General features: G+C 38.1%; 1 long non-coding RNA gene across 1 annotated transcript; it reads left to right on the plus strand.

Annotated features, from left to right (window-relative positions):
- The first annotated feature begins 40,963 nt into the window (after positions 1–40,963).
- LOC110209011 (uncharacterized) lies at positions 40,964–120,833 on the plus strand. The gene is made up of 4 exons (XR_002324710.2): positions 40,964–41,048; positions 117,909–118,010; positions 119,193–119,261; positions 120,616–120,833. It is a non-coding gene; the product is annotated as an uncharacterized LOC110209011 (long non-coding RNA).
- Positions 120,834–144,179: the final 23,346 nt, after the last annotated feature.

The raw sequence follows: 144,179 nt of genomic DNA on the forward strand, positions 1-144,179 counted from the left end.
AGAATTTTCTCAACTCTCCTTGAATATCATTTTAAAAAAATACTGTATTTGAATTTAACTTTTGCAACTCTAGTGTCTATTCTGAGAATTAGTTCCTCATTCAGGCCAAACCCCATCCCATGATGACCTTAGCTTTAAACTCCTAAGTGCTAGATGCCCAGAGCTTCTCTGAGGCTTAGACTCAGCCTTCCTAGAAAAGACTAGATCTCTGTCCCTTAGCTTTAATCCATGTTTTAAGTGACATAATGATGATAGCAGAGAAAGGCCTTTGTAATGATTTTTTTTTCTACTCTCAACTAGGGTCTGTAAACCAGGGGCAGGAAGGTGACCCAGTGAATAGAGTGTCAGGCTTAGAGTTAGGAAGCCTCCTTTGCTTGAGTTCAAATCTTGCTTTAGACACTTACTAGCTGTGTGACCCTGGGCAAGTCATTTAACCCTGTTGGCCTCAGTTTCTCATCTAAAATGAGCTGGAAAAGGAAGTGGAAAACCACTTCAGGATCTTGGCCAAGAAAACCCCAAATGGGGTCAAAAAGAGTTAGACATGATTGAAACGAATGAGCAACAAACCAGGGTTTGAGGAAACCAAACCATAAGTCTGCAGGAGGAATGGTTAGTACAGACAGCCCCCACTTTGCATAACAAGAAGACTGTGGCAATGCATAGGGGATAAAACATCTTGAAAAACAGATAATTCTCTCCCCCCCCCCATTTATTCATTTAATAGGGAAAGGAAAGGGGGAAAGGGACTAAGCATTAAGTGCCTACCCTATGTCAGGCTCTGTGCTAAGCACCTTTCACAAATTTTATCCCATCTCATCCTCACAACAGCCCTGTGAGATATGTGCTATTGTTACCTCCATTTTATGGGTGAAGAAAGTGAGGTAATGAAGGTTAAGTGACTTGCCCGGGTTATATAGCTAGTAACTTGAGTTATGTTTGGACTCGGGTCTTCCTGATTCTATGACCAGTGTACTCACTACAGAACCACCTACCACCTAGGTGCTTCTGTATGTAGAAAGTATATAGCACGCAGTAACGTGTTTCACTTTTTGATAGTGATCAAATCCAATCCAGTGAATGCTACTACGAGCAAGAAACTATACTATGTCATGGTGACGTAAAGACAAAATGAAAGACTATTCTCACTCTCAAGGAAGTTACATTCTACTGGAGGATACAAAATGTAAACTAATAAGTCTATACACAATCCTTTGTTTAGATAAAATTCTGAATGAATTGTGCAGACCATTGGAACCTGATGCATCAGCAGCAATAAACTGCTGTATATTGCGATATGATTGCAATATAAAACATTGGGATTTTAAAGACATTAACAAATTAGTATATAACCACCAGAGGCCACTTTTGGCTAGTTGCCTGATCCTGTTTAATAACAAGCCTAAGATCTCTATAGTTCTCAGAGGGCCACATCTCTATCTTCTGATATCACTTTTCTTTCAGGTGATAATATTAATCTTGTTAGTCTAGGGGTGTGGTTATGGTAGATTTATCTGATTAGACTCTCAGCTCAGTCCTCAACAACTGGAAAAACTGTATTCTCCCCTTGGTATGGTGTTACAATAGAGTTTAATTATGTGATTAAATACCTTAATAAAGGTGACTTAAGGACAGGCAGCTAGGTGATGCAGTGGATAGAGTGCCAGGCCTAAAGTCAGAAAGACTCATCTCCCTTTATTGAAAATAATTTTTATTGCATTATGATCTGAAAAGGATGCATTTAATATTTATGCTTTTCTGCATTTGGTTGTGAAGTTTTTATGTTCTAATACATGGCCAATTTTTGCCTAGGTGCCATGTACTGCTGAGAAAAAGGTATATTCCTTTCTATTCCCATTCAATTTTCTCCAGAGGGCTAGCACATCTGACTTTTCTAAAATTCTGTTCATCTTAACTTCTTTCTTTATCTTTTGGTTAGGTCTGAGAGGGGAAAGTTGAGGTCACCCACTAGTATAGTTTTACTATTTCCTTCTGGAATTCATTTAACTTTTTCTTTAAGAATTTGGATGCTATACCATTTGATGCATATATGTTTAGTATGATATTACCTTGTTGTCTATGGTATCTTTTAGCAATATGTGTTTTTCCTGCTTATTTCTTTTAATTAGATCTATTTTTGCTTTTGTTTTGTCTAATGTGATTGCTACCTCTGTTTTTTATTTTTGACTTCAGCTGAAGCATGATAGATTCTGCCTTTACTCTGTGTGTCTCTGCTTCTACTGTATTTCCTGTAAACAACATATTGTGGGATTTTGCTTTTTAATTCACTCTGCTATCTGCTTCCATTTTATGGGTGGGCTCATCCCATTCACATTCACAGTTATGATTACCTTGTATTTCCCTCCATCGTGCTTTTCCCCTCCTGATTATCCTTCTCTCTCTCTCCCCCTCCTTTCACCCTGTACCTCCTCAAAAGAGTTTTGCATCTGACCACTGCCTCCCCTAATCCATTCTCCCTTCTATCAGCCCCACCCCTTTTCTTATCCCTCTCTTTTCTTACATCAGCTTCATGAGTTCAAATCTGCCCTCAGACATATACTAGCTGTGTGACTCTGGCAAGTCATTAAACCCTGTTTACTTCCATTTCCTCTTCTATAAAAGTGCTGGAGAAGGAAATGGCAAACCAATCTAGTACCTTTGCCTAGAAAACCCCAAATGGGGTCTTGAAAATTTGGACATAACTGAACAATGACAACAATAAAGAACGGTTTAGTTATATTTGGTTCTTCCCTAATAATCACAGAAGCAAAAGTTTTAAAGCAGAATATAGTAAAATAAACACTATACTGGCTATGTACTCACAGCTCCTCTTAGACCCAGGTGGTCACAAACTTATCTATAGGAATACTGCAAATCCAGGAAATCCAGGAAAATGTTTTATGCTTATTTCAGACCTCTTCATCAGCCACAAAAGTACTAGGAAGTAACCTCCAAGCCTGGTTCACTCACAGCCTCCTTAGAGTGTCAATGTCTAGGCAACTGGGGAATCAACTAGACAATAGTAGTTTCCTGCTGCTTTTCTTCTTTCACCATTCTGTCTGTGGTGATACCACTGATCCTGCCTTTTAATTGCTTATTGGTTCAACTGTTCATCAAGTGGGCTGATTGGAACTCAATTACTCCTTGTGTTTTCTTCACCACAAAGGCAGTGATAATGTCATGATCACAGGCATACCCAGATACGGAGAGAGAACCCACCATTCCTTCATAGTATCCTTCATTCCTCATCAACCCATGTTAGTAGGGCAAACCAGCCCTCTAACGTATTTCTCTGATGTCTTATCTTTCCTCAACCCTCTTCTCTTTTTCTTTACGAGGTCTTGGTGATCTCATTCACTCTCACATCTTCCACTACTATGCTCACACAGGTACCTCCAGATGTCATTTTCTGCCTTGTCTTTTATGCCGTACTGTAGACCCACATTTCCAACTATGATAAGACATCTGTACTTGAGCACTCTACATTAAACTCAACATATCCAAAACTCAGCTTCTTATCCCTCTTCTATCCCCAATCTGATTGTACTTCTGACTTCAATTTTTCAATCTTTTGTGGCACTTAATCACTTGTGCTTGACACCTTGATATTACCCTCAATATTTCCCCTTCTCACTACTTACTGTCAATCGACTATCAAGCTTTCCAATGTCTGTTTCCTCAATCTTTCTTGTGTTTATATATTCTTCTTGAAATCTAGGACTACCATGCTAGTTTAGGGCTTTATTACTGCAGAAACCCATATACTGTTGAGGGTGATTGAGTTAGGAGAAGACTTGGTGAATCCATTTCTGATTATGTATAGAAAGTAATAAAAGTGGCATTAATTAAAAGAGTAAACAAAGCTTTGGGGTAAATTTCTTGGTATTCCCTGCATTTTGGTTCCAAATTAAGTAATGACTTCCTGGCCCTAATTTTTCATATCTAACAGTTGGTATAACCATCCATCTCAGTTTTGGGTGCTCTACAGACACCCTTGTACAGAATTATAGCATTTTATGGTTGGAAAGGACCTCAGAGGTTATCTAATTTAATGCATATCCCCCAAAGAATCATCTCTCCACATATATCAATATACATTTATCTGCATATCTACTAGATAAAATACACACATATATTTGTCAATATATTGAGGGCATTGAATTTAGTTATATGATCACCAGTTCAGAAAATATTAATAAGCTGTAAGGTGTCCAAAGGAAGACAACCAGAGGGGGTAAAGGGCCTTTAATTTTATGCCGTAAGATGCTGTGTTAAGAAACTGGGAATATTTGGCGTAAGAGAGGGAAGACTTAACCAAGAAGCAAGTATTTGAAAGCCTTTCATGTAGCAGATGGATTTGACTCGTTCTGTTTGGCCCCACAGTGCATAGCTAGGAGCAGTCACATAGTCAATAAACATATATCAAGTGCCTCCTACATGTAGGACATTGTGCTAAGTTCTGAAGATACAAAAAGGGCAAAAGATAGTCCCTGCCCTCAAGGAGCTTACATTCTAATAGGCAAAGAGAAGACACAAAATAAAGCTGAAAAGCAGGGTGTAGGGGGAAGGTCCTTGCCACAGGAGCATGAGGAAGAAGTCCAGAGGAATACATCTTCATGGGAAATGAAAAGATGCAATGGTTTGAAGTTTTAAGGAGGTAAATTTCAGTTTGATGTAAGTAACAATTTCTTTAAAATTAGGGCTATTTGAAAATGGAATGGGCTACCTCAGGAAATAGTGTTTTCTCTTGCATGAGATCGTATACAAACAAAAGATAGTACCTTTCCTGGCACCCCTTCCCCCCTCTGCCCCCTCAGATTTCTCCCCCAAAGCTTACTTTCCATCTATTTTATATGTATTTTTATTTATCTATATATGTAAATATGTGCATATCATCTTTTCCATAAGAATGTAAACTCCTTGAGAGCAAGGTCACTTGTCTTTTTCTGTTTTGTTTTGTTTGTATACTCTGTATCTTGCACAGCACAATGTTTGGCATATAGTATAAGCTTATTAAATGTTTGTTGACCAATAGAACTCAGGTCTTCTGGGAAAAGATGGCCAATCAAAGGCATTGGCAGAATTGTGAAAATCTGTTAATCAAGCAGAAGAAAGGTAATTACAGTCCCCCTCTCTTTCCACAATGTTACACTGTTATTGAATATAAATAAAAGCCTCTTTTTTTGGCCTCAACTATTCAGCAAAAATCAGTTGCTCTCATCTTCTGGAACTATTTCAATGTATTATTTTGCCAGTGAAAACCTGGCATCCAAGAGAATCTAGTTACAGCCAATAACTGGGATATCCTGAGACAAGCTGTGGACAGTTACTGACATCACTGTTTTTATTTTTTCAAATTGCTATGTTTTACTTAGCTTGCCCTGGACCCACCAGAGGTCTTTATGTAGAATTCCAGACAGTTTCTGTGTCAACTCCCCAGGTCCTGTTGATAGGGAATGATGAAGTGAGATTTGGTCTCCTTCATTTTCTGTAACTAGGTAGTTGCTTCTATGGGAGTAGGATCAGGGCAAAAGAAAAACAAAGTAAAATATTGATATTAAATTCCATTCCATTCTGTGCTTCTGGATCCCCAGGGTGAGAGTATCGCTTAGTCAGTTTTCACACCTTTCTTGTGAAAACAGAAAGAAATAACCAGTTTATGAAAGTAGATTGTTGCTTTCAAAAGCCAGACCCAAATATTTAAAGACAAAATTAGCTAGATTTAAGTGTATTTATAGGGGTAACTGGTATCTCTAACAGCAAAAAAATTACAGTGCTGAACCTGGGGGATGAATATTTTTGTAGCGTAGTATGCCTCTTTTCATAGTAGATAAATAGTTAAATAATTGTGCATTAGAAGCAGTGTGAAGGATATTATCAGGGAGGTGCAGGAGTCAGAAGGGAAGTTGCTTGGCCATGTGGTAAGATCAAGGGCTAACCAATAGATGATTCATATGTCCTATTGTTGTTATTCACAGGATATGAAAAGATTTAGGGAACAGCCCCCAGATTGTTGGGGAGACTCCCCTGTGAAGGCTTTAGGGGAGAAAATGGACAAGCTGGGAAAGAATGGATTTGTTACAAACTGCACAAATCTGTTTGCACAATGTACTCACATAGCTGAGAATTCAGATGCAATGGAGTATTGAGTCCTCAGTCCTTGTAAGTCTTCAATTAGAAGCTACTCAATGGGGATGTTGCAAAGGGAATTCTGGTTCAGGTACTATGTGAGATGAATTTTATAGCTTGGAAAGAGATTGTGGCGAGTGGGCTCCTTGTGGAGAGCAAAGCAAGAGGAAATACAGAAAGACCTTCCCCAATGGCTCAGGGAAGTGGGAGTATATATGCTTTTTCTTGATTTCACCAGTTTACACTCAGGAAGACCTGGATTCAAATTCTGCCTCAGGCACTTATTCGCTGTGTGATTCTGAGGACGTTTGACTTCTCTGTGCTTCAGTTTCTTAATTGAAATATGAGGAAATTGGATTTGATGGTTCAGCATTAAGCACAGGATCGCAGACTTAGAGCTAGAAGGAACCTTAGGGATTATTTTGTCCAATCCCACATTTTACAAATGAGGAAACAAGTCCCAGGGAGATTAAGTGATTTCCTCAAGGTCATCCTGATAATAACTAGCAGAAAGAAGATTTGAACTTGGGTCCTCTGCCTTCATATCCACTATCTTTACCACTGTAACATCCTACCTCTGCTCTGTGCATTGAAGACAAGGTAAATGGTATGCTATTAAATTCTATAATTTAATAAAAAGGTGAGAAGAAAGAAAAAATATGTTTACACTTTTAACCTATGGCACATTATACGTTACTAGGAAGTAATTGCCAATGGGTTCAGTAAGATTTTAGATAAAATGAAAAGAAGAAAAAACTTCTCTGCTTGCCTTTCTGAATTTTAATACTGGAATCCAGTGGCAGAAATCAGAGTCTCTGTAGGAGTCAGCCTAGATAACAAAGGGATACCTAATATGGGGAAGAAAGCAGAAGGCTTAGTTCAGCATGAGATAGGTGGGCTCCTTCTGATATTTCTGGTGCAGTATTCTTTGGCACACATACTCAGTTAGTGCTGATAGAGCCATCCCTCTGAGTCAGGCTCAATGCCCCCATCCCACTGTGAGAGATGATGGGAGGATTTACATGATTAGCTGACTAATTGGAAGCCTGTGGTCTACACACTGCACATCTCCATCGATCGGATTTGGCAGGGAGTCAGGGAGATACATTTGACAGATGGATGAAATACAAAGTCTCATAGCAAAATTCATCATCCCTTCCCCCCCTTCCCCTAACATTTACCTTGAGGAAGCTAAAACCAGAGGCAGGGAGAAAAAATTAAGGGGCTTTAAGGGCAGATTTTGAATGGGCTCTGGCTTCTTGTCATAATAATTGTTGTTGTTATTGAGTTATTTCAGTCATGTCTGACTCTTTGTGGCCCTCTTTAGGGTCATAATATAGAGATCATAGTTAAATGTGAAGTCTTTTGTTACTGAACGTGTTTGGGGATTTGTTCAATAGTAATTCCAGTACAGCTTTCTCTGTGTATAGCTATAACTTGGCAGAAGCTCTTTTGACTTAAATGCTTTTTACTGTTCATTAACCTTAAAGATGGAGTCATAGATGGCTCAGGTAGGTGGGATAAAGGTATAGGGGCAGTTACCTATGCTTGACTTTCACCAGGTGTGCTAGAGTTCTTTATGTCTTGGGGCATTAACCTGGGTTCTTGTTAAATATGCCTTTGTGGGCAGCTATAGAGCTGAAAGGTGAATAGCTTTGTACTCATTTATCACAAGTCCATGACCTTTTCCACTTCACCATGAGCATTTATTTGCAAGTCCCTGGACACTCATGTGTTTCACCATCATGGTTCTCTCTCTCTCAGTTTTACAAGGAAAGAATTGCTTATTCAGCCCCAGGGGCCTCTGGCTTTTTAATAGTAGTCCTTAGGACTTATGGATTAGCATTTGGATGAAGTTCAGTGTCAGTGACAGGAAAATATGTGGCTGAAACATCAATGGCAAAACTGCTGATGGTTCCAAATGTTTTGAAAGTCATTGCTGTGGGTGGCAGGACTTCTGCTTCTCTGATGTCTTCAGATATTTGACCTAAAGAAGGGGGAAACCTATGGCACTGTTCTGGAGAAGGGTTTTGGCAGTGCACATAATCATGTCCAATATGAATCCTCATGTGATTCAGACCCTGTCCCCTATTATATAGCTGACTGGATGATCATATAGATGTGATATTATGATTGAGGGTGAGATTAACGTTGGTGAGGTAGATTTATGTGACTAGTTTTAGAGCAAAATGATAAAATTTGAGTCTTCACCCTTTACACCTTCCCCTTACCATCTCTGATTTTTCACAATTATGCTGGTGAACTTCATCCACTTGGCTTTTCCTGTGTAGATAGTTATGCCTATCTCATCTGAGTGATTTTGAATTAAGTTCAACAGTTCATCAGGTGACCTTGACCTCCTTGTTTTTCCTCACACATGACATGTCTCATAACTCTGAATGTTTTCATGGGTTATCCTCTGTGCCTGGAATTTTCTTCCTTCTCGTACATGCTACCTAACTTCTCTGGCCTCCTTCAAGTCTAAGCTAAAGTCTGACCTGCGGCCAGAAGCCTTTTCTAGCCTTCCTTAGTCTGAGTGCCTTGCCTCTAGACCATTCCCAATTTATCCTGTGCCTGCACACAGTTGTTTACCTGTTTTCTTCCCTACTAGATTGACTAGGAACTTTTTTTTTTTGCCTTTTTGTTTTTTGCCTTTTTGTTTTTTGCCTATCTTTGTATCCCCAGTACTTAGACCAATGTCTGGCACATAGCAGGAACTTAATAAATGCTAGTTGATTGATTTACTCTCAGTGGCTCAGAAAACAACCTAAGACTACAAGGAATGAAGTAAGGAAACAAACATTTATTAAGCATCTACTATATACCGTTTATTAAGCATTTATTGTATACTACTATATACTACTATGCTAAATATTAGGGATACAAATACAAGCAAAAAGAAAGACAGTTTATACCTTCAAAGAGCTTATATCCTAATAGGGTAAGATAACACAGTAAAGGAGCTGAAGAATGATGTGGGGGTAAAGGATAGAGGTGCCAGCATGGTGACATAGTTTTGAAATCCAGGATCCAGAAAAGGGGAAATAACACCAGTTTGTGTCCTTCTACAAAATGGAGTCAAAGAAGAGCTTACCAATTGGATAAGTGGGCAGACCTTACAGAGGGTTGTTCCGTGTGGTGAAAGCTATAGAGGTGGTTGGATATTCCTGAGTGAGGAGACCTCAGGTGCTGAGGGAAGTTTCTGGGTTACATTTAGTATCTCTAGCAAGTTAGCACAGATCCTGGTAACTTACCATAAGAGGAACTGACGTGGTCAGGTAGCTAGAGCAAAGGATTACCCATGTACTCATTACTTTCTCTATTAGAATCCATGAAATAGCTGGAAATTTAAAAGGAGGACCCTGGCATGTTGGGTAGATCTCTGGGGTAGATTTACAGGAGTACATGGTCAAGAGTCATATAGCATAAAAAACCAAGGATGGGTTATTATCTATCCCACAAGAAAGAAAACCAATATTGACAAGATTGGAGACCCTGGAAGTACTAAAAAAAAAGTCAATAAATTGAGTCACTCACCCTTTCTCTCAACTCTGTAAAACATCTTTTCTTTTTTCCTTTGAGGACGTATTTGTCACATCACGCTTTGTAGGGCTTTTCTGATTGATCCATTCATTTGATAAATATTTTATTGAGTTCCTAGTATGTACAAGTTAATAGCCATGTTACTCTCATGTGCTCCTTAATAATAGGCAATATTCACTTTTTTTCTTTGTCATTTTGTTACCTAGACTCTCTGGGGCAAGAATGTAAGTTCCAAACTTCCATGCTTTGTACAGGGTTGTACAAACTTATGATGATGTATAAATAATAAAAAAAAATTACAGACATCTAATTAGAATAACAAATGATCAGTGCTTTTCAAGAGGAGCAGAAAGAAATGCTGGTGGCTTCTGGAGAGGCTCTGCAGGGAGCTCCCAAAGTCACTTAGTTTGCTGGTGAAGCCCAGGGAAGAACAAAGTGGAATTTTCCAGCTCAGTGGCCTTTCTGATTTTAAACATCAGAAAATGAAAGTAGAACTGAAGGATGTGCCTGGAAGACAGTAGCAGGGGAGCTATGGAAATCCCCAAAGTCATCATTCAACCTTTCTCTTCTTTTTAGTTTTTATCAAAGCATTAAGCAAATACAGACCTTTTTTTACTCTAAAAGGAAAGAAAGACAAAAATGCTTTTCAGTTCATCAGCTGGAGGTCAGAGGCTTTCTTCCTATAGATTAGAAATATTTGTTCTCTCTTAGAGCTCTTCCTGCTTTCTAAGTGCTTTAGACTGGTTACTTAATGCACCCATAACACTAAGAATTGGCTCTCATGCCCAGATTCAGTAAGAATTCTGAATGTTTCCTTAGTAGAGTGAGGATGGAAGAGTTTCCAAAGGTCCTCACCCAATTTTCATCTGCTGTCTTTTAGGGAGAGTATCTATTCTCTCAAAGAAACAAGGTAAAAAAGGTAAAGAAAAGAAGATTCAGGAGAAATCTGGAAACTGACAATGATAGAAATTGATAATGAGTGACATTGGATCAGTTTAACTTCTAAGACTAGGGCATCCCTGTTCAGAATCTACTCATGTTGCCCCTGGATATTAAGGCTGTAGGGGTGATTAATTGATAGGGTCCAGGGAAGTGACCTGCCTGACCATGCATATGGTAGTGATAGAACATGTTCCTTCATTTCATTCTCATTGCTGATCTGTGACTTCACTATTTCTAGGGTTCTGAGTGCAAATCTGAAACTGGTGGTAAAGCTGACCCTGGCTATCAGGTCTGCAGGGCTTCTATTTTTCCTGTTGTTCAATTGCTCACATCCTAGTGAGTGAAGGTCTTATTAGAGGAAAAATTAACACCCTCCCTCCCCCGAAGGCTGTCAGGGGACCAATTATGCCTTCTGTCTTTCCACTTGCTTTTTTAGTTGTATTGATATGGGTATCACTGAGTGATTACCTACTGATCCGAAGGAGTTAAGGAGCCTCATTATGTGCCTCCCTGACAAGTACTAGGGGGAAAGTTTTTAAGTCTGTCTTTCCAGGGAATTGTTGAGTAGAGACTGATCAATTTGATGAGTCCCCTAATCAATTGAATGATATTACTGAGCATGGACCTTTGTTAGAAGCCTTCAAAGGGCACTGGAGGGTAGGTGCTGTGGAGGTCCACTGGTGCCATGATTACAGGACAAAAAACATCTTGATTATGGGCTGATTGAGACTCAAGGGAAAAAAATTCTTATTGGATCAGTCATCCCTCTTTGTGATTTGCTATTGACAAGACAGAAGAGTATACAACAGAACAAACCTTCTTTCTTTAAGCTATTCTCTCTCCAGAGATATGGCAGAGAAATAAGGAAAAACCAAGTGCTAGGAGTTCTTAGGTAGAACTGGAAAAGCTACGAGTCTTCCCAATTTCCATTGGTCTTGAAAGAAACTTCAATGGAGAAGCCAGTGATTGTGTGGTCAGATAGAGCTGCTCAAGAGTCACATGTCAGCCCAAGTAGAGGAATGACTAGTGGCTATTTTTTTTTTTGCTTGATGGCTATGAGGTTATGGACAATATTTATGAACCTTAATTCTTGTGTCAAAGAGAAGGTATTTTGAATTTCCTAGATCGCATCATTTTGAAATCTAACCTTCTAGCCAGAGAAGGATAAATTCTTTGGCAGTGTCTCATAGGTAATCCCAGATTAAAAAAAAAAACAAATTAAAAAAAAGACTTAAGAACTTTTCTCTCTTCCATTCTCCATCATCTCTTCACTGCCTTTCATGTAGGTCTAGAGCACTGATCTCTACCAATGAGGAAAGAGTCTCATATCCATGTCTTTTGGGATTGGGGTTACATGAGAGTTTGGGAATCAGAACTCTTGAGAGAGAAGGGGATTATTTGATATACATTATCCATTGGTGATAAGTACAGATGAGGAGATTGAGGATGGATCCTAGGTCTAATCAGGCATTCCCTAGACACAGGTGTTTGGAAATTGACCAAGGGAGTTGATAACAGATTGGGTTGAAATAGCAAATGTATGATGCATATAGTAACAGGTGAGATGCTCAGATCTACTCTTCAGTCCTTTTTCTTCTCCCTCTTCATTCCCTAGAGTATTGCCTGGGGAAGCCAGTGGTACTGATCACATTTTTCCTATCAGTGATTTTGCTGAGCATAGGAGGGAAGAGGTGGTATAGACTTTTCATGATCCCATTCCTCATCTGTAAGATGAGCTGGAGGAGGAAATGGTGAAGCATACCAGCATCTTTGTCAAGAAAACCCCAAAATGGGGTCATGAAAAGTCTCGACAGGATTCAACAACAACAACAAACAACAACTTAGAGGATACCTGGCCTAACCTCCTTGTTTTACAGATAAGGACACTGAGGCCCAGGAAGGTGAAGTGACGGGTAGTAAGTAGCAGAACTAGAATATGGATCTTGATCCTCTAAATCCAAAGCAAGTCATCCTTTTACTGTACCATTTTGATTCCTTGAATTATTGTCTGCTCTCTCCCTGAATCTCTGAATTTTTTTCTAATCTCTCTCATCCTCGGTCAACTGTCACCTGAACTTGAAAGCACTGAAAAAAGAAATGGCATGCTGTCCAGCCTAAGACTTTTTGCTAGAGGAATCAGGTGGTCTCATCTTTAATTATTACCCCTCCTTCGCACCCCCCCCCCCATATTGAGCTTCACTACTGGTGAACTGTGAGAACAGTAAGCAAGTTTAAACAATTAATCTTAATCTTTTGAGGTCTTGGGAAAAACAAATGATGACATTTAAGCAAACAACATGACTAATAGGTGCACAGGTTTGAGGCTGACGAAAATTTAATTTAACAATAAATAAACAGGAATAAAAAATCAGAGTTATAGCAGGTATTCAGTGGAAATAAATTATTTCTTTTGCTCCCCAGTTTCACAAAAAAATCAATCTGTAATAATAGCTAGGGAAGAGTTGTGTGTAAATAATAAAGCCTTTTGGCTATGTAGCAGCTGGTTGGTTTTTTTGAATTGGGAATAGGGAAGCTGGCTATGTCTAGAGACAGTGGCTATAGTGTGCATCCTTCCAAAAAGAAATGTATGCATATATGTATGTGCATGTATATATACATATATTATATATATATATATATATATGTATATATGAATTGTGAATGAATTTAATACACTAAGGGCTTACATTATGCAAATAGTATATTATTATCACTGATTTTGCTAATCAATTCAAGCCCTTCCAGTTCAAAAAAAGGAGAAAAAAGAGCCTTTCTTGGGAAATGAAAAAGAACCAGTCTGAAAAAACAGGTGATTAAATTGTACAGCTGATAGAACTGCAGTCCTCCAGGGGGATAAAACAATATTATTGTTCTTTAATATGTGAACTTCTAGAGCTGCATTTGTCCAATTGTTTTCTGAGAGATTGAGTCTTTCACTTAAACCAGTTCCACTTAATGCAAAAGCAGAGCTTTGTGGCTTCTGCATGGCAGTCAAAAAACTCTTACAGTTTTAAGTTGCATCAAGAGAGACAGAGCTCTAAGAATAAGGAGGTGATAATTTACACCATCTTAATTTCTAAATCTATTCCTCTCCTCCCCTGTCCTTAGAATCATCTCTTATAGCAAAGAATTAAAAACAAGGAGGAAAAAAAAAGCAATTTAGTAAAACCATCTAATAGCCACTGGGCCTCTTACTATCAACAATATCCTGCACTCATCATATTCCATCTCTACAAAGAATGAAAAAAGGTTCATTTTTTTTCAATTATTCTCTAAGGCCAAGCTTAGTTATCATAATGATTATGTTGTTCCTATCTTTCTCAGTGCTTAGCTTACAATTATTATGTGCTTAATACTTGCTTATTTAGTGAATACCTTATTATATGCTTAATACCAGCTTATTTAATGAATCTTGGAAATATCATTTGAAGTCAGTTTTTAAATGGAAGAGTTTGAAAAAATGAGATTTGAGGACCTTAATGTAATTTGATTCATATACACACATTTAATATAATAAGATTCATATACACATTCCATTGGTAGACCACCAGTTTATTTACTAGTTACTGGTAAACATGAATGAAAGCCTCTCACTTTTGTTTTTTGGTTCCTATTTTATTACCTGTGGTCCCCCCAAGTTTTTCCATATAGTCTTTCTATATATCAACTCCTCATCAATAGGCATGTCAACTGGTTATAGTAAATATCTGAATCACCCTGTGTATTCTTTTCCCCATACATGTACCGAGAGGTCAGGGATTGTGTTTCTTATCTAATATCTTTCCATAGTTACAGATTAATCCTTAAGTCACTTAGTTCCTGTTCATTTAGATTCTCATTTGCCTCATCTATGAAGGTACCTGGCACCACTTAATATACTGTGTGTCTGAGTGGTATGATACAGTCCAGTCACTGGACTGAACACTCAGCTGTGTATTAGAGAAACTTGTTTCTGATCTCACCTGAGCATTTGGATTACTGAACACTCCTTTGCAGACACTCAAATTTGGTATTGTGTAGAACCGGGCAGCTTGGCTAGGATTGCCCTCTCTGATATATTGTTTTATGGCTGCTCTAACATGTTATTTTACTTAATAGTATTTATTTTTTCCAATTACATGTAAAGATAGTTTTCAACATTCACTTTTATAAGATTTTGAATTCAAAATTTTTTCTCCCTCCATTTCTTCCTCCCTCCCCAAGATGACAAGCAATCTGACGTGTTCAATCATTTTAAACGTATTTCCACATTAGCCATGTTGTGAAAGAAGAATCAGAACAAAAAGGGAAAAAAACATGAGAAAGAACAACAAAAAAAGTAAAAATAGTATACTTCGATTTGCATTCAGACTCCATTGTTCTTTCTCTGGAGGTAGATAGCATTTTCCATCATGAGCCTTTTGAAATTGCCTTAGATCGCTGTATGTTATTTTAGTTTTAGTTAGAAAGGGAATCATATAATCCTGTGCTCTATGCCTTCTGCATCTTCAGGCACATCTATCTCACACTTAACCTATCTCTCTTAACATACCCAATCTCTGCCTTTCTATGGACTCTTTCCTTTTTATTTCCAGGTCTCTCTTACCCTCAAAAAACAACAACAACAAAACCCAAACAACCAAAAATAGAAGAAATACCCAACACCTGCAAAAAACCCATCAACATCCCAAATTCTTTACTTGGCTCTGTTAACCAAAGCAACTATTATTTTCAGTGTTTCCACATTTCTAGAACCTATGGCCTAAAATAAATCTATTGTATCTGTTTTCTCTCTACCTCTTAACTAAAAAAAACAAAACAAAACAAACACCTTATAATCTGATTTCTTTTCTCATTATTTATATTGTTCTTTCACAAAGTACTGATGAACTCCTAGACTAGGGGTGGGGAACCAGGTTCCCCACCCCTGTCCTAGACAAATGTAGAGAGGTATTTATTATGGGTTAGGGAAAGGAGGGCCACACTTTGAGTCCAGTGACAGCTGAGCTCCATTTCTGATTGCATCACAAACAAGTGACCTGACCATGATGAACCTCAGTTCCTCATCTGTAAAATGGGACTAATACTCTCTGCACTGCTTGGTTGAAGAGGTTATTGTGAAACCTTGTAAAACCCTTTTCATAACTTAAAGTACAATGAAAGGGATAGGGATTGGACTTGGGATTTCATTGGCATGGGGAATTCTTCATGAGGAAACTGCCTGTAACAGTGCAGGTAGGCACAACCTCTGAAACATACAGTTGGCAGTTGCCTAGAGCAAAAGGAGATTAAGTGATTTGCCTGGTGTCAAACAGACCGTATGTTTCAGAAGTGGAACTTGAACACAGGTCTTCCTGTGGAAGAGGGATGGGTTTGGGGGAAAAGTTAATGAGTTCTCTTTTGAACATGTTTCTATTTGAGATTCTTACCGTTCCATTAGGGATGTCCAAAATGTAATTAGTAGCATAGGACTGGAGCTCAGAAGAGAGATTGGGGACGAATCTGGTATTGATCTGTTGTTCATCTGCAAAAGCTTGACAGTTAAACTCATGGTAGCTAATGAGATCACCCAGAGACACACACAGCAGGAGACAAGCTCTCAGAGTAGATGGATATCTCTACTGAAATTGCCTCCTAATTGGTATCTTGGCTTCAAGTCTCTCCGTTACCTAACAATCCTCCACATAGCTATCAAACTGATAGACTTAAGTCACATGTCTAAGCATCATCTCTCTTCTGCTCAAGAAACTTGAGTGCCCAGCTATTGCATTGCCTCTAGGATGAAACACAAACTCTTCTCTTTGGCATCGAAACTCTTTCAAAATCTGCCTTACAATTTGTCTTTATAGACTGATTTCATATTAGTACTTCTCAGATTGTTTCCTTCACATGACATCATTTCCACTTCCTCTTCCTTTGTGTAGTGTGTCATCAATGAGCTGAACTGTTCTCCTATGTTGTCCCTTAGAATTCCTAGCTCCTTTAAGCTTCAACTGAATTGCCACCTTGTACAAAAGGATTTTCTTGATTCTTTCAGCTGTTAATGCTTTCCTCCCCCCCATTTATCAACCAATCAACAATAATTTATTTAATACCTACTATATAGCAGGCACTGTGCTAGGTACTGAAGATAAAAGGGGAAAAAATGAAAATTTCTGCCCTCCAGAAACTCATAGTCTATTTGAAGAGATATCATATATATATGATACATGCAAAGCTTTATATTTATTTTGTATATACTCATTTGTATACATGCTGTAATCCCTTAGTAGATTATAAACTCTTTGTGAGAAGGTCCTAATTTATTTTTGTTTTTATATCCCTAGTACCCAGCATGGTGTCCTGCACATAGTAGGTACTTAATAAATGCTTGTTGAATTGGATTTAATTGACTTACCTTACAGGTAAATGTTTTGACCCATTCTGAATTCAAAGTCCTATAGCATTTGTGGCATTTAAAAAAGGTTTGAGAGACATAGTTTCTGGGTAATTTAATCATTTTATTAATAAGGCCAGCAGGTTATTAGAAAGGGATGGTCACTTGGTCATCTCTCTTAGACCAAAGACAATCATGGCAGCAGACTCACAGTTTATATACCCTTCAAAACAGTAAGTGGTCCATCAAAGAGCAATCAAATCTAATTGGTAAACGTGACTGGAGGCTGGCTATATTAAAATGAAGGGATGAATACCTCTTAAATAGGGAAAGTATCTCTATACAGACCAGCCAGACTTTAGACTATCAATTCAAAGAATCTATACCCCACCAAAGCATGAGCAGGACAGAGTAGCTTCCTCCAGGATGGGGTGTTGAACAAGAAAGTGAGTCCAATCCAATCATCAGCAATGTCCTTAAGAATTGAACTTAAAGTCAGGACTTTGTGAGAAGTGTGTGTGTGTGTGTGTGTGTGTGTGTGTGTGTGTGTGTGTGTGTGTGTGTGTGTGTAAGCTCTGAATCTCCCCAAGATATTGGTTATTAATAGTCATTTCTCTTGTTCCCCAATTTGATTCTATTGAGAGGCATGGCCTCCTCAGTGGGTCATTAGCTGACAACAAACACTCCATTAAGAGTTTCTAACTATGGGACTTATGAAGGGAAACAGTGTGAGGGGAACAGGGGAAAGATGGATGGCACTTTGACAAAATCAAAGGGGGTAATCCCCTTTGATAACATTTTGACAAACTCAGAGAGGTCAATCCCCTTTGATAAGTAGAACTTACAAATAAAAGGCACAAAGGAAAAAAATAAATAGCAAAATAAATTTCATAGATGTGTTTCCTTCTGTTCCTTTGGAAATATCTGATGTCGTCCTGTGATTCAGGTGTGGTCTGAGAGCAATTCTTCTCCAGCTCAGGTCACTTGTAGAAATTTTCTTCTCAGCTAAAAATTTCCTACAAAATCTTAACACAAATTTAAATTTACTTTGCCAACAACCAGGTCAGATAATGAAAGTTAGCTCAAACCTTGTATCTCTATTATTAGAAAATCAAATCTGGAATCTTTTAGACCAAGGAATTTACAATTTAGTTTGGCCAATTGTCATGTTGATATATATAGGAAACTCAGATACAAACAGAAAATTAGGACTCAATTTTTATACTTGGCATTATTTATTCCCCCATTAGGGGGATATGATTCTGCTAAGGAATTAATAACAGAATACTTTTTATAAGAAGATGGACTCTAATACAAAAATGAATTTATTTAAAAGTTGTCAAATTAACTTCAATTATAACAAAAAGTTCTGGGATGAAATATATAATAAATACATTGAGTGACTGATTTTAAAACAGGGCATATCAAGTAAGTTACTTATAATAAAAACATTTTCAACTTCTAGCCATGTTCAAATGAATAACCCCTAACAAAAGTGGATGTCTCTTTAAGGCATTTACAAGATAGACCACAAGCCATTTTTCTTCTAGGATAACTAATTGTACCATGGTAGGGGACTCACACTTTATATACCCTTCAAAACAGTAAGTGGTTCATCAAACAGCAACCAAATCTAATTGGTTAATGTGATTGGAGGTGGGCTATATTAAAATGAAAGGCTAAGTATCTCTTGGGTAGAGAAAGTATCTCTATACCAGACTACCCACAGCTTTAGGCTATCAATTCAAAGAATGTATACCCCAGGAAGGCTGAGTAGAACACAATAGTTTCCACGAGGATGGGGCCTTCAACTAGAGAGTGAGTCTGATTTTATCAGCAGTGTCCTTAAGAACTGAACTTAAGATCAGGACTTTTTAAGAAGTGTGGGGGGAAGCTCTGAATCTCCCCAAGATAATCGTTATTAATAATCATTTCTCTCACATTTTAGCTCTTAGTTTCTTGTATTCTCAAATCCACTGGTATCTTTTGAATGCTTCTACACATAGAGTCAACTCTTCTGTCTTTTACTTTCTTGTCATAGCTGAGATATGATAGTTTTATTCACTAAAGAAGTTTCTTTGATACTTTACTGGCCTGGAATTCCACCTACATAGCTGACTGTATAGGTTCTGGGAAGAGACAAATATATATCTACTTCTATGACCACAATTCCCATTTACATGGCACTTTAAGATTTATAAGTCTCTTTTCTCAGAACAATTCTATGTGGTAGATAGTAGGAATGTTAACTGTTCTGCCCAGAGTCAACCCTGTCAACACTCTTGCAACCCAGAAAAACATCTAGCATGGGTCTCCTGTCCTGATTGCTGCCCGCTACTCCTGAAAAACAGTTTAAGGAAAGCCCCAGCCACCATGTTTTAGTTCACTCCTTATTCTCCAGCCATCTCTTCCATAGCCTTGCCACCAAATATGTACCCTTTCCTGCCCATCCCATCCTCCTGCTCCAGATCTGGAAGAACCATGATCAAATCAACCTTGCCTTTTTTCTGGGATAGGATTATCAGTCTATCAATGTATGTCCCCTTTTGTCATCCCTGTAACTTTCTGAACTAAAGTGCCCCTCTCTGGCCACCAATCTCCTTTATGTGTTGTCTCTTTCTTTAAAGGTAAGTTTCTTGAGTGAGTGGATTGCCTTTATTTTTATATTTGTATCCATGGTGCTTAGCACAGTGCTTGGAATATGGAAATACTTAATAAGTAGTTCATTTATTTTATTCTTTATAGACACAGCAGATTTAGAGAGGTTAAATGACCTTCCTATGGTCACACAACTAGTTGCGTCAGAGCCGGGATTTGAACTCAGGTCTTCTGATTACAAGATCAACCTTTTTTATTATTTTTTTTTGCACAGTACTCTAGACCTGTGATTTTTTTTTTTATCAATCTAGGGAATGCCTAGTATAGAAAGCCTTTCCACTAATGAAGAGCACTAGCTCATTTGAAATTTATCTCAGCAAATTTCCTAGGACACTGATAGGTTAAGTGACTTGTCCATGATCACAAAGCAAGCATGTGTCAGAGATGGGACTTGAACCTATTCTTCCTGGTTACAAGATCAGCCTTCTATCTTTTGCATCATGCTAAGTCACTAGTTCTCTAATCCCACTCATCCTTCCATGAATGAAATCACCAGTTACACACCAAAGTTTTCAAAGTCCTCTATAAGCTAGCCTCCATGTTTTTTATCCATTATATCCTAATGTACACTAATCCCCCACCCTCCAACCCAGTAAGGTGTCTTCTTGCTGTTCCCCACACATGCTATGATTAATTCACCTCACTATTTTGACCTAAACCACTATAGAGGAATAAATGGTGAGGTGAACACTAGCTTCTTGTTACCAGGACAGATGACAAAACAATGGACAGTGTTTTGTTTTGTTTTTCTCGGGGAGGGAATCCTTGGAAAGTAAGCATTCTTTCCTGCTTAGACAGTAGCTCTTTCATTTATTATAGATATGAAGAAACCAGAGGCATTCTGGGAAGAAGAATTTAGAGGCAGAGAATTCTAAGCTCAGGAAACTTACGTATGCTCCCTCACATAGACATTGGGGCTCTGATGCCCTTCTACTCCTAAGAACTAACAAGCGCAAGTCTTAACAACAAGAATTAAGAGACTTTTTGGAATAATGAGGACAAGGATCGGAAATGAAAGACTACATCCATCATGAGGAAAGATTTCTAAGAGAGGGCTTCGGGTTACACTTACGAGCTCCCAACAGCCACTGGAGGGGAAAAGAAGAGACATTTTCCCACTAAATGTCTTTTCAGAATGTTAAGCTTCTTCAAGAAAGATGACAGATAATGATGTTACAAACAATCTCCCCTCCCTTATTTCTTTCCCAGATCCCCAAAGGAGAGATATCTAAGAGGTCCTCTCCCAAAGCCCCCAAATAAAAAAGATAATATACTCTGAAGGGTGACACATAGTCATTTTCTTCTTACCTTGGTGCTGCCCTCATTTAAAAACATGTCATCAGCCACAGGACAGGAAACCTATTTTATTCTCCTTTGAGCTTTTTCTTTTTTGGAAAGTGTGCAAAGGGGGAATAATTTTTCAGGAGACAAATTTCCTTGTAAGCCAAGGGTACTAGTGACTACACTGGCCCCCACTGCATAGGAGCCAGGAGTACCCTTAAGGGACATGGGGGGTGTCTAATCTCTGCTGTTGGCCCAAGCCCTTACTTAATATGTACTTTTAATTTTTAAGGGTTCAAGTGTCCCGGTTCATTTAATCACTTAATGATGAGATTAAAGGAATATTTACTTCAAAGGTATAGCAAGAAACATCAAAAGCTCCCTCCCCCCAAAAAACTGGGGGGTAACAGATTAGCTCAGTTCCTACATTCTTATATGGAGATTAGGCTCATGGTTTAGCTCAGTTCTTACATAGCATCAATCCCACCAAGTTCAAAGTCCAAAGCCCTCCCTCCCCACCCAGGCTTGTGTTCTAGCACTTTTGCCTTCTGAGGGCTTCCTTGCTGGGCTGGCTACAAAATGCAGCCTGACTCTTGTCTCCAAGGTCACCATGGTTCAGTCTTCAGGTCTAAGATTCCACTCCCTGTACCTAGAACTAGAAAAGACGAACAAAACAGATCCCAATCACCAAACCTATTTCTGGAGGGCAGAGACCTACAGGGAAGAAGAAGGTAGTTCTTCTCCACCCAGCCTCATGCATGGTGCTCCTGGAAACCACCAAAAAGAGCAAGTTATTCCAATCTGATAGGTTTAAAGATGCAGGCAGTTCCTTTGTGCAGCTAATGGAAAAAGGCTGCTCCTACCCACATGGATGGGGAACACAGATTGTCTTCTCTCAGGATTGTATCCCTGGCATCTCCCATATGGGTACCTTCTGTTTAGGTGATCTGGGTATTTTTCAAAGCCTAGTTATAGAAGAAGTTAAAAAATCTGTTATGTGAATGGATTAACTTTGTTAATAGGATAAAAGGGTCATCATTTTTATAGCTCAAACGACAAAAATTCAGCAATAAATATTTCATTCATCCATTTATGCATTCAACAAACTTTTATTAAACACATTGTGTGCTTCACATATGTAACTCACATATGTGAATTACGCATAGGTATTGGGGGGAAAGGAGTAGGATAGAAGAGCAAATAAGACCTGATTGCTACCCTGAGGGAACATGCAGAGGTATAGCACGGGAGTCAGGAGGCTCTGGGTTCAGATCCCAACTCTGATGCTTATTAGCTATGTGACTCTGAAAAAGTCAGCTAAACCTCTTCGAGTCTCAGTTTCCCTATCTGTAAAACAGATAATTATACCTGTCTATCTACTCCATGAGACTGTTGGAAGGCTCAGGTAACAAAATATCTATAAAGTGGTTTGCTAATATAAAGAATTATAGAAATGCTAGTTATTTTGAGGAATAAGACAGACACTCAGATAAATGTAATATACTATTTATTATGAGTGAATGAGGAGTCCTATGTATTCCTAAGAGGAATCCTATGAGATTAGATGATTAAAATGAAGGAACTAGTCTGAAAGAAATGGACTTATGCTAGTTTCCAGTTGGGAAATAAATGAGGCTTCAATTACAACATGAGGGACTTCAGTTAGATGTAAAGAAGTCTTGGTTGACATAGAAATCAGTTGTTGGGAAGGGATATAAGGATGTGGAATTGCTTCCTCTAGAACCCTTTAAAAACATGATTGCTTTCCAACAGTATGTAGTAGTACAAGAATAACCATTCCTGAAAGTCTCTTCCTTTAGGATGGACTTGATGATTTCTCAAGCTGCATTCCTGAACCCAGATTTTATCCTTGAGTAAACATGTTGAGTGTTTGCACTGATGGAATGAGTGACTTGGCCTATTAGGTCTGTGCTATCATGTATGAGATGATCAGGTCAGACATATTCATTTACAAAGCCCTTGGCCATATGGGTTCAACCAGACCAGAGCACTGTGATAAGGCCACAGATAAAACCAAATGTTAGTTAAAGGTTAATGTAATCATTTCCAATACTGAAAAATGATTCTAAGGATGGTCTTTTGTTCTTGTCTTGTGAAAAATGAGGACAGTTTAATTGGAGGAAGATAGAAAAGCAGAAGGCAACTGGAAACTTAATGGAGATTGCTGGAATATAAAGCTATGAGTCCAGGTGTCAGGTTTGGTTTGGAAGGAGCCAAAATCCATCAAGGAGAAACATGATGTGTCAAGGAAAATGATAAAGATGGAGGGAGTACTAGGGACGAGTGCCTCTCCTACTTTAGACTAGAGGTGATTGATAATGGCACATATATTTTAGCACCAGAGATGGAGGAAAAAGATTCAAGTAAGTTGGCATGACTGAGAAATATACAATAATTCATGTAATAGTGAGTTAAGGTTTGCCTAAAGCCATGTCCTCTCTGTCCTCATAATGCCCGTGAAAGTCGATTAAGTATTATTACTCTCATTTTACAGATGAGGAAACTGAGATTAAAGAATTGGTTCAAGGTTACAGAAAGGTGTCAGAGCTGTGATTTGAACCAAACCTCCTAACTACAAGTTTCTTTCTATGCTATGCCTACCTGCATCTCAACTTTAAGCACTCAGCTCTCTCTTCCTTCCCTCCCTTACTCTTCCCTCTCTTTTTCTTCCTTTCCTTTCTTCTTCCTTCCTTCCTTCCTTCCTTCCTTCCTTCCTTCCTTCCTTCCTTCCTTCCTTCCTTCCTTCCTTCCTTCCTTCCTTCCTTCCTTCCTCCTTCCTTCCTTCTTCTTCTTCCTTCTTCTTCTTTCTTTCTTTCTTTTCTTTCTTTTCTTTCTTTTCTTTCTCTTCCTTCCTTCCTCCTTCCTTCTTCCTTCCTTCCTTCCTTCCTTCCTTCCTTCCTTCCTTCCTTCCTTCCTTCCTTCCTTCCTTCCTTCCTTCCTTCCTTCCTTCCTTCCTTCCCTCCTTCCCTCCCTCCTTCCTTCCCTCCTTCCTTCCTTTCTTCCTTCTTTCCTGCCTCTCTCCCTCTCGCTCTCTTTCTCTCTCTTCCTCCCTCCCTTCCCCTCTCTCACATATGTGTTAAGTGACCTGCACAGAGTCACACAGCTAGTAAATGACTAAAGCAGGAAGATGCCTTCCACAAAGGAAAGTACACTGCATTTTTGTAATAGTGAGAAAATGAACCCTACCTTGTTGGATACATCCTCTTTAAGGTGGTTTTTACTTAGGTGTTTTGCTAGACTTGCCTTGTGGCTGATCTCTCAACCCTGACCTTCAGGAATAACTTTCCAGAAGGGACTTTTCTCTTCCTGGGTATCTGCTTTTTCTTCTGTCTGACCTTTCCCCAAGATCTAAATCTCACTCAGTCTTGCATTTCTAGAAACATTCTTTTCCTTTAGTCACATTTAATGGAATGCAGGAAGGAGAAAATAGATGTTCTCATGGCCTATGCTTAATGCTTGCAGTGCTGAAGGCATTACTTTGCAGACAGTGTAGATGAAGGGTTTGAATGATACTCCTTCCAGCTGAGGTCCCATCTAGCTCTGAGATACTCTGCTTCTGTGTGTTGTTCACTGTTCATTTGATCTTTGTACCCTCCTGAAACATTTGTTTCTCATGGCCATGCAGCCTCTTTAATGTTTGAATGGAAATAGGGCTATGAAGTCCAATAATTTCAGAGAAATGCTCAGGGTTCTAGTCATATTTCAGTGGGAAAATAAACTTACCAATATGTACCTTTTCCCCCTCTAGTTGAAAAATGAGTGTGACATCTACTGCTAAGAAAACTTCCCAGGGATACTTGAAGAACTTAGATACAATTCATTCATTCAAACAATTCATTAAATACCTATGGTATGCCAGGCACTGTCCTAGGCACTGGGAATACAAAACCAAAAAGAAATACTCCCACCTTAATGGAACTTACATTCTACTGGAGGAAACAACATGTACACAAGTAAAAGCAAAATAATTTTGGTGGGGAGTAGTCATAGATCTAATAGGAAGAATAGCTTATTGCCAATAGAATAGAGGTTCTAGAGGGCACATGAAAAGGTATTTAAAAGTGGGATGATGACATAGGAGGGATGGATGGGGCTGACATGGGTAGGTATGAGGCAACAAAGATTAGTTATTGATCAGGAAAGGGTGCTTCGTCCTAGCCAACCTATACCTCAGAAGCACAGGGATACTCAAAAGAACCACAGCCTCTGAGAATGATAAAGGGATGAATTTTAGGTGTATGTTTTGGAAATAGCTTATATCAAATGGATCCTTGAGCATGAAAAAGTCACCACCCTCTACACAGGACTGGCAATTTATCCCTCCAATTTTGTTGGTCCAGGGTAGCTTGTGGGAAAATAATTTGATCTTTTCCTAGAAAGGCACTCCAGAAAGCCTTACTATGGAACTTGTGTTAGGCCTTTCAGAGTGGAATAAATGGAAGTCCCAGATCTTGTCTGCAAAAATGGTATGTCAGGCACTAATCAAGGTCAGGATTAATCACAGTATGCCTGGGGCCATTTTCTCTAGCATTCACCCATTATAAATTTGAAGGTAAATTGTAATTTACATATTTTAAACATTCTGGCAGTTTATGTCATAATAGGTAATGTTACTTATGCACTTGAGGGTTATTAAGAATTTAGTCCCACAGGCTCCCCTTCCATACTAATAAGAATGAATCAGAAGACTAGGGCTTTGATCAAGTTAGCCTAACATCTCCTGTATCTCATTGCTACAGTTTGTGTACAGTCATGCATAGCTTAGCACAACTAATGAGGCCTCAGGAGTTTTAGCCATGCAAGATATTCTGCCTTAACCTGTTGTCTCTATTTCCAGGAGAGAGGGAAATATTTAGCCCCCTTAGTGGGAGCAGCAGGAGGAACACAAGGAGTCAGTGATCTATAGAGCTAACTTACCTTTTGTTTGCATGATGACTTAGATTTAGTGCTAGACTGACCTTTTAGGTTAAAGCTCATATTGTGTGAAATTGTATTTGTTAGTTAAAAGAAAAGGAAAACCTGAACCTGGGAACCTGAGCATCAACCTGGAGCATATGTATTGTTTGAGTTGGACTTACCAGGCAATTTGGTTTTGGTTCTCCAAAAAGTCATTGGATCACGGATTAGGAGGTGGAATGGTCCTGGAGTCCTAAAATCTCCATGTGTTCTTCCTTCTCTTACAGGTTCACAACGAATTAAGTTCTTTTGTTTCTTTTCAATCTTGGCCCTGTGTCCAAAGTTAGAAGATGTCTCAAGCTCCAGCTCTTATGTCTTGTAATGTTATAGTTAATGGCTGACACCTCCTTGATGTTTGAATAGGGATGGAGACATTAGAACTCATCTCCTCTTTCCCCTACTCTAGTATCTTGAACACAGCAATGTTCCCACAGGAATCACTGATTGAGAGAGTGACTTGTTATTTGAAGATATGGAACAGGACCCTCCTAATTCAATATTATATTCCTTGAGTAGGGAGATGGATCTCTGTTCATTTAATGGGAATTAGACTCCAGACTTCCAAGCTGACTTTTACCAGCAGGATTTCTGATGTGGATATACATTGGACTACATCTCAGGAGATGTTGCTAAGAGGGAATACATGACTGAGTATGTGACCTAGTTTGTTTCCCGCTTTATAGGAATAATTATATGTCTTCTCTATGTATAGGATTTTTGGGAAGGTTTGTATTTTTTATTATGTACTGTTCTCTACTGATAGATTTGTATGTTTTCAAATTAAGGATTTTCCTGATGGTACACAGACTATTTGCTTAGTTAGTAGAATTTCTACTAGATATTGGTGGAATAAATTAGGTACACAATACAACAGTAGTAAATGACCATATTAATCCAGTGTTTGGAAAACCCAAAGATCCAAGCATAATAATAACCTCCTAGGTGAGGAAACTCCCAGACTAGAGCACTGGGAGGATAAGTGACTTGCTCAGGTCACATAACCAGCATGTGTCATAGGTAGGACTTGAAGTCTGTCAGTCAGTCAGTCAGTCAAAAAACATTTATTATGTATCTACTATGTGTCAGGTACTGTGCTAAAGTCTGGACATACAAAAAGAGGCAAAAGACAATCTCTGTCCTCAAGCATCTCATGATCTAATGGGGGAGGCAATAAACAAACACATGTATACACAATCCATATACAGGATAAATAGGAAATAATTAAGAGAGTGAAGGCACTAGAACAGAGAGGGCTTGGGAAAGGCTTCCTGTAGAAGATGGAATTTTAGTTGGGATTTAAAGGAAGCTAGGGAAGCCAGTAGCTAGAAATGAGAAGGGAGATCATTTCTAGCATGGGGGACAGCCAGAGAAAATGCCCAGAAATGAGAGATGAAACATCTTGTTCATGGGACAGCAAGGGGATCAGTGTCACTACATTGAAGAGTAATGGTGGAGATTAAGTTATAAGAAGATTGGAAAGGAGGGAGAGAACTAGGTTATGAAGGGCTTTGAACACCAAATAGAGGATTACCTGGAGGCAATAGGGAGTCACTGGATTTTATTGAGTAGGGATATGACATGGTTTTTTTCCATCTGAAGACTGCTTACTGTGACTATTTTACATGAGCAAGGCACTGTGTGAGTGTGCTAGGAACTGGAGATAAAAATATGAAAATAAAAAAACCGTAAGGAGCTTGCATTCTACATGTACACAGATAAGTAAATCCAAAATATATACAGAAGATATACATAGTAATTTGGGTTGTAGTGAAGCATTGTCAACTAAGGAAATCAGAAAAGGCTTTTATAAAAGGAGATGGTGATTGAAATAATCTCTGAAGGGAGCTAGGGGTTCCATGAAGCTGAGATGAAGAGGTAAATATTTCAGGCATAGGGGATAGATAGTGCAAAGGTACAATGATGGGAGATAGGATATTATGTATGGGAAACACAGAAAATAGGCATGAAAAGGAGCAAATGGGGCAGTATACTCAATCTACTTACTGGTTCAGACTCAGTTCTAGATGATTCAGAATTTCCCAGAAATCTTTTTCCTTTAGTATTCATCCAGGAGCCAATTAGTAGTAGTTGTTTAAATTAAGACTCCAAATGTCTAGTGAAATGCCCTAGGGTCTAGGGGTATGTCCTTTCTTGTGCTATGTAACATGTTAACCATTATGATGTGGAACAGACATAAATTTGTTCTCCTTGACCCTAAAGGGCAGTACTAGGAATGATGGGTAACAAAGTGGAGTAATAGATTTTGGATTGATATAAAGAAATACTTTCTAACCATTAGAGCTGTAGGGCAGATTGTTCAGCAAGCAGTGGGTTCTCCTTCACTGGAGATCTTGAAGCAAAAGATGGTTGACTACCTTCTGGGATATCATAGAGAGGATTTTTTTTCAGTTATGTGTTGAACTAGATGGCACCCAAGGTCTTCTCAAACTCAGACATGCCATGATTCTTTGACCTAGTAATTATTTTCATAACTTATAGCTTCTTCATTTAGATTGGTAAGATTAGGATAGGTTGGGAGAAGGATAATAATGTAGAAATAAGATTAGGTACGAAGGTAGAAATGAGCGTGGCATATTCATAAGAGAGTGAGGAAACTTACTAAAGTAGAGTACAACACAGTGCAATACGGTGTGTATGTATGTCATAGCTACTCCAGAAATATATGTTGGATTGTATCGAGCTGAAATTACTTATTCTCTTTTCCTATTTGTAAAATGAAAGAACTATGTTAGGAATGGTAGGAACTATGACTGACTCACTTTTTTTTTTTTAAGGATGAAGATGGGGACAGAAGGGCTGTACTGAGAAAAAGATATTAAGTGGGGGAATAAAGTGACTTTCTTTTTTTGTGAGGCAACTGGGTTTAAGTGAGTTGCCCAGAGTCACACAGCTAGTAAGTGTGAAGTGTCTGAAGCTGGATTTGAACTTGGGTCCTCCTGACTCCAGGGCTGGTGTTCTATCCACAGTGCTACCTTGCTGCCAAAATGCCCTTTCTATATTAATTGCCATGTTAACAGATGGGAATCATGGCCTTCTGAATTTAGGAAGTATGTCTATAGATGGCCACTACATAAGGTGTAATGCTCAAACCATAGATCTCACAGAACATACTTGAATCAAACCTTCAGTTTGGTGTAAAGAAGTAGTTTCGTTGTGTGTGGCATTTTTATCAGTCTATCTCCATTAACAGTATTGAGACTCACTGACTTCCCATAATTGTTCTGGAGATGCTGTTTGGCAGATTCTCCTCAGGGTTATGAGGCTCCAAGATGCAGATACCATTAGGGGAAGAAGCAGGTCATGGAAGTTTATGGAAATATGGTAATAAGGCCATAAAAAGAATCTGATAAAGAATTGTATTTTGAGTTTATTTCTGGGTCATTGTTTTTTAGTTATCCCTAGGGACTGAGATGTAACAGAAGAAAGGCAGCTAGCTTGTGGGATATAAGGTCATTACAATATCTCTTAAATTCAGCTTTCAATTTGATCTCCAGGGCTCATAAGATGAAACTTGCAAGACTTAAACCCTTTACTGTAAACCTAATAGGAATTTGGTTCGCTTCATGAGTCAAGATAATTGTACTTTGAAAAATGTTTTCAAGATAACATTAATTCTGACCTTTATGTGAAGTGTGACATAAGTGTTTTTAAAATGGATATTCATGCATGACACAATTTCCATTATCATCTAATAAGATTTTTTGAGTAGGGTGCTGTGGTTGATGGTTGAGCTACTTAAAATAAACAATCTCTTATTTTTTATGGTCTTATAGAGATGCTTTATAGTGATTGAATTTTGTTTTTTTCTTCTCAAGAAAAGGTATGACTTTGTTCATAATTCTCCGGATCGTAGCCTGTAATATATGTCATTCACAGATATTCATTTCTCAGCATATTTACTTTGTCAATTGTAGTTGATGTTAATAAAAAAACAAAACAGTTCATCTCACATCAATGTCACCCTATTTCTATTTGATTTATTGATTGAATGTAATCATAGTCAAACTTAGACTTTTTCCAAACGATTCAATTCCATAAATATGCACTAAGTACTTACTACATGCAGGGCAATGTGCTAGGAATTGGGGATTGTTCTAGGTTCATGGGCAAATTCTGAGGGCTGGAGCGATAATATGGCCCTCCTTCCCATCTCTCAGCATTTAACAGTTAAGGCTATGTGAATGTGATAAACTTTGCCTGGGTGTGATGAAAAGGTGAAAGCAAATTTTACCACATGATTTATGTATGTCCCAATGAGATTTAATGAACAATATGAGTTATTGCAGAGGTGAATTCTAGCCAGCTGGTTGACATATGGATAGCCAGTACTTACAGTGTGAATGTTGATCTGGTCCCCTTGGGTAGTTTCTGATGAAGGACATAATAGTTTGGACCTTCCAAGTTTCAGCTGATTCCGTTCCAGTCTTCCCCGCTCTGATTCAAGTTCCTATATCTGTGTGAAGGACATAGGATATCTTTTACAACAATGTGATTTGAGGCTGGATTACTTGTGTTTTTATTTTTTTTACAGGTCCATTTCTGAGATCACTCCTTTTTAATGAGGCCAATAGATTTTCAAGTATTCTTGAAGATTTATGAGTTAATTGGCCAGGTGTCATGAACTGAACAATGAGGGAGAATACGTCCACCCCTCTTTTTACCTCCAGTTTTGAGAAATGAATCTGAGGTTTCTGTTCTGTTATATTTATCCTCACTTTCAAGTGCCAGTGGTGATCATTACTGGACCCAGGAGTTGAAACCATGGCAGTGTTGGAACTAGGATTCCAGGCAGGATGTTACAGCCAGACAGCCTGGCAAAGAAGGATTGATTGATTGATTGAAGCCCTGAGAAGCACGATACCTCCATATTAAGCAATCTGGATATGCACAGGACACAGAGTAAGCCCCTAACACCAAGAAGTACAGGTGAAGAGGGAGTGCATTCTAGACACTAAGTATAGACTTTACAACAGTGGAAATGAGGGATGAATTTTCATATGTGGGGAAGAACTAATAGGTCAGTTTGATTGGAAAAGAGAATGCATGGAAAAAGAGTAATTTTAAATAAGTCTGGAAAAGTAGATGAGAGACAGATTATGGGAGGCTTTAAATTCCAGGATGAGAATTTTGTGTTTTATCCTAGAGCAACAGGGAGCCATTGATAATTGTTGATTGGGGAATGATATGGTCATCATAAAAATATCAATTCGTTATCTATGTGGAGGATATATTGGAGAGGACAGGAGGCCTAAGACAAAGAGACAGATCATGAGGCTGTTGCAGTGGTGTAGATAAGAGGTATCAAACAAGCAGACCATGGCCTGTAATAGCCCTCAACATGTCTGAGTGCAGCCTGAGTCAGATTAAAATGCAATTGGGAAATATTTAACAAAATCAATGAAAATACAAGAAAACAGAAATAATGTGAATATATGGCTTTCTAAATCAATATGCTTATGTATGGTTTAGTGGCCCCTGTTTCTATGCAAATTTGATTCCAGATAGGTGATGAGGTCATCAGTCAGGGTGGTGGCCAAGGAAGTGGAGGAAAGAGGACAGATGGGAGAGAAGTTGTCAGGGTAGAGTTAATAAGACTTGGCAGCTGATTAGCTATGGAGATGGCTGAATGGACCAGCGAATAATGAAATAACCAAGAAATAATCCATGAGGAAGGAGAAGGAGGGAAATTATTTTATTGTGGAATTCAAGCAGAAGACTCTCAAATGTTATTTCAAAGTAAAAGGGTTTTTACGTGATGTGACAGGGAAAAAGCAAGAATGACACAGTGGAAAGAACACTAGATTTGGTCCCCAAAAATCTGTGAATCCTGGCTTTGTCATTTGTCATCAGAGATTCCCAATATGAATTTTCAATACTTTCTTGGATCCTTGGGGAAACCTCTTTTCTGTGTCTTTAAGAAAAAGTTAGGGATCACATGAAAACTGGAACAAAAAACTGAGCTCACAAGTATATAAATCATCACAAAGGAGCCTAAAAACAGAAGGAATAATGCATCAAATATCAAAAAGAAACCAAAACACTTCAACCAAATATTATGGGAAAAAATTAACCAGTGTTACCCAATGAAAAAGAGAATCCTGCATACTCCCTAGAGATCATGGGATAACAGTAAAGAATACCAAAATAGTTCAAAGGAGAAATAAAAAGCCATTGAAAGAGTGTGATGCAGCCAGGTTATACAGTGGTCAAATCACTGGACTTGTAGGCAGTAATTTCTTAGTTCTTTCTTTCTTTTTTTGTTTTATAGCTTTTATTTGATATGATTATTGCAGTTTCTGTCATAACCAGTTGAAATGATCAATACTTTGGAGTTTCTACTGATTTCAGTGCCATATATTGTATTGTATACTACAAGGTTTAATAATAACATATGGTCAGAATTTTCCTCAGAAGTAGCCTTCATATGAATTTTGTTTCAACAAATCTTACCTCCCTACCTATACCTTTTGCTTTAGAGCTGTACACTATAATAATGGATTCAGTTGTTTCATATAACGAAAGCTGATTAGTTCTTTTTTTGACATTTAATTTTTATTTTATTTTTTTCTTAATTGTATGTAAACAAAAAATTTTTAAACATCCATTTAAAAAATTTCAAGTTCCAAATTCTCTCTCTCCCTGCTTCCCCTTCCCCCTCCTTGAGAAGGCAAGCAATTTGATATAGGTTATACATGTGCAGTCATGCAAAAATCTACATATTAGTTATGTTGCAAAAGAAATACAGGCCAAAAAAATATAAAAAAGTATAAAAATGTATACTTCAATCTGTATTCAGATGCCACCAGTTCTTTCTCTGTAGGTGGGTAGGATTTTTCATCATAAGTCCTTTGGAATTGATTTGGATCCTTGTATTGATTAGAATAGCTAAGTCATTCATGGTTGGTCATCTTACAATGTTAATGTTCTTCTGGTTCTGCTCATTTCACTTTGTATCAGTTCATGTAAGTCTTCCCAGGTTTTTCTGACAGCATCATGCTCATCATTTCTTATAGTATAGTAGTATTCCATCACAATCATATGCCAAAACTTGTTCAGCCATTTCCCAGTTGATGGATATCACCTTGATTTCCAATTCTTTACCACCACAAAATGAGCTGCTATAAATATTTTGGTGCATATAGGTCATTTTATTTTTCCTTTGACCTCTTTGGGGGTACAGACCTAGTAGTAATATTGTTGTGTCAAAAGGTATGTATAATTTTATAGCCCTTTGGGAATAGTTCCAAATTACTCTCCAGAATGATTGGATCAGTTCACAACTCCACCAAAAATGCATTAATTCCTTAGTTCTACTCCCACCTCAGACACTTCCTCACTGAGTAACCCTGGGCAAGTCACTTAACCTCCATCTGCCTCAGTTTCCTCATCTGTAAAATGAGGATAGTACTACTTCCTAGGGTTGTTGTGTGGATCAAAATGAGATAACATATGGAAAGCACTTTGCAAATCTTAAAGCACTTTACAAATGTTAGCTATTCTTATTGTAAAGAAATTAGGAATGAATTTAGGTCTTAATTGGTATTCCTGACTCAAGTCTCTCTGATTTCTAATCAGTCTTCCACAGTTCCTAAAGTATGCCCATGTTATATACCCTCCTCAACTCCCTTCCCTGCTTAATAAACTCCAGTGGCTCCCAATTTCCTCTGGGATCAAATCCTAACTCCCTGTTTGTCACAACTAGGTTGCACATTACATATTACAGTCTTATTACATATTACTCAACTCTATTCACTTTATGGTTCAGCCAAACTGGTCTTCTTACTGTTCTTCACAGATGGCATTCTAGCTCCTTTTCCCCATGTCTTTGTAGAGACATTTCACCATATCTGAAATGTACTCCCTTCTCGACTCTGCCTGGTAGAATTCCTAGTTTGCCAGAAGTTACCTTGTTATGTACATACTTAACATGTATGTATATGATATCTTCCCCTCTTTTCCTCCCTGCCAGAATGTAAACTTCTTGAGGGCAGGGGCTGTTCCATTTTTGTCTTTGTATCCTCAGTGCCTAGCATCATGCCTATGACACAGTAGGTACTTAATACGTCCTTATTGGTAGACTGTAGTAAGAAAATATGGTCTTGAGGAAGTTTTCAAAGAAATAAATCAAGCTAACAGCAATGCATGAAAAAAATGTTCTAAACCATTAACTAGAGAAATTCAAATAAAGCAACTCTGAGGGGCAGCTAGGTGGCACAGTGGATAGAGTGCTGGGCCTGAGTCAGGAAGACTCATCTTCCTGAGTTCAAATCTGGCCTCAGACATTTCCTAGCTGTGTGACCCTGGGCAAGTTTCTTAACCTTGTTTGTCTCAGTTTCCTCATTTGTAAAATGAACTAGAAAAGGAAATGCAAACTACTCCAGTACCTTTGTCAAGAAAACTCCAAACAGGGTCGTTAAGAGTAGGACATGACTGAAAAATGACTGAACAACAATAAAATAAAGCAGATGTGACCCATTATACTGAAAAAGATGACAGAAGAAAATTAAAAATGTTGGAGGGCTGTGGAAAAATACATAGTAAAGCGCTGTGAGTGGAACTCTGAAATGGTCCAGAAAATGATCTAGAACTGTGCTCAAAAAGTTACAGAATTTCATACGCCCTTTGGCATAGCTATGCTACTATGTGAATATGCCATTATCTCTGAAAGAGATCAAAGAAGAAAAGGATGTAACATATAAAAAATTTTCACAGTACCTGTTTTTATAATAGCCAGAAATTAAAAATGAATAGGATATCTTCCTATTGGGGAAAGACTAAATAAATTATGATATATGACTACACTGGAATATTATAGTACCATAAGAAATGACAAAATGAACAGTTTTAGAGGAAGACTTCTATGAACTTATACAGAGCAAAGTGAGCAGAACTAGGAGAACAATTTATATGATGTCAACAATATAAAGACAAAAAGAATTTTCAAAGACTTTAGAACTCTGATAAATGCAATGATAAACCAAGAGTCCAGAAAGCTGAAAATGAAACATACCACTCATCTCATTCCAGAGAAATGATGAACTTAAAATGGAGAAAAAGAGAGAGAGAGAGAGAGAGAGAGAGAGAGAGAGAGAGAGAGAGAGAGAGAGAGAGAGAGAGAGAGAGAGAGAGAGAGAGAGAGAGAGGCAGACAGATTTTAGGGCATGGCCAATGGGGAGTTTGTTTTGTTAGACTGTGACTATTTATGATGAGAGTTAGAAGGTATTTAATAAATCTTTGTTGAAAAAATGAGTAAAAGCATGATACTTTCCAGTTTACACCCATTTACATCCATATGCAATATATATGCATATACATGTACAAATATATGTTTATATGTGTGTGCATGCACACACGTACGTGTGTATACATACATTTTATTTTCACAATATCCCTGTGAGATAAGTAAGGCAGGATCTATTAGCCCCATCATGCAAATGATGACATTAAAATGCAAAGAGGCTAGGTGACTTGCCCAAGGCCACACAATTAATAATGCATCTTTCATTTTACAACATGTGATTAAGGCTATAATTTATTTGATACCTATTCCTTGTTTAGGAATACAACTCTCAATTAAAAATTATTCCTGTGGGAAAGTATTATTTCATTTGTAATGATCTCAGCTTTAAGATATAATTTCTAGCATTTTGGAGAAAGTGGACCGGATTTCATTTTGGAAACGATGTAGTGGTTTTGTTTTTCTTTCTTTTCTTTTCTTCTTCTTCTTCTTCTTCTTCTTCTTTTTTTTTTTTTTAACAATTCCAAGTTGCTCCCTGGTACAAAGACCTGTCTTTTTTTTTTTTTGAACATGAGTATTTTCCTTGAATTGTTCTAGAGCTGTGAATTTTTGGTACATCACAATCCCAGAAATATTAAAGTTATGGATAACCCAAGGGGCAATGGAGAGATTCGTGGTTAGGTCAGGTAAACTGAAGCACATTGCTAATGGTTACCTATTCTTTAGAAGTGGTAGACAGAATACGTTGATAAACTGTGTGATTGGAAAGAGATGGTCAGGTCATATATATATTGACAGTGAGGGACCATCCAAGTGTTTCACTGGTATCCATCAGATGTAAAAGGATCCAGGGGAAGGCTTCTTGCCCAGCAGAACATAGACAAGAATTGTACTGGATGAGAGATGGCATCCTTGCACTGATTAAGGAATGACCCATATTAATGACTGCAGATTCATTGGAGCATGAGAACCTAGTTCTTTTCTGAAATTCATTAAGCTTTTCCACACTGCTAATTCTCAGTGCTATTTAAGAAATCTACTAACTGACTGGACTTTCTCTAATGATGAAATTAATTGGTTAATTAATTAATAACTGCCAACCAACTGCCACTAACAGGCACAAAATGAGTTTACATGAAGCAACAAGGCACTTTGAGGGAAAAAATAAAAGATAGCATGTTCCATGCGAGTCAAAACACAAATAGAGATAATCCAGTACCCTAACCCAAGAGCCACAAGAATAACAGTGTCACTGAGACCACCAATCCTGCTTCCAACCTTTCTCCTGTAGCCATTATCTATGGACTCAATCCAGGTAGAGCTGAGACATGGCATCTGCTCCTACAAGCACTACAGCCCCTGCTTCTATACCTATGGTCACAACTACTAAAGATCCATAAAAGTAGGTTCTCCCTATGAAAGTTTTTGGCACCATCAAATGGTTCCACATTAAAAAAGATGTATGTTTTGCTGCTACACCCTAAAGACCACAGGACCTTTTCAAATGACCTGAAACTAAAACTTGATCTATGGGCTGTGTCCCTGAGCAGAATCTGAACTCCTTGAGCAAGGAGTACACCTAGTACTTAGTACAGTTCTTTGCACATAATATATGCTTAAAATGCTTTTTTCATTCATTCATTCAAATGGTAACACAAAACCTAAATGACTATACTGTGGCTATTTTTAGCCTGTACAACTTCAGGAACAGAGCTTCCCTTTTGGACTTTATAGTCTACATGACTTTCTTTAAGTCGTGATCAGTGGGATGTAGGGTGGGAAGGGAAATGAGATTTTCTTATCCAGTGATTTATTTGATATGGTGATTGTTTTAAGAAGTAACAAGTCTCTAAGTATAATCATGGTTTTTTATTCCTCCTAATATACTATCCTCTTTTTAATGTTTGAAAAGTCTTCTTCTATCTGATTAATAGTTAGACCTGAATTCCAGTCTTGTTTTTTTTTCCCTTTATGGGTTTAGATAACTTGCCTCCTCTTTCTGGACCTTAGTTTCTTTTTCCGTAAGATAAGTGCATTGGACCCAGAGATTCTTTCAATGTCCCTTTTAATGCTAATATTCCATGTGTCTATTATGATTCTGCTGCCTAGAAGCTGTCTTGTCAATGGCCATAAATTGACCTACCTTACATAAATTAACAGTATGAAGATCCTGGATGCCAGGGGTTGAGGATAAGGTGCAGAAAAGGGATGGATGGAGGGGAAGCAAAGTAAAATACTATTTGACAGTTTTGCTAAGGGCTAGGGCTACTGATCAATTACCATTCAACATGAGATAGAAGAGGAAGTCTGGTCTACTCCTTATGGCAAATGAGTTAAGCATAAATAATTTTTGAAATCTAGGTACCTCTCTTTAGATTTCTGTTTGGTCACTGTCATCTAGGCACCTTAGGGCAAATGTTCTTGGAAGGCAGGCAAGAAGAATAGATGTTGGTGGTGAGGTTCTAACAAAGCTCATAAATGAATGAAAAAGCATATGTTGAGTACTTACTGTGAGCAAAGCACCATCCTAAGTGCATGCTGAGGGTACAGATAAAAAAAAAAAGGAAGATAATCCCTGCTTTCAAGGAGTTCACATTTTAATAGAGAGGGAACACACGTAGAAGATTTCAGCTGTAAGTCATATAGAAGAACCCTGTACAATGGCAAGGTAGATGGTGATACATCCTCTTTAAGGTTAGTTCCACTGGTAAAACCATATCTGCTTCTGATACTGAATGACTGACTATTCCAAGGCTTTGGGTGGTGAGAACTTTCTTTTCCGAGTGTTCAGCAGCCAAGGCTGCGGAGGAGACAGGGCTGCAGCACCTGCAGAAGTACTTGCCTGGTGACTTCTCTATCAACAAAGCCTGTCTCTGCAGACTCTAGAAAAACTCGTGAAAAGCAACCATTGTGAAAAGCGAGAGCAGTAATTTGCTCGTTTGTTTGTGAAATCTGCTTCCTGCCTACAAAAATCATCACCTGGGTCTCGTATGCATAAATGTTGTCTCAGACTTGGAAAAGACATAATACTTGTCTTCAAGTGTTCAAAGGCCTCTTGCAAGAAAGAGGGATTAGGGTCATTCTCTTAGCTCCAGAGAACAGAGGTAGGAACAGAGAGGAGATGTTGCTGAGATGCAGATTTGGGCTTGATATAAGGAGAGAAGGGCGGTGGTGGTGGTGGGGGGAAGAAAACAAAATCTTGCTTACTAATAATTTCCAAAATGAGAATGGGCTGCTTTAGGAGGCAGTGCATTCCCCTCACTGGAGGTCTTCAGGAAAATGCTGGATGGCCACTTATGGGTATATTGTAGAAGAGAATCTGATCCAGGCATGGCTTAGATGAGATGGTTTCTGAGGCCTCTTCTGCCTCTGCATTTCTGTTTTCCTGAGATACTGTGTTGACACAGACTCCAGTGGTAGAAATAACGCATGGATCAAGTAAGCTTTAGTCTCTTGTCATAAATTGTATAATGAAATTATTTTACATGACATGGAAAACTTTGTATTCCATTTAAAAACTTCCTTTTAATTTGACACACAGACCACACTCTTCCTTGAGCTGTAAGCAGTACTTTGTTTAACTGAGGTTGGAGAACAAATATTTCTGTGGAGGGGAAAAGAGTATTTGGATTTGCCTGGAGGATTTTTTTTTTGGATTAAGCAGCTGGCAACAGTACAGAGTGAAGCTAATGGCCCACGCTCTTCCCCAGTCATGTGGACAAAGTTACTGACCTGGCTTTGTTGGATTGATTTCTGCAATGCTTCATAGTTCACCTCACATGGTTTTCTTTGGTCCACTTGGTTCCACTTCAGTGTCCCTTCAGTATGTTCACACATGACAAGTCCAAAGAGGATTTCAAAAGGTTGCATGACAGATCGGCTGTCACTGCTTGTTTCAATGATTTCCTTTTCTTGAGTTGAATATAATTTTTATTTATTTTTATTCTCTGTATCTGGATAGGAAAATCAAGAACTGCAGGGAGGTTTGAGGCCATGAATAGATATATATATATACCCGAAAAAGAGGTACTCATTATAGGTTTAGCAGAATGCCTAAAGGGAAAGAGCCCTGGTCTAGCACTTGGGACATAGGCTCTGGTCCCTGCTCTGCTACTAAAAAGTTAGGTGACTTTGGGCAAACTATCCTGTCTGGGCCTCAGTTTCTTAATCTGTAAATATGAAGGGTGTGTGGAATTAGACTAGAATGTCTTTAAAGTCTCTTCCAGCTCTGACATTCTCAGATTCCAATTTTGGCCTTATGGATACATTTCATTATATCCTAATAGTGAGCCAGTGAATTCATTTGTTTTATTCAGAGCCCTAGCAAAACTCCATGTTAAACATAGGTTTTTAGGAGACCATGTCTATACCCCCTGGGGGCTTACATGATTAAGTAGTTAAAGCTATTTTAAACTAATCCATGCCCCACCTCACTCCTAGGGTCCGCTCTCTTCTGAACTTGTAGCGTGCAATAGTCATGTGAGCTCACACAGCTCACTCCATCTCACTGAGCTTCCCTTTTCTCATTTATATAATTAGAGGAATAAACAATATGATTTCTCAAAGTTCCATCTAGCTCTGAGATGCAATGAATCTTAGACACTTATTTGTCTACACCTCTCCTTTGTTAGTCATGGAGTACCAGGGGGGAATTTCTAATATTGTCTTCCTCTATTGTGACAACTTGACATATATTCATAATTCTTTGCTCACCTGGATTGCAACTTGTTTGAGGGCAGAAACCTTGTCTTCCAGTTATTTACTTCTCTCAAAAGTGCCTAACATAGCATTTGGTAGAAACTGAGTTTTGGAGCGCTGGTGGGATTTGTCCAAGGGGTTTCAGGACCTCTTTATATGTTATCTTCCCCAGTAGGATGTAAGCTTCTTGATGGGAGGAGCTTTCTTGCTTGCTTGTATTTATATCCTTATTATTTAGCACAGTACCTAACACACAGTGAGCTCTAAATAAGTGCTCTATAAACCATCAGTCCATCCTCTATCCATCCATCCATCTGTCCGTCCATCCATCCATCCATCCATCCATCCATCCATCCATCCATCCATCCATCCATTATCTATCTATTGGTCTGTCTAGTTAAGGCCACATAACATGCGAGTGACAGAGTTAGGATTCAAACTTGTGTCTCTTGACTCCAGGTCTAGTGGTCTTTCTACTGTACCATGTTGTCTTATCCACTGTCTGTAATCAATAAACATTTTCCACCTGATTTCATTGGATTTAAAATAAGAGTGTCACCTGAGTTCCAATTAACTGTATGAATACAAAACATTCCCTTCTTTTTGCTTTACCTTTAAACATTTGCTTGGTGAGGGGGACAGCAGCTTCAGGAGGGAGGGCACAATTATTATGTCAGCAGTGTGGATTGACAGGCTATAAAATCACAGTTTCAGAATCATTTTAAATTAGATGAAGGAAAAAATCCCTTTGGAAATGTAATTTCCTCCCCTTATTTATAATGCTGGTGATGGTACAATAAAAGAAAAGATGTTTTCTGATAAGGAGCTAATCTTAGGTCACAGACTCAGCCAGCTAACCCATGATCTGGAGACTTTGAGGGACTTATGGGCTAAAGAAATACTGATTGTCCTTGGAACTAGAAAGGTCCTCAATTAGTAGAAGTACCTCTTCAGGGAGTGTGATGAGATGAAATTGCTGGCTCAGCAACCAATTAGTCCAGAGAAAAGAAAGAAAGAAGCAAAGGGCTTTATGTCCTAGCTTAACCCCTAGCTCATAACCCAAGGTCACACAGCTTTGGATACAACTTTATCCCATGATGATGATGTTGATAATGATCCCTCCCATTTGATTCAACAGTCCTGTACAAGTGCATATTTCTAAAGGGCTCCAAGGTTTACAAAACATTTTCCCTGCAACAACCCTATAAGGTAAGGAGTGCAAATTTTATTATCATCTGCATTCATCATGTTGCATATTTGGGTTACATGATTGTCTACTGTTTGCTCATGTGCAGGAAAGGCTACTGAGTAGCTGAAGGTACTGGGGAAAAGATCTGCTAATGATGATGGTTTTCTTTTGTTCTCCCTCCCTCCTTTATACCACCCCCTTTGAAAATCTAGGGCTGAAGCCTTTAAGTGTCCTTGAATTTCCATTTTCTTTGGAAATAGTTGAGGTTTAATAGATTCTTGGCTTGTCCAGTCCTGAACCCCAAAGTAGGTAAATTGAAATGGTTATTGATTCTTTACCTCTCACTGAGAAAAGTGCCAGATGAGGTAGTGTTCTCATCAAAGCTTATGTCATGTGGGCATCACCAAGCCTTGTCCCTCTGTCTCTGCTCTAGCTGGGGAGTGTGGCCACATCCTTGCTATATCCTACAGATGAGGATACTAAGGGCTAGCTACTTGCCCAACATTGCACCATTTTGTAAGATGAGCTCGATAGGTATTGTTATCCCACTTTTCCAGATGAGACAGGTGAGGCTTAGTGAGGATAAATGACTTGTCTGTGGTCACATAGGCACAACTAGGTGGTATAGTGGATACAGTTCCAGGCCTGAAGTCAGGAAGAATCATCTTCCTGAGTTCAAATCTGGCCTCAGACACTTATTCGCTGTGTGACCCTGGATAAATCACTTAACACTGTTTGCCTCAGTTCCTCATCTGTAATATGAGCTGGAGATGGAAATGGCAAACCTCTCCTGCACTCTAATAAAGAAAACCCAAATGTAGTCACAAAGGGTTGGACGTGACTGAAATGATTGAAGAACAAGAAGATCTTCCACCTTTGCAAATGAAACTGAGGGAGGAGTCTTCTCATATTTATTCCTCTAGATCAAGCTTGATTATTATAATTCCAAAGCATTTGTTTGCCATCATCATGTTGGTGTTCTTCTTCATTGACATTGGTTTAGTATTTGTTTATATTGTTTTCCTGGTCCTGCTTACTTCAGTTGTCATCAGTTCATAAGACAATTACGTAATGGCTAATGTAACCAGGGATTCAAGCCTAGGAATTTGCATAAAGTTCTACTTTTTGGTAGTGTCTTCCTGCTACCATACTAGAGATTTGAGATAATTTGCCTTTGGTAGAGAGGAGGTCTCTGTCTTTTTTTTTTTTCTCTCTCTCTTTCTGTGTTTGTCTCTCTCCTCTCTCTCATTTGTAATAGGATATCTCACTCTCAGTGAGAGATGTAATTTGTTGTGGTTTCTGTTGGTTATCAGACTGGATAAATGCATTAATTCACTATTCAATATTGTGATCATCTTTGTATATCTAACATTTCATAGGAAGAGAATCAAATCTTCAGATATAGTTTGGAGTATTCTTTCCCCATTAAGAGACAGAGACTTGAAACCCAAAGTGACTTGAACCCAAAATGAACTTCCTCTAAATCAGAAGTATTTAGGGGGCATAGATAGATATAATTCTAGCCTTTTACTTCCTCTCTGAGATTGTTATTCATCTTTCATTTTTGAAGAGGACGAATGACATTATGGGTGATGTCTTGATTTGCATATGAATTGGATTTAAGTGAGGCAGAGCTATGCAAAGTCATTAGCCTCATGCTTTCATCCTGAGTCATTGAAGAGCAGTGGCAGGGGACAAAAGTCAAGATGACTGACTGGTGATGGCTTGGGAAACCTTGGCATCTCTGATGCCTGACCAAGCTCTAAGTGCTCCATGGCACCTGCTTCAGCCACCTTCATGGCTGTTGGAATAAACTGTTCTCATTCACCCATTCTGCAGGGGGAAGTCTTCATATGCTTGGGGTAGACATTCCTCTAACTCACCAACACATTTGAGGCCTGTCAAGTTACCCTCATCCTGGTTTAGCCCATCTGCTGGGATGGTTTTATAGGGCTGTGGCTGCTGCACATGCTTTAGCTTCTTGGAGCCACAGGTGAGAGTTGGGTGAAAGTGGAGACCAAAGGCGGATAAGCAGCCATGAAAAGAGCTTGGTAAGCCCTCACACTAAAGGTGCTAGTCTTCCTGAAAGCCAAAATAAAAGAAAAAACCTAGATATCATCTTTCAAGAAATTATCAAGGAAAACTCCCCTGATGTTCTAGAATAAGAGGGTAAAATAGAAATCAAATGAATCCACTGATCACCTCCTGAAAGCAGTCCTGAAATGAAAACTCCCAGGAATAGTATAGCCAAATTCTATAACTCCTAGGTCAAGGAGAAAATATTGCAAGCAGTCAGAAAGAAACATTTCAAATATCATGGAGCCACAGTCTGAATTACACAGGATTTAGAAGCTTCTACATTAAAGGATCTGAGAACTTGGAAATGATGTTTTGGAAAGAAAAGGAGCTAGGATTACAACCAAAAATTATCTACCCAGCAAAACAGTATAATCCTCCAGGGGAAAAACAGATATTCAATCAAAAGAGCATTCTTCATGAAAAAAACTTTAGCTGAATAGAAAATTTGACTTTCAAATATGAAACTCAAGTGCAAAAAGGTAAACAGGAAAAAGAAATCATAAAGGGTTCAATAAAGTTAAACTGTTTATATTCCTACGTGAGAAGATAATACTTGTAACGCCTAAGAACTTAATCATTATTATGGCAGTTAGGAGGAGTATACATAGACAGCGGGCACAGTATAAGTTGACTATGATGGGATAATATTTAAAGAAAATGTAAGGAGTGATGAAGAGGGATGACCATGATGGAAAAGTAAAATTAAGTGGTAAGAAGGAGGGATCCACTGAGAGAAGGGGAAGGGGAGAGGTAGAATGGGGTAAATTATCTCACATGGAAGGGTAGGGAGAACAGCAGACAATGCTTGAACATTACTGTCATTGGAATTGGCTGAAAGAGGGAATAACACACAAACTCAGTTGGGTATAGAAATCTATCTTACCCTACAGGGAAGTAGGAGGGGAAAGGGATAAGAGAAAGTGGGAGGAGGGATAGGGCTGATAGAAGGGAGAGTGGATTAGGGGAAGTAGTGGTCAAAAGCAAAACACTTTTGAGGAGGGACAGGGTGAAAGGGGAGAGAGAGAAGGATAAACAGGGGAAAAATAGAATGGAGGGAAATACACACCTCCTCTCTGAGTAGAGCAGAGTGGTTAGCCTTATGGCCCCAATATCCTGTTTCACTCAAAGAAGAAATAAAAGTCTCACTTCAAGAGGGGTGGGAAAGATTCCGTAGATATTTATTCACATCTTCCTTGAGGTGAATTTAGACAAACCCGTGTGGACATACTACATATAACTTACATGGGTAACACTCATAGAAACCTACATTAATATTTATTAAGTGCTTTAAGGCTTGTCAAGTGCTTTACATAGATATTATCTCATTTGATCCTTATAATAACCCTGTGAGGTAGGTCCTATTACTAGCCTCATTTTATAGATGAGTAAATTGAGGTTCAGAGGAGTTAAATGACTTTCCCAAGGTCATGGTTGTTCAGTCCCTGAGGAAGAATCTGATCTCAGGTCTTGTGAACTTTAAATCTAGTGATTTACCACTATGCCATCTAACTGCCATGCTTCTTCTCAGTATCCATTTTGCTCAGTTTTTCTTACAGTCTAGTAATATTGCATTACATTCATATACCATACCTTATTTAGCCTATCTCCAGGTGATGAATATCTACTTTATTTTCAGTTCTTTGCTACCACAAAAGAGATATTATAAATATTTTGATGTCTACATTGTCCTTTTTGTCATTAAACTCCTTGTGTACTGTTTATGTTTAGCAGGGGAAAGTCTGAATCAGAGGATATAGATATTTTAGTCTTTTCCTTGTTTAATTCCAAATTGCTTTCCAGAATGGTTCTATGGATTTGCAGCTCCACTAATGATTTTACTTAATGATTTAACATTGCTAGTAGAGCTATGAATTGATCTAACTGTTCTGAAAAAAAAATCTTGGAATTTTTATTTCTATTATTTTTTAATTTATTTCATTAAATATTTCTCAGTTACATGTATAATTGACATCAAATTGCTTCACTTCCCTAAGGAGAGGGGTCCAGTGAGAGGGAGCAAAAGAATTTGGAACTCAAAAAAAAAAATTTCTCATCACCACAAAAAGAACTGCTATAAATATTTTTGTATAAAAAGATCTATTTCCCTTTTAAAAAATTATTTGGAATACAGAACTAGTAGTGGTACTGCTAGATCAAAAGGTATGTTCAGTTTTATACCCCTGTGGGCAAAGGTTCAAATTGTTCTCCAGAATTGCTGGACTAGTTCACAACTCCACCAACAGTTCATTATTGTCCCATTTTTTCCATACCCCCTGCAGCATTTGTTATTTTTCTTTTCTGTCATGTTAGCCAATCTGATAGGTGTGAGGTGGTATTTCAGAGTTGTTTTTATTTTCATTTCTCTCATCTGTCATGATTTAGAGCATTTTTATGTGACTATAGATAGCTTAAATTCCTTTTCCTGAAAACCGTCTGTTCATATCATTTGATCATTTATCAATTGGGGAATGGATTTTTTAAAAATAATTTTGACTCAGTTTCTTATGTATTTGGGAAATGAGGCCTTTGTCAGACAAACTTGCTATAAATCTTCCCACCCCCCGTCCTGTTTCCTGTTTTCTTTCTAATTTTGGCTGTCTTAGTTTTGTTTGTGAAAAAACCTTTTAATTTCAGAGTTATCCATTTTAATTGTTGTGATCCTCTCCATCTCTTGTTGGGTCACAAGCTCTTCTGTTGCTCATAGATTTGACAGAAACATTTTCTATGTTCCCCACATTTACTTATGATATCATCCATTATGTTTAAATTATTTTTAAATTTTGACCTTATCTTGCTATAGAGTGTGAGATGTTGGTTTATGCCTAGTCTCTTCCAATCTGCTTTCCAGTTTTTCAAGAAATTTTTGTCAAATAGTGAGTTCTTATCACAAAAGCTTGTATTTTTGGCTTAATCGAACATTAGATTAGTTTGGTCATTTACTACTGTGTATTATGTACCTAATCTATTCCACTGATCCACCACTCTTTTTCTTAGCCAGTACTAGAATGTTGTGATGATAACTGCTTTGTAATATAGTTTGAAATCTGGAACTGCTCTGTACCCTTCCTTCATATTTTTTTTTATTGATTCCCTTGAGATTCTTGACCTTTCGTCCTTCCAGATGAATTTTATTATTTTTTCTATTCTGTAAAGTAATTCTTTGACATTTTTATTGGTATGGCACTGAATAGGTAAATGTCACTTTTATCATGTTGACTCTGCCTACCCATGAGCAATTAATACATCTCTCGTTATTTAGAACTATCTTTATTTATTTGTATGAAGTGTTCTGTAATTGTGTTCATATAATTTATCTGTATATCTTGGCAGGTAGACTCCCAAATATTTTATACTGTCTGCAGTTATCTAAATGAGATTTCTCTTTCTGTCTCTTCCTGGTGGGTTTTGTTGTTCATATATAGAAATGCTGATTATTTGTGTGGCATTATTTTATATCCTGCAAGTTTCCTAAAGTTGTTAATTGTTTTTACTAGGCTTTTGGTTGATTTTCTTGGTTACTCTAAGTATGTCATCTCATCATTTGCAAAAAATGATAGTTTTGTTTCCCCATTGCCTATTTTATGCCTTCAATTTTTCTTATATTATTGCTATAACTAGCATTTCTAGTACAATATTGAATAATAGTTGTGATAATGGAATCTTTGCTTCATCTCTGATCTTATTGGGAAGGCTTCAATCTATCCCTTTATAGATAATGTTCACTTTTCCTTTTAGATAAATACTACTTACCTTTTTCAGAAAGGCTCCATTGATTCCAATGCTTTCTAGTGTTGGTAATAGGAAAGGTCTATCACAGCAAACTTCTAAGATTTTTTTCATCTCTTAACTTCTTTCTTATTTATTTTATGGTTAGATTTATCTAACTCCGTGAGGGGAAAGTTGAAGTCCCCCACTACTATAGTTTCATTGTCGATTTCCTTCTGTAATTTCATTTAACTTTTCCTTTAAGAATTTGGATATTATGTCATTTGCTGCATATGTTTAATATTGATATTACTTCATTGTCTTTGGTTCCTTTCAGCAAGATGATTTTCCTTTGTTTGAGATCATGATTGTTACCCCTGCCTTTTTTATATCAACTGAAACATACTAGATTCTATTCCAGCACCTTATTTTAACCCTGTATATGTCCCTCTGTTTCAAGTGTTTGTGCTTCTCTTGAGTGTTGCATTTAAAAGTCGAATTTTCTATTCAGCTCTGGTCTTTTCACCAGGAATGCTTGTAAAGTTCTCTCTTTCATAAATGCCAATTTATTCCCTTGAAAAATTGTTTATTAATTTTACTAGGTAAGTTATTCTTGGTTTTAGTTCCAGCTCTTTTGCCTCCTGAAATATCATATTCCAAACCCTCTGCCCCTTTTACATGGTAGTTGCTAAATCTTGTGTGATCCTGACTCTGGCTCCATGGCATTTGAATGGTTTCCTTCTGTCTGCTTGAAGTATTTTCTTTTTGACTTGAGAGCTCTGGAATTTTTCTATAATGTTCCTGGGAGTTTTACTTAGGGATCTCTTTTGGGTGATGCAGTCAATTCTTTTAATTTTTGTTTTACTCTCTTGTTATAGAATATCAGGGAAGTTTTCCTTTATAATTTCTAGAAATATGATACATAGGCTTTTTTTTTTTTGATAATGGTAAAAGAGAGGGGGACAGAAAGGTTTTTCCCTCTCCCAGTTTAGTTCATGGTACTCATGTTGTGGATTAATTGTGATCTTCATCTTCTGGAAGCAGTAGAAAAGAGCTCATAGGAAAGAGAGACTATTTTAATCTGATTAGTTTTAAAAACACTGCCTGTTCTGGCTAAGCAGTCAACCAAAGAAAGCTATCCTCACCCATCCTATGGGAAAACATAGGATGCAGAGTACCTCTATGTTATGTGATCTAGGTATGCCCAGGTCAAGCCTGGGAATAGGCATGATGGGTTCAGTGAAGGGCACGTGGGGAAATGAGTGATAAAACACAAAGAAAAACTAAAGGACAGGAATTAAAAAGAAAAAAAAATCCCAGTGAAAAGCACTGTGCAAATGCAACATATCATTATTGCGGTGGAAAGAACACTGGATTTGGAATTAAGAGAGACCTGGATTCAAATCTTGTATCTGAAACTGACTTATGGTATTATTGTGGACAACTTACTTAGCTTTTCTAAGCTAGAGCCAACTCTCTAAGTCAACAAATTATGGGTGAGTTGTGTTGGTAGAAGAGAAAAGCATTGTGGTACTTTGGATAGAAAGCCTTGAATCCAAAGTTCTACCTCTGACATATACTGGGTCTGTGACTCTGGAAAAGGTCTGAGTTATAGTGCAGGCACTGATCTGCATTGGTAGAAGGAATTTCCTTGTGAAGAATAATCTACACCAATAAAATCACAGAGCTGGGTTCAAAAAATCAACAACATAGAAACTTCCCATTTTGTGCTTGGGCTAATTCTGCAATGCTCAGTCTTGGCATACTGCAGTGGTTTTTCTATCCAAATGTGAATTCCTGCATCTATACTTGATCACCAAGGAAGTAAAATATGGGAGCAGAAATGATTTAAAAATTCCAAAAAAATTCTAATTTTTGTGATTTGTCGGGACTGTTTACAATAAGAAGCATTTGAAAACAGTTGTAATGCCAAGCAGAATGATGGATTCAGAGAATTTTCCTTCGTTTGCTTTTATTTTAAAAGATAAAACTTCTACAGCATTATTAAAGAAAGTGAATGGTGGAGAAAGGATGTTATTAATTAACAGCCTGTCACATTGAACTACAAGCATCTTGCTACTGCAGGATGACGTAATCTATGTCATCTATAATCTTTGTTATATCTTTTAGTATGAAGTATAAGGCATAATGTATAAAATCATATTTTTTTACATATTTCTTGAAATGTAATTTGTGAGTCCGCTTTAGGGGATTCTAGCAGAATGGGATGTTGTCAACCTCTGAGCAGCCAGTATCCTGCCTGCTTATGTCTATGGGGTTCCTCTGTCAAGAGAAGAGAGAAAAAAATCACTTTGGTTTGATTTTATTAGAAATAGAGGAAGTGGTTTATCATCTTAGCATAGAGATTCAATCTAATAAAAAAATGAAGTCCAGAAAGCGGATTCCAGAAATTGTTGTATTTCTAGCCTCATTACTATCAATCCTTCAAGAAATCCTGTACCTCTCTACTCCCTAGCAAATAGAATCAAATCATCTTCCAGGTTTTCCACTGGGGGACTGAATTTCTCATCCTGTTGTTCAATCGTTTTTCAGTCATGTCCGTTTTTTCATGACTCCATCTGGGGTTTTCTTGGCAAAGATACTGGAGCAGTTTGTCATCCTTCTCCAGCTCATTTTACAGATGAGGAAACTGAGGCAAACAGGGTTAAGTGAGTTGCCTAGGGTCACACAGCTAGTAAGTGTCTGAGGTTGGATTTGAACAAAGGTCTTCCTGACTCCAGGCCTGGCACTCTACCTACTGTGCCACGTTAGATCAAAGTGTTCTGATGGATTTTTGGTGAGCTAGCTGCTGTGAGCTTCTGTGCCCATTGTGATGTGTACTGGGATGTTGATTCAGGAGTTAGGGGTGTCTGGATCTCTGGAAGAGGTGTATATTCTTTTAGGAAAACTTCAAAATTTAGTCTTTATCACTACATATCTGTGAAGGAATGTATAAGGCAGAGCCTCTCATCCTGTAATTCAAGAATGCCTATTTTTGAGAAAAATCACTGTGGAAAAACAAATATACCAACGAAGGATTAAAGTTGAGGGGTTGTTTAATAATCATCCCAGTTTGCATGAGCCTGTACATCTATATAGTGCTTTTATATACATTAATTCATTTGATCACCACAACCACCTTGTGGGTCGGGTCATATTGATATCTTCCCCACTTTGTAGAAGAGGAAATTGAAGATAAAAGACCCTAAATGTTCTTTTCAAGGTCACACAGCAAGAAACTGTCAGAGTCAGAACTTGAACCCAGGTCTTTTGACTCTAAATATAAGGGAAATAATTTTGGTATGGTGTATGTGTATGTGTGTGAGGGTGGGGCAGTGGAGGCATGGGGAAGGTGTCAGGTGTAGCTGTTTTACCTGTAATGGAATTGGCATTTCCAACTTTTGGAAGTGTGGATAAAGAACTAGCTGTAGAGTCAGGAGGACTTGGGTTCAAGTCCTGCTTCCAAGGTGTATTGGTTATACCACTCTGGGAAAGGGATTTAACCACTCAGTGACCTAGGTAGAGCATTGACAATCTGCATTGGTAGTGGGATTTCCTGACATTAATGGGATCATAGGTTTAGACCCTCCTCCAAAAAATTAAGGAGAAGGAATGGCAGCTGCTATCAGAGACAGACATGAATAAGACTACTGGGGAAGCCTATGCAACCCTTCTTAGTAGAATGCTTTTCATTTCCAAAATACAGTATGTAGGGTTACAAAAGAAAGCAATTATACTGAAATACAATTATGTGTTTTTTTTTAAGCTAGGAAATGAGGTTAAGTAACTTGCTCAGAGTCACACAGTTAGTGTTATGTGTCTGAGGTTGGATTTGAACTCAGGTCCTCCTGAATCCAGGGCTAGTGCTGTATCCACTGTGCCACCTAGCTGCTACTTGAAATACAATTACGAAAAGACATAGAACTGCATGGACCAGGTTAAGATATTTATTTATTAAGGGTCATGTTGAGGATTCTCTAGGTTTTATAGTTCCCCCAGCATTATAGAAACTGTTCTTTTCCATTTCTTGTTGTTCTGGAGGGACAAATTGTTTCCAGAAATTGTTTCACAATGTTTGGTGGCTTGACTGGCAAGATGTAACAGCTGGGGTGATTTAGAGGCCTGTTCATGTTACAGGGACCTCATCTCAGTGCTGTAGGGTTCAGAAACCTTCCCCCACTTGAGCCAGTTTGAAACTTCCCATTCACCTTTAAAGGGCAGCAGAGGCAAATGGTTATCTCCCTTTGTTAATATGAAATAACATTTAAAAGTTAGCATAATGTTTTTGATAGATCAGTGTGGGCAGCTTGAGGGATTTCACTGTGTTAGGAGAATATAAATGTTTTAACTGTATAATCCGCATCAGAAAGACAACGTAGCATCTTTTAGGGTTAGGGCTCCAGTGAGAGACGACTGCTCACGTTCACGCATCTTGGCAGTTATGAGCTGTTTGTGTCTGAGAGGAGGCACTGTTGAGCTATTTAGGAAGAGTTTAAATGGGAATTAAAGGATCAGTTATCTGGGCATTTTATTCTAAAGAATCAGAAATCATTTTGATAGAAAGAGGAGGCCCAATCCATTGCACAGAACTCCAGGCTTTGTGTTTAAATGGACTAGGTTCAATCTCAGGGGGAGGGATTTTCATAAAACTCTTTCTCTGGCTTTTGAAACCCCAACCTTGCTAAACTTAACATATGGTTTGTGTCTAGATCTACAGCATTGTAGGTAAAAGAGTCCTGATTTATCTCTCCTGAAAGTGTTCAAGATAACTGCACTTGTGTCCAGTTCTGTCTAGATCTCTCTCCCACTAAACTCCAGTAAATCTACCTGGTCTCTTTTATAGGCCCAGTACATTGGTGTGACTCAAATTTATAATAACTTGATCCAATTAAATTATCCCCCATACTGACAGTTAATTATTCACCATCAATAAAGTGTGAATGGGCTGACCAGAATTCTTGTACTACCCAGATCCCATCAAGATGAGTGTGTCTATACCTTACTTTGCAGATATAATCATTCCCAAAACAAAGGCCTCATCTTTTAGGTTTATCAGGTTACCTAGGTTAACTTCTGGTCTATTCCACATGATCAAAGATTTAGTGTTGGAAGGGCCTTTAGAGCTCCCCCCTCCTTTTCCTTTAGAGGCCATCTAGTCCACCCATTTTACAAATAAGGAAACTGAGGCACAAAGAGGCTGAATGACTTTCTCAGGGTCATAGAGTTCACTCGAGGTGGGATTTGAACCCAGGTTTTCTTGACTATAGGTCTGGTGTTTTCTCCACTATACCTGAAGTCTCTTCATGAACATAGAGAATTGGTTGGGAAGCAAGATAGCCCTTGAATTTATGTAGTCATAAATGAACAGAAGACAATAGTCCCTAAAGCTATGGAAGTATTGGTATCTCTTTCACTGTGATGCCACAGACCCTTGGGGTTAGTTGCAGAGACAATAATCCCTTAGTTGGGGATTTTCTTCTGAGAGCTCAGGAAACAAAGCCACCTGGGAATAAGGTAGGGAATTCTAAGCCAAGGAAGTAAGAGTCAATGAGAATTTAGACTTGTGCAGAGTAGGCAGGGACAAATCACCTGCAACATTCAGTCTTTGGGTTGGGTTGGCTGGGAACCCCAACCTAGGGCAAAAGAAGAACATCCAAGTATTGATTGATTTGGGAGTTCAGGGAAATTATATTTCCAGGAACTAGCTGAGGTGATTCAGACTGACTTTCAAAAAGAACCCCAAAAGTTATTAATTGTTGTCATATGAAACAGTTCCTCTCACATGGGGGCAAATCACAAGTGTGGTGTTTTTCATGGCTTTAAGTGTGGTGATATTTGGTTTCCCATTCCTGAAATAGTGCCTACAACCCAACATCGAATAGAGCTCAGGGTATTGAAGTTTTCTAGAGGTAGACCCTCTATTGATGACCAGGAGGTGTCTGAAGCTGCTATTAGAGCTATCATTGTTTTTCTCAGAGGGAATTCTGCTGGTTACTGAGACTTTTAGGGAATATTTAGCATGAAAAAGGCAGAGTATTTACCTCTTGACCATAATCATGATTGCGCAAAATGTCTGTTACCTGGTCAGTGACTGTCCCTCCTTCCCGCTCCCCCCCCCCAAAATTTCTATGTTTAATGAATAGGAGAGTCAAATGTATATTTGAGGGAATATAAGTACATATTTTAGAGAATATAAAGTAGGGTTTCATTAAGCCTTCCAACTTACCATCTGGCATGTCTATCTTTCTTTTCTTCTAAAAACAAAAGCTCAAGAAATCAAGATGAACCTTTGCATTGATTACTGAGGTCTAAAAGAAATAGCTTTTTCAACTGTTCACTGCTCTTGCTGATTTCAGATATTTTGAGTAGAGTATAGGGAAAGAGGATCTAAATCAAAGTAGATTTAAGAGGGAGCATTTAACTTTCTTAAAATCAAGACTGGGACAGTGGAAAACAGACTTCTCCTAAATACAGTGGATGCCTGGTTTAGTCAGTGCTCTCACAACCTTTAAAAACTTGATCAATGAAGTTATGGCTCAAATTCTTGATCAATTCATTGCAGTTCATCTAGATGACATCCTAACATGGAAGCATGTTGTACAAGAAATAGAGACAGTGTGTAGTAGTGGATAGAGCACTAAAGTAAGACTCAGGAAGCTCTGGGTTCAAATTTCACCTCGGACAGTTGTCAGCTCTGTGACATTGGACAAGTCACTCAACCATTCTGTGCTCCAGAATGAGAGGGTTGGACTCAGTGGCATCCTTTGCAGTTCTAAATACTTGATTCTATGAAGAATTCACTTGATTCCTTTACCATGGCTAATGTTTCAAATCTGAGAAATGCTTTTCCCCCCATGACTAAATTACTTTTTGAAGTTATGCACTTAAGCTAGATGGGTTGCAGATAGAGCTAGAATACGTGCAGGTCCACTTCAGGATTAGTGCCAAAGGGTCAATGCAAGAGACTCCTCTTAAGCCAGTGGTACATGGTAGCAGTTGCCCCAACAGCTTCCCTAGAGCTTCTGCCTACTTTTGCAATTTCACAAAAGGCTCTGTGAAGGCATGGGGGTCATATCTTATTTGGGCTTTGTATCTCCTTCATGTTATAGAGTGCTCTGCACTCATTAGGCACTAATAAATGTTCATTGAATAGAATTAAGTAGTATTTCAATCTAGAGCAACTCAAGATTGCTTGACCAGTATCATTTGATTGACAAGGTCCTTGCTGCTCTTTAACCAAGGACTCTCTTTGTCAGTATTTCCTGGGAAGAACACATTTTTTAGAAGGATAAGGAAATCCAGAGAGGTCTGAATAATCCTAGGATATCCTCCCTTTTCTTTGTCATTGTCATTGTTCTTTAAGATTTGAACAGAGATCCTGGAGAGAAAACTTGCCACAGTCAAGTATAAAAATAAGAGGCATTGCTACCAGAAAGATTGGTTATAGAACAAACTATGTTCAGGGTCCTTGACTTTATTTGACTTAAGTCTTTGAATAATATATAAGCAGAGAAATAAATATAAAGCAAATAAAACTTTTTTGGGGGGATAATTAATAATTGGGGAGATTAGGAAATGCCTCTAGAAGGAGGTGGTACTTGAACTAAGCCTTGAAGGGAACTAAAGATTTCCAGAAGTAAGAAGGTATGGACACAGGAGATGGAGTGTTATATATGGGAAATAATTTGATATGATATGATAATTTGAAATGATCTGGAAAGATAAGTTGTAGCCAAGTTGCACAGTTTTCAAATTCAAACAAAGGAGTTTATATTTTATCCTAGGCCAGAGAAAGTCACTGGACCTTCTTGAGTAAGGGAATGACAAGGTCAGACTGACCTGTATACTAGGACGATCAATTTGGTATTGTGTGGAGGTTGCACTAGAGAGGGGAGAGAGACAGGATTCAATGACAACAGCTAGCAGGCAATTGCAACAGTTTTAGTGGGAGAAGATGAGATCCTCTATCAGAGCATAGGTCATATGAATGGAGAAAGGAGAAACATGGGTGAGAGAGAAACAATAACACTTGGTGGTTGATTGGGAGAGGAAAGAACCATGGATGTTGCTGTGGGGGTTGTTCAAGATACTTAATAAATAAATAACTCGTCTATTAATTTTTTATTCATGGGCAATGCTTACCAAAAATTCATCCTCACAGAGTTTTAAGAATAGTAGAGACACTTATTTGTACAGGATAACTAAATTAGAGTCTTGCTAAAGGGAAGAAAGTAAACAACCTAAGTGAGCTGAAGGGCTCTTTGCACCTAATTTGTTCTTGAATATTCGGTTAGTATTATTTAAAGAATATTGTTTACTCGATTCCCTTTGTTTCTGTATAATATACTCCCTGTGAGACTTTTTTCTAACCATCCATGCTATATTTATAATTTAGAGGATTATTTTTACATGGATCTATTTGTTAACAGCTGGATATGGTCTCATACTTTTTCTGATTCTTTCAAATTTTTACTAATACCAGATAACTTCAGAGTGCAAAGACTCATGAATCCTTTGTCAAACCTTACACTTTACTGTGTTCACACTAAACTCCAAGATGCGTCAGTCGAATTGCTTACAGATGGTGTACTAATGAGCAGTCTGTAGCAACATCCTTCTCCATTCAGCACACCCTAATTATATCACAATATTGCCCCAAATGTGCATTATTTTCATTTCCTTCTGCAGAGACCCAACATACAATGTACAGGCAGGAGGACACTTAAGCAAAAATGGTAATTTGGGGGGAAGATGGAGCACGTGCATTTGAATTCCTTTCATAAAGACCTAGGTGCCTTGCTAAAGGCACAGAAAATAACTTAAAATTTTAAAAAGCTGTTTGTGTAAATAGTACCATCTGGTGGACTCAAGATAAGGAGATTTAAACAAAATTTCAGTCCCATTTACCTTTTAAAAAATTAAAATATTAGTGAGAGTGGTATGGTTCTCTTTAGTTAAATTCAACAATCATTTTCGGATTATTTTCCACAAAATAAATGGTCGGCTCAGTCAAATAACTTTTGACTGTTTTTTTCCTCTCTTTCACCTAATTTTAATTAACCCATCATTTTTATAATGATGACTATTCTTTTGAAGTTTCTCTGATGGTTGGGAAGTAACATTGAAAAAATGATGGTACTACTTTGATTCGAAATGCTTTGTTTACTATTCCCAGTGCTAGCACAGTGCCTGACACAGAAAGGTGCTTGATGATGCTCATTGATTTGACTTGTTGACTTCTGCATAATTTGGGGTATTCTGTGCTGATTCCTGCTATGCCTACTTAGCTCTCTCCATTTGAGTTTATCAGGTTGGGGGAGAGTCACTTGAAATCTTCCTGCCTTATCACTCTGGCAAATGGTTTATGCATTGTACCCAATAAGGAAAAAATTAAAAAGTTAACAAGGAAAGGTTGCATTTATGCTTCATCAACTTTCCTAAAACTGGGACCAAATCTTTATCTTCCCCATGTTGGAATTTTAGAGGCCACCAATCTTATTTTATAGTTATTTGATATAGTATGATTAGAGGGGCATAGGAAAGACACATTTATCTTATGTTATATTCCTAATATTCTACAGTGGGGATATATTCCACTGGGTTAAAAAGCTTTCTTTTAAAAGTAAATATTAACGTTAAAAGTTAAGACAGCTTGCCGATTTTCTGCCGTTTGTTCTTTTGTATAACTTAATTTAATCTGGTGGATTAGTTTTGATATGTAGTATGAGAGATTGGGAGTTTTAATAGGGGGAGAGAGAAAGGAGGGGGTAATTTAGGTTCAAGAGGCATAATACAAGTAGAAACTTGAATCAACTTCTAAAGTAGAGGAGTCTGGGCAGTTAGAGGCAGCTCAAGGGCATAGCAGATCAAAGGAAGGGACTGCCAGGAGGTTGGAGGGGGCATAGGACAAGGAGATTGGAGCTCATAGAAGATACATTTCATTGATGTATCAGAGGTGATCAGGAGCTCTTTGCTGGAACGGCATGGGGAATGATTGACTGGGCCCTCAGTGAATTCCTGAGTCAAGTGTCTGGCCCCAGCTGCCAAGCAAGAGACTCCCTTAGTAGCATAATTCTCAGTAAAAAAATGGACCACATATAGGAAGATGATATTGTAACTGAAACACTGGTTTAGGAAAAGGTCTGGATCTTGCCAACACTCCATGATAATTGCTGTGAGTTGCTCTGACAGTGCGGGTCAAAAGTGAATGCGAATTATGTCAGCACTCACTTTTCAGGGGGGAACAAAATGGGTTATTTAAATGTTGGGGGGAGTTTGTATTTTTTTAGTTTGCCTTTGAATCCTTTCTGGCTCATACCTTTTCTGTGGAGCTAAATAAGGGCTGTTCCATAAATGACAGGAAACCCTGTTACGTGAGGAGACACTAAATGTGAGTTGTATTTAAAATTTCTTGGAGGAATCCAGGTAGGGGCTGAATTAGATAAAGAACTGGACTTTTCAGTGGGGTTATGACCCCCAAACCTAGACCTAGGTCAATGTATGCTCAATCCACTTTGGTATCCTCTTGGGCCATGATGTTGTATTTACCATTTTGTTGACAGGAATTCCTGTTTAGCATAAGCATTTTTCTCATGTATACCTCTAAATGTTCACTTCACCATCTTGTACCAGAAACAAAATTGGGGTTGCAAAAATAGCCACATAAGATACCAAAGATTCCCTTAATTATGGTGCCACTCTCCACTTCCAACTTTATCTCATGTGAATTACTACCATATACTTTGTGCTTTGATCAAATTGGTATGCTTTTTTTTGTCCTCATGCTTTGAATGCTCCCTTGTCCCATCTTTCCTGGTTGAATCCTGTTAAATTTAAGCCATCCTGTTAAATTTTATTCAAGTATCATTAGCTCTAGGGATTTCTCCCTGATTTTTTCTATTAGTAATAATATTCTCTCTGATATCACATAACACTTTGTTCTGTACTCTTCTAATGTATCTGTTATGTAATATTGCATATCACAACTATTTCTTTGTCCAATCCTTCAAGTATACTGTAGGTTCTGTCAGGACAAGGTCAAAGTCTCATCTAGACTTTCTCTCCTCCAGGACCATGCAATCCTCTGCATACAATAGGAGATAAAGGAATGAATGAAATGAATAAATGAATTCTCTGGATGCCATAGCTTATTGGACCTGTTGGGAACATTGAGTTTAGTTTGTTTTTCCATAGTCAATATCTCATCTTATGTTATTCTTCATCATTTTCTACAGGGAGAAAACAGAGTTCTGTTGTGTGATGTATTGGCTGAGAAACTTTATAAGTAGAGAGTAGCATGAGGTCTGCTGGTGGGTAATCCTCCTCTTGCTAATACTTTCCTTGAAGCTTAAAGGCTAATCTTTCACTTTTGGTCTTGAGGAAAGCATAACTCCTTTAGAATCTGTAATAAGTCCAGGGCTCAGGAAGGCTGCTTTCCCTTCTGTGCAGCTCAATTTGTGAAATGCTGGACTAGACCAATCTTTAAATTAATTTTAAGTAAGAAACTGCTTGAGCTTGTGGATGGGGAAATCCAGAGATCAGATGTTTAGAAGTAAAAAGTGAAATGATGAAGCTTTGCTGTCTGCTATGTTTCCAAGTGCATTTGTGTGTGGGATAGGGTGGGGTAGGTGTACCTTTCCCCCTATATATCTGAAACCCTTACATTTACTTTTAAAGTCAACACATTAACAACCATTTGCAAAGTGCTAACTATATGCTAGTCACTGTGTGTGCTAAGCATTTTGCAAATATTATCTCATTTGATCCTCACAAAAACCCCTCTTATTATCTTCATTTTACAGTTGAGGAAACTGAGACAAAGAGAGGATAAGTGACTTGCCTAGGGTCACATATCTAGTAAGAGTCTGAGGCAAGATTTGAACTCAAGCCTTCCTAATTCTAGACCCAGAGATCTTTCCATCCCCTACCTTAGCCACCCCGAACTTGGAGATACAAGTAGAAACGGGTGTGCGCATGAGAGAGAGAGAGAGAGAGAGAGAGAGAGAGAGAGAGAGAGAGAGAGAGAGAGAGAGAGAGAGAGAAGGCATTACCTGTCCTCCAGGAGAATATAAGTTCATAACACATAAAATACATAAAAGGAAGTTTGAAAATGAGAAGTGGGGACAGTTCTGGTACAGAGCCAAGATGGCAGAGTAAAAGCAGTGACTTGCTTGAGCTCTCTCCCAAACCCCTCCAAATACCTATAAAAATGGCTCTAGACAAATTCTAGAGCAGCAGAATCCACAAAAAGACAGAGTGAAGGAAATTTACAGCCTAAGACAACCTGGATGGTTGATTGAAAGGTCTATTGCACCGGGCTGGTAGAGGAATACATTTCAGGGTGGGTGCGCAGGCAAAGACCAGGCCTCGGCAAACTTGGAGCAGGCCTCAGAGCACTGAATCATGGGCAGCTGTGGTGGTTTCCAGACTTCTCAACCCACAAATGCCAAAGACAGCTTAAAAGGTCAGTAGGAAAAATCTATGACTGTGGTGAGAGAGAAGCTTGGTCCCAGCCTCAGTCCCAGTGCAGCGTCAGGTCTGTGGCTGCTTCTGGAGCTCTTGGCCCACAGACTGAGGAGGAATCGAGTGGCTGATCAGAGGCAGGTTGCAGGGATCACTTTGCTGGTTCTGAGGCAGGATTATCTTGCTTTACCCTTGCTTGGATCTGGGTCACAGTTCTGGGTGGCGGTCCTGGAACAAGGAGGAGCACTGGTGTGGTGGAGCTTGTGGTAGCAGTGATGGGAAAATCCTCCTCACAGTTCCAAGGCAGGAAAGAGTGCTTGTGGTCACTTATAGACTAGAGCCCAGGCCAGGAAAGGAGTAAATACCTCATCGTTGATCATACCACCTTGGAAGAACTGGAAACTTATAGGTCCCTAGAAGTATCTCTGAAAACAGCTACACAAAACCCCTGAAGCTTGGAAGCAGACCCCTACCTTAACAAAGAGTTTATAACTCAAGTAATTGGCTGGGATCATGAGCAAACTGTGCAAAAATAATCAGACCAAAGAATCTTTGTTTGATGACAAAGAAGATCAAAACATACAACCAGAAGAAGACAACAATGTCAAAGCTCCTACATCCAAAGCCTCCAAGAAAAATATGGATTGGTCCCAGGCCATGAAAGAGCTCAAAAATGATTTTGAGAAGCAAGTAAGAGAAGTAGAGGAAAAACTGGGAAGAGAAATGAGAGTGATGCAAGAAAATCATGAAAAACAAGTCAATGGCTTGCTAAAGGAGACCCCAAAAATACTGAAGAAAATAACACCTTAAAAATAGCCTAACAGAAATAGCAAAAGAGATCCAAAAAGCTGATGGGGGAAAAGAATGCCTTAAAAAGCAGAATTGCCCACATGGAAAAGGAAGTCCAAAAACTCACTGAAGATAATACTTCCTTAAAAATCAGAATGGGGCAAATGGAAGTTAGTGACTTTATGAAAAATCAAGGCATTGTAAAACAAAACCAAAAGAATGGAAAAAAATAGAAAACAGTGTGAAATATCTCATTGGGAAAAAACAACTGATCTGGAAAATAGATCCAGGAGAGATAATTTAAAAATTATTGGACTATCTGAAAGCCATGATAAAAAAAAAAGAGCCTAGATATCATCTTTCAAGAAATTATTGAGGAAAACTGCTCTGACATTCTAGAACCAGAGGGCAAAATGGAAATTGAAAGAATCCACCCATCACCTCCTGAAAGAGATCCCCAAAGGAAAACTCTTAGGAATATTGTAGCCAAGTTCCAGAGTTCCCAGGTCAAGGAGAAAATATTGCAAGCAGCCAGAAAGAAACAATTCAAGTATTATGGAAACACAATCAGGATAACACAAGATTTAGCAGCTTCTACATTAAGGGACCAGAGGGCTTGGAATATAATATTCCAGAGGGCAAAGGAGATAGGATTACAACCAAAAATCACCTACCCAGCAAAACTGAGCACAATCCTTCAGGGGAAAAAGTGGTCATTCAGTGAAATAGAGGACTTTTCAGCATTCTCAATGAAAAGACCAGAGTTGAATAGAAAATTTGACTTTCTAATACAGTACTCAAGAGAAACATGAAGAAGTAAACAGGAAAGAGAAATCATAAGGGACTTATTAAGATTGACCTGTTTATATTCCTACACAGAAAGATGATATTTGTAACTCATGAGACCTTTGTCGGTATTAGGGTAGTTGGAGGGAAAAAATTAAATGTGTGTATACAGATAGAGAGATAGATAGGTAGATAGATAGATAGATAGAGAGAGAGAGAGGGCACAGGATGGGTTAAAGATGAAAGGGGTGATAAACTGTAGAATAAAATTAAGGGGTGAGAGAGGATTATACTGGGAGAAAGAGAAAGGGAGAGGTAGAATGGGGTAAATTATCTCACATAAAACAGAGAAGAAAAGGCTTTTACAGTGGAGGGGAAGTGGGGGAAGGTGAGAGAGAATGAGTGAATCTTATTCTCATTGGATTTGTCTTTAGGTGGGAATAACATACACACTCAATTGGGTATAGAAGTCTATCTTACTCTACAGGAAAATGGGGAGTGGAATAAGACAGCAGGGGGGTGATAGAGGTGAGGGCATATTGGGGGAGGGAGTAATCAGAAGCAAACACTTCTAAGCAGGAACAGGGTCAAAAGGTAGACTAGAATAAATGAGGGGCAGGATAGGATCAAGGGAAATATAGTTAGTTTTATACAACATGACTACTATGGAAGCGTTTTGCATGACTACACATGTATAACCTGTATTGAGTTGCTTGCCTTCTCAATAAGGGTGGGTGGAGAGGGAGCAAGGGAGAAAATTTGGAACCCAATGTTTTAAAAACAGATGTTAAAAATTGTTTTCATATGCAACTGGGAAATAAGATATACAGGCAATGGGGTATACACATCTATACTGCCCTACAGGAAAAAAGAAGGGGAAGGAGATAAGAGAAGAGGAGTGAGATAGAAGGGAGGGCAGATTTGGGGAAGGGGTATTCAGAATGCATGCCATCTTGGCGTGGGGGAAGGAGGAGATGGGGAGAAAATTTGGAACTCAAAATCTTGTAGAAGTGAGTGTTGAAAATGAAAAATAAATAAATTAATAGGAAGCTAAAAAAAAAAAGAAAATTAGCAGGGAGTAAGTACAGGTTCAGGGGGCATGACTGAGGCAGAGAGAGGAATGAAAAATTGAACCTGGCTGTTTAGGAAGCAGGACCTTCCCTAAAATGGAGGTTCTAGAATGAATCAGAGGAAAGTGATGCAGGGGTTGAGGGATCTTCCAGGAGGAAAAGACTTCTGCAGCATGGTGATGAGGCTAAGGACTTGGAATTTTAGGAGTAAATTAGTGATAGGAAGTTTAGGTGACCTATAGCTATGTTTTCTTTCTCTACTTCACAAAAGATTTCCACTTAACCATGTGTACTGCAGACAACCAGCAAAGTTATATGGGAGATTTAGCCATTAACCAAATGTTTTCTTACACTTAAAATAAATACTTCTGTTTCCCTAAAGCTTTTAAAAACAAAAAGCTTGTGTATTTAAGTTTAAAATAAATTAATCAAAAAACAAAAGCAAACCAAAAAATTAAGGTAAAGGAGAAAAACAAATCTCTGCCAAGTGACAATGTTAAAAATTATTTCTCTCCTGTTGGCTTTTGTCCTCTATTAGAGGCATTACAGATATCACTGAGTAAGTTAAAGGGAGTTTTTTTTTCTCTTGGGGTAGGTATATTTTAGATTGTCCTTAAAGCACACTGAATACTCTTGTTCTTACTCTGCCTTTGCCAAAAGCCAACTATGTGCTACCCTTTGTGCACAGAAAGATAATTAAATATAACATGAATAGCATCACAGAGGCACTCTTGAAAAGAAGGTTCAATTGAAAGGTACCCATTCTCCCATGTCTCTAGCTCTGTATCCCAAACAGCTTGTGATTGGAGGTTTAATAGTGAACATGAAGGATCTATGGGTATAAGATGAAGAGAAGAAGAAAGAATCCAGAAAGACAGATGTGTGTGTCAGCTAGGAGTCCTCTGGGAATTAGGAATTATAAAATCAATCTACAAACAAGAAAATGATCCCTATTCTAGGGAACCCCTTGGGAGGAAATTCTACTTTGCAGAGAGGGTTGAGTACTTAGAGTGGGAAGGCAATATCCAAGACCTAGAGTCTGAGTGTAAGACAACAAGCAGGGAGATCGGAAACCAGATGGCTGGATTTAGAAGGGAGAAAAAGATTCCAGTCTGAGCAACTAGTGTAAGTAGGAAGATCTCAAAGACAAGAGATGAGGTCAATGCCCAGGTAGGAAGTCCTGTGAAACAATAACCTTTGAAAGTACAGTTTTAGTCCCAAACCTGTTTGGTATCTTTAGAATCTTTTTGGACCTCTTTTATTGCCCCTACCCTTTTTTGTTATTAAAAACTTAACATTCTCAACAAATGCCAATAACAAATTGAACCAAATATGAATAAATATCTAAATAGCCCCTAAGTTAAAATTATTTCCTTTAGATTAAGAAAAATCATAACATATATTAATCAAAATAAGAGCAATAACATTATAGCTGTGCCTACTTCCAGCTATGTAATTATAAAGACTCCTTGCCCTTGCATGGGGGCCACCAACCAGTATGCAGCTCTTATCCTCTGACTTTGATGTGTAGCTCTTTGTGTAGGTGTTTCCATATTTCTTTGTAGTATTCACATTTGTCATTTTTAATGGTGTCATAGTATTCCATTCCATTAACATGCTGTAATTTACTTGGCCATTCCCTAGTTGTTGAGCCGAGAGGTTGATGCTAAATTTTTGCCTTTACAAAATATACAGCTTATGGATCTGACTCTTGAATCACTGTGTTGTGCTCCCTGGTGGGTACTGATACCCTTCCTCTGCTTTATGTCTATACTACAAATCTATACCATTCATATAACTAAAGGGAAATAATTAGGTTCCCCTTTCTCCAACCCCACCTCCTATAGATTTCGTATGTATGTGAATATGGCTAAAAAAGAATCTTTCTTCATTGAGCTCTCCTTAAGAAGCTCTTTGAGATGCTGTAGAGGTATATGATTTTTCACCCTGCATGTCAGTGCAGCAGCATCTCGTGGAAAATATATACACTGATGTGTGCAGTTTTTTTCCATCTAAAAAATGCCTGTACTTCTGAACATCGATTTCTAGTCATATCTTTCATCAGTCTCTCTACAGCAACCTGGAGACATGAGATTTAAGAGTTTTCTAAGGCATTCATTCTTGATTTAATTACCACATCACTGCCAAGAAAATAAGACCACACAATCTTGAGTTAGACTTTCTTATGAAAAATGCAAAATTCCGTGTATTCTGTTTATTTTGACTAATTTCCTACAGCCACAAAATAAGATATATTTCTATTCTGTTGTCACATAAAGACAATTTAATGTTCCTCCATACATGGACAGGAGTTTAGCATGGAGATAGGAGGTAGTCAGGGTGAAAGATGAGGATTCACAAAAAATATTAGGCCAAGATATTCATTATTATGGTACTGATCAGAGCTCTTATTGAAAAGATCAAAAGCACTGGATTAGTTTAAATATGGGCCAGCTAGCTTGAACTTTTTCCTAAGCCTCATGGTGTATGCCTGACTGTGACAATCAATTTCTCTAATTCATAGCAAGGATTCCTTGGAAAGATTAACCCAGCAACAAACCTTCATTCCACCCCAACCAATTGTAGCCAGAAACGTTTAAGATAGCTGTCGAGCTAGGAGGAAAAGGTAGAAGCTGTGGAGCTAGAAGGAAAAGGTAGAATGTCAAACTTGCAGTTATAAGTTGTATTCTTCAACCCCTATGACTCAGAGCAACTAATACTTACATCTGAGTTTCTTAACTTGGGGTCTTTTAATTTATTTTTAATATTTTGATATTTGTTATTTTTTGATATTTGATATTTTGATATTTAATATTTTGATATAATCTAATTCACATTTTTCTTTGAGTCTTTGCATGTAGCATTTTTGATATTGTTGTCCTGTTATGAGTTTGTGTTTTGATCTTCTCTGTCACCATAGTAACTTTCTATGATCAGATTCTTTCCCCACCCTCATTTCCCAGCCTATTTTGTGACTTTTAAAGTTGGTCTCTGCTCCTGGTTTGAAGACATATAGAGAACATACAAGGTAATTTTTAAGGGGAAAGGCACTAATAGCTGGGGATAGAGTGAGGCCTCATGTCTAATATGGTACTTGAGTAGGACCCTGAAGAAAATTAGGGGTTCTAAGAGGTATATTCTAGTCATGGGATGCAGCCAAGGTAAAGGAGCAGAAATGGTAGTAAATGAATGAATGAAGTCCTTATTAAGTGCTTATAACGTGCAAAGTACTGTACTAAACACTAGGAATACAAAAAGAAAAATAGGGCAGTTCCTGCTCAAAGAGTTCATATGCTGGAGGTGGAGGGGGGGATCGTTTTTTTGTCTTTTGTTTTCAAAGAAGATCAATGACATCACAAGGTGGTGTTTACAAAGTGCCTTGCTCCCTGTCCCAGAGTCATCAGAGTCCAGTGGCAAGATAAAAATCAAGACAACTAGTGATGGTTCAGGATGTAGTGGATGACCTTGGTCTTCTGACCAAGCTCTAAGCACTCCATGGTGCCTGCTTTCATTGCCTTTGTGACCAATTGGAACAAATTGTTCACCTGCACCTATTCCACTGGAGAAATCTTCCCATTCTTGGGTTAGACACTCCTCTAATTCACCCATGTGTTTGAGGACCATCAGTTACCCTAGAGGGGATACAACCTATATGGAAGGTTTCAACTATGAGTCAGATAGAAAAGTCCCATGGTCCTGACAGTGCATGGACAAAACAGATGGCAAGTGGTGAGTGATTGCTCTTTTATGTCAAGGAGTTTACATTCTCTCTGGAGGATACACTTTGTAAACACATATGTGTATACATATATATACAAACATATGATAATTTTGAAGAAAAGGAGAGAACAGGCAGAACACAAATGTGTAGTTGAATTCTATTATAGCTCTGGGCTTGGGCAAAGGGCAGAGCAATCACACTTATTCTATATATCTTCTCTGCTGTAATATGAGAAATATGCCATGCATCTCAATATACACAGGAGACATAATTTGTGTCATAGCATAACTGAACATGTCATACAGTAAAGTACTGTATAATCAGGTTTTGCTATGTAATTTATGCAAATCTGCACATATTACTCTGTAAACAATTTCACTGAAACACAGCTAGGGTTTGCAGGGAAAGTCATCTTTATTTCCCTTACTACTTTTTATTCTATCAGTGTAATTCCCCCACCGTATTCTCCCCTTGTTTTTCCCAGTTTCTACAGTGTGGGTCATTTTTCAGTGGAAATGAGACTAAAGAAGAGGTGTTAACAATTATTTTGCCCTTGCACCCTAAGGACAGTGGGGCTGTTCCATCTGACTCGCCCCTGAAGCCTTCATGTATGTTCTCTACTCTGTGACAATGTGTTTTTTGAGAGCAAGGACTGCATCACTTTTTTTCTCTTTGCATCCCCAGTTCTTAGCAGTGCTCTGTATGCATTAAACACTTAAAATTCTTATTCATGAATTCATTCTCAAGGTTTAGACTCTACAATTGGAGGTAAGGTAAAGATTGTCAGGATGTGAGGAAGGGCAGGTGCTTACAGCAATCTGTCCTTTACCCCTACTCCCTCACTTTGACCTCTGCACCTGTGGTCTTAATTCCAATGACTTATGGAACAGCCTCACTGGTGCAGAGTAAGAAATGGCAATGGAATCCTGCCCATCCTGGGTTTATTAGTGAAGTAATCTTGCTGATATAGCACTAAGTTCCTAAGACCAGTCTTTTACAACTGGCAGGGACCTTAGATATTACTTAGTTCAACCCCCTTATTTTATTGTATTTGTTTGTTTAGCAGTGGGGTCTCCCTATCTGGCCCAGGTTGGAAGTGCAGTGGCCACGCAGAGACTCATCCCACTACTGACTGGTTTGTAAACTTTGACTTCTTCCAGTTCCAACCTGGGCTGATTCTCTCCTCTTTAGGCAAACTAGTGGTATCCTTCCTCCTAGGGCTCACCATAATTCAGAGACTGGATTGACTTATCCCTCTGCAGCTCAGAACTCCCGAGCTTAAGAAATCCACCAGACTCAGCTTTTCCAGTAGCAAGGATTACAGGTGTGTGCTACTATACCTAGTCCCCTTCATTTTAGAAATAATGTAATTGAAACCCAAAGGGGGAAGGAGAGAAGGAAGAAAAAAGGAATAAATATTTATATAGCATCTACCATGTACCAGGTACTGTGCTAAGTACTTCATAAATATTATCTTTTTTGATTCTCACAATACCCTGGGGGGAAAGTGCTATTATTATTCCTATTATACAATTAAGGAAATTGAGCTAAACTGAGATTAAGTGACTTGTCTCATGTCACATAGATAGTATCTGAGGCTAGATTTCAACTCAGGTCTTCCTGACTGTGGGGCCAATACCATGTCCACTATATCTGCTAATATTTACCTAAGGTCACACAGAAAGTGAGTGACAGTCCTGGATTGGAACCAAGTTCTTATGTCTATAGAGCAATTCCTCTTTTTAATAAATGCTGTTCCAACTCTCTTTGTGTAGTTTCAAGCTATTAAATCTGTTAAAACTTTAAACTTCACTAAGATAGTGGAATACCCTGTATATGATACTGTAGCTAGGTGCATGTACATGTGTGGACAAAATTCCTCTCTCTAGGTTTTCTACTGTTGACCAAGTCATGGTATTAATCAGCAGATGGGTGATAGGTTGCTTATTTCTCGCCTACAGAATCTTTTAAACCCTAGCAGGCTTAATGATCACTTTTAGGTTAACCTTCACCTTGAACTGTGCAACCAGCCTGACCCAAGTTAAGGAGATTATAGAGTCCTATGTCAGCAGATTGCTGGCATAGTTTTAGTATTGCACTGATCTTATTGCTGGTTCTGCTTTTGCAATGACATCTGTTTCCATATGCTGTTTTCCCTGTTTTGTACTCTAGGCTAATAGAGGGTAGGTTTCCTTTTCCCATCATCTAGATTTTAAGTGGCTGGGGGCCCATATCTCCTGTCAGACCTCCTTGGTGCTACCTGCCTGTTGCTAACTTCTTGAATTGTTAGTCTAGTCCGGTGATGCCAACCTCCAATAGAAAGGGGTCCATAAACCCCACATGTGGTGGCATATTAACATTTAACATAATCTTTGTTCTGTTGTGCTTTTTTATTTTGTTAAATATTTCCCAATTACATTTCAATGTCGCTTCAGCCTCACTATTGCTGTGTCTGGTCTCTGAATGTTTGACACTTCTGGTATAGACCATGACTGTTTGGCTAATGATATCCATGTCCTGCCTTAATTTTTGCCTTTGAACTCATGTCGTAGGTTAGGATTTGTTTCCTTCACTTGCATCTTTGCATACTTATCCCTAGAATGACCAATTCTTGTGCACCCATATTTAGGTGACTTTACTTTGATCCTGTCAGTCTGGTTGGAATTCTAGTCTTGGTCTCCTATGGTCTATATCATTGATCTAGCTTTGGTTGTTCCACTCTTTTTCATGACTGGGTCAGGCTGCACCTTGGAGTCACTTTATGAGACAGAAAAAAAAATCTCATCATTAGTGATTAATCTATTTTTCAAATCTTGGTAATGGGGCAATTCCCGATAAAGGAGTCAACCAATAATCATTAAATAAAATTCTAAAGTAAGCTGTAGGGTAGAGAAATATAGCAGGTGAAAGCAGGACTAAGTTTAGCAAAAAGCTATTTTTTCTGAGCTCAAAGAAATTCGTAGTTTTCCCATTTTGAGACTGAATGGGACACCTTTTGTTCACACTCAGTCTAAATGTGATATAGTTTGTGACTTCATTGCTTGCTCAACAAATCAGATTGAGAGCAAAAGATTTCCAAGGTTTCTTAGCTATCAGGTACTAAGTGACCGAATGTCACTTAGGTGACATTTTCATGAGTTAAAATTAGAAGCTGAGGATGAATAATTTCCCTTTAGCTACATGGACCAAGTGACCCTATCCTCTTGATTTGGCCAAAGAAACATATATTTGGAATGATCCTCCCTGAGAAAGGCAGAATTATGTATTGTAGAGAGAACTGGGTTTAGATTCACTAAGACCTAGATTTAAATTCTGCCTTAGACACTCACTAGTTTTCTCACTCTGGACAAGTCACTTAAGTTTCCTGAGGATCCACTTCCTCCTACCTCAAAAATGGAACTTGTAGTATAAACTTTGCATGGTTTTCTGTGAGGTTCAAATGAAATTATGTATACAAAGCACTCTGTAAACTTTAAAATTTATGTAAATATGTGTGTGTATATGCGTACACGCATATGTATATATAAATGTAAAGCTATATAAATGCAAGCTATTTAAGGTCTACTAGATGGCCTCTAGAAGACCTTACTAGTTCTAAGACTAGATTTTTAGATATTTTCAGAGTTGATGTCAGTTTGATGACTGTCTTCACAATTATCCCCATTTATTTCCTACCTAACATTTAATTTCACTTATTATTTATTTTTGTATTTAGTATTTTATTTTTCTAATTACAGGTAAAGATTGTTTTCAACATTCATTTTTATAAGGTTTTTGAGTTCCAAATTCTTCTCCCTCTTTCCCCTCTCCCCTCCCCAATATGTCAAGCAATTTGATATAGATTACACATGTGAAATTATGTTAAACATATTTCCACATTAGTCATGTTGTGAAAGAAGTAACTGAACAAAAGGGAAAAACCATTAAAAACATAGTGAAAATAGTATGCTTTAATCTGCATTCAGACTCCATGTTTTTTTCTGGATGTGGATAGCATTTTTCATCACGAGTCTTTTGGAATTGTCATGGATCATTGCATTGCTGAGAAGATCTAAGTCTATCAGAGTTGATCATTGTACAATGTTTCTGTTATGGTACAATGTTCTCTTGGTTATGCTCACTTCACTATGCATCAGTTCATGTAAGTTTTTCCAGGTTTTTCTGAAATCTGCTCATCATTTTTTTATAGCACAATAGTATTCCATTACATTCGTATACCATGACCTGTTCAGCCATTCCCCAACTGATGTGTATCCCCTCAATTTCCAATTCTTTGCCACACAAAAAGAGCTGCTATAAATTTTTTTTGTATGTGTAGGTCCTTTCCCTCCCCCTTTTTTAATGTTCTCTTTGGGATACAGACCTAGTACTGCTTACCTAACATCTCAAAGGCATCGTCCATATTTAGAGTTGAAGGTATGTTAGTATGAAGTAGACAAATTTGTATCAAGACTACTTGTAATCAGGGCCCTGTGCAAACCTATGGAAAATGGAAGGCTTCAGGAATAGAAGAACAAACTAAGATCTTGCCTACTGTCAAAATAAAACGGTGCCAGTGCTTCATAGATCATTTAGAATGTGAAATACAGATAACCATGGGAGGCTGCAAGGCAGTCTCCAGCAGCCAGATAGCCAAACAGCCTCAGGCTACTAGTAGTACAGTCCTGAAATCATTCTAGGTAGATGGGAGAAATCTGCAGGTCTTGATCTCCTTCTTGAATAGTTTAAGGACCAGTGATTATGTTAGTGTAGGTACTCTGTCATTTGATGTGTTTTGCGACCTTTTTTTTTTAACTAAATAAGCCCAAGGTCTTCAAAGCTGCTGTGGCCAGGACCTCTGTCCCTATGTAGTCAGCAGGGTAATGGGATTCTCTGCACCTTGTTGGGTTGCACCTCAGACAATAGACCTGTAGTTCACTGCTGAACCCATACTGAAAGGCTTTCCAGCTTGACAGGAGCTACCTGTGCTTATACTCTGCTGTCGTATTCTTTGAGAAGTCAGGGTCACTTCACTCCACAATTAGACATAGGAGAAGGATTACATCTTTATTTCTTAAAATTGATGTCTTTTGTTTTATTTGAATATCGCTTTCCCCTCCTCCTACCCAGCGAACTATCCCTTGAAACAAAGATTTGAAAAGAAAGATGAGGAAAAAAAGTAGTTCAGCAAAATCAACCAACTTGTCAACCATGTCTGATAACGTTGGCAATGAATACAATGGTCCATACCCTTAGTCTTCCCTTGCTCCCTTGTAATGGAAGAGTGTGTGTGTGTGCACATGCGCGTGCGCACACACACACACACACACACACACACACACACACACACACACACGGGTGTATTTTCTTAGTTATTTTCTTGGGCCATATGTGGTCATTATAATTTCACACATTCAGAGTTTCCTTCTCTTTTTTTTCTCTTTCTTTGTTTCCTTTATCTCCCTCCCTCCCTCCCTCCCTCCCTCCCTCCCTCCCTCCCTCCCTTCCTTCCTCCCTCCCTTCCTCCCTTCCTTCCTTCCTTCCTTCCTTCCTTCCTTCCTTCCTTCCTTCCTTCCTTCCTTCCTTCCTTCCTTCCTTCCTTCCTTCCTTCCTTCCTTCCTTCCTTCCTTCCTTCCTTCCTTCCGTTTGTATTGTCACCATTGTATATATTGGTCATTCTAGTTCTGCTTACTTCACTCTATAGTGGTTGTTAGAAGTGTTCCTATGTCTAAATCATCATCTCTCATTAGAATAATTCTAATTAGAATGAGAATTTTGCTTTATTTGTATCCCCAGCCTTCGGCACCTTAAGCACCACAAAAAGTGAGGGTTTAATAAATGCTCTTTCTTTTTTCTGTTAGGCATTCTCTTTGGTGTTTTCTCCCTCCAATTATCTTGTAAACATTGGTATAAAGCTTTTAAGAAAGAAAATTCTCCAATCTCCTTAGGTGTGTCTTCTCATTTCTGGGAAGTTTTATAGTAAATAGGTCTTATGCTATCATTTAAGTCCTTTTTATCTTGTTCTGTTCTGATATATCCCATATTCTAAATCTCTAATCATTGTCATGGCTGTCCCTGGGTCTTGTTCAAACTCACATTCCTCCATCAGGACAGTAGTATCCTCATCTGCAATAGTAGTTTGGAAACTCATAAGAGATCTGAACAAAAAAGATCAGAGAGTGCAACAAAACAAATAGCAGTAGATCTTTGCAATGGTTCATTTTGACTCAAAGGATCATAGGCCCAAAGTTTGACATCAGGGACAAGGGCTGAGACACTCAAAAGGTAAAGAAACCACTGGAACCTTGGGTGCACTAGCCTTAAATCTATGGGAAGAAGGGAGATGGGACACAGGGATAGTCCAGATTTGGAGAGGTTTTTTTAGACATGGCACAACCTAAGTTCATCAATCTGTCCACCTGTATTCCTAATCAGTCTGTGGAATTTTTGTGTCTTTTGTCTTCTCAACACTAAAGCAACTTATTGAGGCAGGTGAGGACCATGAATTGTATAGGGAGGGCTATCACTCAAGATTGTCTTATTATTTGCCAAATTCTGATATCAGAGGAATGGAAATATTAGAGACTGACCAGAGAAAACCACTCTCCATTTATAACCCACATGTACAAATGTGGGGCATGGAATTTTCCAGCAAAGGGTATAGAATTTTCTAGCAGAAGGCCAGAGAAAGGGGTGGTGTTAGGTGGAAGCAATGGGCAAGTTCATAGCAGAGGAAGTCTGACGTGAATTCAGAAAGATTGTCAGTCCACTCCCTCCATGACACTATTTTTTGGGGGTTATCACAAATATTTTAAAGGAACATAAGATTTTAGAGAACAGGGACCACAAATAAATATTTAATGATTTAACAAAGGTTTAGCTGTCTTTTCATGATGTCTAGTATATTACCAAATATAAACAGGCATTTGCATTAATAATACTCCACATTTGAATAATATATTACAGTTTACAAAGTACTTTCACATAAATAACTTGTTTGATCCTCACAACTACCCATGAGTTATACTGGTCACACAGTATTATATGCAGAGGTATAATCTGGCAGGGACAATCAAAGCTTTGCCCCACAACATTGACATTTAGAGGGTGTGATAAGATAATGCATGATCTCCTTTAGCAAGACAGAAGTCATTTTAGTAATTAATTTTCATACCCAGTCTCAAACTGCATTTGCTTAATTTCTTCTTGTATTTTTTCATGTCGTTAATTAAATATATCTGATTTGAGGGAAGGTTTCATGTTGCGTCTGCTGGGCGCTAGAATTGATAGTTACATTTCTCAGCTATATACCCATCCTACTCTGAGACTTAGAGATGTGAAGTAGCTTGTCCATAGTTACACAGCTAATAAGCATCAGAGCTATGATTCTAAACCACATCTGGTCTCTCCAACTCCAGCATATTTCTTACTCCATCATGCTGTGTGCAATGATGTGGTATTTCATGTTCCTTTTTTAGGTGACCTTAGAATCACAAGTATTTCTTTTCTATAAAATGCAGTCAAAATAAAAAAAAAAGCAAAGATTTATGAGGCCTGCTAATGAATTGACCCTTTAATACAGTTCCTTATGAATTTTGTTCCCACTAATAACTTTTATGGTGCCAGAATCACTATATGAATTGAACATTTGAACCACTGGCTTATAATTATGAAGAATATTTGACCCATGTATTAGAATACTCTATGGGAAATGAACGAATGACTTCGTGTTATGCAAATGTATTCTTGGAAGACTTCACAACTAATTGAAAGCTCAGGGTGTTAAAAACATTTTATTGACTTATTAAGTCATCAGTAGGCTAACAAGAATAACCTCAGTGTTCTTGCTGAGCAGATGCTGACTAGCTGATCATTACTAAGAAGTGTTTCTTCTCTGAGATTTTTATTATTCCATTAAGGAGGCATTCAATGCATAGGGAAGCATCTAATCTGTAATTAAGGTCCATGATTGTGTTTGTGTAGAGTTGTGTGGTTTAGGGGTGGCTGTGTAGTTGTTCTGTATAACTTATGAAGAACAAAGGTAGTGTACATTTGGATACAGAACAGGGTGTGGAGAAATTTGCATTTGTCATGTTTTTCTGCTTTGCACATCTCTATCAGTCAGTGTGATTAAATTCAGATGATTCATCCATTGGACTGGATTTCCAAAGGGTAGGGATCAGTTCTAGGAATATGGGAAATTATAAGTTTCCACATCAAACAATCAATCAACAAGCACCTACTGTGTGCAAGACAATACGCTAAGTGCTGGAGTAAAATATAAAGCTCCTCTGCTCCGGTGCCTTAGCTTCCAGGTTCCGAGCAAACGATACCTTGGAAAGCTAGTCGCTGGCTCATGCTGGAGTAGGAAGTGTCTAAGAAGCTTCCTGTCTGAGCCAGGATTTACCTCATTTTGAAAATCTAATTGTCTCCCAGAAGCATCTGTTTCTCTTGTCTGGTCTGTTGTTATTCAGTTCACTCATATCTGATTTTTCATGACCCCATTTGCAGTTTTCTTGGCAAAGATGCTGGAGTGGTTTGCCATCTCCTCTAATTCATTTTACAGATGGGAAACTGAGGCAAATAGGGTTAAGTGACTTGCCAAGGGTCACACAGCTACTAAGTATCTGAGGCTGTATTTGAATTCAGATCTTCTTGACTCCAGGCCAGGCGCTCTAGCCACTGTGCCACCTAGCTTCCCTTTGTCTGCTATACCTTGTTTGAGTTCCTTGCTTTAACCCCTACATTCAAGGGCTGCTCCTCTGGTCTTAGACAACCCCATTTAACTTGCTCCTATCTATTTTTTTCCAGACTGTTTCTTGTTTTCCTGGGAAAATAATGTGGGTAGTGGAAAGAAAATTGGATTTGGACTCAGACGAACCAGGATTCCAATCCTGAATTTATGTTACCTTGGGCAAACGATTTTAATTTTCTAGGTTTTGATTAATTTATCTGTAAAATTCAGAAGTCGTATTAAATGACTTCCAAAGTCTACTTTCTGCTCTAAATCTGTGATCCTGCAATATAACTACATTTCTCTAACCCATTGCTACGCATGAGTTGGCTTAAAAGAGAGGCTTGGGTCAGGGAAAATCTGGGCATTTTTAATTTGGAGTGGCTCTAAGAGACTCATCTGGCTCTGGCTCATAGACATCTCTGGCCTGCAACAACTCTATCATAGAATGTTAGCGGTAGAAGCATCCCTAGAGATGCATTCATCTAACCCTTTCATTTTACAGAGAAAGAAACTGAGATGCAGAGAAGTTAAGTGATTTGCCCACAGTCACATAACTAAATCAACAGAGACAGGATTAGAACCCAGGTTTCCTGACTCCCAGTTTAGCCCTCCTTCCACTACACCATACTTCCTCTTTCTAGAGACTGGATTAGCTATCATAATGATAACAACAACAACAACAACAACAACAACACCACCAACAATAATAATGATAGCTATTATTTATAGAGTATCTCGAGTTTTATAAAGTGAAATGAAGTCATTTATTTATCTGAGGTTACACTATGAGTAAGTGATAGAGTTTGGACTTAAACTTAGACCCATCTACTGGTTATTAAAATGAATCATTAGTCAATAAATATTTATTAAGTGTCTACTGTGTTCCGGGCTGTCCTAAGCACTTTCAACTCTGGTAACAAATGAACAAAGACTCACAGAAGTTTTGCAACCACTGTTAACTCCGAAAACACCAAAAAGCTCACACAATTATAAGCTTTATTTATTCCATTGGGGGAAAGAAATTAGACACATGTGTCAGGTCCCCTCTTGGGGGAGACCCAAGGCAGTGGGGCTAAACCTTGACTTATATATTTGTGGCTAGACAAAGAATCAAACAGTGTAGCAACAGTGGTGAGGCATAATAGCAATAGGGAGGCAAGGCTGCCTGATGACAAAAACGTCCATTCGTAGCAGGGCTTCCTGTCTGGGCTGTTGGTATTTGCCCAAGCTCAGAGACCATCAGTTCTGTGATTTAGTTGCAGCGGTGTTCATCCAGAAGAGCAAAAGATTGTTATTATGCCAGGGCACAGCTTAGCTGAGCCTTAGCTGTGGAAAATAGGGTGTCTCCTAATAGTAAAAAGAGAGGTGTAACAAGAGAGGGGTTGTCTTGGGTCCTGACAGCACTGGGCACACAAACAAAAGTAAATGACACTCTCTGCTCCCAAGAAGATCCTTGTCTATGACAAAACAACATGCAAATAGCCATGTACAAACCATATACAGGATAAACTGGAAATAATCCACAGAAGGAGAGCACTAGAATTACAATGGATTGGGAAAGGCTTTCTGTAGGTGGAATTTTAGCAGGGACTTGAAGTCAGAAGGGTCAAATGAAAAGGAGAGGATCCAGGCACGGAGGACAACCAGGGAAAATGGCAGAAGTTGGGAGATGGAGGGTCTTGTTTGAGGAACAGCATGGAGGCCAGTGTCAGCTTCGGGGCAGGGTGGGATGTGAAGTGTCAGAAGATTGGAAAGAAAGGGGGGCAAGGTATGAAGGCCTTTGGACACTAGAGGATTTTATGTTCTACTCTAGAGGTGATGGGGAGCCACTGAAGTTTGATGAGGAAGGTGAAAATGGAGTTGGATGGCTAATACTAGTTGGACCCTAAGATCTCTTTTAGCTCTAAATCTTCTAGCTCCTGTGTTGTCAGGTGAATTAGAAGGCACCAGGCACTAATAATATCTGACATTCATACAGCACTTTAAGATTTGCAAAGTGTTTTACATACATTATCTCATTTGACCTTCACAACAATTCTGTGGGGGAGGTACTGCATTTATTATTTTCTCCATTTGACAGATAAGGGTAGAGTTCTGAAAGTTTAAATGATTTATCTGTAGTCTCACAGTTAGGGAAAGCTGGAGGTGGTGTTTGAACCCTGGTCTTCTTGATATTATCGTAGTATGCTATTCACCATATTTATCATTTACATGGTAAACGCCAAATGAGTGGCATAGGTATAGTGGAAATAATTAAAGGATACTGCTTCCCCTGATGTACTAGACTTTGGCCTAGGTGAGACTAGGTGTCTCTAGGACTTCATGGAACATAACTGGGGACAGGCCTGTGGGGAACATTCCATGGAGCTTGTGTGAAGCTATGCTTGTATACTGGCCATTTCTAGTGTCCCCGTGCTTGGGTGAGTTCCAAGAAAATCATTTGCCCTTCACTCTTATGAAAGGATATGAATCACTAGAGGCTCCTGGTTGATGCCTTGGGCCTTATGATGGGGGTTGGAGAGGGAGATGGTCTGTGCCAATAAATGACCACTAAAGAGAAAAAAAAAATCTGCCTGTTAAGTAGGCTTAAAAGGAGAAAAGACTTCTACATTTTGGGTAGCTAGGTGGTGCAGTAGATAGAGTGCTGGATCTGTAGTCTAGAGGACCCGAGTTAAAATCTGACCTCTGATACTTACTAGTTGTGTGACCCTGGGCAAGTCACTTTACTTCTGTTTGCTTCAGTTTCCCCATTTGTAAAATGAGGAAAAGAATAGTGCATTTCAGGGTTGTTATGAGGAGCAAATGAGATAATAACTACTACTACCACCACCACCACTACTGCTACTACTACTACTACTACTACTACTACTACTACTACTACTACTACTACTACTACTACTACCACTACTAGCACTACCACTGCTGCTGCTGCTGCTGCTACTACTACTACTACTACTACTACTACTACTACTACTACTACTACTACTACTACTGCTACTGTCTTTCTCTCTTCAGAGAGTATCACTTGTCACGCAGCCCCTCCCCTGTACATGGCAAAGAGAAAATGTACTTGTCTTGCTAAATCTGCAATGAAATCTCAAAGGCTTTTGCTATGTCTTCTACTTTTTGTTCCTTTTCCTGAGCACAGCTTCCTAAAAAACGATACTGAGACAGAGATGTTTGTAGCCTTGGTAGAACCCCAGGAACTTCTGGGTTTGAATGTTAGACTCTTGGTAGGAAGCAAACTGCAAAAACTTTGCAGAGGAGAAGATAACCACTGCCAGGATGGACAATTATGCATGCCTGAGTAGTCGGAAGATGTAGGCTAACCTAGAGAATTACTTGGACAATTAAGATCCCAGGTAGAAGTGAAATACTCTTTAGCAGTCCCACAGAGTTATTTATGCTTTAACTATCAACGTCTTGGGAGAGTATAATAGAAGTGATGAATTACTGTTGCATGCTTTAATCATTTTCCAGTACTTCCTTATGTATCTTTCGTATTCTAAGAATTTCATTTGTGATGGAGGAAACAAATAGTCATTCTCTAAATCACAGGAACACTGAGTACATTTTAGAAAGGACACAATTTTCACATTAGTCATCTTGTAAAGAAGAATTAGAACCAATGGGAGGAAACATGAGAAAAAAGAAATAAAAAAAACCAAGCTCCCTCCCCCCCGAAAAAGAGAGCAAATAGTATGTTTCCATCAGCATTCGACTCTCTCTGATGATATCCAGATTTTTTTCTGGATGTGTATAGCTTCATCATGAGTCTTTTGGAGTTGGCTTAGATCCCTGAATTGCTAAGAAGAGGTAAGTCTATCAAAGTTAGTCATTACACAATGTGGCTGTTACTGTGTACAGTGTTCTCCTGGTTTTGTTCACTTCACTCAGCATCAGTTTGTGTAGTATTTCCAGACTTTTCTGAAGTCTGCCTGCTCACCATTTCTTATGGAACAATAATATTGCATTACATTCATATACCACTACTTGTTCAACCATTCCCCAATTGATGGGCATCCTTTCAATTTCCAATTCTTGGACACCATAAAAAGAATTGCTATAAATATTTTTGTACATGTGGGTGCTTTTCCCATTTGTATGACCTCTTTGGGATACAGAAGTAGTACTGGTGGGTCAAAGGTTATGCACAGTTTTATAGCCCTTTGGGCATACTTCCAAATTGCTCTTCAGAATGGTTGGAACAGGGGCAGCTAGGTGGCATAGTAGATAGAGCACCAGCCCTGGAGTCAGGAGGACCTGAGTTCAAATCTGGCCTCAGACGAAATATCTGACACTGACTAGCTGTGTGACCCTGGGCAAATCACTTAACCTCAATTACCTAAAAAAAAAAAAGGACAGTTGGATCAGTTCACAACTCTATCAACAATGCACTAGTGTTCCAATTTTCCCACATCTTCTCTAACATTTATTATTTTCTTGTTCTGTCATGTTAGCCAATCTGATAGGTGTGATGTGGTACCTCAGAGTTATTTTGATTTGCAGTTTTCTAATCAATAATGATTTAGAGCATTTTTATATGACTATAGATAGCTTCAGTTTCTTCATCTGAAAACTGCCTGTTTATAGCCTTTGACCATTTATCAATGGGGGAATGACTTGTATTCTTATAAATTTGACTCAGTCCTCTATATATTTTAGGAAAGAGGCTTTTATCAGAGACACTGGTTGTAAAAATTGATCCCCAGCTTTCTGTTTCTCTTCTAATCTTGGTTGCATTGGCTTTGTTTGTGCAAAAACTTTTCAATTTAATGTAATCAATATTACCCATTTTGTATTTCTTTATGTCCTCTATCTCTTGTTTGGTCATAAATTCTTCTATTCTTCATAAATCTGACAGGCAAACTATTCCTTGCTCTCCTAGTTTGCTTATAGTATCAGCCTTTACATCTAAATCGTGTACCTATTTTGACTTTATCTTGATATACGCTGTAAGATGTTGGTCTATGCCTAGTTTCTGGCTTGCTATTTTCCAGTTTTCCCAGCAGTTTTTGTTAAATAGTGAGTTCTTATCCCAGAAGCTAGAGTCTTTGGGTTTATCAAACAGTAGATTACTATAGTCATTGACTACTGTGTCTTGTGTACCTAACCTATTCCACTGATCCACCACTCTATTTCTTAGCCAGTACCAAGTAGTTTTGATGATTGATGCTTTATAATACAATTTAAGATCTGGCATGGCTAGACCACCTGGAAGGGACACTTTAAATTTCTGTTGGGGAGACTCCAGGCAGATATCATTTTTAAGCTGTGTTTTAGAGATTTTCTCTAGAGTCCTACCCTGGAGCAGGGGCAAACCGAGCCAGGGTATAAGAAAAGCCTCTTCTACTATCTTCTCTAAACCATGAACCTGGGATGCTCAAGCCCAGAGTTGTGGCCCTTTGCTGGGAATCTCAAATTTGTATGTGCAGCCCTCATTTCTCCTGGCCGCTAGTCCTGCATTATTAACAGCCAGCTGGATATCTCTATCTAGATATATAGGCATATTATATACAGCATATTCAAGATGAAACTCACAATATCTTGCTTCTCCACCTAATGGCCTTTTTTCAGTTGATGGCCCTATCATTCTCAGAACCACCCAGCTTTGAACCTTGAAGTCATCCTTGACTTTTTACTGTCTTTGACCCCAAAATGCTATGAATGCCTGAGTGTTATCAATTCTATCATACCTCTATGACATCTCCTGCAACTGTCCCTTTATTTTTACTTATAAGGCTGCTATCGTAGTTCAGGTCCTCAACATCCAGACTATTGTGATGACCTCCCTCATTAGTTTTCCTGTTTCCAGTATCTCCACTCTAATTTATCTTCCAGAGAGATGCCAAAATATTCTTTCTAAATGTCTGACCATTTCATTACCCATAATCAATAATTCTCAAAGGTTTCTTCTAGCTAATTTTATGTATCAATTCTTTAGCTTGGAATTTGAAGGCATTCACAGTCTGGCTTCATATTTCATATTACTCTCCTTTATGAATTCTACATTCCAGCCAAACTGATCTTCTTACTGGTTTCCAAGCTTCACATTCCATCTCTCACTTATGTGCCTGTCATTCTTGCTGGAAATGCACTCCCTCTTTAACACTTCCTCTTAGAACCTTCAGCTTCCTCCAGCACGAAGCTCTTTTTGATTCTCCAGCTTTTAGTGTTTTCTCCCTCCCACTACTTTGTATTTACTTCTGTTTCTATGTTCTAGCACCTCAATAGCATGAAAACTCCTGACAGCAGAGACTGGTTTTCATTTTTGTCCACCCAGTGTGGATCATAGTGCCTTGAGAACAGTAAACAGATAACAAGGGCTTGTTGACTTGAATTTAAATAAAATCAAAGAACCAAGAGATTACTGTGGGGATGAAGGAGAAATTAAATTCCTAGAAACTTGGAACAGTGGGAATAACTTTGTCTTGAGTGAGAGTCTCCAAACTTGAGTTCAGGTCCTGACTTCAGCCCTTAGGGAAAGGAATAAAAATTTAGTGGGTGCATATGATTGTGAATAAGTAACTTCAATTTTCTTTGACTTAGCTTTTGATGTGAAGAGTTGGGGGCTTAAATTAGATGATCTGCAAGATCTTAAAAGTCTAACATTCATTGATTCTATAAAGATGATCTGGGGCAGTTGGGGAATTGTTAACAGAGAAAATAGACCTTAAATGGCACATTGAAGGGGTGTGTGTGTGTGTGTGTGTGTGTGTGTGTCTGTGTGTCTGTGTGTCTGTGTAGGTAGTAGTGGTGGTGGTATATTGGAGAGAGCACTAGTTCTAGAGTCAGGAAAACCTGAGCTCAAAACCAGCCTCAAACATTTACTAGCTATATGAGCCTGTGCTCTTATGCTCTGTGGGCCTTAGTTTCCCCCTCTTTAAAAAAAATGGGGATAACAACATCATGTAACTCCCAGAATTGTTGTGAGGATATAAACAGATAATATTTGTAAAGTACTTCATTAATGCAAGTTGTTGTTACATAGCTATAGTGAATGAATCTTTACTTAATCAAAGAGACACTAAAAGAGATAAAGTAGATGGTTCAGTATAAGACCAATCTTACTACTAGAGAAATAATTCAAATTCTTAGCCTCCAGATGGGGGTCAATAGTCTTTGAAGATGAAAGGCAGTATTTTTTCAAATGATAGAACAACAAAAAAAGAGCATCATAAAATGTAGGATAAACAAGCCTCCTTTGTGAGAGAGATTAAGCCTGAAGAGGAGTGTGAGGCAACATGGAGCCCCAAAGTACTTATCTTTTAGGGCTGGTGAGTTTCTTTTTCAAGTAGTCAAAGGCAAATGCTGAGGTTCCATTTGCACCATTTAACAGTACATGGTACTTATAATTTAATTAAGGCTTGCTTTCTGCAGAGATTATGCTCATTTCCTCATACAGTGAAGGATTACTTGAGTTCGTGCCTTTTTTTCTTATTTTTCTATTTTTCAGCGTTTAGGAGACATCCGATGCTAAACAAGATTGTTTATTATCCCATGGATAATTCAAGAGTAAGGTTCAGTAGAGTCTGAAGAATGTAATTATAGGAATTTCACTGTTTCTATTGCATCATAGGGTCCCATAGCCTTGACTTTGATTAATGTAAATGCTACCATTCAAGGCTCCTGACACATTGCTATGGCAACACTTGACTAGAGTGTTCTAAAAGGCACAGTCTAACTATGGAGAGGTCTCATGTTGCTCTAGCCTTTGTAATAATGAACAGCTTAGGCTTGTCTTTCGGATTTGTTTTTATGGTACATCTACGGGAAAGCAAAGAACTGGCTTAGACAGTGAAAGATTTTGTGGAATCAGAGAGATTGGCAGTGATTTCAACGATTGATTTTTCTGCTGGTTTTGTTAGAAGTTCTGTTTTAGAGTCTGGGAAGGAGAGTAAGGCTATGACCTGGCCTCTGGCCAAAGTATCTTTGACTTTGTTTCCTGAAATATTTCCAGGTCAACATTGGTAGAACCATGTAGTTTGCTGATTAGCCACAGTTTCTGTGAACATATAATATGGACCTTCACTATGTTTTATGAGAGGAGGAACAAATATTAAGCCACTACTATGTGCCAGACAATTTACAAAGATTATCTTTTTTGATCCATGTAACACCCCTGGGAGATAGATGCTGTCATTATCCCCATTTTACAGTTGAGCAAACTGAGGCAGTCAAATTAAGTGACTTGAACAGGATCACACAACTAGTAAGTATCTGAGGCCAGATTTGAACTGAGGTCTTCTGACTCCAAGCTCAGGCCTTTATCTATCTGCCAGCTAGCTGCCCAGCTAGCTTCTTAAGTGCCCTGATAGCACACACAGAATAATAGTAGGACAGAGGACTCGTAACTCCAGGGAACACAAATGATGATATAACTTTGTCTCCAACTAGCTGTAAAAGCCCCTGAGCCTGCTGCCTTCTTACATTTTACTCCTCTCCATAGACTTTACTCTCCAATGAGTTGGCCTCCTTTTTTGTTCCTCACACAAGACACTTTGGCTCCTGACTCTTAAGAAATTTCAATGTCTGTCCCTGTGCTGGAATTCCCTTTCCTTTCCTCCCACTCCTTGGCTTTCCTGACTTCCTTCAAGTTTCAGCCCAAATTCCACCTTCTGCAGGAAGCCTAATTCAATGTGCCTAAATTTTTATGCTTTCCTTCTGAGATTATTTCCAATTCATCTTGTACATAACTTTTGGATGTAGTTGTTTGCTTGTTGTCAACCCCCCCCCCCATTAGACTGTAAGCTTTTTGAGAGCAGGGATTATTATTATTATTATTATTATTATTATTATTATTATTATTAGTTATTCTTTGTATCCCCAATGTCTGGCATATAGAAGGCACTTAATAAATGATTGATTGACTGCTGCATAGAGCACAGGTGACACACACACCAGGATGTGATGGAGCAGTCCACCTACAACTGCAGGGATGTTGTTCTTTGAGCCTAGTGGTCCTGCTAGATAGTCCCACTGAATGAAGAGATATAGGAAAAGTAAATAGAGTGCTTGCTTTCCCATTAAGTTATTGGTATATATAGATTTTGCCTTTAGGTCTGGGTAATGGATGATAAAATGCAACAGAGTTTCATTGTCATGGTATCTCACCTCTCTTTGGAAGTAGGAGGAGCAAGGACTGGGAAATATGACCTCAGCTGTCAGGGAAAGGAGGAAGGATTGAATCCTTTTTATTATTACTTTTCATCAGCATTCCACATTGGTATATCTACTTCCAAGTCTACAACTCCAAGATGACTCCAATGACACAGGTTAGATTCATGTGCAGTACTTTGGCTTCAAACTCCTCCCTGAGACAAGTCATTCTCTCTCAGTTCATGGGGTTGAGGAGTCACCTTGTGGCCTTATTACTAAGTATTTTATGTCAGGCTAATCTGTACCATCTGACACAGTTCTTCAGGGGCTGCCTTTCTCCTGCATGGATGTCATTCTTGTCACTGGTTTGATATTGATGGTGACTACCCCATGGGACATTTTCTTTTCTTCTTTACTCCTGGTGCTCAGGAGGTGCTAAATGAATAATACCAATAGGATACTTGACCTAGATTTTGATTTACCCTGATGAGCAGTTGGGAATACTCATATTGCTTCTCTACATGACAAATGGCTTATGGGGCTGGATGATGTTTTTCCTCATTAATAATGGGTAACATTCAAAAACAACTTCTTTGAAAAGAAAGGCCAATTAATTAATGGAGCTTGGGGATGGATGTAGATACACAACTTGTGTGTGTGTGCATACATCCATCTCAATTTTCCTAGGCCAGGCAGCTGACATCTAAAATTGGTCACTGTCAATCTCTTCTCCATCTCTATAATGGGGTGTGTTAGGGGAAGAAAACAACAGTTCCTAGGTCTTCACTTTCTTTCATTCTTCCTTTTTGCTCATCTGATCATGTGATCAAAGGACAAAGCTTCATAACATGTGCATCATGGTAGACATATATAAATATAAATATATATAATATATATGTGTATATATATATGTATATATATATACATATATATATATATATATATATATATATATATATATATATATAACACATAAATACATATAAAACATATATAAATGTATACTTGTGTGGGGGCACTGGCAGGGATCATTACAATCCTTCTGGCCAAGGTTCCCTCATGCTAGGACGTGTACAATTTCATTTTGGGAGGAGATTGTGATTTTTTTCAGATCATGCCTAATGAAGATGATACAAGTGATTCATTCAACATCCAGGTCTTTTAGTAGACTTACTGGCTGAAGTAAGTTATCCTTAGTAGCTGCTAAATAAGTAGTCTAGAGGATGAACATATAGATTTTGTTCTCAAATACGTAATCAAAGGATTGTAGATTCAGTGCTAGAAGAGATTCCAGAGGCCATCCAGTACCACTCCCACGCCACACATGAGAAACTCAGATCCAGAGAGGCAGACTAGATAGTATGTGGAAGAGCTTAGGAATGATCATAGGTATAAAGGCTTTTAGGTCAGCCAGGTAGTTCAATGGATAGAGCAATGGGCCTGGTGAGTTCAAATCTAGACACAGATACTTACTAGCTGTGTGACCTTGGGCAAGTCACTCAACCCTGTTTGCCTCAGTTTACTCATCTGTAAAATGAGCTGGAGAAGGAAATGGCAAACCACGCCAGGGTGGGGTCACAAACAGTCAGAAATGACTAAAAATGACTGAAAAACATAAAGCTTCTAAAACTAGCGTTCTTTCCATTATACTAAATTGCTGATCAGGTATTCTCCTGGCTCCAATCTATCCTCTGTTCCTTCATTTGCTCTCTACCTCATCTTCTGGTGGGAATTCATATAACTGAATATCTATCTAACTATCTGTCTATCTATCTATCTATCTATCTATCTATCTATCTATCTATCTATCTATCTATCTATCTATCCATCCATTCACACACACATACATATATACATATATCTATGTCATATATATATATATGTGTATACTCATATTTATATACACACATACATGTGATACAGTGGATAGAGCACTGGGTCTGGAGTCAGGGAGATCTGGGTTCAAATGACTTATATTTTTTATTAGCTGTGTGATCCTGGGCAAGTCATTTAACCATGTTTGCCTCCATTTCTTCATCTAAAATGAGTTGGACAGAAAAATGGCAAATCTCTCCAGTATCTTTGCCAAGAAAACCCCAAATAGAGTCATGAAGAGTCAGATATGACTGAAACAACTGAACAACAAAACATATATACATATATATGCGCACACATAATACACACATATTTAATATGTATATGTGTTTGTATGTACATATGCATGTGCACACATGTACATACACACGTACATATCAGGCATATGAAGGAGCTAGGTGGCACTGGACCTAGAGCAAGTATTCAAATCCTGCCTTAGACACTTACTAGCTGTGTGACCTTAAGTAAGTCATTTAACCCTGCCTGCCTCAGTTACCTCATATGTAAAATAGGGATAAAATTAGCACCTACCCCCTAGGGTTGTTATGGGGATAGAAAAAGCCATTATTTCTAGAGTGCTTTGCAAACCTTTAATAAATATTAACTATCATTATTACCATTATCAGAGGCTAACTTTTTTTTTTTAGGCAATTGGGGTTAAGTGACTTGCCCAGGGTCACACAGCTAGTGTCAAGTGTTTGGCCTGAGGCCGGATTTGAACTCAGGTCCTCCTGACTTCAGGGTCGGTGCTCTATCCACTGCGCCACCTAGCTGCCCCCCCAGAGGCTAACTTTCAGAAGAGAACAGTTTGCATATTCATTTACTAATTAGGTGCCTTGCTTATAGTTATGTGATGATAGAGAGATACCTCTTAGCTTAAAACTCATTAATTATTTGTGACTGTTGAAATACCAAGCAAATAACAAAGGTGTGTTCAAACCACTCAGTTGTAACATGTAAACACCTTCCTTTCTGACTACTTACTGATAGGCACTGACATTCTCACATGTCATTAATTAGGGCAGAACAGGTTAGTTGAAATGGGCAATTAGAATTTACAATAAAAACTGTAACAGCTTGAATTGATGAATTTGCTTATTGATTTTCTCCCTATGAAGACCATTTTAGTGACATCATTAGGCTAGACTGCTTGGGGGAACGTGTATAAACAGGGAAAATTAGATTCTGCATTATCCAAAAATTATTTATTTCAATAGTAATCATGAATTCATTATTCCTACCTCCTTCAGTAAGAGAGAAAGTGTTGGAGTTTTGCATGTAGGTGTGAACTCTGTAAATCCTCCCCTTACAAGTACTGGCTAAACTCAGTCAAAATTTCTACAGAATGATAATTCCTAAGGAAACATAAGGTCTCACTTAAGAATGTCTGCAGCTCATACACAACCTGTACCAAATCGTTTGCTGTCTCAGGGAAGAGTGAAGGAGGGAAGAAGGGAGAGAGTTTGGAAGTCAAAATTTAAAAAAAAAAGAGTGTTAACATTGTTTTTATATGTAGTTAGAAAAAACTAAAATATTATCCAAACTAATGTCTATGGTTATTCCATGGAACTATCAACTGTTAGGACCAGAAGGAACCTTAGAGAATCTCTCGTTGAACTTCTTCATTGGAAGGAAGGAAAATGCAGTCAACACAGGCAAAATGGCTTGCCCAAAATCACACAGATAGTACATGGAAGAACCAGGATTTGAACCTAGGTCTTCCAATTCCAGATCTGTTAGCCACTATCTCTGTGTCTTCCAAACTTCTCCATTTTGAAGGTACCATCAGTTCTCCAGTCTCCCAGATCAAAAGCTCAGTCATCCTTTACTCTTCCTTCTCTTTCACTCCTGACTCCCAATAACCAGAGTTGCCAAGTATTCTTGATCCCACTTCTACAAAATCCCTCAAAACACTGAATCTACTCTACTTTCAGGCCTCCGTCTGTATAATGTTGTAATAGCCTTTTAATTAGCATCCAGACTTCAGTCTTCCCCCATCCAGTACATCTTCCACGAAGCTGCCAGATTTATATTTCTAAAACAGATCTGCTCATATCTTTCCTCTAATTAACAATTTTCAATGGCTTCCTATTGCTTTTAGGATAAAACGTAATTATACATTATGGCTCCAATCTACCTTTTCTGTTGTATTTTGCATTACTATACTTCACATGCTTTCCATTCTAGTTAAACTAGGCTGATAGCTGTTTCCCAAATAAAAGCATCCTATATCCCAACTTTGTGTCTTCGCAGAAATGGTTCTCCATTTCAGGAATGTACTCCAATCTTTAGCCCTGCTTCTTTGAATTCTTCTATGCTTTCTTCAAGACATAGCTCAAGTGCCATCCCCTACATGAGGTATTTCCTGATTTCCCATGCTTCCCCACTTCCATCCCTTTGTGCTCTTTCTCTTTTGATATCACTTTGTATTATTTTGTACATAAAGAGAGAAACCCAGGTATAGAGGATAAAATTGGCCTTGGAGTCAGGAAGACCTGGGATTACTTCTCCCTTGTCACATATATTGACTGTGTGACCATGGTCTGGTCAATTAACTTAGTTTCCAAGACAACCCTATTAGGAACTAAACTGCTGAACACTTGTCAATCTGCATTGGTAGAGGAGATTTTTCACCAGGAATCCCCTATGCCAATGAAATCATTAGTCTACAAACAAACCCCCCCCCAAAAACCAAAAACAACAACAAAAAAAACCCCCTTAACCACCCAGTAAGTAGAGTGTGCAAGCTTATTGAGGGCAGGGGCTGTTTTATTTGTATCTTGTTTACCAAGGACCATAGCAAAGTGCTTTTTACCCACAGTTAGCATGCACTGTTTGTTGAATTCGTACAAATCGAATTCAGCAGGTATTCTACTTATGTCTGCCTAAATATTCCCTCTCTTCCTTCTTAAGGAAGAGGCCTACTCTGACTAGACTTCATCATTGTTGACAAAATTGTGAAAACTACACAAATTATCTTCAGTACTTCCATTCCCCAGGTCTCCCCCAACTTGTTATTTTTTCTCTTTTGGTCACCACTTCTGACTGCATTTCAGCCATTTATTATTTTCTTTGATCAGTCCCCTTTTTCCTTTAAATTATCCGCTCTGGAAAAGACTTGATAAGTCATTTGTAGATTAGTGTGAATTAATGACTCAGCTATCTCCCCTAGAACACTAGAAAAATAAGTGGCTTGGAAATCAGGGGATGAATCTAATTCACCTAGTTTTGACCTGTAATTGCCTTGGGTTAATTATTTTCCCTCCCTGGGGTCCAGTTTCATCCTCTGTAAAATAAGGAGATTTGAGTAGATGATTGATCACTAGAGTCTTTTTTCCCCCTCTAGCATGCCCAGCTTTTCCATCTGTCATAAGAGAATATCTAGATTAATTTTTGATGAAAGTATATTTTTGGAAGAACATGACTGACTCCATTTTTTTGTATTTACCATTTTTCTGTGTATGAATCCTGAATGAACTTCAGAACCAGCTGCAATAGCTGGTTCCCTTTAGTGTATTCTTTTCTTCTCTAATTTCATCCAAAAAGGCCTAATTGCTAAAAAAAAAAAAAGTGAGCACGATGACTTTGTGCAACTCTAACTTAAATCTAATTCAGGTGCAAGTCAAAACATCAAGACACCACTCATCTTCCACTATCTTATTATTTTACTAATTTATTATGTTATTATTTTATTGTTTTACCTACCTTGAAGTCCTGTGGTGGTTGGTAAGTGATGAAGCAGCAGGTGCGGATAAACTGGGAGTAGTAGTTACAACCCTGAACACAGGCAGCCCAGGCCATACGATCACCTTCTCATTGGACAGTGGGATTCAGAATCCCATGGATGTCTGAGCAGCATTCTTGAGAACTGAACTGCTCACCTCCTGGTGAGAGGAAGGGGCTAGAAAAAGTGTCCTAAAATTGTTGGCTTCATTGAACTCTGGCCTGCTAACTGTAGATGAGGATCCCACCCTGTGATAGAAACACAAAAAAAAGGTATAAAAATTTTTGCACAGATGATTCCATTTACCATTGGTACATGTGTTCACGGACAACAAGAAATCCAGTAAACCTGAAAGATAAACAGCTCTTGTTGTGAGAGAGCTCAGCAGGTACCACATCTAAATAGCAGCCCTGAGCAAAACAAGGCTGGCAAATGAAGACCAGGTAACAGAAGTCAGAGATGGATACACACTTTTCTGGAGTGGCTGCTGTGATGAGAAGCACCATGAAACTGGCATAGGTTTTGCAATCAGATCTAATCTAGTCAAATGAAGTGAATGACAAGCTCATGACAATGTGACTAACACTTGTTGGAAAGTGTCATGCCACCACCATAAATGGGTATGCTCCCACCATGATGAACTCTGATGAAGTCAAAGAAATATTTTATGAAGACCTTCATCATCAACATGCCAAAATAAGGCAAGCTTGTAGTTCTGGGTGACTTTAACACCAAGGTAGGTACAGACTACCAGACATGGCAGGGAGTCCTTGGGGGGTAATGAATTCAGAAAAAGCAGAAACAATTACTTACCACTAAAGACTTGTGCATCTCATGACCTTATTATCACCAATACTGTCTTCCACTTACCTATCTGAAATAAAATGTCACGCATGTACCCTCACAGCAAGCACTAGCATTTAATATACTACATCATTTGAGGAAAAGATACAGGCAAGTTGAGATGATAAAGGTGATGTGTGGTACAAAATGCTGGACCAATCATAGGCTCATCTTCTCCAAGCTAAATGTTTGCATTTCACCAGAAATGGTGGCCCCTTAGGGGGAAGCTAGGTGGTGCAGTGGATAGAGCACTGGTCCTGAAGTCAGGAAGACCTGAGTTCAAATCTGGTCTCAGACCAAACACTTGACACTTACTAGCTGTGTGACCCTGGGCAAGTCACTTAACCCCAACTGTCAAAAAATGAAAACAAAAACAAAACCAGAAGTGGTGGCCGTAAGGCAAGATGACTATTAGGAAACTCGTCATCAACAGCACTTCTCCATGGGTGCACAATTTATTGCTGATCTGGAGGAAAGTTGAGTCAGCACACAGTTACCAAGAGTGGAGCAGAAAAGGGGTGGGAATCTTTCAGAGACTTGGTGTACAGCACTGCATTTTTTCATCTGGGCCAGAATACTTGCAAACACCAAAACTGGTTTGACAAAAATGATGGGGAAATTCAGAAACTGCTAAATGAAAAACAAGAACTCCACAGGTTTACCAGCAGGATGATTTACCCACTTCTAAGAAGGCAGCATTTGAATCCATCAAAAGTAAAGTTCAAGCAAAGCTTAGAGATGCAGAACTCTTGGCTCAGTAAAAAGGCAGATGAGATTCAGTTTTACACCAACAGCAACAATCCAAAACACTTCTACAATGCCCTGAAGTGGGTCAAAGACCTCTGGTGCATCTCAGCTACTCAGTGCTGATGTAACCACATTGATCAGTGATAAGTATTTGATCCTACAGAGGTGGGCTGAACACTTCTATAGTGTTCTTAATGTACTGTTATCAACCCACACTGAAGCCATTGACTGAATACCTCAGGCCGAAGTCAATCCCTTTCTAGCCAGAAGAGGTATTGAATGACATTAGGATCCTCTTACGTGGCAAAGTTGCTTGTGCTAACTTCATCCCAGCAGAGATCTACAAGGCAGGGGGTCTGCTGCTCATCTAGAAGCTGACTGAAATCTTCCAGGTTATATGACAGGAGGAGACTATCCCTGAAGAGATCATCTCTATAAAAGAAAAGGGAACAAGTTGTCTTGTGACAATCATAATGGGTGGTGAAGTGTCTCTCTCTCTTTATCTTTGCTGGCAAGATTCTTGCCAGAATACTCCTTAACTGTCTGATCCTTTCCCTGAAAGATGGTCATCTACCCAAGAGCCAGTGTGGCTTCAGAAAGGGCTGAGAATGGTTGACTTGGTGTTTGCTGCCCACCAACTCCAGGAGAAATGTCAGGAGTAGAACAGAGTTCTGTACATAGTGTTCGCTGACCTGACAGGGATTTTTGATACTGTCAGTTGTGAGGGCTTGTGCGAAATCATGGCAAAATTTGGTTGCCTGGAGCAGTTCATCAGTATTGTACTCCAGTTTTGGGATGGCATGCTTGCACAGGTTCTGGATAAAGGACAATGCTCTCACACTTTCTCAGTCACCAGTGGAGTCAAGCAGGGCTGTATGTTTGCTCCGATACTATTTAGCATGATGTTTTCTGTGATATTGTCAGATGCCTTCAATGAGGATGAAAATGGCATCAAGGTCAGCCACCACATTGATGGTAAACAATTTAACTTGAAAAGGCTACAAGCCAAGACTAAAGTGGAGGGAGAGTTGGTGTGGGACTTTTTGTTCACATATGACTGTGCACTCAATGTAGCCTCTGAGGCAGAGATGATTCTCTGCTGCTTGTACTAATTTTGGCCTGACAATAAACATCAAGAAAACAGAGGTTCCCTACCAGCCAGCACCAAGCCATCCATATGTGAAACCATTGGTTATAGCAAATGGAGAAATTTTGAATGCTGCAGATAAGTTCACTTACCTTGGCATTATACTTTCCAGGGCTATATTGATAAGTTTGATGCACACATTGCCAAAGATGACTCAATGTTTGGAACACTCTGATAGAAAGTGTGAGAGAGAATAAGTCTTAGGCTGCATACCAAACTAAAGGTTTATAGAGCTGCAGTGTTGACTTCATTGTTATGTGCCTGTGAAACCTGGACAGTCTACCAGTCCCTTGCTAGAAAATTGAACTGCTTCCATTTAAATTGTCTTAGGAAGATTCTGAATATTATCTGGCAAGATAGGGTAGCAGCCACTGAGGTCCTCTCTTGAGCTCAACTCCCAAGCATTCAAAGTCTACTGCAGAGAGTGCAAATCAGATGGGCTGGCCACATAACCCAAATGCCACCTTACATTTGCCTAAAAGACTGGTTTACAGAGAACTCACATGACATAAGCACTCACACAGAGCTTAGAAGAAGTAGTATAAGGACACCTTAAGTGTCTCTCTGAAGAACTTTAGTATCAATTGTGAGACATGGGAGATGCTGGTGCAGGGCTGCCTACCATGACATGTCCCCATCAAAGAAAGGCCCTGTGCTCTATGAGCAAAGCTGAATCACAGGAGCACAAAGGAAATGTGAAATGCACAAATCTAGAGACATCTCCATCCCAAATGTTCATGTGGATTATTTGTGCCCAACTTGTGGTAGAGACATTGAAGCTCATATTGGACTGATCAGCCACAGATGAAGACACTGTACATGGACTTATATTCAGTCCTCTTTGAGTGCAAAGTTCCAGCTATTCCCCCAATGTTTACAGATCTGTTTACTGTTTTAAGTGATATAGATCTTCCCTGTATGCTTTTTGTTCTTTGAAGTGTAAACCATTACCTTCTTTTGCCTCCTGCCAAATTCCATTGTGCCCATACTGCTCATGTCACTGAAACCAATTTAAGGTTGCTAAAACTGATTTTTGTATACAGTGAGTCCATGCTCTGAGCTTATAATAAACTTTTTAAACTATGTATATGCATATGCTAATGATTATGATAGTCAACAGTACCTATCAATTGATCTCTGGACAATTTCTGTGATACTAGATGACCCTAGCTGATGGCCAGTGGATAAGTTCCATAGCTTCCATATTTCTTTTGCTCCACGCACATTACTGAAGGCTCTCACAGTACCACTTTTGACCCTTTCTCCCTATCCCATTGCCATTTTTCTAAGGCTTTTTTCACTTTCCTGGCTGATGGCAAAGAATTTCAAGCTATGACATCATTTTATTGCATCTAAAGATGATGCCGTGCCTCCACACTGTCAGCGCTACACTATAAAGTGCTTAATGTCCTGATCTGACAGTTGCCAATTCTACATTTTAGCTCATTTGAAGTAAGTGCTAATCCCTAGCTAAGTTTGAGGGGAAATTTAGTTCACAAAAATTCCCTCCTGACATGTCAATAGGAGGAGAGGAAAAGAATGAGACTTAAAAAGAAGTAACCTTTTTATTCTCTTCCCACTAAAAAGTGACTAGGATATTCCCTGGTGGCTTGACTGAAGGAACAAGCTTAATAAACAAGTTTCTCTGAAAGCTGTTATGGTCCAATTACTTCATTTTATAGACAGAGAGACTCAAGTTTAGAAAAACGAAGTGACTTATCCAAGGTCAAACTTCTGTTTAGTAACTCAAAACCCTATCCCCTTAATCCCAAGTCTAATGCTCCCGTCAAAACACCACAATATGTCCTTTAGTCCAGAAAGTTAAGTTTTTATATGGAGAGAAATTCTTTGTATTTTGAATTACAAAGGTATTTACTGCATTCTCATTTCCTTTCTTTCAAGCTCATCAGGATATGTGCTCAGTTGCTTTCTTTAGTCTATGTCTGGGGTCCAGAATCAATTATAGAAATTGCTGGGCATTTGAGTTCAGTCTCCAAACATTTTGATTAAATACTTCATCCTCAACTACTAGCAATTTTGGGGGTGTTTTGGGCTTGCAAGAATTTGGCTGAATGAATTCTTACAAAACATGTTATCCATGGAGCTGAGTGACTCAGATGTAAGGCTGAGGGGGTTATGCTTTAGTTTATAAGCAGAGCAGATTATCATTCTCATGTTGTGAAAGAATGAATTAAAAATTCTTTGGAAAGACAACCAATTAAAACATTTGGTGCCTCAGCTGCAAATGTGGATAAACAATACCTTGCATTCTCCCGGAAAGCACCAAACTGTTTAGCTGCAATTTGTATATTCTTAACAGGCTTGCTGTGGGGATGGACACCTGCAGAATGGCTCAGGGATAGGGAGGGGGTGGCAGAAAGAGAGAGTTTTTGAAAATGTCGTGTATCAAGCATATGGATATTGTTTAGCTCAACTATCAGTTGAGTATCTTGGTTCTCAAACTTTATGGTGTTAGGACCCCTTTACCTTCTTAATAATTACTGAGAACCCACTCCCAAGAGCCTTTATTTGTATGTGTTTTATAGTCTGATATTTATCATGTTAGAAATTAAAATATCTTATTATTCTTACGAAAATAGTTTTATGTCTTGAACCTCCTGAAAGGATCTTGAGGACTCCCAGGAGCCCCTGGTTCACAGTTTGAGAAACTCTGCTCTAGTCCAATACATTCATTTTATAGAGGAGGAAATTGAAGCTCAGAAAAGTGAAACGCTCAAGGCCATACAGGAATTACAGTAGTAAGTAGCAGAGTTGGGATTTTGGATGTCTTCTGACTCCAAATTCAGAGCTTTTCCTATTATACCAAGTTTTTATCAACTTAGTGTTTTTTGTATTTCGTCTGTTTGACATGTTTACTTCTTATCAGGCAGAGGACAATGAACAAGTGGAAGAGTTTGGAGACTGATAGTGAATACTCAATTGTTTGGGGGTAAATTGTGCAATGAGCCTGCAACCCCGGTAAAACTACTTTCAGGTGCTTAATTAATCCGGTTAGCCAATCTGTAAGATCAACAAATATTTATTAAGAGCTAGACATTATGCTTAAGCACTGGGGATACAAATACAAAAAATGAAACAATTCCTTCTCGTGATGAGCTCACAGTCTAATGGGGGAGACAAGTTGTTGTTCATCCTTCATTTTCAAAGAGGACCAATGACATTATGAGAGTGAAGTCTTGACTTGCCCATGAATTGGGTTAAAGTGAGGCAAAATTGCACAAAAACATCAGCCTCACTCCTCACTTCTGGAGTCATTGAAGTCCAGTGGCAGGACAAAAAACAACATAATTGGTGAATGGATGATCTCGGCATCTTCAGTGCCTGACCAGACTCTAAGCACTCCACAACACCTGTTTCAGCCACCTTCATAGTACTTGGAACAAATTGCTCTCATCTTCCCATTTGGTCAGGAAAGCCTTAACATGCTTGGGGTAGACATCCTCCCAACTCACCAATAGATCTGAGGCCTGTTGGTTATCCTCAATCTGGTTTAGCCTGCTTGCTGAGATAGTTATGGGCACATGCTACAGCTTCTTGGAGCCACGGGGAAGAGTTGGGTGATAGGTGGCAACCAAATATGGATGAGTAGCTCTGAAAAGGGTTGGTCAAGCCCTCACACTAGATATGCTAGTCTTCCCTGAATACCGCATGCAAGTATACATAAAATATATAAACAGAATAAACTGAAAGCTAATAATAAATGCACACACATGGAATTCCTTGTATTTAACTGGAGCTGGTCTGGAAGGGAGACTACTGGAGGAGGCAGGGAACAAAAAAGACTTTTAGCACAAGATGGTGCTTTCTTTGCATCTTAAAAGAAGAGAAGGGCTCTGTGGCAGAGGCAAAGAGATAATGCATTCTAATGGGAGATGGATGCTATAAGTAAGGAGAAGAGAAAAAAACAATTTGGCTGGATAACAGTGGGCAGGAAGGGGAGGAATTCCCAATGAAGCCAAGAAGGTAGATTGGGAACAGGTTCTATAGGGCTTTAAAAGCTAAACAGGGGAATCAATAATTTATTCTAGAATGATTGAATGCCTGTATCCAAGGATATTGTTTTAAGTTCATATCTTTGCTGAGCCTCTCACTTTGAAATTTCGATGTGGAGTCTAGGGCTAACAGGGGCCAGGAGCAGGGACTTTAGTCTAAAGATCTTTGACTTTGTTTTCTCTAACAGCACTATCAAACTCAAATAGAAATGGGGGCTGTTAATCTGTACATAAGGAACCCTGTGGGCCACATATTGACGTTATTTTAAAGGTATTATCTATAGTTAGTGTATTTTAATTTATTTGGTTAAATATTTCCCAATTACATTTTAATCTAATTCAAGTTTCACTTGACAGTGTTGCTTCATAAGGCCCAGGAGCCCTTGCTGGATCCATCTATTCTATAATACATCCAAGTCAACGTCAGCGAACCAGGTATCTCACTGTAATTAGTGCAAGGCTGCACCACCTTCCAGCTTCTGAATGAAGTCGAGAAGGATAATGCATTTAGAACACAGAATACAGCTTGTCCCAGGAAAACTGAATTCAGCCTTTCTTTGTAAATTGCTGAGAATGACAAATACTTTGAGATGTGGATGGATCTGTGATCTCATCAGTGCGGTAGACCCTTCTCTAATGCAAATAGCAATCTACCTGTGCTTTCTAATGCTGTGCACAACTTGTCCAATTTCTTCCAAAAGTGGAGAGGAATGTAGTGCCCAAGAAGTGTCACTGGATTTAGAATCAGAAAACCGAGATTCGAACTCTGTCTCCGCTATCTTACCAATGTGACAAATTGTTTAACAAACTCTTTGAGTCTCAGTTTATCTATTAAACACAGGGTTAGATTAGATGACCTCTAAAACCCCTTATTAGCATAGTTAGGTGGTGCAGTGCATAGCGCACTGGGTCTGGAGTCAGGAAGACTCCTCTTCCTGAGTTCACATCCGGCCTCAGACACTTACTAGCTATGTGGTCCTGGGCAAGTCACTTAACCCTGTTTGCCTCATCTGCAAAATGAGCTGGAGAAGGAAATGGCAAACTACTCCAATTTTTTTTTTAGGCAATTAGGGTTAAGTGACTTGCCCAGGGTCACACAGCTAGTAAGTGTCAAGTGTTCTCTCTGAGGCCGAATTTGAACTCAGTACTCCTGACTTCAGAGTAGGTGCTCTGTCCACTGTGCCACTTAGCTGCCCCCTACTCCAATATTTTTGTCAAAAAAACCCAACAACCCAAAATGGGCTCATCTTGGGCATGATAAAACAACTGAAAAACAACAATAACAACAACAACAAGAAGTCCCTTCTTGCTCTAATTCTATGATCCTCCATAAAAGATCTGTCTAACATACTGGAAGCCTTCTGGATTCCTTAATATACATCAAGGACACCAATAGAACACTGAAGCAACATGTTGTCCTTCTATTATCATTCATTCTTGATACATTACCAAACTAAACCCTTTTATGTTCATGCTGGTCTTCTATGTTATTTTTTTTTTAAATAAAAGTCACTGTAATAATTTTTAGCAGACTTAAATCTATTAGGTTTCTCTCCCTTGCCTTGGGTAGCCTACAATGTTGACTTTCCCAAGATTATGGTATTTAATGATTCACTGCTATATGATATCATTGGGAGAATATGGATGCTTTGATGTCTGGCCATAACTTGAGACCAATGAAAATATTTCTCAATTTTACAAATACCATCCAGTCCACTCTTCTCCTCCTATTCAGTTTTGGGCCAACTGTCCATCTGCATGGTCTGATAGACTAACTCACTGGAATGCCTATCCAACTACAATTCATTATTTGGGCATAATATTCTTAAAATTATAAAGGTAAATCCGGGAGGGACCTCACAGGCCTTTTAGTCTGGTATCCTCCATTTACAGAGGAGGTACGGAAACCCCGGGGGAAGTGAATTGACTTGCCTAAAGGTATATGCATATATAAACTGAGCTGGGATTTGAACTCATGTCCTCTGACTCCAAATTCAGCATACCTTCTACTGTGCCATGCTCTTTATTTATTTTATTTTTCCTGTGAAGATTATGAGGTCAATCCCTTTCAAGTGGTTGTCAATTCAGTGAAGCATTCCTTTTATGCTCAATGTGATCTTCATAAAGTCGTCTGCTAAAACTTTTGACACTGGTCTCTGCACCTATTCAGGGTATCTTTTGGTACTTAAGTAGATCAGTTTGCCTTCATTAAGAGGAGTTCATTCTTGGTGCTTGGCAGTTATCCAGAAGATAGAATATATAATGCCCTCTAACGTGCCTAGGATTCCTGGAGTGTTCCACTTAGGAATTCTGGAAATTTCAGCAGCTACTGCAGCTTTTGCAAACATTGACTTTAAGAGGTTCCACGTGCATTTCAAAAGTTTACAAAGAATGGGTTGTAGGGGGAGATTGAAGAGAGGGTATTTGGACAAGAGTAACCCTTTCAAAAATTAAGGGAATTTCTTTGTGTTCCTATGATCTCTAATTTGAATTCAGTATAAAGAATAACTCTAGGACCACTCTACTTTGCTCTCATTGTCAATCACTTTGAGAATAGAATTTTTCAGGTGCATACATCAAACATCTTTCTGTTCTCTCTTAACACTTTTGGCTTTCATTCTGAGTCAAGGTTGGAACAGGTACAGTTATGTAAGACAATGCAATGGTCTTGCATAATATATAGGAATCAAAATATAAATATAGGAATCAAAAAAGGAGTTCTTTCTTTATACAAGCAGATCGGCTCTCATTAACTTAGACAACTCAGGGTTTTTTGGTTCTTTTTTTTTTTGGCTTTCGCTTTTTAGAGAAATACGACATTCCTTTCAGCTGAATGCCAAATTTAAATGATTGAAGCAAAGCCCAGTGTTTGCTTCCCAAATTTGTTCTAATGGAAAGGCATAGCTATATCGGGAATCAAAGAGCAGTATTCTCAATAGAACCACAAAGAGCTGTGTTCAGCACTGCTTTTTTTTTTAGTCATATCCACACAAATAGTAATCATAATCAATGATGTCATCTTTAAAACCCCAAAAGATAAATATGCATTCTTAGAGTTCAGGGTCTTATTCATATCTAGTATGACACTCACCGAACAGATGCTTTGGGGGATTCTAGCACTATGGTGCTGTTGGGAACAGACTTCAACAGAATAATGGTTTCAGCAAAGGTGATATCCAGGTAGTGTGTTCATATTGGAAGAACAGATTCCTGTGCATCATAACTGCACAGGATTGTTTTTTCTAATCCCAATTGGCTTTGTGCAGGGTGCCTTCTCCTGCCCCTCAAATAGACATGATCAGGTGTGTAGGGAGACAGCGTGGTCTTACTCTTGATTTACAAGGAGGAATGGAAATTAAGTATAGGTTATAGAAAATTGAATAATTTTGACTCTCTAATACATAATATGACATTGGCACCCTTCTGTACCCCAACCTTTGAATAAAAACTGGAAAATGGAATACTTTTTCATCTTTTCTCTGGGAGAACAATTTTAAAAACTTTTTTTTTTATACCCAGAACTGCTTTCCATGTTTTTTTTTCCTTCCTGTGCCTTGTTTGGATATTGCTGTGGTGATTTTATTGTAGACATGGACAAGTAGTGAATCTTTCCTAATCTCTAGTTCATGGATGCTTTCCCTTTTGATTCTACCCATTTCAGTATCTTCAGCACTCCTTTGAAATCACTTGAATTAGCAATTTGTAATAGCCTATTAGAAGCCATTTGTAGCTTATAATGTCAGAAATGGGGAATAGGTAATTGCTAGGTAATTGATCTGGCAGCGCCTCTCCCCTCCCATTTATGACATCTGAGGTGAAGACCACTGGAAGATAGTATGTAGTCACATGTAGATGAAAAAGAGAAGCAGAAAGCTTAGGGGAATTTGGATGTGCAGAGTGTGGGAACAGCCTTCCTAGGAGGGCCATCTCTTCTTGCTTCAGTCTGAAGTCCAGACCTCCTGAGGCTCCAGTGACAGACTCCATTTTCCTATCTGATGGATCTACCCCCTCCATTGAGACAAACATCATATCTTTTGACTTGGTTTCTTATCCTTTTCCCTAGATCCCCTCCATCTTTCCCAGGTGCTTCATCTACTCAATGCCAGTCTTACTATGGGCTGCTATTGTTATGAATACCTGTTGCTTTGTGCATTACTTATCTGCTTGTTTCCTTGTGAAAACCTCTTAGTTCCAGCGGAAACTAGGACAGAAGCTTCATATAAGTTCTCAACTCCAGACTGCTTTGTTGTGTGCTTGGCAATAAAAAAGCAAAAGGGCTTTGAGCTGCTCTATTGGCTTGCAGGGACACATGTATAAATGTGACCTTCTTTCCAAGGAGAAGCAATGACAGAATTTAATTTTCCTTCTGTGGGAGGAGGCAGGGTTCCAGAAGGACATCTCCCTTTGAGAAGCCAAACCCCTAGGGCAGCTCTCCATTTACTGAAAGACCAATAAATCCACTAGAGCATCTATGATTGCTGTTCCAACAGCTTGACACACCCCAGTGCCTGCAGTACCTGGCAATAGCTGGTAGGAAAGACACCCGCCTGCCAATCAACAGCTCTGGGCAGATCTCACACTGCTCCTTCTGACAGGGAATGCATCATGCATTCCATGAGCATCCCATTTAACTACTTTAGGATTCTTGCCCTGAGGCAGCATACTGTATGAAAGGTCTTTGTTCAATTACTTTTCTAAGGCATTGCTGTGATTAAGTAGGCATCACGGACTCAACCTTCTATATCTTTTGGCCTTTTGTCTTCCTAGAGCCCTATGCAGCTAACTAAACTCACAATTCAGAAAGGAAAGGAGATTGTCATGCATCTATTTGCTGGCATGGGGGGAAATAGGATTGTCATTTGGAATTTTGGGCTTTACTATAATTCAGGCCAATAACCATGGGGATGGGAAGGACATTTCAGTTTTCTATTGCTGTATTAAATTTAGACTATATAATTGATTTTTCCTATTTATTCTTAAAGGCCCAGCTCACGTACTTAAAATCTCATCAACCTTCTAATTTCAAAGTTGGTTTCCTTTTTTTTTTCCAGGTCAAATACTGGCACTAAAAAAAGTTGGCTATTTTTCCCAGTGCAATAAATACAGGAGCAAAAATAGGACAGTTGCCTTTGAAATCCTTTGATGCTAGTCAAAGCAGGTCATGCTGTACATCCAGGACAATAGGGAAAAAAAAAACCACAGGAGTTTTAACTTTTTTTCCTCCTTTTTCTAGAAGATAGATTGTATTGGAAAGGACAGTGAGACATCCCATACAAGGAAGGAAGGACAGAAACCAGCATTTGTTAAGGGTCTACTGTGTATCAGCCATGGACAGCTAGGTGATGCAGTGGATAAAGCTCCTGGTCTGGAGTCAGAAAGACCTGAGTTCAAATCTGGATTCAGAAACTTGCTAGCTATGTGACCCTGGGCAACTTACCCTTGTTTGCCTTAGTTTTCTCATCTGTAAAATGACCTAGAGAAGGAAATGTCAAACCACTCCAGTTTCTTTGCCAAGAAAACTCCAAATGGGGTCATGAAGGGTTGGACACAAATGGAGTGATTAAATAATAAGTGTATTAGACACTTTACAAATAATCTCATTTTATTCTCTTAGTAACCCTTGGAAGTAGGTACTATTATTATCACCATTTTATGGTTGAGGAAACTGAGACACACAGGGGTTAAGTGACCTGCCCAGGGTCATATAGCTAGGAAGCATTTAAGGCCAGATTGGAAATTAGGTCTTCTGAACTCCAGGTCCAGCACTCTATTCATTGTATAGTTGAATTAGGCAGCTAGAATCCTAATCAGCCTACAGGCAAAGCCCATTTCTAAATCCAAGAGGAGCCTTACATATTGTTAGAGTACATGGATGCTTAGATGTCACAGTCTATGGGATGAACGATTTAGGCTCCTATGCTCAACTCTTTTTCCATGCTGCCTAAAACTATACCTTTGCAGAATATTCTTTTCTTTTAAAGAAGGCCTTGCTATCTTTTCCTTTTAGAAACATACAGGTACTTTGGAGAGAAGCAACACTTCTTTCTTTTTTCTCAGTCATAAGTCCCTTAGTATAGCCTAGTTTATCCGATCCTTCAGAAGTGATCAATTCTCCCTGGGTACCTTTGGTGGTAGAAATTAGAAGGGCTAAAGGAACTTGCTAGGGTTGTACAATGGAGAGAGAGCATCAGGGGCTCCATCTAGATCACTGCCTTTAGTTCTGGTATACTCTGGTCAAATGAGCTCACAGCTATGCTCATCACAGTGCAATGTAGTAGAGAGTGGGAAATTGACTGTCCCCACCATCTTGAACTTTTTCTTCTAGGTTACTTTCCTTTTATCCTGTATCACATGTGTGTGTTCCTATTTATTTACATGGTTCTCTCCTCCATTAGTATATAAGCTCTTTGAGGGCAGGTATTATTTTATTCTTTCACCTTTCTGTGCTTAGCACAGTGCCTGGCATATAGGGAATACTTAATAGATGCTGATTTATTGGTCAGGATATGGGAATCTTTCAGTGGCGCAGCTGGGGTAGTCCAAGTATTTACTATCCTATCTTTGTTGTGTGTGGCCTTGGAAGACCAAGAAGAATAGTCTGGAGATTTTGTGATATTTCCATATTTCCCTAGGGATCTTGTGAATTTCATGGTTGGGTCCTGTGCTACTTTGGAGCCAGAGTACAAAGTATATCGAAGAGGGTGTCTGTGTGATGATGCAGGTCATACAGATATAGTGCCCATGAGAATGTAAGCTAGTGAGGGTAGAGGCTGTCTTTCATTTTGTCTTTGCATGCTCACTGTCTTGAACACTGTAGGTGCAACAAAAATGCTTGTTGGATTGGACAGATTTGATTGGAGTTAACAGAATCCATCTACCTTCATTGGCAAAAATAAGTTCAAATCCCACTTCAGATACTTCTTAGTCACTTAATCTCCCTGAGCCTCTGTTTCTTTATTTGTAAAACTGTGATAATAATAGCACTCACCTTACAAAGTTATTTTGAAGAACAAATGAAGGAATATGCATCAAGCACTATGCAAACCTTAAAACATTATAATGAAAGGAGGCTATCATTGGACCTCTCTGGACCTCGGTTTCCTCTTTGATAAAATGTTGGAGTTGGGCCAGATGACTTTTGGGTTCTCTTCCAGCTGTAAATCTATGGTTCTGTGATCCTATAATCTAATTGAAACCACCACTGTATGGCATGCCAAAAGTGCTAGACTTTTGAAGAGTTCTGATTCATGATTTACACAGGTCATGTGATCTGCTAGTCTTAGTTTTCTTATATACAGAATGAGTTTAATACTTGAATTCTGATCTCAAAAGGGTCTGAGGAGAGGACTTAATGCAATGCATGCCACTATCTAAATTTGAGTTAGTATTAGTCAGGCATTTTCTGCATATCTCATCTCATTTTATATTCTTAATAATTAAAAAAATATTCTCCCTTTAGAATAGTAGTTTTTTACCTAAGAACCATGACTATACAGAGCACTTACTAAGTGCCTGTTATATAGAAAGAAGTCACTGGGTGAGGCTAGTGCTTGTAATAAAAGTAAATAAAACACAGTCCTCGTCCTCCAAAGGCTTGCAGCATAGACAAGACAAATCTCATCGCCTCAGTTTGTTGTCTTAACCTGGCTGAGAACTTTGTTTTCAGCGAAAATGTTTCAGATACCCTTTTTTTAGGGTTGGAATTTTTAGGGTTCCAGTGATTTAAAGAATGAGCCCTCGACTAATATACACAGTGCAATTTAGAATCTTAGAGAGTTGCACAGGACCACAAGAAGTCAGTTCCTTGCCCAGGTACAACCAGTAGTTATCAAAGGCAGAACCTGGACCCAGGTCTCCCTGACTTTGAGGCTCTATCTACTTCACTCTGCCTCTCTTCAGGTGTCTTAATGATGTCCAATGCTTTGACTTGTTTTTCCCTTCAAAAACTTTTTGGACCTGTCTTAGGCATATCACCCAATGACATGATTGATTAGGGATGATGATGGAATTGGCAGCATCTTAGAAATAAGGACAGAGGCTCTAAGGAGGAAACTTAGATATGACCCTTTCTAAAGCCCACATTTTACTAATGAACAAACTGACTCCTAAGAGGTGAGGTGAGTTGCTCAGAGCCAAGCAGATGACTAAATTATACATTGAAATGAAATAGTATTTTAAGAAACTCTCAGGATATATACGTATAAACATATACACGTGTACTCACACATATATATGATATATACGTACAAGAAACTATCAGTGCACATATGTGCAAACACATACATATCTGTTAACACAATATGTATATGGACACACATATATGTATATATCCACATGTGTGTGTGTGTGTGTGTGTGTGTGTGTGCATGCAGAAAACAGGGACCTAAGGCAGAAGAGCTAATGGAAGGATGTTTTTTTGACCCACAGGATCCAGCAATAGGTGAGGCAGGAAGAGGAGACGCATTCTCTTTCTATCCCTAAGATGAGGTGAAGTTGTTGTGTATATGTGTGGGTGTATGTGTGCATGTGTGTGTGTATGTATGCATGTGTGTGGGTGTTTATGCAGAGACTATACTAGAAATGTTAAAACAAAACCCCAAGTTTGTAGATTTCATTATTGCTATAAATAATACAACAATTTTGAATAATTTTGTTGGTCAGAAAGCATGATATGGTGGAAAGAACAATGGAGCTTGTAATCAGAAGACCTAGGTTCAAGTCCTAATTGTGCTATCTACTAGCTGTATAATCTTGGTGATGTCATTTAGATTTTCAGAGCCTCAACCTTCTCATATACGAAATGTGGATAATGATAACTATGCAATCTCACAACGTTGTTGTGAGGATTGAATGAGCTATTCTATGTAAAGCATTTATAAGATAATATATGCAAGAGCATAATTGTAAAGCAGTATATATTTAAGATACCATTATTAAACAAATAGTAATCCCTGCCTTGGAGGTTTGCAGGGTCCTTGCTATTCATGCAGATGATTTATGTCAGAACTCTTAGAGCTTCTAGTTATCATTAATCCTCTGTGGAATATCTCTGGCTCTGGGGTCCCAAGTGCTATTTCTATTCAATAAGGTTTCCGCAGTGGTCAGGATGATTGGAGAAAGGATATTAGGTGGTATAGTAGATAGAGCCCTTGTTTGGGGTATGGAAAATCTGTCTTCGAATCCTTTCCTGGGAAGCTGCTAGTTTAAAAAAGTACTTTGATAATTGTATTTCAATATAATTGGTTTCCTTTATAATCTTATATATTTTATATTATGCATTTAAAAACATTATTCTGAGAAGGGGTCCATAGACTTCACCAGACTGCCAGTGAGGCCCACGACACACAAAAAGGTTTTAAGAACCTCTGCTCTAAACCATCTTCTACATGGCTTCCAAAAAAAAAAAATGTTCCTAAGCGCAGATCCAACCATGTCACTCACCTGTCCAGGAATCTTTAATAGCTTCTTAAAAGATACCCTAAAAGATAAAACACAAACTCATAAATCAGGAATTGAAGGGCCTCTATGACCTTGTCACCAAGTGGCATTGAGACCACCTACCCAAATAACAATTCAGAGGTTTCTCTAGGTAGAAACAAAAGTTTTATTTAGCAAGTCGCTAGCGAGAATTGGGCATCACCTACCCAGGGTGGACTGGTGTAGGGAGGCAGAATACAAGCAGCAAACAAGCAGTTATATACCCCTCGACAAACAATTCTAAGAAAACCCCACCCTCCCACCTTTTAACCTGAATCTCTTTATCCCCATTGGTTGAGGTAAGAGACCTTACATTCTACCCAGAAACTAAGAAATACATTTTACTCAAAACAAGTGTGGAAGCTAGAAGATTGCCTTATTTGGCAAAGATAAGGCTGAGGTGGTGGTTACAAAACAAGGGAGGAGGTGGGCAACAGGTGTATGGCCCGATCACATGATTTACAGGAAAATGAAACTTAGGCCCAGATGATGCTAAAGCCTTAACTAAATTTTGGGGCATAGCTTCCATTTCATATGAGAAACTTTCACTTGTCCCACACATTGCCATTCACCTTCTATGCTTATTTCATATTAACCCCTTTCACACACTCTTCATTTCCAGCCAAGATGTACCTCTAGCTGTTCCCTTAAATGGATATTCTACTTTCCATTGTGGTTGTGTGCACAGACAGCCTCCCACATGTGTGCTATTATCTCCTCAGTTCTGCCTCTTAAATTTTGAGCTTCTTTCAAAGCTCAACTCAGATACCACCTCCTACTGGAGGGCTTTCCCCTACCTGCTAGGTGGCAGGGTGGATATAGCACCTAAATTGAAGTCAAGAAGACCTGAATTTAAATCCTGCCTCAGATATTAACTGATTTTGGGCAAGTCACTTAACCTCTCTTTGCCTCAGTTTCTTCATCTCTAAAATGGGGATAATAGCATCTTCCTCCAAAGCCTGTTGTTTACATATTATGTAAAGTCCTTTGTAATCCTTAAAGTACCACATAAATGCAAGTTATGATTGTTACCCATAGTAGTTATCTGGCCCTCTTCAAATTTCCTTGTATTTTCTCATCTTTTTACGTGTTGGAAAACGTAGGATGTAAGCTTTTTAAGGACTATTTTTCATTCTTTGTGTTCCCGGACTAGTACCATGATTTACATATAATGAGTGTTTAATAAATATGTATTGGATTGGACTAAATTACGTTGCTAGTTCTATCCCCCTCCAATGTCCCCATGGCTGAATGTATATGTAGGCATTCCCTTCACGCCCCTGTGGTCAGTTTAATGTCTTCTAAATTATTCTGGGTTTAAGGTAAAGCTCCATCTATCTTGCCCAAAATATAGGTTTGACTATGCCATATAAGACAAATAATTTCATTGTGGTTTTGTTTACATTTTTAAAAATTAAAATTAATTTTATTTTTATATTACTTGCATTTTCTAATGTCTCATCCTATCTTCTCGTCCCAGAAATCGATCTCTTTTAACAAAGAATAAAACAGAACCAGAAGTTCATCAAAACAAATCAATACATTGATAAAGTTTGGCATTATTTGCAATGTTCCATATTCATCCTCCCTGGCCTTTACAAAATAGGTGGGAGGTGCCTTTTCATGTATCTTGTTGAGTGACAAACTTGGTCATTGTAATTTTGTAGTTTTGATTGTTTTGTTCTTATTCTTTTCATTTAGAGTGTAGCAATAAACATTTATTAACCAGAGCACTACCCCTACCTTCCCCCCAGTACACACCCACATAGAGGACTTAACTTTTAATCCGCATTATTAGCATTTTCTCCATCACTTTCTTAAGTTTAGGAAACCAATAGGTCAAGTTATGATTGTAATGTTTATCAGTTTCTGAGGTGTAAATGCTGACATTGAAAATTTAACAGTTGGCTCTCCTGAGCTGGTTTGAGCTGGCTCCAGCACACCTCTGATTGTAGTCATGATGTATATTGTTTTCCTGCTTGAGCTTATGCCATCTTGCATCTTGTGTTTTCTCACATTTCTCTCTATTTTTAATGTTTACATTTTCTCCCAGCACAGTAATGTTTCCTTTCTTTCATGTACCATAACTTGTTTAGTCATTTCCCAATGTATAGGCATCTACTTTGTTTCCAGTTATTTGTTATGATAAAATGAACTGCTCCAAATATTTTCATGTGTATAGGTGAAAAGTTACATACATTGTAGACACTTTCTTAATATAATCCAAAACTACTTTCCTGATCCACAGCTCCAACATCAGTGCGTCAATGTTCTTTTCTCTGTATAACCCTTTCAACATTGACTGTTCCTATCTTTTGCCATCTTTGTGTATGTGTGTGTGTGTGTGTGTGTGTGTGTGTGTGAGAAGTGTGTTGCTTCATATTTCTATTATTATTAGTGATTTGAAACATTCTTTTAAAATTCAATTTTATTTAATTTTCATTTGCAGATTCTCACTCTTCTCCACTTCTCCTCTACTCATTGAGAAGGCAAGAAGTACAAAGACACCCAAGCTAAATTTCTGTATTAGTTGTGTTCTGATAACAAACAAATAAGAAAAAGAAAGAGAAAAAATTAAGCTTCAATCTGTGCTTTGAGTCCATCAATTTTCTATTTGGAAGTGGATAGCATTTTTCATGATGAGTCCTTTGGAACTGTGATGCTCCTTGTATTAAGAGTTCCTAAGTCTTTCACAGTTGATTTTCCTTACTATAATGCTGTCACTGTGTGAATTTTTTTTCTCATTGTGCTCACTTCACTTTGCCTCAGCTCAGATTTTTTGGAAACTTTCCCTTTCATAATTTATTAAAGCACAGTAGTATTTTATCATATTCATTTGCCACAGCTTATTTGGCCATTTCCTCATTGATATAAATCCCCCTCAGTTTCTAATACTTTGCCACCACAAAAAAAAAAAACCAAACTGCTACAAATATGTTCATACCTATGGATCTTTTTCCTTTTTCTTTTATCTCTTTGGGGTATGTGGCATAGTAGCTGTATTGCTGGGTCAAAAAGTTTGCACAGTTTAGTAGTGTTTTTTTGGGCATAGCTTTAAATGCTTTCCAGCATAGTTGGTCTAATTCAGAATTCTACCAATAGTGCATTAGGGTATATATTTTCATATTCAGCATTTTTTCTTTTCCTTTTCTATCATTTTAGCCAATCTGATAGGCATGAGGTGGTAACTTACAGTTGTTTTAATTGGCATTTCTCTAATTATTAGTTACTTAAAGCATTTTTTCATATGTCCATTGATAATTTTGATGTCTGTCTCTGAAAACTGACTGTTCATATCTCTTGACCATTTACCGATTGGGAAAAGGCTCTTATTTTGAGCTTATCTTTGTATACAGTGTGAGATGTCAGAATTTGTCCACTTTCTGCCTTACTTTCCAGTTTTCCTAGCAGTTTTTGACAAATAGTAAGTTCTTGAATTGATAGCTGGGATCTTCAGGTTATCAAACAGTAGTTTACTGTGTTCATTTGCTTCTGTATTGTGTACCTAATCTATTCCATTGATCAACTACTCTATTTCTTATCCAGTCCCAAATTGTTTTGATGATTACAACTTTGTAATACTGTTTGAAATCTGGTACTGCTAAGCTCTCTGCCTTCCTACACACACACACACACACACACACACACACACACACACACACACACACACACACATTTTATTCCCTTGATATTCTTGATCTTTTGTTCTACCAAATGAATTTTGTTCTTATTTTTTCTAACTCTATAACATAATTCAGTGGTAGATTGATTGGTATGGCATTTACTAAGTAAATTAATTTAGATGGTATTATCATTTTTGTCATATTGACTCTGCCTACCCATGAGCAATGTATATATCTCTATTTAGAGCTATCTTTATTTGTGTGAAGTGTTGTGTGATTTTGTTAATATAGTTCATATGTGTATCCTGGCAGGTAGACTCCCAAATATTTTATGCTGTCTGCAGTTATTTTGAATTAAATATTTCTTTTATCTCTTCCTGCTGGGTTTTGTTGTTAATATATAAAAATGCTGATGATTTGTGTGGGATTATTTTGTATCCTGCAAGTTTGCTAAAGTTGTTAATTGTTTTGACTAGGTTTTTAGTTAATTCTCTGGGGTGCTCTAAGTTTTATCATCTGCAAAAATAATAGTTTTGTTTCCTCTTTGACTATACTTATTCTTTCAATTTATTTTTCTTGTGTTATGCTAAAGATAACATTTTTTCCTAGTACAATATTGAATAATAATAGTAATAATGGACATTCTTGCTTCACCTTGGATCTAATTGGAAAGGCTTTTAGTTTATCCCCATTATAGATAATGCTTCCTCTTGTGTTTAAATAAATACCACTTACCATTTTAGGAAAAGCTCCATTCACTCCTATATTCTCAAATGTTTTTAATAGGAATAGATGTTTTATTTTGTCAAAAGCTTTTTCTTCATCTATTGATATGATCATATGATTTTTGTTTTTTAAATTATTGATATGGTCAATTATGCATATAATTTTCCCAGTAGTGAACCAGTCCTGCATTTCTGGCATAAATCCTACCTGTTCGTAGTGTATGATCTTTGTTATATATTAATGTAATCTCCTTGCTAATATTTTATTTAAATTTTTTTGCATCAGTATTCATTAGAGAAATTATCTGTATTTTCATTTTTCTGTTTTCACTCTCCCCATTTTATTTATATCATAGAAGGAATTTGGCACTACTTTACCATTTTTTCAAACAGTTTGTAGAATATTGGAATTAATTGTTTTTTAAATTTTTGGTAGAATTTACTTGTAAGTCTAATTGATTTTGGATTTTTTCCCCAGAGAGCTTATTTATGACCTTTTCAATTTCTTTTTTCTAAAATAGAATTATTTAAGTATTCTATTTCCTCTTCTGATACTCTTGGGAATTTGCATTTTTGTAAATATTCATTTGTGGTGAGATTTATAGAGTGTGGAGAGGGATAAATTGGGTTGAAACCAGGATGAACAGCAGATGCAAAGTGGAGTGATCTGAGAGTGCAGTTTCTGCCCTCTGGAAAGAAAGGCATTGGGAGGAGTTTGGTACTCCATCTTCCAGTCTTCCAATCAAAGGGGAGAGGAGGTTGAGGGAGGAGGTGTCAATCAAGACTTGAGTTAGCAGCCAGAAGTTGAATTTAGAAGTGATGAGCTTATCCTGGGAGGGGCATCTTATTCTGAAATTGAAATTAAGCACATGCAAAGTGAAGTGAGTAATAGTAGGCAATTAGTACATGTTTATTGATTTATTCACTTCCTCTAAAGTCCTATTGTTGCTTTTCGTGGATATTGAACATTGTTTTTTTCAAGGATGTGGAAGGAGCCTCAGATCAGGGATCTGCAAAATTTCAGCTGGCTGTAAGCAGTTTGATCTAGGTGGGGCATGGTCTAATCGCTTGTAGACTCCTGACTCCTGTTTGGGTCTGGGCAACATAGTAGATTATATTGGGATGATCTCCAAAAAATAGTAAAGGAGTAAGAAAAAAGGATGCCCTAGGGGAGGGGAGAAGGGTCAGGAAGAATGGGGAAAAGTTTTCTCACATAAAAGAGGTACACAAGGAAGAGCTTTTATTGTGGAGGGGAAAATGGGGAAGGTGGTGGGCAATTCTTGAAACCACATTTTCATCAGAATTGGTTCAAAGAGGGAAGAATATATCTACACATTCAATTGGGCATAGAAATCTATCTTACCTAGCAGGGAAGTAGGAGGGAAAAAGGATAACTGAAAGAGGAGGTGTGATAAAAGGGAGGGTGAATTAAAAGAAACAGTGGTCAAAAGCAAAACAAACTTTTGAGGAGGGACAGGGTTAAAAAAAAAGAAAGATAAACAGAATAAAATAGGAGAGAAGGAAATATACAGTAATCATAACTGTGAATGTGAATGAGGTGAACTCATCCACAAAATGGAAGTGGATAGCAGAATAGATTAGAAACCAGAATCCAACAATGTGTTGTTTACAAGAAACACACTTGAAACAGAGACACAGAGAGTTAAAATATGGGGCTGGAGAGGAATTTATTCTGCTTCAGCTAAGTAAAAAAGGCAGAGGTAACAATCATGATCTCAAACAAAACAAAAGCAAAAATAGACCTAAGTAAAAGAGACAATGAGGGAAACTGCATTTTGCTAAAATATACTATAAACAATGAAATAATATAAAAATTTTTATTACAAGTTTCTCTGATAAAGGCTTCATTCCTCAAATATATAGGAAACTGGGTGAAATTTATAAAAAGAAGAGCCATTCTCTGATAAATGGCCTAGGGATATGAACAGATAGTTTTCAGGAAAAGAAATGAAAGCTATCTGTAGACACAAGAAAAAAATGCTCTTGGTCACTATTAATTAGAGAAATGACAACTAGAAGAATTATGAGATACCATCTCACACCTATCAGAAATTACTAATGCTGGAGGGGATGTGTTGGTGGAGCTGTGAACTGGTCCAACCATTCTGGAAAACAATTTGGAACTATACAATTATGCATACACTTTGGCCAGTAGAATCTTGCTCCAGAGTCAGAGCAACAGAACTGTAGGCATATCCCTGGTTGGCACTCTCTGCTCTGGTTATCCAGCTACATATCCCAAGCTCATTTCAGGCTTGGTCCAATGCCCTTCTCTAGGGTCAAAGAAACAGTTTCTAGCTTGCTCTTCTTCCTGTGCCCTAAACATATATAGCCACAGACTCCAGCACAGTTCTGGGATCTGAAGGCTCTACAGTGGCTATCCTAGCTGTACTTTCTCCCCATGTATTCTAGGCCTCTGGCTAAATCACTATATTGACATGGACTGAAAAACTTACCCATTGTGATTTCTCCTTATATTTTCTGAACACTCTCCATTTGGAACACTCTTTCTCAATCCATGTCAGAGTGGTTATGAGGGAGACCTGGGCTATCCTGCTTTCTTTTATTCCACCATCTTTCCTGGTGTCAGGTGCTCCTTCAACTACATTTTGGGAGTATTAATGCTGTCATTTTTCTCACTTTGGGGGGAATTTTCCCCCTACTAGAGATATCTTATAAAGCAATTTCTCAGTGCTTTCAAGACTGAATATTTTCTACTCTAAGTAGAGTTTATGACCCATCCTTCCATTAGCTGTATCCTCTTGTCTTTTAATTTCAGTTATTGCTAGAATATCAATATTGATGTAGTTCATTTCTTCAGATAGCTTTTCATTTCATTTAATAATTGGATAGAGATCTCATACTTAAAATTAATAGTTAAATGAATGTTTTTAGATGGAATTTCTTCTCTGGGAATTCCTAATAACAGTGACATCACAAATCTGAATCACTGTACCCCCAAAGGACATATTTTGAGTGACTCAGGGAGAATATAAAGATGTATTTATACTGAGACAAAGCAAGATCTTTTAGTAGTAATATACACAAAAGAAGCTTTCAATCCATCAGTTCTGGTGTGCTGTCCCATAAAAGACTAATCAGTTGGGATAAGAAATGAAGCCCAGGTTGAGCCACAGTAGGGTAAAGATTTGAGGACTGCTCCTCTTCTTCTCAAGGCTCCATTTTCTTCCACGGCCTACACCACCCTCTAGGTCAAAGGTTCTTTACCTGAAGTCTGTGGACTTGTTGGGCTGTTGTTGTTTTTTAAGGGGTTTTGACAATTGCATTTCAATATCAATGGTTTCCTTGTGTGGCATTCTGTGGAATTAAGTGTCTGCTCAGTGTGGTACTGGTTTATCTGGCAGAGGGAGACATGCCTTAGGAAAACACAAACCCATCTTTTGAATAATGACTGACACAAAATTAATAAGATTTTTAAAATCACAGAGAAATGCTGCCACCCAAAGCAACATGGTGCTCTGTTCTTATAAACCACTGCATAAACTCTTTTCAGAGGAAGACCTCAAAGTTATCCATCTCATCCTACTGCAATGTAATTCCCATGTCCTTGATTTGTGTACATTTGGAGATGCTGGTAATGGATTCTGCTTTATTTATTGCTTTTCCAGATGAATGCTGGCCCTTGATCCATTTCCAGTACCTTGGTGCTTGGATCTATTATCTGCATCAGGCTATTGCATTGGTTTAGAACACTCAAGTATCTATCTGTCATCCAGGTTGGGTTGTTTTCCCAATGATTCCCCTTGTTGCCTCAATTACAGCATCTATGCCTATCAGCTGAGCATCACTCAGGTCAACCATTTAGTGCACAGGAGAAATAGCAAATGATTTCCCTGTTTCTACTCAGCTTTAATGAGCTAAAATTAAATTGAGTTGCATTCTCAACCGCATTTTAATCTCCTGAAAGGTCTCCCTGTGCAGATGAGCTCATGACCATAGAGTCAGTGTTTGGGCTGCTTTTACTTCCCTTTTGGTTTTCAGCCAGGCTTCCTAGGAGACGCCAGAAAATTGATTTTCTTTCTGTCCCCTGAAATAGCAATGGAAACCAGTGGGAAGAGCACTGAACCCTGTAATAAAAGGGAATAACTTGTTAAAAGGCTATCTGGTCTTTCTAAGTGAAGGAGAGCTCCCTGAATAAGTGAACAAGTCAGTTAAACAAGCAATTATTCAGTTTAGCAAACATTTACTAAATATCAGCTATGTGCAAGGAACTATGCTAGTCACTGGGAAAATAAAGGAAAACCAAAATAGTTCCTGCCCTCAAGGAGCTTACATTTCACTAGGGTGTACATGCTGTATCTAAAGCAAGTAAATACAAAATATCTGAAAAACAATACAGAGTAATATTGAGACAGGGAGAGATAATAATAGGCTGAGGGGGGAGAAGGTTAGAAACTGGGATAGACCTGTAGTAGTTGGCACCAGAGCTGAGTTTTGAAGACAGCTAAGGATTGTATGAGGCAAGGGAAAAGAGGGAAAGCAGAAAGGAAAGAATGTATTTGCAAAGGTGGAGAGAAGGGAACAGCTTGATTAGAAGAGAATCGTATGAAATAAAATTAGAAAGGTAAGTGGGTCCCAAACTTTGGAGAATTTTAAATACCAAGTGGAGGATTCAGCATGTGATGTGAGGGATTAGAGGGAATTATTGAGAATTTTTCCTTCATGGAATCACATGACTAAGCAATGAATCAATCAGTTAGTATTTACTAAGCACACACAATGGGACAGGCACAATGTTGGGCATTTGTGGTTCAAACAGAAAGAAAGAAATTATCCTTACATTATAAAAGGAGAGACAACAAGTTCATATAAAAACACATACGGTACAATATGAAATGAATAAATGTAAACATATGCAAAGTAGTTGTATACAAACAGAGATGTGTTAGGAAACGCTAAACAACTAGCTCTTTCTCCCCCCTCTCAAATGGATGTACAATACACTTTTAGTTTAATCTGCACAATTAACATTTTCTCCATCACTTTTTAAAGTCTAGATAATTAAAAAATACAATGAATCAACCAATGCTTTGTAAATATTATGTCAATTTCCAAGGCATAAATGCTCTTACTGAAAATTTAACAAGTAAATTCTGAAAGGCAGTATGAGCTGACTCCAGCACCTTCCTGAATATGAGGACTATCACTTTAATATCTGTGCAAAGAGGGATCAGAAAGGGGAGAGACTGGAGGCAAGGAGGACTGATGAGGATGTTCTAGTGCTATAGACAGGAGATGAGAAAGGCCTGAACTAGGGTAGAAGCTGTGTGAAGGAAGAGCAACAAACTCATACATGATATTTTGTGGAGGTAGAATTAACCAGACTTGGACTGTTTGGCTACTAGGGTTGACACAAAGGGAAGAATTAAAGTCACAGACCTAGGTTTAGAAAGTATAGTAATATTACAATACACTTATCATAGTGCCTGGGAAATTTGTTGTTCCATCATTTCAGTCTTGTCTGACTTTTCATGACCCCATTTGGTATTTTCTTGGCAAAGGCACTAGAGTGGTTTTCCATTTCCTTCCCTGTCTCATTTTACAGGTGAGGAAACTGAGGCAAACAAGGGTAAGTGATTTGCCCAGGATCACACAGTTAGTAAGTGTCTCTGAGATCAGATTTGAACTCAGGAAGATGGGTCTTTCTTACTCTAGACCTGACACTCTATCCATTGTGCCACCTAACTGCTCTTATGGAACATAGTAGGCACTTAAAATGTTGATTGATAATCCCATTGAACAAAATAGAGAAGTACGGAAAAGAGAGGGACTAAGGTATTACGACTAGTTAGTGTAATGATTTCTGTTTGGAACAAGTCAGGTTTGAGATACCTATGGAGCATCAAAAAAGATGTTTGTCAGGAATTTGGCAGTATTATACTAGAATTCAGGAGAGGGCTTAGGAATGGATATATAGATTCAAGATTCAGAGGTATATAGAGGTAACTAAAGCAGTGGGAGCTAAGTAGATTATCAAGGGACAGAAGTTAAAGGGAGAAAAAAAAGGCTAGTCAGAGTCTTGGGGCATACCCATATTTAGTGAGAGAGGATGGTGATCTAGGAGAATATACTGAAAAGGGACGTTCAGAAAGGTTAAAAAGAACCAAATAATTGTATACCTACTGTGTGCAAGGCAGTATGTCAAGTATTTGGGAGACACTCAAAATCTCTAATTCTCCTGTTAGTTATTCTGTTGATAACTCCAAGGCCATCAGATCATAGGGAAGCAAGCAGCACCATTTTATTTACTGGGTTCCTTACCCACAATTTCCATGGGGGGGGGTTGCTAGCAGGATCAGACCTAGGAGAAACTGAAAAGTAGGAAAACCTGAGTTTGTTGTTGGCATGCTCTTAACTTACATTTCAGCTTTTAGTGGCCCCTGTATGATCTTGGACAAATTATTTCACTTTTCTTGTTCTCAAAAATGTAAAGTGTGAAGGGCTGAGGTAAATGATGTCCAAGGTCCTTTAGGATCATAGATTCAGAGATGTGAAGGATCTTTGAAGTCATCTAATATAAGGCTTCATTTTACAGATGAGAGATTTGTGGCCCAGACAAGTGAAATGATTTACCCAAGGTCACAGAGGTAGCAAGAAACAGAAATAGGATATGTCATGTCCTCTGACTCCAAATTCATCACTCTTTCCATGATACCAGGTGATCCATGATACCAAGTTTTATTACTCTTATTAATATCTTTTTGTTCCCAGACAGTTAACTAATCCCCCAAAATGTGTAAGCTAAAAATACAGGTAATTTCAGATATAAGAACTCTCAGGAATGCTTGCAATTTCAAGAGCATGCTTTTGAAGTCATCAAAGACCCCAAGGAGTGAATGGTGGAGTCTCAGATACCATGGCAGGCAGGCAGAGAATGTTTAGTCGTCTTCCCTCTATTAGTAATATTGGGCTTGGAAATACTAAGATAAAATCAAAATGCAGGTGAAGTCTTTCCATCTATCCTTTCTCTACATTTCTTCTTTCAGAGAACCTCATACCCTAAGGTATCAATCTTCTGTTTGCTTAAAACCCCCTTCAATGGGATTTCTGTTTTTCCTTATCATCTCCCAAGCAAAACTTATTGTCATGTCACATTTCCAGCTACTCTGAATCAAACTGATCCCAGGTATGAATGGTTTCCAAGTGTTACTCCTTTCAGGGCAACACTTTAAGAGTGAATTCCTCAAAAACAGTTCCTTAATTTCATGGGCAGGCTGTAACAATGAAAGATAGGGGTTTTTCATGTGAAATCCCCTCCTTCCCCAAAACATACCAACCTTATTCCCCTGAAATTGGACTACTACAGTATGTGAAATTCATATTACTTAAGCAATATTCAAGGAACAGTCCTTAATTAATATGCACAAAAATATTTGTAGCAATTGTTTTTGTGGTGGCAAGGAATGGGAAATTAAGGGATTGCTGATTATAGAATGATTGAACAGATTATGATATTTGATATTATTGTACCTTTAAAAACATAAAAAAAGGAATGGTTTCAGAGAAACCTGGGAAGACTTAAATGAACTGAAGCTAAGTAAAGTGTATAGAAAACAATTTATTAATATAACAACATTATAAAGAAAAGAAACTTTTAAAGACTTAAGAACTCTGATCAATGCCATAGCCAACCAAGATTACAGAAGACTAATGATGAAGTAAGCTACTGACACCTTCTGCCAGAGAAGTCACATGATACAGAATAATATACATTTTCAGACATGTCCAATGTGTGAATATTGTTTGATTATACATATTTGTTGCAAGGGTTTTTATTTTTGGGAGGTGGGAGGGAGAAGAGGTTAGAAGAGAGAGATAAGTTATTGAAGCATTTTTTTTTAATTCATAGCGGAGAACAGAAGACTGGAAGGAAACTTGAACAAGGAAGACAGCTTCAAAAGGGACATGCTGATTCTATTATATACTTAAAAGATAAAACAAGCTGAGTGTAAAAGAAGTTAGAAATTTCACATCTAAACCTCTTTTTCTGCTCTACTTTGTATATGGAAACACTAATTTTACTTGGTAGTCATTAAGTTCACATTTTTAAAAGTATACTCCTTAAACTGAGACCTTTAGGCTTTCTCTAGCTTATCTGTTAGAGATGACAAAATGTATTCAGGAAATTTTGATTATACATTATGTTCCAATTCATTGTGAATTTAAAAGGTAGCATTATTCAAGTGGTATGATGAAGACCTCATTTTACAAGGCTTTCATTGTTTCTCTCTCTCCAGGAAAGATGGACATCTCCATTAACATACCAGACCAGCAGGAGTAGAGATATTCCTTTCCCTCACTGCCATTTCTAGACTTTACTGAGTAATCTCTCCTTTAAGGTAATTCCATGCAAAAATGCCTTTATCATTCTTCATATTAATCCACTTTTTTGTCATGTGGTAGGAAGTATTTTTCATTGGTCCTCTGGAATCACGGTTGATTATTTAATTGGTCAGAGTTAAGTCTTTCAAAACTATTTATTTTTGCAATATTGATGCTATAATATAAATTGTTCTGGTTCTGCTCACTTTGCTCTATAACAGTTCATGTAAGTCTTTCCAAGTCAATCTGAAACCATCCCCATAGCCTATAATTTGCTCCGCAAGTCCCCAATATTGGACACCCTCCTTAGTTTTCCAGTTTTTTAATATCACAAAAAGCTGCTATAAATATTTTAATACATAAAAGACCTTTTCCTCTTTCTCCAACCTCTTTAGAGCTTAGGTCTAATCATTGGTATCATTGATATCACTGATAACATTCTTAGTTCAGTTAGTTTTGGGGCATAATTCCCAATTGCTTTCTAGAATGATTGCCCAGTTCACATCTTTACCAGCAGTGCATCAATGCGCCTGTTTCTTTGTAGCCTCTCCAACATTTTCCATCTTTTTTTTTCTTTTTTGTTAGCTTTGCCATTCTTAGAGGATGTGAGGTAGAACCTCATAGTTGCTTTAATTTTAATTTCTCTAATTTTTAGTGCTTTGGAGCATTTTTTTTCCAGCCAAAGACAAGGTTTATTAGAACATCCGTCATACTGAGCAGACTCTTAAGAAATCTGAGCATTTGTATTGATAATGCAAAGCAGGCCAGATCTTAAGAATCTGAGCATTGGCTGGATTTTAAGAATCTCAGCATTTGGCTAGATTTTAAGAATCTGAGCACTTTAATGAAGATAAGATGGATCTTATATGCAGAAAGATTGTGGGAGGGATCTAGGAGTGGCCAAGTAGTTTGGGGTGACTGGAGGAGGGGGTCTAAGGAGGATCTGGATGGGAGTGGCCAGTAAGCTGAGGTGAACAGAACACCAAGGCCTTGGACCACATGGCCAAGGGAGAATGGAGTCTAGATAGGATTAAGGGCCAGAAGTGTCCTTTTTCAATGTTATAAATTCATCTAGAACACACTGAGTTCAGATTCTTGTTGTAATCTACTGGTTTTTTCCTCCTCTCTTCTCTTTTGTAAAGAGTTCAGAGCTTATAGTGTTTTGTTCTACCTATCCCAAATCTTTTCTTTCTCCTTAGGGACTTCAATATGTACTTTGATGTTCCATCAAACACCTGGCTTCCAATTACTCAAACTTCTCCAGTCTTGTGAGTTTTATCTTCTCTATCTCAGCCACCTACAGGGGTATGATTATAAGGTCATAGATTTAAAGCTGGAAGGGGCCTCAGCCCTTTGCACAGTGTCTGGTACATACTAAGTACTTGATAACATCTTGATTGACTGACAAGTCCAACTTCTTCATTTTATAATTGAGGAAACTGAGACTCAGAAATGTTGTGACTTAACCAGGATCATAAGTATGTGAAATGGGATTTGAACCCAGTTCTTTCTCACTCCAAGTCCAGTGCTCTAACTGTGATACCACCAAACTAAGAAAAAAAAAAAGGAAAGCTAATCAGATGGCAGAAGAGCGCCATGAACCTGGAAGTAAAGAATTTTGATTTCTGGGTCTAGTGGTAGACGACTAATGAAGATTTTCCAGAAAAGAGGTGGTTAATATATTCAGGATGGTGGGTGTGAGGGAAAATTTGGGGGACATGTTTTTAAACTAGCCAAAGGGATGAAAGAAATGGGAGGTAGTTATATGAAACATGTTTTTTTCATTGTGTTTGTTATTTCTTACAAACTATCTAATTTCATTTTCATGCCACACATCTCATTTAGTCCCACATCTCATTACACAACTATCTGATTATACTGCACATCTCAGTAGTTTAATCTTTCATTCATGTGTGATGTGTGTCTAAGCACGTCTCATCCTGGTGCTGCTTCTGTAGGATGAATCTTTGATATGTCATTAGATGAGTTCTATGGGTTTAGCCTCTGCAATAGCCCAGGACCCTATCACAGACTTATCCTCGAGACCCAGGGAACACAGAAAAGCCACATGAGTTCTTGATTGCATCTTATAATCTCACAGATGGTCTATGGCAGCACTTCTTAAACTGTGGGTTGGGACCCTATATGGGGCCGTGTAACTGAATGTGGGGGTCGCGAAAAATTTGGCAACAGTAAAAGGTTTCTGAACACACCACAACCAAAAATTAATTCAAAATCAAATACATGACGAATCTGAGGTGTTTCTGGCAGTACTTGCCTGTGTTGCATTGTGAGACTTCACTACAGTCTTGGTTCTGAACACACAACATGTGCACTTTGCACTGTGCATGCTGTCATACCATGCAATGCCAACGAATGCTGGCAGAAGCACCTTGGCTCAGATTCAAGACTATTGGATGTTATGAATTGCAGTGCTTTTATTGTACATACAAAGTTTTCTGCTCTTACAGAAATGTAACAGTTTAATTATGGACAATAATGACTTTTAATATTTGCCTACCATCATTCCTCAAGATTAAGTGTCAAATTAGTATATCTTTGGATTGTATATGTGTTAGAATGTTCGATTATAAAAATTTCTGTTATCTCCTTCTTTTACAGAGATATGTGTTTCATTGCATCAAGTAAAGCCAAGAGCTGTTTAATAATATTTCTCCACCATCACTGCTATATGTATATGTAAGTGTGAACATCATTTTAAAAAATTAAGCACAAACAAATGTAATTTCATAAACTAAAGCTAGTGTTCATTGGAGAAATTGTATTTTAGGACACTTTTTTACTATGGATAAATGGCTAAATTTAATACTGACATACAATGTGGCAGAGTCTTGACTTTCAGGGTACAATACACCTAAATTGACAAGAAAAAGAAAATATGTTGAATCATTTTCGCAGTATGGATTTACTTCTAATAATGATGATGGTGTGGAGAAACCTCTTTTCTTAATTTGTAATGAAGTTTTGACTGTGGAAAGCACGAAACCAGCCAAACTAAAACGACATCTTAATACCAAGCATACAATGTACTGCAATAAACCAAAGGAAAATTTTGAACAACTTTTAAAATCTTCAAAAAAACCCAAACAATGTTTTGAGAAATTTGTTGCTGTCAATGGAAAGTATTTACTTGCAGATTATGAAGCTTCCTGTTTAATTGCAAAAACTAAAAAGCCTTATGCAATAGAAGAAGATCTTGTGTTACCCACTGCTATTAAAATGTCAAGAATAGTTCATGGGAAAAAGTATGGGGATAACATTTGCAAAATTTCTTTATTGAATGATGCAATTTCCAAAAGAATTTCTGAGATTAGTAATGACCAATTCCAGTAGCTTATTACCAGGCTTAATGGCAGCTTGAAGTTTGCAATTCAGTTAACTGAAACAACAGATATTTCTAACATGGCACAGTTGTTATTTTATATGAGATATATTTATGAAGGAAGCATACATGAGGAATTAATGTTTTGTCACCCTTTGGAGGGGCACACAAGAAGGGAAGATATATATCCTAAAGTCTATGAATTTTTTGCTAATGAAGGTTTACAGTGGAAAAACTGCATTGGAGTCCATACAGATGGTGCTGGAGCAATGATGGGTGAGAATGTTGGATTTGTAGCAAAAGTTAAAGCTGGTGGCAATGAACATATTAATTTTACTCACTGCATGACCCATCAGGAGGCACATGTAGCCCAAAAAGTGTCATCAGAGTTAGATGTTGTGCGCAATACTATCAAAATCATTAACTTCATTAAAAGTCATATCTTTTACAATCATTTGTTTTCAAACTTTTGGAAGACATGGACTCTGATTACAAAAGCTTAATACTACATGAAGAGGTGAGGTGGCTCTCAAGAGGGTGAAGTTTAAACAGATTACTGAAATTGAAAGATGAAGTTGTTATATTTTTGGAAGAATAAGATGGAAAATGGTTCTTTAGAAATATTTACTGCTACAGATGATTTTATAATAGAAAGTAACCTTCCCAAAGATTTAACTGTAAGAGTTATAATTGATCATCTGAAGTGCTTGGAGACACAGTTTCAGAAATGCTTCCCTTCAGATTTTGTTTCTAAAAAACTAAGTTGGGTTCATGAACCATACTCAAATTGAAATAAAAAACATCAGTCATCTGCTATTAAAAGTTCAAGAAGAATTTGCCAAGTTATCAAGTGACACAGATTTAAAACTTGAGTTTTCTAAAAAATCATTAAATGAATTTTGGCTTGGAATTAGGACTGAATTTCCAACAATTTCTGAAATGGCCTAAACATACTTCTGCCATTTTGTACTATGTATTTATGTGAAGCAGCATTCTCACCATCAATGATTATAAAATCAAAATATCAATCAACTCTGAAAAATGTTGATGATGCTTTACGTCCTACAGTATCAAATATTCCACCAAGGTTTACTTCTTTATGTGAAAACAGAGAAAACATCTTTCTCATTAGTATACAAATTTGCTTTCATTTTTAATAAATGGTAAAATTATACACACACACACACACACACACACCCCAAAGAGTTGTTTTAAAATAAATATATTTATGGTTTATTATCAGTAAATGTTTGACTCGTGTACCTATTTTTACATACCTATATACCTGGGGTTGTGTAAAAATTTCTCGGGCAAAAAGGGGTCGCGAGTAGAAAAAGTTAAAGAAACTCTGGTCTATAACAAGGACCACATAGAAGTCACCCAGAGGTTGACATAAAAGAACACAAGAACAAAGTCTACTCCCCAGGCCATTACCTGGGCTTTTCTTTTTACAATGCACACAATATATCACTTAAGGTTTGCAAGTCTGGTGTTTGTATACCAGCATGGTCGGCAGCACTGACTGCATGCATATGTCCTCCTCTCTCCAACCTACCTTCAGGTGGAGTTACCAGAGTTCATTTTTCAACATGTTCTTCTACCCTAACACCACTACAAATAAATCAAATATTTAGCCTAAAAGAGGTGAATGGTGATGCAAATAATCCAAAGCCATAGATAATCCCCAAATAAACATACTTTGATTTTTGGAGCATAGCATCTCTCCTTTTTGTAATAGTTTTCCTTCCCAAATCTAACAATAGCTCACATTCATATAGCATTTGAAATTTTTTTTTTTGGTGAGGCAAATGGGGTTAATTGACTTGCCCAGCATTACACAACAAGTGTCAAGTGTCTGAGGTTGGATTTGAACCCAGGTCCTCCTGACTCCAAGGCCAGAGCTCTATTCACTGTGCCACCTAGTTGCCCCCAGCATTTAAATTTTTATAAAGCATTTTCCTCACAACAACTCTGCAAGTTGGGTAATATGTGTATTATTATGCTCATCATACAGATGAGGAAATTAAGCGACTTGCCTATGATCACACAGCTTGTAAGTGTCTGGAGTTGATTTCAAAACTTGGTCTCCTGATTCCAAGTCCAGGACTTTTCCACTATGTTATACTGCCTTTCAATATGTTTTACATACACTAATATTTAAGTTAATTTCTATTCTTTGAGCATATACCAACTGACTATGAGATAAGGCTATCCATAGACACTCTGTCTGACAGAAGGAAGACAGTTTGGGACTATCTGACACTAACAGTGTACAAAGCATATGTCACACACAAAGAAATAATAAAATTGATAATACCGTATTTAAGCACAGAAATCCCTTCTTGGATAGTTTCAGCAGTGAGATAAGACTAGAATTATTAGAGTGTTCAGGTCCACCCTGTAGTTAAGGTACTTTCATCAATCTAAAGAGATTCTTATTTCAGATGTTCATTTCTAAAGAACCATGATTCATCAAGAATTGTGCAGAAATCCTTAATATTCCTCTCTTCCTTCAATAATCTACCATTCCTAAAATGTGTAAGTTTGAGCTTGTCAAGAAAGAATGGGAAAAGGAAGTGATTTTCAAGAAAACTGGAAAATTTTAGAATTGTCTTTTAGAATTGTCTGTCTTTTTAAGTGTTAAAAGAAGGATTAGCCTACTGTTACATCCTTACCTTCCTAAGGGGCATTGTAGTATACTGGAAGACTAATAGTCTAGCATCCCCAATACAAGGCAGGTAAATTAAAACGACTGTTACAGAGAAACAGATAAATTGTGGGTAGTAGGTCAGAGAGTGATCATTAGCTGGGTCTCCCTTTTCCTCACTCAACCAGTGTTAAGGAAGCAGATTTTTAAAAACTGAGGTAAGGACATAGGGAAAATAATAAAGGAGGAAAAAATTAAGGAGATGAATGAGGACTGACAGTTCAATAACTCTGCTTCTCATATATTTTTCACTTTGCTCCAGACAACAGATTTATATAGCCAGTGAGCCTTTGGGGTTAACCATTCTTTGGACTGATGTGGAACGAAAGACTTAATGATAAATATTTAGGACTGTCCTAACAAATTCCAAAGGTGAAATGTATTTGCTCAAGAGGTAGTGGGTTTCCCATTACTGAAGTTCTTCAAATGGAGCGTGTATCAACACTTATTAGGGATACTGTGGTTTTAGGCTAAACTGAATGACCACTGAGGTCTCTTCCTGAGATTCTATGATTCTTTGAAAAACCTCTCAGTGTCCCACCATTCCTAACACACACAATTCCTGTTGATGTCCCAAGTCAATAATCAACCATAGCCATGTACGTATATATGGTAACCACTTGAGCGAGTGCTGAATTTGGCAGACAGCAAAACTGACTGGACATGATTTCACCTGTGTGATCTTGAACAAATCACTTCACTTCTGAAGACAATGCATTCCTCACCTGTAATACTCTCTTGCAGATATTACTTTGTTAGAGTCTGTTATTAATTAGCTAACAGCTGAGAGGCTCTATTAAAATTCACTTCACTATCTGAAAGGGTTGTTGGTCCTGCACTTCTGTTTTCATTTACATATAATTATAATTATGGATCCTAATCACTGTCTGACCTTCAAAAATTAGGAGCTGAGGACATGTAGCATCTTTTCCTGGGTCACCTCCCCATATCCAATTCATCCAAGATGACTCAGGTATCTCCAATTGGTAGTCAAGCAGTGCATGTCCCTATCTGATTCCAGAAAGTAGCACATAACCCAGGAAAGGATGTGGGAGGTGTGAAATCCTGGCAGAGAGAATCTGGCTCTGTTGCTGTGGGCTGCCTGCTGATTGTGAGAGATGTGAAAATCAAGAGCCCTCCCCAACCCCAATCAGTATGCAAAATAGGTCTAAGAGGCCACTGCCATTATCCTTTTATTATCTCTGTGGTGACAGGGAGAGGCTCTGGGAATGTAAGGACGTGAATGACAGGTGCTCTGCTGATCTGGGAATTCAAACATTTCAGTGGGTCTTTCTGGAATTCTGACAGTTTCCCTCACACTTGAATGCCATTTTAAAAATTACACCTGTTTGCCCACAGCAGCTGTCACATATGTATTTGTGGGATAGGTTATTTCTCCCCCTTCCCCGGCCTGCCACTTCCCTCTCTTGCAGTCAATTTTTTTTCTATTTCGACAGCTGTCATTCACACAACAACAGACAAAGAAACAGCCTGACAGGAATAGTAGAGATTAAAGAGAATTACTCACATTCCTAATGCTCTTTCACAGGCAACCCTTTACTGTTGGCTCCATTATCTTTACTCCAGGACTGATTTCTTCTTGGAGTAAGTAGATGGAAAGATCTTTAGAATCCATTGACTCCTTGAGAAATTTAAGCTAAGAAACTTATCATGGAATGATTTAATGTGGAGAACTGGCAAGGTGGTAGGGAAAAGAGAAAGAAATACAGCTCTGCTCTTTTCTAAACTACACAAGCAAAGATAAAAAAGAGCATTAGATTGAATGATAATGGATAAATCCAAGGAGAAACTACACAAGATATCTTTTTCTATCCTAGGTTGGTATAGGAAGACAGGCTGAATGAAGCTTGTATTGGGAAGGGGGTCCAATGCAGGAGGGCCTATACAGAAACTTTTCGGTTTAGGATCAGTGCAAGGGCCGACAGTGGTGGACCTGAGAAAGGGACCATGGAACAACATGAGCCTGCAACTATATCTCTCTGACACCAGAGTTATGGAGACTTATAGTGCTGTGACTGAACTAATACCTACATGCATACTGCCGAGAGGAGCTCAGACTGAAGGCAAACCTGAAATTCTTTAACTCTTAATTCATGTTGACAGACGCTGGGGCCACTGATTATCTCCTGGAGCTTGACCAAGTATGAACCTGCATCTACATCCTCCAGACCCCTGAACTGGGATTGAATGAACGCAGCATTTGGACCAGGAGGCCAGCAATCAGATAATGCCCTAGAATATATTGGTGAAAGTTTGCAGCATATTGATCTGAGCTTCCCTGAGGTACTCAAAAAGCAAAATGCTAAATACCTGGAAGCAGCACCAGCAAAATGCTAGATAACAAGGATCAGGACAAAACAGCACCCCATCATTCTCTGAAGAAATGCATATAATGTGGCCTTGGGACAAAGTCTCAATTTAGGAAGTGTGACTGGGAAAATAAGTAAACAAAGAAGACAGTGATAATAAAGAAATATAGTTCCAGGGACACCCAAGACACGAATCCAGAAGAAGAAAACTAAAACATCAAACACAAACATAGCTTGACTTGAAGAATAACTAGAATTTTTGGGAGAGATGAAGAAAGAGGTTTTTTTTTTTTTAAACAATAATATAAATGAAATGAAAGCTCTAGTTTGAATAATTAGAAGAAGAATAAACAGTTTAGTACAGGAGGTACAAAATCTGACAGATTCCCTAAACCTTACAAAAGTCAATAGCACTTTTATGTAGCAATATCAAAATCCATGAAGGAATAATTGAATGAGAAGTATCACTCAAGAACAGAGTAAAGATGGTGGAGTTAAAGGTTATAACTACCAAACCTTGTCCAAAATCTTACCTACAAAATGACTATAGAAAACCCTAAACAGAATTCTGAGCAGGAAAATCTTAAGAAAAAGTCACAGTGAGTAATTTTTCTGGTCTAGAGCGGTTTAGGAAGAAAGAGAAATCTGTGTACCCTGGGGTGGGGGCTGGCCTGGAGCAGCAGCAATGCCTGGGGATAGTAAGGGGATTGAGCCTGGTCAGAAAGAAGTCCCAGGGGGCCCTTACACTAGCACTGGGCGTAGGATCAGGCGCTATTTGGCAACTCTATTGCCTATTACCGAGTTCTGGGACACACAATTTCAGGATAGAGAGGAGTAGTCACAGACACAAGGGACCAGGGACTTTATCTGGGTGAGGACCATGGTATGGACCATGAGGGCAGTGACCAGAGATCATAACATACTGGATACACCAACACTTAGTTTCCCCAAGATTGAGCTGTGAAAGCAGAAGACATTAAAGACTGAAACTCAGGCCAGTCATCCTCCCTAGAGATAAGCAGAGCCTAACTCTAACATAAAGCCCCAAATCAGCAGTAGGCTGAAAGAAAAAGTGAGTGAACAACAACAACACTGATAATGAAAACTACTATGGCAACAGGGAAATTCAAGACAAACTCACAAAAAGACAAGGACTTGAACACACCTACAAGCAAAACTTAAAAAAAAAGATGCAGATTAGACACAAGCCCCAAAAGAATTCCTAGAAGAGTTAAAGAAAGAGATGAAAAGAAATTTAAAAAAAAAATTAAAAAATAGTGGAAGAGGAAAAACTGGGAAAAGAAATGAAAACCATGTAAGAAAATTATGAAAAGACAACTGAAGTATAAAAAGAGTCAAAGAAAATAACTCCTTAAAACTTTGAATTGGTGAAGTGGTAAAAGAGATACAAAAAATACTGAAGAAAACATCTTAAAAATTAGAATTGGCCTAAAGGAAAAAGAGACTGCAGAAAATAATTCTTTAAAATTTAAATTGGTCAGACGGAAGCTAATGACTCTAAGAGACATCAAGAAACAATAAAACAAAGTCAAAAGACTGAAAAAGGAGAAGAAAATGTGAAATATCTTATAGGAAAAACAGCAAACCTGGAAAATAGTTCAGAATGAATTAGATATCAGAATCCAACAATATACGTTTGCAAGAGAAACTTTTGAAAAAGAAACGCACACGTAGAGTTAATGTAAGTTGGCTAGATCAAAATCTATTATGCATCCTCTGAAGTTAAAAAGGCAAGGGTGGCAATTATGATCTCAGACAAAGCAAAAGCAAAAATAGATCTGATTTAAAGAGATAATCAGGTAAACTACATCTTACTAAAAGGTACCATAGACAATGAAGTAATATCAATACTGAAATACACGTGCCACTTCTTGAAGGAAAAGTTTAATTATAGGAGGAAACTGACAGTAAAACATTACAAGTGGAGGAACCTTAATTTACCACAACTGACCTGAAAAATAGAATGAGGAGACATAATTTAAGAATTACTGGACTCCCTGAAAAACATGATTAAAACAGAAAAAAAGATTGTCACACAGACCACCTCCACCTTATGTCCCCCACTCTTTTCCTGTTTCCTTTTGTGTGTTGTCTCCCCCTTTAGATTGTAAACCATTTTTCTTTTTATTAATTGTATCCCTAGTATTTAGCACAGTGCCTGGCATGTAGTAGGCACTTAATAATTGTTTACTGGAATTGGATTTATTAAATTTACTATTTCCCAAACACTTTGGATGCAAACACAAAGAGCAAAACAATCTCTACTGGCAAGGAGCATACTTTTTTTTTTAAAAGGCAATTGGAGTCAAGTGACTTGCCCAGAGTCACACAGCTAAGTAAATATCTGAGGCCAGATTTGAACTCAGGTCCTTCTGACTCTAAGGCTGGTGCTCTATCCACTGCACCACCTAGCTGCCCCATGAGCGCATGTTCTTTATAGAAGCTTTATAAGAATTATTTATATCTCCAAGGTAAAAACCACGAGAAGAAAGAAGGTGGGCGTTTGCATATTTATTGTCACACAGTTGATTTAAAAACGCAAAGAACACCAAATCTTTTGTGTTTATTGTTTTGTGGGTTACTAGAAAACAAACAAACATGACTTGGAATATCAAGACAGTCTTAAAGGTTCCCTTCCAAAAAATTGTTTCTCATACAATATTCCCTGACAAATAGAACTGCAGAGAGAATTCAGATCAATTTATGACTACTGTCAAATGATGGATAAAACAGGGAAATGCATCCTTACCAAAAATGTCATAAAAGATATCTTGTCCAGGGTTTAAATGGAAAAGAAATTTTCTATAGGTGATAAACTCTTCCAGAAGTTCCTGTTTGCAGTTTATATAGCACTGAATGCATAAAACCTCAGAATATTGCAGGACCTTTCCAATGAGATGCATGATTATTCTAAAGAGATCAGTGTAATAATCTATACTGGGAAAATTAAATGGATTAAAATGCCTATTGTCCATAATGACATGCAATTAAACAGCCAATCTATTGAGTTAGTGTGTCAGTATATTCCTTTGGGACAGGCATTACACACAGAGAATGAATTGTGCTCAAAACTGAAGTAGAGAGAATAGGGTAGGTTGTGTTTTAGAAACTGAACAGTGCTTTTAACCATCTCAAACTGCTTCCCAGGATAAAGATCTTTCTTTTAAATATGCATTCTCCCAGTTATGTTCTGTGGTTGCAAGCCCAGGAACATCATAGTCCCCAAGGAATTAAACTAATGGGCTACACAAAGATGCATGGAGGGTATAAGTAAGCTACAGAATGTTTCCAACAATGATATATACTCAGTGAATTACACAATTTATCTTTTAAAATAGTTGATTAATAGAGCATAGGAATCTTATTCTGACATATAACTAATATTATCATAAATGAGACAAGGAGATGATACATCTTCAGGGAAACTAGCCTCGTTTTCATCTAAATAGTCTCCTGGCTTGGCTTTACCACACGTCCAGCCACCATGCTGTCTTTTATGGTTGAATGGATGGAGGACCAGACTTAGATTCAGAAAGACAGACTCTGCTCTGGACACTTACTAGCTGTGATCCTTGGCAAGACACTTAACCTCTCTGTGCTTCAGATACTTCATCTGGAGAGGTAAAGAGGTAAAAATTAAGAGGTTGGAACTGGTGACCTCTACAATCCCTTCTAGCTCGAAATCTGAGATTCTGTGATCTCCCTGGTCTCCACTTAACTCAACTAACATTGCTTGTGTTTCAAAATTTGCATTCTTTGTGGCTCCTCCTAAGCTCAAGCATGGATCTACCACCACAGTAAGGCTCTATTCAATAATCAAAAGGGAAAAAGATATTTCTTTTTCTTCACATGTCACTATTGATGTGTACTAGTGGTAGAAGATGGCGTAGAGTAGTGGAGGGAATACTGAATTTGGAGTTGAGAAGACCTGTGTTCAAATGCTAAAGCTGATATAATTAATACCTGTGTGAGCACAAACATTTCTTGTTATTGCTCTGAGCCTCAGTTTCCTATCTGTAAAATGGAGGTAATGGCATCTACCTCATTTATGAAATTTAAATGACCATGTAACTTAACCCTTCCGAGTTTCCTCATCTGTAAATTCAACTAATAATGCCTACAGTCCCTACCTCACAGGCTTGTTGAGAGGCTCAGGTGAGAGTTTGTGTGCAAAATATTTTTGCAACCTTTAAAGCTCTATATAGCTACCACTTATAATTATTACTATTCTTTGTATTCCTTTCACTTTGTCCACCCCTTTTTCTATCTTTAAATTCAGAGGGCCCACAAAATTCTAAGTGCTGTACATAAACTAGTTCATTAATGAATATGAGAAAATAATAATAATAATTCTTGAAATAAATCATTTGATCCCTAGAGGTTATAGAGGGAAATGAAATCAACCCACATTAACATGGACAATTTACAATGTGTTAACAAACATTGTCACGTTGGAAATAAGTGATCACACAATGATAAAAATAAATAAGCAATATCAGACTTATTATGTATGTATTTTTAAAATGCTGAATGTTTTCAGCTGATTTTTCACACCAAACCTCATGAAATAGCTGCATAGAAAACTATTGTTTTCCACTGGCTTCAAAGAAAGAGAAAAATACCACAGAGTGGTCAAGGAAAGAGGATTGTGCTTAGCTTACGTGACATTCAATACTTGCTTATGGTGTAGTGAAAAGGCCAATGTACTAAGAGGTACCAGAGATGGCCTTGAGTTCAGGTTGTATAGGTTAACTAGCTGGATGCTGGGTGTATCACTTGACTCTCTGAACATCAGTTACTTGATCTTTGATATTCGCTAATTCCACCTCACATGATTATGAACAAAGCACTTTTTGACCCTCAAAGTGTTATAGAAATGTGGGAAAACAATGCAAACAACAATAATAGTTGAGAATACATTACTTTTGGATGTAACCTAGGAAGTAAATAAAATTCAAGGGTGGATTTGAAAGATCCTCCATGGGTGAATAAACTCAACCAAAAACATATCAACAAAAAAATAATGAATAAATGGCTGAGTCATGCAGATACTGGTAGCACATTGGATAGGGTGCTGGGCATGGAATCAGAAATACCTGAGTTAAAATCTTGTCTCAGACATTTACTAGCCATGTAACCCCGGGCAAGTCACCTAACCTCTACCTCAATTTTCTTCAACTGTAAAATGGGGATAATAACAGCCCTACCTCTGACGGTTGTTGTGAGGATCATATGTGTTAACAGAAAGCTCTTAGTTCATTGCTTAGCACGTAGTAGACACTTTGTAAATGTTTATTCCTTCTCTTCTTTCCCCTCCTTTTATAGAAATGGAAGGGTTAATGATGTCAATTCAGTATCAGGTTATTGCAGCTAGAAATTATAGAAGTTTTATCTTTAAGGAGTCTAGATTTATTGTTTATAGATTATGCAAGGAAATAGTAGAAACAATGCATCACTGCAGGCTTCAAAACTTTAGCAGCTACTGAATACTTAGCATGGCAGGATCAGGTGATTAGAATTGTTTATAGATGCTTGCTATCTTTCTTTAACTAAAATCCCTGTTCTAAAAATATAGACCTCACTATATTTTTGAGAATTCAACTAACCAGCCATACTAGAATTGGACCACCAATCTGTCTGTAGGCAGATATCCCTCCTCCCCCCAGTTATTTAGCTGTAACATTGATCCATAACAATTTAAGAACAACATTTTGAATAGGTGTTGCCAGGCCAAATAGTCTTAAATCTCCAAACTACATTGACTAAAAAGCTTTCAAAATGCAGTAATGTGTCAGAAGGAATCAAAATCAAAGTGTGGGAATAGGATGAGGTATATACCACTCCTGTCATCTATAGCAGGGCTTCTTAAACTTTTTCCACTTGTGATCCCTTCAGCACTTCTTCAACTTGACTGGAATTATCCCAAAGAACCTTTCAATGAGCTTACAGATCAGCTTACATTCCAAAACTTTTATTTAATTACAAAAAAAAAAGCAGTGATTCTATCTACCCATGCAATGCATTTATTGCTGTTTTCCAGTCATTTTTTTTTTCAGTTGTGTCTGACTCTTCATGAATTCATTGGTGGTTTTCTTGGCAAAAATACTAGAGTGGTTTGCCATTTCCTTCTCTAGCTCATTTTACAGATGAGGAAACTGAGGCAAACAGCGTTAAGTGACTTGCGCAGGATTACACAGGTAATAAGTCTCTAAGTCAGGATTTGAAATCAGGAAGATGAGTCTCCTTCACTTCAGGCCCAGGACTCTATCGATTGTGCTACCTAGCTACCCTGTACAATGTATACAGAATATTAAATCTAAAAGAATAATGGCAGGAAAGTGACTTGTTTTGGGGCTATCTCTACCTCAATTCCATCAAAAAGGAAAAATACGATCATTATTAATGATATTATTACCTGCCACAGTAAGAATTGGTAGAGATAATATATGTGGAAATAATTTACAATCTATGGAGTGCTATGCAAATATTTGTAAGGGACATAGGTTATTCATTTGGTGGATTTCTCCATCTTTCCTCCTGCTGCCTGAACATATGTGTGTGTATAAATATATCCATGAGTGTATCTCTGTGTGTACATATTATATACACATGTATATAGTATGTATACATATACATATATGTGTGTGTGTGTGTAGGTTAGCAAGTAGGCCAGGTTTGACGGAATATAATGTCCATGAAGGAGAGAAGTGTGAAATACCAGAATAATTGGCTTGTGGACATATTGTTTGAGGCTTTAGCTGTTGAGATGATGACTTTGTGTTTTGTCTAGCAGTGGTAAGAAGTCACCAAGGTTCCATTAGTGGAACAGTGCACGGTTAAACCTTCACTAGTGGAAGATTATTTTGGAAGCTGTATGAAGGATTGATTGGAAAGGGCAAAACTAGGAGGAGGGAGATCAAGTAGGAGACTATTCCAATATTCTATTCAAAAGGTGTTAAGTGTCTAAACTAAGGGATGGCCACGTGAGTACTAAGAGAGGGGAAAGGGAATAAGCTTTTATATAGCATGCGCTATACACCAGGCACTATGCTAAATGCTTTACCAATATTATCTTGTTTGATCCTTAGAACAACTCTGTAAAGGTAGGTGCCATTATTATCCTTATTTTACAGTTGAGGAAACTGAGGCAAAGAGGTTAAAAAGACTTTCTCAGTCACAGAGTTAGTAAGTTTCTGAGGCCAGATTTGAACTCAGATCTTCCTGACTCCAGGTCTAATGGTCTATGGTATTAATAAAATAATTTTTTAATAAAAATATTTGTTCTATAAAACTTGGACTCAGGCAAAAGGCCTTACTCAAGGACCTAGAAGACCACATATGGCCTTGAGGCTGCAGGTTCCCCACCCCTTAATCCACTTCATGATATAGCTGCCTAACAAAGAGATAGAAATGGAAATGGTGTAATTGGAGAGAGGGAGGGAGGGAGGGACGGAGAGACAGAGAGAGAAAGAGAGAGAGAGACAGACAGACAGAGACAGAGAGACACAGAGAGAGAGAGAGACAGAGAGAAAGACAGATAGAGAGACAGAGAATGAGAATGATTGATTCTGGAATTTTAATGGTTTCATCTTTAGTCATAGAATGACAGCCATTGTTTGGTAGGGACCTTAGAGAATATCTAATCCAACATTCTATCCAGTGCAATAATGATCTTTTCTAGGTTCTTGATAAGTAGTAATTCAGCTTCTGTTTGAAGACTTTCAGTTGTCAATGAAAACTATTTCATTATTGGTTAGATCTAATTATTAGAAAGTTCTTCCTTTATCTTAGGCTGAAATTTGTCTCTCTAAAAATTCCATCCATTTCCTTGTAACCCTTGGATTATTCATGAAGGTAGAGGTTGTGAAAGTCAAATCAACCCATTTGAAGGTTATTGTTAGTATGGTAGAAGTTCTGGAGTTCAGAAATACATTTAAATTGAACCTATCGGAATTAAAGGTTGTATTGGGAACTATCACTACCTTCTTAGTCCAAATATAGATCCAGATGTGCCTTACATAAAATCAAAGTGAAGCTTACAGTCTGCATTATCATCATCATCATCATCTTCATAATTGTCATCGCTGTTGTTTTTTATACATTACTGTATATTTTCCATTTTTAAAAAGGATCACATTTCAGTGGTGTAGCTGATATTTGAGAGACTTGTCTTTGGACCTTTCCTATATTTATGCCTTCTCTATTCTCAGCCTTCTAAAAAACCAAACATTTGATTACCAGTAAGAACCTTCCTCTATCAATTCTAATCATCACCTTCTTTGAAACTTAGAGTCTTAAACGGTTGCCTGGGGCACTGAGAGATTAAATAACTTGCTTGTATGTGTCAGAGGAGGAACCTGAACATGATCTTTCTGACTTTCTCAGCTTTTTGTCTCTAAGCTATGCTACTCTCCTCAGTTATGATAATAATAGCTGACATTTATGTAGCAGTTTATAAACTTTCTGTTTGATTTTCACAACATGTTTGTAAGGTATATTCAGTTAATCAACAAACACTGATTAAGTGCTTAGTCTGTGCCAGGTACTGTGCTAAGTGCTGAGAATACAAATAAAAGCAGAAAGACATTTCCTGCCCTCAAGGAGCTTACTTTCCAATGGGGGAATATAACACATAAAATGAAGGTGAAGTGGAGGAGATGAGATGAAGAATCTTGGGATCAGGGTAGAGAAAGTCCAGAATAAATTTTGGATAATAATGAGACATGACTGGCTTGAACATCCTTCTCAAGTGGAGGTTCCTGGAGGAAAACCATCCAATCAGAGGAAGAGGCTGAAATATTGGTCGTACTTCTAATGTATGGATTCTAGGGCTAAGTAAGCTTCCAGGATGAAGTTTCTGGGGCATTTTAGCAAAAGTCTGGAGTACTCCCCAGAGGAGTATAATATAGAAATTGTTGCCCTAATTTTTATAGATAAGGAAATTGGGACACAGAGAGCAAAAGGGATTTACCTGTGGCCACATAACTAGTGAATGACAGAACCAGGGCTCCAACAAAGATCCTCTTATTTGAATTGTGAAGCTCTTTCTACTGTACTGCTCCTTCATGGGAGTTGAATGCCATGAGCATTAGGAAAAATTTAGAGCAAAGCTGGCCAGAAAAATATCTTTATCAACAACATATAAATTATTCTCCCTCCTCCTACACCTTCCTCTCCCTCCAAAGTAGCAGCTAATGTAGGAAATGATTAACATATGTTAAATGGCACAGGACAAAGAACAAATCCTTGGTGCACTCCATTCAAGGCCTACCTCTAAGAGGACATTGGGCCAATATTACCACTTTGAGTAGACTGACCCCTAGTTCTGCATCTACCCAGTGCTACTATCAGCTAGCTCACATTTCTCATCATCAAGATAATCCCAAAAAAGACTTTGTCAGATGTTTTGTTCAAATCTAAGTATACCACTTTTCCTTAGTGCTTCCCTGATGTCTCAGTTAGGTTACCCCATCAGAAAAAGAAATGAGATTAGTTTTAATATGATCTATTCTTTCTAAATGGAGCCATTCTGTTTTTTTTTTTAAATCACAACTTTCTTTCACAAACCGTGCCTTAAATAACTACTACAATTTTTGCCAAGAATTAAATCAAGTCATTGGATGATTCTACCCTCTTCCCCAAATCCCCACCCCAACTCTTAAAAAAATGTGATAACATTTGTCCTTCACCAGTTCTGAGACAGTTTCCTCATTCCCCATGACCTTTCTTCCTTTACTTCAATTTGTGCTGATGTTTTTGTTCTTGCTGATGTTTGGGTTTTTAGATCACTTTCATTATCCAATATATTCCTCCTAACTGCCCCCCCTACCCCGAAGTAATCCCTTATAACAAGGAGTTTAAAAAGTGTAACCCGAAGAAATAAGCGTAGTGTAGTCTAATATTTCTTTATTAGTCACAAGCTTGTTCATTTTAATTGCGAAGTGTTCAGTTTTGATTTTTTTCTTTCTGTCTATTTAGGCCTAGTCTTCATATAGCTATTTTGTTTTTTGGCTCTGCTCATTTATTTATTTATTTATTTGCTCATTAATTAATTAACTAAGTAACTAACTAATTAATTAATTCATTTATTTTTGTTTGTTTGCTTGTTTGTTTCTGACACGGTCTACCAGACCCAAAACAAAAGTACAGTGGCAATTCTTTTAAAAAAGTTTAGGCAATTAGGGTTAAGTGACTTGCCCAGGGTCACACAGTTAGTAAGTGTTAAGTGTTTGGTCTGAGGCTGGATTTGAACTCAGGTCCTCCTGACTTCAGGGCCAATGTTCTATCCACCATGCCACCTAGCTGCCCCCAACAGTGGCAATTCCTGAGCCTAATCCCAATACTAATTGTTAGGAGGCTTGGAAGTGCTTCATTTATGTTCTGGGATGGTTTGCCCCTTCTTAGTGGCACCTTCGTGGTAGCCCTCTGCCCCCAGAGACATCATATTGACACCTGACTTAGTCTGGATACTCAATCAGCTTAGCTTACTTTAGCTCAGAATTCCTGAGCTTAAGCAATCAACCTGTCTCAGACTCCTTGGAAGCAGGGATAACAGACATGTGCCAGTGTACCCTGTTTGCCTACTTCACCTCACTGTACATCAGTTCATATGTCTTCTCATGTTTCTTTGTATTTTTGGTGTTTATTATTTCCTATGGTACAGTTATGTTGCATTACATTTACATACCATAATTTGTTTTAACCATTTTGTGAGAGATGAAAATGTATTTTGATTTCATTTATTTGCTTTCACAAGAAGTGATGCTATAAACATTTTGGTGATTTTGGGACATTTCTTTTTATCTTTGACCACCTTGAGGGTATATGTCCAGCAGTTTACCATGATATTTCAGAGATCATCTTAGCAATAACAACTTCAAGTTCTTTTGATATCTGGGGAGGTAATTCATCCATTTCCAGTGACTTGAACTCATTGAAGGCTAGAAGATGATCCCATCTCATCTCCTTATTTATCCCAAATGAGTGACCAAAGAGTCCATAGCTGTCATCAGGTCTGACAAATCCTGGGCTCTCTGTCCCATACAGCTTGAACAAACTTTAAATCTTTAATTCTGTGCCAGCTATGCTGACTGATCAAGAGTCTGTCATAGTAAGAGGGTGACAGATAGAGTTGGAATAATTTCAAGGGCCCAGGATGAAAGTGGAAGAGGGAAAGGCCCATTAATTTAGTATGGGCATGCAGGGAGTCCTCTGGAGCTGTAAAAGGAATTTCAGAATAGATGAGGGAAATAAAGAAGAAAATAGATTTTAGGTTATGGTAAGAAAAAAAGTATGAAAACTTAAAAAGGGATTAGGGATAAAAAAATAGAGAGGAGATAACTCTTGTAGAGACAAGGAGACAAATGTTTATTTCAGGTGAGTCAATGGTATCTGGAGTCCATAGAGGAAGAAAGGGGGAATGTGGGGAGAGACCATGAGGGAAGTAAATGGGGGGAAAAAAAGACCATGAGACTAATAGACTGAGCTTCTTCACCTGGAAATTTGTCTCCAAATTTTTCAGGCTTGTTTCTCACTAGTCCTATGTACATTCAGTCAGATAATACTGACTCACTGTATAAATACATACATACACACACATATATATGTATATGTTTGTATATTTATGTATGCATGTCTATATATGTATTATGCTTTCTCTCTCCTAATCACCATCAGCCTTACATAATACACGTACATACACACATGTATGTATACACATATGTATGTGCATGTGAGTATATATACATACCTACACATATGTATATATGTATTTAAACACACACATACATGTGTATGTATATATTCTCCCTCTGAATCATCATCAGCCTTACATAACACTTTTTTGTGCCTTTCTGTGGATTAGAAAGGTTCAGAATGATTCACTGAAACACTCTGAGCCTCCATTTATTCATCTGTAAGAAGCGATGGGTAAATGAGAAATGACCGCTAAGAGACCTTCCAGCTCTAAAACTCTGATGTTATTTCACATTATAGTCATCTGTGGATGGGTCATTTCCACCTTCTTTGCTGAAAGGTCATTGAAAACAGAGAGTGTCTTATCTGAGCTTGGTACTTTTCCCAGTGCCCAGCGAGTGCAGTGTATGCACAGAGTAGACACTTAAATAGTATTTTTAAAAATAAATTGAATAGACTACAAAAGCATACAAATAAAGAAGGCTATAGCCACAGTCTTGTGAATAAAAACTGTTTCTAATTTTACCACAGAAAGCAAGGTTGACATTCTTTATGGAAAGGGTAATTTATTTTATAGGAAGGGACTAGCTTGTGGGTTCTTTTAAAAGGAAGAAAATCATTGGAAGTTTATTTTTTTTTAAACCAATGTTGAAAATTTGAAAATGACTCATTGTGGTCAACAAGCATTTGTTATGTATCTGCTAGGTGCCAGGCATTGTGCTAGGGTGAAGAAAAAAAATGTAGTAGTCCCTACCTCTAAAGAGCTTACATTCTACTGAAAACAATACACACACATACACACAAGCGTTTAAGTATATACATATGCATTTATATGTGTATGTAAGAGAGTGGCATAATAGATAGAGAGTTGACTTTGAACCCAGGAAAGATAGATTTAAGTTCTGTCTCTGACTCTATGTGACTGCTGTGTGGCTGTGTGACTGGACAAGTTTAACCTCTCAGTATTCTAGGAAATTCACTAAGACTTTAAGTCACAGGAGTTTCCTCATCTGGGAATTCCCTATACCAATGAAATGGCAGTTTCAGTCCCTATCCTATTTACTTGTATATATCTAAATCTATATCTATATATATCAACGTATATTATTTCTATATACAGGTGGTCTCAAAAACCATTAAGTCTTAAAACTGCACCAAGACTTTTGGGACACATTGTGTGTCTATATACATACAAAAATTTGGTTTGAAAGAAGTATGATCATGAATGTGAATTGGTAAGAGAAAAATACATTTATGAGTATATAATCTCTCTTCTCCCCTCACTGTCCTCATTCCTTCTTTCCACTAACTGTAGGAGGGAAATTAAGGGCGAAAGAAACTTTTCTGCATACCAATAAGAAGGATGATGTTCAAAGAGGATTGCAGCTATTTCTTGGGGGAAGATAAAGAGCTATAAATAACCAAAATTAGACCTATGAAACCAAATTTATAAAATCAGTCTTTAAGAATGTGAGTTTGAAATATACTTACTGAAATATACAGATGAACAGATATGCTTACAAATCAGGAAAGTGGGCCAATTGATTCAATATGGCTTATGTACAAGAGACAAAGGAGATTGTTACATGCACTATAGAAAATGTTGACATTTCTAGTGATGCAATGAAAACAGCCAAAATTAAAATTTCAAAATCCAAAAAAAAAAAACTGGCAGAAAAATTGGGGATGAGTAAATTTCTGTCAGAACAAGATAAGCTTCTACACAGTGATTATTCCAAACATTTTCCTCTATCTTCATATGTCCTATACCACCCACTCACTTCTCTCTTTCAGGAGACGACTCGAATCCTTGGTGGCTGAGAAACTAGAGGTCATATGTCATAAGATTCTTCCACTCAAGTTGTTTGTCCCATTACCTCCTTTCCCCTACAGGACTTGTTCACTCTCTTTTTCTAATCTTCAATCTCCCCTTTTTCACTATGTCTTTTGCCACTACCTAGAAATTTGCTCAGGCCTCCCTCATCCTTAAAATTAATCCTTTATGTAACCTTACTACCCCCTTAAGCTAGCATCTTGTATCTCTTTTACTTTCCCCAACAATTTTCTTGAGAGAGTTATTTATATTTGTTGTCTCAATTCCTTCATTTTTCCTCCCTCAGTTTCTCTCAATTTGGTTTCTACATCCATTGCTCAGCATCAACTGCTTTCTCCAGTTATTAGTAATCTATGAAGAGCTAAATCCACTTGCCTTTTCTCAGTCCTTATTCTTCTTTACATCTTTATGAATTGCCTCCTTTCTCTCTTCCTGGATATACTCTTCTCTCTTGTTTCTCCTACTACCTGTCTGGCTACTTCTTTTTGACTTCCTATGTTAGATTATCATCCAAGGTCTGCACTCCCCAAGAATATGTCTTGGGTCCTCTTCTGTTCTCTACACTATCTCAAATGACAATCTTTCCAGATTCTTGGATTTGATGTTAGGTTGTTTCACCCTGGACTTGAAGGCTCTTTGCAGTAAAATATTACAATACTTGACTGATCTAAAGCACTAGCTAGATGGTGCAATGTATGATATACTGTTGGACTTGGATGCACGAAGATCTGAGTTTGAACCTTACCTCAGATACTTGCTACTGCTTCCTTATTGAGCTGAACTATAAGATTTTGCTGAATGAGTTGAGAAACACTTGGGCTACTGTTCTCAATGGTACAGCATCCCTGAACCTACTGAAGCAAAGGGTGGTACCTGAGCACAGGAACTCAGAGATGGATGGTATGAGAGCCAACTCATATGAAACCAGATTCCTCTACACAACATATCTGACCCTAAGAAGGCAGAAGATGTGGCATTTGGGGGACAGACACCAGTTTGCACCTACTCACATTAAAAGAATGTTGGGAATGTCCTACTGAAGAAGGATAATCTGTGAGAAAGACATTATGAAAGATGACAGAATAGGTGATAAAGGCCAGGCATCTAAAATGGAAAGCCAGAAAAGAATTATCATGCAGAGAGAGGTATCAAAGGAGATTTGTTTTTACAAAACAGACCTCAGTAGACTTGAGAATGAGGACACTGTAAAAAAAAGTTTGGAGAGTGAAGAGATATTATAGGGCAAGGCAGTAAGATACTCTAAATCACAAATGTTAGGTTAATCCCATTCTGGAACAGGAAAGAGGAAACATGCTTACCAGCAGTTAGTGAAGAGGAGACACTGTAATATCTTATTTCTGAGTGTGCCAGTCAGATGTATTTCTTTCAGCTGGCCAGGTATATAGGGAGAAAAGGAGTGTGCTATGGTCATGCACAAACACAAAGGTTTATGAAGACATTAAACATAAGAGGAAAGAAGAACAAAGAATTGTGATCTTAGGTACTAATAATCTCCAAAATAGCAAAAGTCCATGAATAAATTTGAGTGAAGCCAAGATCTGTTCCAAAGTGTGTGGCTGAGAGAAAGATGAAATCTGGAAAAGGGAACAGTACAAATTGAAACATCCTGGGTTTTGCTACATAATAAATATGTAATATTTAATATTTATTGAAGTGTTGTTTTTATTCAGTGAAAGGGGAAAAAATTGCAAATAATCTTAGTATGTATCTTTGAGGCTCAGAGGAGCTCATATATTTGAAGCCAGATCTTTGAATCTGTCATATGTTTCTTGGGATGAATTTTCTGCCAAGTTTAGTCTTTGCCCCTGGTTAGTGGAATTTTTCCCTCAATGTTTACTGGGTCTTCCTAAAATTGCTTGATATTTCCCCTTGGGATCTTTTCTTTCTCAGTCTCTTACATCATGAGAAACTATCCTCTTTCACTTTCTTATTTGGAGAAGCCATTTTGATGGAGGACAGAAGCCACTCTTAAACAAGTCCAATTTCCTCTTACGTGATCTAAGGAGCCTGGAATAATAATAATATTTATTATGATAATAGCTAGCTATATATATTTATGTAACAATATCTATAATAATAGCTATTTACATAGAATTTTAAGTTTTACAAAACTCTTTACAAATATTATCTCACTTTATCTTCATAACTGGGAAGTAGGTGCAATTATCATCCTCATTTTACAGATGAGGAAGCTGAGGCATACGGTAGTTAAGTAACTTGCTGAAGGTGATACAGCTTCTAAGTGTCTGAGACTGTATTTGAACTCAGGTCTTCTGGAATATGGGTCCTGTACTCTACCCATTGCCACAAGCAATTTATATTTGGTAAAATAATTGGTGTGCTTTGCACATCTTTGAAAGATGGAAAAAAATGTATAAAGGACCTGAATTACAAAATTCAGGTGTGATGTATGTACTATTAAAGATGTCTCCATTGTGGAAGGAGCTTTCCCTGCCTATGCAGTAGTAAGACAACAAGAAAGTGAGATTCAGCCATTTACTATGCGATAGCAGGCTTTATATAGCATTTTAAGGTGTATAAAGTACTTTACTTACATTACCTTACTCGATCCTCATAGCAACCTGGTAAAATAAGTATTATTATCCATGTTTTACAGATGAGGAAACTGAAGCTTAGAAAGATTAAATGACTTACCCAAGGTGACTTAGTAAGTGTGTCTGAGGAAGTAATAAATGTTTGAGATATGATTCAAACTCAGGACTTCCTGGTGCCAAGTTCAACTCTCTCTTCATTACATCACCTACCTGCCTCACATAGGTCAAAAATTGTGTTATTTTACTTTCAAGATCCTGCAAGTCCAGGGTGACATTATCTAACATTTATTGTGCAGTTACACTTCAGAATGCTGTCCTTTATATATGAAAATTACCCTGGTAACCTGCTATATGAAGTACATGAGTTTTAGACTTTTCTAATAGAGAAGATCCACTTATATTTCTTCCCAGGCTGCTCTTTGACCATGTTTGACTCATGCTTGTCAGATGGTTTATAGAATGTAAGCTTTTTAGGATGGGGACTATTTTTCCCCTTGTTTTTGTGTCTGTAGCTCCTAGAATGGGGTGAGGAACCTGTGGCCTCAAGGTTCCCCACTCCTGTCCTAGAACATTGCCTTTCCCACAGTAGACATTTAATTCATGATTATTGGATTGGACTACCTTGGACTTACAGTGAGTGGCCATGAGTATGGAAACTGCCAGTATCTATGGAATGGACCAATGTGAACTGATCTATGAAGGGATTAAATTCATAGACTTTACCTTGTTCACCCAGGATGCTAGCCAACTGAACAAACCAGTTCTAGATGGCCACAAATGCCGAATCCCATAATGCTTCTGGAATGTGGGACTGGATAAACTAATGAAAAAAAATGGTGCCCACTGCCTACCATGACACATACATAGAAAACACCATTTGACTCTTGTTATATTATTGAAGCATTCTAATTTTTTCTGATGTTTTTACTGATTCCCTTGTGATTTGTTCAGTATTAGAGATATGAGATTGAGTTCTTTCTCACTCTTCAGATTCTTGGTCTAGCTTGCTTCTTGGAAGTGTTTATCATGAGTAAATTCAAATCCATATAAGTTCTTCAATGTGACTAGTTTCTATGATTTTTAGGGGTGAGTATCCTCTGCATTGATGAAGATTACAAGCTCTCCATCATGAGTAAATGGTCTTCAGGAGTTGCTGTGGCCAAAACTTGATTTGTTGTATTAAGCCTGGTAATAAACATCTCTAAATTTAGTAAGACTAGTCCTCAGACTACAGACATGTGTTCTATTATTATGTATGTATTTCAAGCCTTTCTAGCTTGATGGGAACTTCCAGAGTTTATCATTTTCTGCCGTAACCTTCAAGATCTCAGTGTCACTAGGTATGGTACAGTGGAAAGTATGTTGGTTCTAAAGTCAGAGCACCTGGGTTCAGAATATCTTGCCAATGATATGTATGATTTTGGGCAAGCCACAACCTCTCTGAGTTTGTTTCCTTATTTGTAAGATGGAAGTGTGTGTGTGTATGTGCACATGTCTTGGATTCTTTGTCTTCTGAGGTTTCTTCTAGTTCAATCTCTATGAGCCTGTGAACTACTCTATAAAAAGGGATTTGTAGTAGAGTTTAGTGTGTGTGTGTGTGTGTATGTATATATATATATATATGTATATGTATATATGTGCATATATACACACATATCTATATGTATAAGTATATATCTAT

This window comes from Phascolarctos cinereus, unplaced genomic scaffold, assembly GCF_003287225.1.
Source record: "Phascolarctos cinereus isolate Bilbo 61053 unplaced genomic scaffold, phaCin_HiC Scaffold_2;HRSCAF=192, whole genome shotgun sequence".
Lineage (NCBI taxonomy): Eukaryota > Metazoa > Chordata > Mammalia > Diprotodontia > Phascolarctidae > Phascolarctos > Phascolarctos cinereus.